The 144,179-nt window shown below is 38.2% G+C and overlaps 1 long non-coding RNA gene and 3 pseudogenes across 2 annotated transcripts; 2 read left to right on the top strand and 2 right to left on the bottom strand.

Moving 5' to 3' along the window:
* Positions 1 to 4,732: 4,732 nt before the first annotated feature.
* Positions 4,733 to 16,136, bottom strand: LOC112641975 (transmembrane protein 229A-like; annotated as a pseudogene).
* On the top strand, positions 16,068 to 16,793 carry LOC112642964 (translocon-associated protein subunit gamma-like; annotated as a pseudogene).
* A 77-nt stretch (positions 16,794 to 16,870) lies between these two features.
* On the top strand, positions 16,871 to 43,049 carry LOC112641974 (AP-2 complex subunit mu-like; annotated as a pseudogene).
* Positions 43,050 to 44,000: 951 nt separating this feature from the next.
* Positions 44,001 to 71,337, bottom strand: LOC118354249 (uncharacterized). Of its 2 annotated transcripts, none has more exons than XR_004814392.2 (3): positions 71,128 to 71,337; positions 45,664 to 45,801; positions 44,001 to 44,267 (listed from the first exon to the last, which is right to left on the bottom strand). It is a non-coding gene; the product is annotated as an uncharacterized LOC118354249 (long non-coding RNA). The 2 variants fall into 2 exon arrangements; XR_007401834.1 differs by lacking the exons at positions 44,001 to 44,267; positions 45,664 to 45,801 and adding exons at positions 66,774 to 66,965; positions 70,090 to 70,159.
* Between the last annotated feature and the right edge of the window lie 72,842 nt (positions 71,338 to 144,179).

Consider the following 144,179-nt stretch of genomic DNA (forward strand, 5'->3'; position numbering starts at 1 on the left):
ACAGTCCAAGCTGAGTTGAGAAATCATCTGTCAGAGATGTCATGTCAATAATTCCTGCCTGGGATGGAACTGGTTGTTAACCAGTTTAACCAGCTTTCTTTCAAACCTGGACTCTCCTTAATAATGGTAAAAATTCATTTTTTCCAAATGGGAAAGTTGGTCCATGTGACGTTTGGATTCTAATGGAATCATTAAAAGATGAAAATCAAGTCTTTCTGTATGTCAAAGACCAGTCCCTCACTCCCACCCTTTCTTTCTTTCTCTTTCCCTCTAAGGGGAAAAGAGAAAGAAAGACCATTTCTGCAAAGAGAATTTAAGAATTAAGGGGAAAAGTCTCTAAATTTATGTTCTCTTTATATTAAGAGAAAAAGTCTCTAGGGAAAAATTCGCTACACTCATCCCAGTTTAATTTACAATTGGGTTGCTAGTGTCTAGAAGCCACTGCCTCTGTGGATGGTTTCATACCTCAATGTTAAAAATCAGAATGAGGCAAATTCTAGTGAATAGAAGTCCGCACAAACAATTGCTGCTTTTGTTGGTTCCTCTGGTACCAAGTCTAAGAATAGAAAGAAAAAAAAAAAACCTGGCAACACAACAACATCATCTTTTACAGCCATCTTTCTCTTCAGCATAAACTGAAGCATGTGTTTGATGGAGGGAGGGAAAGAGTGTTTCTTTTATTTCCCCTCAGTAAAGGAGCTTAGTTCCATTAAACAATGTTGGAAAACATATTGGAGATAGTATATTTAAAATTAATTTAAAATCTAAAGTGTTTTTAATGCCTTTTAATATAAACAAAAAATGATTTTATTAAAATGCTTTCAGATATTACAATACAATGATTTATTTATCACTCCAAGTCTGTAGCATGACTATAACTTCCTTTCCAAGTATATTGATTTTTAACTGTATTATGGAAGTGGAAAAAGAACCAAAACAGTCTACCAAAATTCTTCACCAGCCCTCTTAAAAGAACCAGGTCCATTATGTCAATGGAGTCTATTTCAAAAGAGTATGGGAAAATTAGTTTTTCAAAAGGATAGGATTAACCAATTAGAAACATTTTTTAAATAACAAAGGACAGGTCATACTTTTCTAAGTTGTGTTTTGCTGAGTCGAAACATGAATGTCAAATATTGATAAAATATTCAAAGTTAGGTACACCGAAATATCTGAAATATTGATATAGATTATCAACCTTTTGGAGTCTTTGCAGAACCTAAAAATGTCCTTGTTAACATGAGAAATTTGAAAGATCATATTTCTCTGTAGATACAGTGCCCAGATAGAATTGATTTAAAATTTAAAGCACCTTTAGAAGAAAATTTCAGTGTTGTTGAAGTTAAACATGGAGCAAAAATCATACTTGTTACTTTTCTTCCATGTTTTCTGTTCAGGACTCCTTAGACTTTAAGGTATTTAATCCAACTCCACAATCCAATAAATGTTGGTGCAAAAAATTTAATTTTAACTTTTGGAGCATTTAGCTCTCACAATGATGATCCTTCCAAATGCTATGTTAAATATGTAGCAATAATTATGTATTTTTCCTAGCTTGTGATATAAGGTATCATGCTTCTTGGTGTATTATTCTTCGATCAAGATTGCCTGACTTCAAATGAAGAACTCCACTTCAGAGCTCTGCTTAATATAAGACTATTACCTGAGGAATTAGTACTAGGCTGATTTTCAGTTATGTATCCTGGTATTAATAAATCGTTGTTATTTCCCATGGAATAGAGTGTTTTTGTTACTAGTGCCTGGTTATTAGACATCTACACTTGCATTTGTGATAGTGAAAGGGAAGAGCAATACAAACTGCAAGGCGAAATCCGTAGAAGATCCAAAATCATTGCGGTCAGTAGACAGAGGCATGACAGTGTTGCTGTTAAAAACAGACCCTGGAGTACAGAGTACTTGGATTCAAGTCTAAATATTCAATAGCTGTATGACTTGAGCAGTTACTTAACCTCTTCCGGCTTCAGTTTCATTGTCTTGGTTGTAAAAGGAGGGTTGCTAGAGGTTTAAGTAAAATCTGTGGGTTTGTGTCTGTATGTATCTGTATACATATGTATATATATCTACAATTAAGAGATATAGATCATATTTTATATGCATTACTTTGTATATGGATATATATTAAGATTATATACATCTACTTAAGATGTATAAATGTTACTCATTTAAAACATATACGTGGATATATACATATATTCACTTCAGATTTTATGTATGTAATAGAGGCTCATTTTTGTCAGGTGGTGTTCCTTAAATATTAACTATTATATTGGCTTGTCACTTCTATGTCTGAACTGCTAATGAGTTAACAAAATTGATTGATCTGATGATTCTTGCCATGTTTTTTCTTTCAAGTTTCAGTTATAGCAAAATGTCAATTAAGAAATTGAGTAAACACATAACAAGAAGTCTTAGAGCAAGGTGCTGAGTTCATAGACAGGATAATCACTTCCGGAATACATACGGATGAAGTCTTTGTAGAACTAGAAGAGGGGCTGTTAATGGACTTTTGTTTTAGAGATGATGGATTGATGTTTATTCTGATGAATATCCAGCCTGATGAGGACCCTCCTAGCAACTGCCTCTCGTTGCCTAGTGCTAAAACAGTAGCTTTCCGAGTTAAGTATAACTTCCAAAACACTAATACCTGAGCTTCATAAGGACAGATTTTGTTTGTGTTGGGTCATTGCTGTATCTGCAGAATTTAGGCAAATGCCTTGCAAATAATGGGTGCACAGTAATTATTTCTTGAATGAACTGAATGGATGGAAAACTTGTTTTTTCTTTAAAATAGGATTAACATTAAAAGCAAAAACAAACAAACAAAAAGTAGCAGGCTTTCCTACTTCCTGACAGATTTCTGAACCTAGGAACGTTGGTAAGCAGGTAAGCAGGGATGAGGAGCCGTATATGAAGGATGTAAGTGCAAACATGTACATTTAGCAAGTATCCTAGAAGTCAAGGATTTGGTTAAGCATTCACAGGAATGTGTGGTGTGGTGCCACACCTAACTCAGATTCCTGTGCAATGGGTCACATTCATATTACAAATATTTGCTTAGCATCTGACTAACTTTAGTGTCTATACTTCTACTTTTCTCTGGCCAGTGTTTTCAGAAATCCTTTACCTATGACCAAGTTTCATAAAGTGACACTTTAACTTTCTGCAAACATTTGGTTTGCTACTCAGCTTTGACTAGCTAAAATAATCAGTTTGACACGATCCATTCCACAGGTGGGGTTGATTATATTGCATTATTTATAATTTAGCTCACAACCTCAGATAGTGAATTAAAATAACATTCTCAAAATTATTCCCAACAATCATCTAAATACATATTTGTTTTCACTGCCATAGCAAATATTTTTTGAAACCAGAAAGAAGTCCCCTTTCATAGCATAGACAAGCTAATAATTTGAAGCGGAAACAATTCATTTGTACAAACTGTAAGTTTTCCTCATAATTTTCATAATGAAAACTGAGAAAGTGTTAGTCATCCTTGGCTGAGCTATACTCAATTCTACATCTTTTCTAAATATAATAAAACAACAAACAACCTTAAAGTACATTATTATTGATTAGACATGATTTCTTAAAGCGGTTTTTATCATCTCATTGAACTTTGGAGCTTCCAGACAATAATGAGTCACCAAAAAGCTATCATTGATTTATACTGCACATTAGCACATCAGGTTTGGCCCAAGAACTCTGTGGGTCCAGAAGGAAAAAGAAAGACGATTACAAGTGAGCCGTGGCAGAAATACTCTGAAAACGCCTATCTGTATTCACGGTAAGCAATTAGGTCTAATGCGAGGATAATGAACATTCAGGTTCATTTTATTCCAAGGAACTGTTTCTGTTCTTGAAGCTCCGTGTAGAAAGAGTCCTTAGGGTTAGAATGCTATTGTGGGTGATAAAATTTTGCTTGGCCTTTGGGCATATAAGGTGAACATTTTACAACAAAAGTTTACAACTATAGATAACACAGCATCTGATCAATGTCAACACACTTGGCGTTTAAGGCTAATCCACATTGGAAAAACAATCATCTCCAGGATGAAGATCAAAAATCTTAACACAGTGTCACCTGTCTGAGTTGCTAGAAAAGATTTATTTAAAAATCGATCCATAGGATGTGTTTTCACATTTGTCAGTTTCTTTCCACTTGCGCGCTAGAGGGAGGCACTTTAAGAGTTATTAACTGTCATTCTAGGAATAAAAGACACTGAGTTTCAGCAGTGATTGGTAAATAGGGCAGGGAATTAAAATGAAATTGGATTAAAAAGAAAGTAAAAAAAATCACTGAATTAGAAAATTTCACCAAATCTTGTAGATCATTAATTTCTGATTTGAATAACTTCATTCTTAAACAACAACAACAACAACAAAAACCTAGTAGTTATCACCCACCCATGCCCAAATAAGTGAATATACTACAGCTTCTGATGTTAAGGTATCATGGTTTTGCTGTTTGGGCTTGTAAGGGATTTTAAATATTGACAAGTACTTTGAGTTATGTTTCGAGTAAAATTTCAAAATGTTGTATTATGCATAGGTTCCAAAGTGTCAGAAAAACCGAAAAGTCGAATAAAACATATTAGAAGAGCTTAGGAAACCGTATAAAAATTAAAAGGCTAAAAAAACCACTCCGTTTTAAACGTGTAAAAATAAATCGAATTGGTTCGCGGGACTCGAATGACTTTTTTTTTTTCTTTTAGATAGTTGGTATGTACTGAACCCGGCACAACACCAAGTAGGTCCTGGTACACACTAAGGAATATCCAACCAGGTAAATACAGCAGGGTGATGAGGCCCATGAAATTGAGTGGGTAGTGAGAATAGTCCCAGGAGCAAGCGCCGCACGAGCGGAGGCCCAGGCCCCGGCACAGCTCCCACGCGTAGAGGAAGGTCACGTAGACGGGCACCGCTTCCAGGTGCTCCAGCCGCGGCTCCAGTGCAGGTGGAAGTAGAGTTTCTCCACCACGAAGCTGCAGCTGCCCTACAGAAAGGAGGACCAGAGCGACGTGTGGCCGCTGGTCGGCCCGTCTGCCTGCCCAAGAAAGTGAAGAGGATCTCATCCCAAAAGCCGTGCGTTCCGAAGAAGAGAAAGCGGAGCGGGTCCGGCAGCCCCCGAGCGGGGCTCCCCGACGCCCCCGGTGCCTCGGCGGTCGTCGCCGGCCACCTGCGCCCGGAGCGGCGGGGGCGCGCGCGGCCAAGGCTGGGGCCGCTGCTCGGGCGGCCCCGGTGCCGCAGGCGCAGGAAGCGCTTCGGGAGCACTGGGCCGCGGGAGAGCGCCAGCACGTCCTGCAGTCCCGCAGCCCCAGCGCAGCGGCCCCGCACCGCCGCGCCGGTCCGCCGCGCAGGCCGAGCCGCAGCGCCTGGCCGCCGGGGTCTGCAGCGCCACGCGGGCCGACGGGGAGGCCGGAGAACTGAAGACGGAGGCGCTGGGGCAGCGCGGCCGGCAGGCAGACCTTCTCCGGGGCGAAGCGGGTGAGCGAGTGCAGCAGGCGGCGGCGGGCGAGGAGAACCCCAGCCTGCGGAGGTCCGGGCTGCGAGCGAGGCGTCCCGGGCATCCCGTGCGTCCCGTACTAGCAGAGTCGCTCCAGGCGGGCAGCGCGGCGCCGGCGGCCGGCGCTTCAGCAGTGGACAGCGGCTCCGGGCGGCTGGCGGCAGCCTCGCGCCCCCGCCCGCCCGCCCCTCCGCGCCCGCATCGCCGCGTGCGTGGAGCTGCGGGGCCGCGCCGCCGAGGCCCCCGGGGGAGCGCAGGGAGCTCCGTCCCGGCCGCGGCCCGATGGCAGCCGGAGCCCTAGTGTCCGGGAAACGCGCGGCCGCCCAGCCCGCGGAGCCCCCCGCGCAGCGCCCCCCTCCCCCCGCGCCCTGCCCTCCGGCCCGGTGGGTGCAGCCGGAGCCCTAGTGTCCGGGAGACGCGCGGCCGCCCAGCCCGCGGAGCACCCCCGCGCAGCACCCCCCGCCCCGCGCCCTGCCCTCCGGCCCGGGTGGGTGCAGCCGGAGCCCTAGTGTCCGGGAGACGCGCGGCCGCCCAGCCCGCGGAGCACCCCCGCGCAGCGCCCCCCTCCCCCCGCGCCCTGCCCTCCGGCCCGGTGGGTGCAGCCGGAGCCCTAGTGTCCGGGAGACGCGCGGCCGCCCAGCCCGCGGAGCACCCCCGCGCAGCACCCCCCGCCCCGCGCCCTGCCCTCCGGCCCGGGTGGGTGCAGCCGGAGCCCTAGTGTCCGGGAGACGCGCGGCCGCCCAGCCCGCGGAGCACCCCCGCGCAGCACCCCCCGCCCCGCGCCCTGCCCTCCGGCCCGCGTGGGTGCAGCCGGAGCCCTAGTGTCCGGGAGACGCGCGGCCGCCCAGCCCGCGGAGCCCCCCGCGCAGCCCCACCCCCCGCGCCCTGCCCTCCGGCCCGGGTGGGTGCAGCCGGCCGCGCCCGCGCTCCCTCCGCGCGGCCCACGGAGGAGTGGAGGCGAGGACCGCTGCGAACCCCGTCGCCGCCGCCGCCCCGCCCCGCCGCCTCTGCCGCCGGCTCCTGAAGCGGAGAGCGAGCAGTGACGCCCTTCCCGGCCTCCCCGTGCTCCCCTCCGGCTCGCCCTCTCCCGCCTTCGCCGGGCCCCCCTCCCGCTCCGCCCTCCGCGCAGAGGCCCGCGGGGTCCCGGCGAGGAAGCCCGGCCGCGCCTCTCCGCCCTCCTCCTGGGACGGCGTCGGCGGGGGAGGCAGGAGCGGAGAAACCCCCACCAGGGGTGACCCGAGCTGCGCCGGCTGCGCGGGGGCCCGGCACTCCCGGGAGCGCGGAACCAGGGCCGGGCCCGCTGGCGAGGCGGAGGGCCTCGCGCCACACGCCAGAGGCCGGGCCGGGCCCAGGCTGCGGTGCTGTGTATTTAATGTTCTGATTCAAAGCCGGCCGTGTCCCAGGCACGAAGAATAAACACGAGACTCCGTGCCGCACCCCAGCATCCGAAATGTCCCCTGGTTCACTTTTTCACTCTCTCTCCCCGACAAGCCTGTTTTCCTAGGTTAGTCTGCTAGGGGCCAAGACAGAGATTCAAAGCTCCCCACCCCCCACCTCCCACCCCCGAATTATGAAATGATCTGAGGCCAGTTGGGTTGGACGTTGCTCTGGCTGCCGCGGAGGCTCTTGTCAGGAATAGCACCCTTGAGGGATCCCTGGGTGGCTCAGCGGTTTGGCGCCTGCCTTCAGCCCAGGGCATGATCCTGGGGTCCCGGGATCGAGTCCTGCGTCGGGCTCCCTGCATGGAGCCTGCTTCTCCTCTGCCTGTGTCTCTGCCTCTTACACCCCAGTGCTGCTTTTTCTCCTTGCAGAACTAGATCATCCCAGAGATGAAGACTGAGAGTGAGATTTTTTAATTAATTAATTAATTAATTAATTAATCTATTTAAGGTAAAATGAGAGAATCTAGAACTTTGGTGTGTTGGGGGCTGCGCTTCTTTTTAAGATTTTATTTATTCATGAGAGACAGACAGAGGGGTAGAGACACAGGCAGAGGGAGAAGCAGGCTCCATGCAGGGAGCCTGACGTGGGACTCGATCCCAGGTCTCCAGGATCAGGCCCTGGGCTGAAGGCAGCACTAAACTGCTGAGCCACCGGAGCTGCCCTATTATAAACTTTCTTAAAGATGCAAGGAAAACCTTGAAAGATCTAATTTGATAGTTCAGACTAGTTCATCTCAGGGAATGTAGGAAAATCTTTTGGATTAAACACAAAAATTGGTATCTTCTATTTCTGTATTTTTAGCCTCCACACTTAACAAAATTTCAATTTTGTGTACCATACATGTCTTATGAATTATATTGGTATAATAAGACATGTATAAAATTTATGCATGTATAGTACATGCATGTTCTAAACACGCTAATTTTTTAAAATTAGGGAATGTATAATAAAAAGCTTGTGTCTCACCACTGCTGTCAATGTATTGCTCTGCTAAGTGGGGAGTGGGTTAGATTACTAAAAATCTCAATGTTCTAGGTCCTTTTTTTGAATCTGTTTCTCATTTATTCCGGGAGAAGTAATGCAAAATAGAAATTAACAGTTATAAGTCTGGGGATCCCTGGGTGGCGCAGCGGTTTGGCGCCTGCCTTTGGCCCAGGGCGTGATCCTGGAGACCCAGGATCGAATCCCACATCGGGCTCCCGGTGCATGGAGCCTGCTTCTCCCTCTGCCTGTGTCTCTGCCTCTCTCTCTCTCTGTAACTATCATAAATAAATAAAAATTAAAAAAAAAAAAACAGTTATAAGTCCGTAGTAGAAAAAGCAGCTATTACCTGTTATTCTATATTTCTTTTTATATTTTTGTTGTGGCCTCGCCTTAGTTATGCCACTTCAAAATGTATGAAACACTAACTTTTTTAAAAAGTAGACCAAAAGGATAAAAGGAAAAGTTTTTAAAAAGGCATGAAACAAGGGGCAAGGAAGCTATTCATTATATAACTTGCTATTATTAATTATTTACACTCATTGCCTCATTTTAAAAAAAGTGAATATCTTCTACCATTCTGAAAAGCTAGCCCACCAATGATACCAATCTTTGTTTCTGCCTTATCTTCACATTGTTCTTTTGTTTTAAACACTTCATTGCTGGGTTTCCAAATGGAAAACTGAAGCACGGCTTTGCTGATCCATGATGATTTTATAATTTACAATGGTTGCATCAGAATCTCCATGATCATAAAATGCTTAAAAGCATTTCTGTGTTGGTCTTGACTACTACAAACATTAGGTTGCAAAGATCCACCTGTTTAAAGCAGCAACTTGCTGGGAGTTGGTGGTCATAAGGGTGAGGGGAATTTAAAAATAGGAAACAGGAATCTGCAATAAAATAACATGAGTTGAGACTCCCTAGGTTAGAAAGTAGCCATTCAAAGGATGTTTTGAAGCATTGTTCTTCCATGGAAAAGACAGTCTTCTTTGTCCTCAGAAGCTGTGAAGCTGTCTCAGTAACCACCTGTAGAGATGTAACCATTCTGGACTGGCCAGGTTGAGCTGTGTAGCTAGTGTGACCAGGGAGAGATCTGCTAATTAGGAGAAGGGTCCTCTGGAGGATTATGATAATCTTCAGTGAGTTGTTGTCTAGTGAATATGGGGTCATGGTTATAGTCTTTTATATGTGCGGAATGCCTGAGACCTTTCATTGCACACCAGAAGAACAAAGGAAAGTGAGGGGAGAGTACAGCATTTAGAAGAAAGCTTAAGGGAATTTCACTAGGGTAAAGCATGAATGTAATGACAGAAGAAAACAGTAAAAGGCAGCAGCCACATTAACACTAGATATAAAAACTTTCTTATTATAGATCAAATTATACCCATACACCCCCCTCCTATATACTATAATCATCAAACTAAGAACACCCGCTCCAAGGCTTGCAATTGCTGAATGCTAGCTCCCTAAAAAATACTACCAAAATAGCCTGTTGCTAAGGCAAAACTGAGTTTGTTGCTTACCATGGTAAGTAAGCTTTCTTCCTTGACAAAGTTTTAATAGCATCTTGGAGCAGGAAGGACAACGTTGGACTATTTAAGTGGTTTTTGGGTTTGAGTCTAAAATGGGTCTTTCAATACAAGGGCTTGATTAGAATTAGCTAATGATTATGATAAACTAGTTTTGGATTGGTGGACATAAGATGAGTGTCTTGAGGTGAGTGTTTCAAAAAGCATTGAGAATCAATAAACATTATGCTCCAGAGCTTCCTAGAATAAAAAAGTTGTGTTGATGAAGACAATAGAAGTCATGTTAATGAAGACAGCCAAACAATAATGTCATGGCCACGTAGACAATAAGCTTTAGAGATGTCTGATCTTGGATTCACACAATCGAATAGTGAGGACCAGTTTGGAATCTGAGGAGAATACTTTGAGTAAGGACAGGTAAAGGTAACAAAGAAGCAAGGCTGACATTGAGTTTAGCTAAAATGATGCTCATCCTTAGTGTGTGTGGAGGGCAGGGGAAGGGAGAGAGAGATTGATTGACAGTTCCATAAAAACAGCCGTGTAAAATATTTGTCTGCATACGTCTACAGTTTCATTTACTTTACCTATACTCTTCTTTTCCTTTTTTCTTTTTAAAAATTTTATTTATTTATTTGACAGAGATAAAAAAAAGAGAGAGAGTGAGAGCACAAGTAGGGGTGGAGGTGGTGGGTAGCAGGAGAGAGAGAAGCAGGGTCCGCATGGAGCAGGGAGCCTGATGTGGAGCTCCATCCCAGGGTCCCTGAGCCGGAGGCAGACACTTAACTGACTGAGCCACCGAGGCGCCCTAAGGAACAGATTTTGAATAAATTCTTTAAATTCACAACACTTAAAGAAAAACCAAAAGAGCACCAAGCTATTTTGGAAAATCTTGCTTAAAATTTTCACTTTGAGCAATATTCAAATCAGAAACACTCCCTTTGTGCAATTTCTGCCTGCCTGCCAGTGACTCACCTTCAGTGCGCAAGGAGAGGATTTCCCCTCCCTAGTTAATTCCATTATGTTTTCAGAGGAAGGAGTTTATTTTGAATAAAACTACTTGGTTGAGGTTTATGGGTGAGAGGTCATCACTGTCAATGGATACTACTTAATGCGCACCTACATGTCAGCTGTGCACTTCACATAGATTTTTTTTTTTTTAAATTTCCATCTATTTATGATAGTCACAGAGAGAGAGAGAGAGAGAGAGAGGCAGAGACACAGGCAGAGGGAGAAGCAGGCTCCATGCTCCGGGAGCCCGATGTGGGATTCGATCCCGGGTCTCCAGGATCGCGCCCTGGGCCAAAGGCAGGCGCCAAACCGCTGCGCTACCCAGGGATCCCGCACTTCACATAGATTATCAGTAATTCCTACAACGTTCTCTTATTTTTTTGAACAGATATTGAAACTGGGGCTCAGAAAAGTTACTTGCTCAAGGTCTTAGCTAATAAGTCCAATGCCAACAATGAAGTCATTTCTACTTGACATCACAGCTCATTTGCCACACACTGTGTTGTCTCTTATGTTCTTGTATTAAAGCCACCTTGAATGAGTTGAAGTTGCAGATTTAATAAAAAAGATCATTCTGTTTATAGTTCTAATGGGCTTTCCTTTAAGAATCCCTAACCCCTCCCCAGCTACTCCATCCCTTTGGCTATCATTTTAATCATTAACCTATGCAATCTTTCACATCCTTTTGTTGTTACTGTTCAGTACACTTATTTATTGTGCCACACTTTCCCCCTTCTGCGTTTCATGACAAATTAGTAATGGCTCTTTATTTGTACAAATGGGGCTGTCTGGAAGGGCTCGCTGTTTGGTGTGGAATAGAAGATAGAGCTCAGATAACAGGAAAATAAGTATGGAATGCAAATGTATTCCTGTGCGCTGTTGGGACATGTCTCTAGATATCGAAGTTCAGCAAAATCACATCCTGCTATTCCAGTTAACACATCTATTTGTGGCTGTCATAACCTAAAAACTTAGGAATGCTTCCGTGCAGAGACTTAACCAATAGATTTGCATGTGTTCATCTAGTTACCCAAGTCCACTCATTTTTTTGAAGATTTTACTTATTCATGAGAGACACAGAGAGAGAGACAGAGACAGAGACTCAGGGAGAGGGAGAAGCATGCTCCACGCAGGGAGCCTGACGTGGGACTCGATCCCAGGTCCCCAGGATCACACCCCAGGCGGAAGGCGGCACTAAACCGCTGAGCCACCCGGGCTGCCACCCAAGTCCACTTGTATCTGGTCTCCAAAACCTAAGTACATATTATATTTCAGCATCTTCCGTATGAATCATACATGGCATTCTCATTCTAGAATGTATATGGGGCATTTCTCTCTTTCTAGGGTAGTAAAGGTAATATATTTTATAGTTTAACACCTAGTTATGGTACTTCTTAATTTTTTTTCAGTCATTATCCATTTTGTCCTCAATCTTGTGACAAACAGCTATTTTTCTAATTCATACTTAACAAGTAAAACGAAAATGCAACTTGGCAAAACTCACACGCTGGTAATGGCAGAGTTGTTTCTCATTTAAAATCTAAAAATTCCTTCTTCCAGACTACACTCCCTATCTTACAAAATGTCTCCAGCCCACTGGAGGGTTCTAAGCACCCACCCTAGCTGTGTGAAACAAGCTTACTGATCAGGGCTCAGAAGAGAGGAGTTATTTTCACTTGAATTCCAGAAGGAAATGAAGGAGGCCTGAGTCAGTCCTGTTGGCCAAGAGCCTGGATTTCTTAGGCCCTCTGTGGAGGATGCAGTTTCTAGAACTCACTATATTCATTGGCTTCTTTAGCTAAGTTGCTGGTTCTATTTCCTGCCACCTGGTGATTACTTAGTGGTTTTCTTCCTTTAACTGTAGTTATTTGGCCTGACCTGTGTGACTGTTTCTTCTGTGAATGGTCGTGTTGGTGACATATTGCTTTCCTCTGAGATTACGACTGCCACAACTCTTGCTTTAGAGAATATATATTTCTTATATTTATATCCTATATGAATTTTATTTATAATAACTAAATATAAATATATGTTTAAATATATTTTTCTTCAACACACAGTTATGGAACACTTATGTGCAATATTTTGTGCTATATCTTGGACATAAAAAATGAATATAACAAAGTCTACTCCTCTTGAAGTTTCAAGTATAGCTTACTACAAAAGATATGCTTGTCTATTGAATGATTTGGAAATAAATATATGTAGAAAGTAAAAGAAGTACACATCCCCCGTGATACCACCACCCATAGATAACCACTGTTAATATTTTGGTATGTAGGCTTTCAACAATATTCTAGTATCACCAAAAAGAAGATTATATTATGCATTCCTTTTATAATTTATAATTGCTCTTGTCACTTATTGGTGATTAGGGAGCATCTTTTCATTTGATAATCTGCTACATCATGGGTATGACGACAATAGATTCCTTTGTAGAGATATCCCATAGTTTGTTTAGCCAATCCCCAATTTTTAGCTGGTTAGGTTGTTTCAAAAGTTTTGCTGCTATAAACTTTTATGCGACAAGCATTTCCTTAATTATCTTCTTCATGTAGCCATGTTTATTTACCTAGACCACATACCCTTAAAGTTTAAATAGAGAATCAAACTTATATACATTTTAAGGCTTTGGCTCTCTCTCTCTTTCTCTTTCATATAAATAAAAATCTCAAAACAAAAAAAAGGAGACATACACAAAAAGGAGATCATTCAACTTCTGTGGATTCTAATGTTGATTTAAATGAGCTACTGTTTGGACATTCTTGACCTTCATTGATTACATTGTATATAAATGAAATCTAGTAGTATTGATATGAACTAGTCGTGATAATAACCAGAGCGAAAAACTAACTGAGCTCCAAACAAGTTTTTCTTCCATCTCTTCATCCTTTCCTCTTGCTAAGGAAGTCTAGGGAGGAGAACACTTCTTTCTTTCTTACTACCAGTCTGCCTAAATCCTATTCTGAACCTCTTTCCTAGCAATCTTTTTGTAGAAAATTATGGTGCTGAAGGGCAGAAGGGAAGAAGAAAGGGGAAACATATGCGAATGTAGAGAGCAGTTGTGACTGTGTCTGGCCTTCCAACTGTTCCTTACTCTCACATACATGGCAGACATAATTATTGCTGCATGTTTTCCCATTAAGTCCAGAGTTTGCCTTGGAATCTCATTCAACAGAATGATACAAGAAGATATCATCAGTCAACAGAAGTTGGCAAGAAAATGAATCATACATGGCATTCTCATTCTAGAATGTACATGGGGCATTTATCTCTTTCTGGGGTAAATTAGATATATGATAATTTGCATTTATATACATACATTCTCATGTTTGGGGTAATTGTTTATTCTTTAAAAGTTCTCTTCCTGGTAAGCAAATCCTCACAGTAGGATTTTTTGAGGTCAATTTCCTAGAACATTTAAAAAACTATTTATTTACTTCAGAGAGAGAGTATGAACAGGAAGGGGGTGCAGAGGGAGAAGGTAGAGGGAGAAGCAGGCTCCCTGCTCAGCAGAGATCCCAATGTAGGGCTCCATCTCAGGACCCTAGGATCATGACCAGAGCTGAAGGCAGACTCTTACTGGACTGAGCCACCCAGGTGTTCCCTTTCCTAGTACATTAATGTGTTATTGTTTGAGTTACACATGACTATTTTTTTAATATTACATGACATGAGGTGAGTTCTTTTTTGTGTTTAAGGCTAAAAAAATCATTGTTTGGAGCCAGAATAAACACTTTGCAAAGAAATGGGTTAGAATTTGTATTCTTAAACTGAGTTTCAACAAAACTATTAGAATATTCAGTATTTATTTTATAGTAAGGATCTAGGCTCAGTCAATACTGTTATATATACACATTTTTTTTTGCCTTTGCATACTACTTTATTTTTTTTTAATTTTTATTTATTTATGATAGTCACAGAGAGAGAGAGAGAGAGAGAGGCAGAGACACAGGCAGAGGGAGAAGCAGGCTCCATGCACCAGGAGCCCGACGTGGGATTTGATACCGGGTCTCCAAGATTGCTACCTGGGCCAAAGGCAGGTGCTAAACCGCTGCGCCACCCAGGGATCCCATGCATACTACTTTATAGTCTACAAAGTGCTCTCATGCTTGTTTTCTCATTGGTTCCCTGAAATAATGTGTGATAGGCTAAGAAGTACCATTTATTGCTAGGGAAATTCCAAAATAGTAAATTGTATTTCAAAATAGGTTAAAATAACTCTTGGAGAGGCGGAGCCCAAGCCTAGATGATTTTTTAATCTAGCTTTTATTTAATTTAAAAACAATTCACATTGTATGTGAACTATTCTTAGATAAAAAAGAACTACTATTTTCCTATGGTCAATATTTATAAGATACAGAAAGTTATGCAGAGAAAATTTCCCTCTGACATTTGTCCTCCACCCACCCATTTTCCTTTTGGGGCAATATCATTAGGTTAGTATTAGTTAGTTGGCTGTCTATGCAGAGATATTCTATGCATATACTAGTGAATAGAAGTCTCCTCTACCATTTTTTATGCTGACGCTAATATACTATACATTTTATTCTGTACCTTACTTGTTTCACCTATTAACTCTGCACATAAATCATTCCAGATCTATGCATAAAGAATTAATCTTCAATTTTTATTTGAAACAACTAAGTAGTGCATTGATTGAGTGATTCACTATTGATCAAACCAGGCCCTTACCAGTGAGGATTTAAATAGTTTAAAATCTTTCATCATGGTAAAAATGTTACAATATATACAAACATACATGGCCAACAGACTGCATGAAAAGTTGTTCAACATCATTCATCTGGGAAATGCAAATCAAAACCATAATGAAAAAAAAAAACCATAATGAGATATCACCTTACATGTATCAGAATGGCTAAAATTAAAAAGACAAGAAAACAAGTGTTGATAAGGATGTGGATAAAAAGGAACACTTGTATACTGTTGGTGGGAATATAAAGTGGGACAGCCACTGTGGAAAATAGTACAGAGCTTCCTCAAAAAATTAAGATGGAAATATGATACGATCCAATAATTCCACTGTTAGATATTTACCCCAAAGGAAATGTAAACACTAATTTGAAAAGATATATATGCATCGCTATGTTTCCTGCAGCATTATTTACAATAGTCAAGATATGGAAGCAACCTAAGTGTCCATCAATAGGACACTTATCAAAAGATAAGAAAGAAGGAAGATATCACACACACACACACACACACACACACAGACACACACACAGAGGAATATTATGCAGCCATAAAAAGGATAAGATCATGCCTTCAGAGACAAGAAGGATGGACCTAGCAGGTATTATGCTGAGTGAAATAAGGTAGACTGATAAAGACAAATACCATGGTTTCACTCACACGTGGAATCCAAAAGAAAACTACAAAAAAAGAATAAACAAACAAAAAAATGCAGAATCGGGACGATAAATACAAAGAACAAACTGATGGTTGACAGAGAGGAGGTGGGAGCGAGGTGCAGGGAGTGGGAGATACAGGTTTGCAGTTAGGGAATGAATAAGTCAGAGGAATAAAAGGCACAGCATAAGGAATATAGTCCATGATACTGCAATAGCCTTGTGTGGCAACCTGTCGGCCAAGTCCTCCACGCTCTTCTTCGGGAACGCCTTCATCGTGTCAGCCATCCCCATCTGGCTGTATTGGCAAATTTGGCATATGGATCTCATTCAGTCGGCCATGCTCTACAGTGTGATGACCCTCGTAAGCACTTACCTGGTGGCTTTCGCATACAAAAACGTGAAATTTGTTCTCAAACACAAAGTAGCACAGAAGAGGGAGGATGCTGTTTCCAAAGAAGTGACTCGAAAACTCTCTGAAGCTGATAACAGAAAGATGTCTCGAAAGGAAAAAGATGAAAGAATTTTGTGGAAGAAGAATGAAGTTGCTGATTATGAAGCTACAACATTTTCCATCTTCTATTCCTGGTCACCCAATTCCTGGTCTTGGTCATTGTTGCCTTCTTCTTTATATTGAAGAACTTCAACCCAACGGTGAACTATATTTTGTCCATAAGTGCTTCATCAGGCCTCATCCCCTTCTGTCTACTGGCTCCAAGTAGACTGTACCGGCTTTGGCCCCTGGCTTTGTATCTATGGGTGGCCTGTGGTATATGGAAAAGTAACAGGGTGGTCAGAATGAGAGACACACAAGATGTTTTTATAGTCTGCAGTTGGAGGGTTTGAAAAACCCAACCAAATTTAATTCAGTATTTGTCTATTGGCTCTTTTTTGACAGATTGTTGAAATTAAATGAATTGAAAGGAAAAAAAATAGCTGTACTTGTGGTGAACATAGCATAAAAATGACATTTTTAATCACTATGTTGTACACTTGAAACTAATGTGACAATGTCTGTCAGCTATACTCGGGTTTTTAAAATGCTACAATATAAAGGCCTTGAACACAAGTCATTTCAAGATGTGGGAGTAGATGACTTAAGGATGTAGGAGCAAAGCTTTTGGGTGAGGGGATGTATACCTTTGTAATTTTGATAGATATTGCCAAATTGTTCTCCTAAGAAATTGGATCAATTTTCACTCCTGCCAGCAATTATGAAAGGGTCTATTTCACACAGTCTTGCAAATAATGCTTTATTACACTTTTTGAAGCTTGCCAGTTTGAGAGATGAAAAGTATTTCATTGGTAGTTTTAATTTTTAATTGTCATATTATGAGTACAGTGGAGCATTATGTCAAATATAGAAGAACTATTTGTCTTTCTTCTGTAAACTATCTTTTCATGTCCCTTTTCATTGGGGTGATAGGTCTTTTTAAAATTTATTAACAGTAGTTTTCATATATTAGAGAAATCCATTCTTTGTGTGATGCACATGACTTTTGGATCTAAATTTCATGTTCCTATCATTATACTAGAATAATAAAAATCATTTTAATGATAGTATCTCCAGAACTTGCAAGTCTTTCACATTATTTATCTATTTGCATGTAATGATACTCCTTTTGTTTCTTTCCTGTAAGATTATTTCATCTCTGTAATTAATTTACAGTGTTGATGAATTTCAACTTTCAATTTTCCATATTTCTGAGCATCTTTAGAGAACCTTCTGGGATTCTAATCTTACCTCTGAGTACTCCTTCTTAGCAAAAGGCATGTTTCTTTTCTGAATTTTTTTACCCAAATATCTGGAAACAAATTAACTTCTAGACTTCTAAATTTTAGAATTTCACAGTGGCATAGATCTTTCTTTTGAATCTAAGCTATTTGGGCACCTGGATTTTTCTGGGGGTGTGTGACAGCAAGTTGTATTTCTTGAGCTTATTCCTCCTCATGACAATGTCCTAACCCATGGAAATTGTCCTGCTCTAAATTTAGCTCTCCAGCATGGTGTACCTCTCCCTATTTGCTGACCCCCTGGGTCTGTCCCAGAAAGAAACTATTGCACCACTTTTTCCCATGCCTTCCTGTCTACAGATGACTTTTAGTGGATTATGGTTAGCCAAATTCAAATCCTGAAAATATAAAGAACAGATTGTAACTGACAAACTCTTTGTTTTCAAGTTATTTATGTGGCTTTTCAGCAATGACACAAAGTCCTCTTTGTCTCCGAAAAACAGAAAGAACTTCTTAACTCACCAAGTATTTAAATCTACTCAATATGATGGGTAGGCTAATGCATGAATCCTGGCCTGGCACAAAGGAAGTGCTGTGAAAAACCCATTCTCAAGCCATTTATGCTGCTCAGTTTGCCACCATGAAGGGTACTTAGGTAAAAGATTGAGAGGGATTAAAGAATGCTTAAAGGGGGATCCCTGGGTGGCGCAGCGGTTTGGCGCCTGCCTTTGGACCAGGGCGCGATCCTGGAGACCCGGGATCGAATCCCACGTCGGGCTCCCGGTGCATGGAGCCTGCTTCTCCCTCTGCCTGTGTCTCTGCCTCTCTCTCTCTCTCTCTGTGTGACTATCATAAATTAAAAAAAAGAATGCTTAAAGATTTACAGTGGGAATAATTCAAGTAGTTGGAAAATTAAATCTATAAGTAAAAGCATAAGGACCTGTGGTTTTCTAGCCTACAAAAGAGAAGTCTCCAGAGTCCTTTAATAATGTGTTTCTGGGTCATAAAATAAACATGGAAAGAATGATGCTTACATAGTCATCTGGGGACAAGGGAAAATGAACACATGAATGAGGAGGAAGAGTATAGGTTAGAAACCAGATAACACTTTGAATATGCTCTTCATTTAAAAAATACGGACGTGTTCTTTTCTCTACATATATTATACTTTAAGAAAAAGTTAAAAAATGAAACGACTGATTTTTATCTGGGTGGGATGCCTTTATAGATCAAAGAGTAGATGGTTTCATAAAGCTTAGTGATAATGAGTATGGCCTCTGCCATTGGATTTCTTGGATTAAATTCTAGCTCTACTTTCTCCTGTTTGGATGACCTTGGGCAAATCTCTCTCTTCATTTCTCTTAGGCTCATCCCTACCTTCTTTTTTTTTAAGATTTTATTCATCTATTTATGAGAGAGAGACACACACACACACACAGAGAGAGAGAGGCAGAGACATAGGCAAAGGGAGAACCAGGTTCCCTGCTGGGAGCCCCATCTAGGACTCAATCCCAGGACCCCAGGATCATGAACTGAGCCAAAGGCAGATGCCCAACCACTGAACCACCCAGTCACCCCTCATTCCTCACTTTTAAATTAGGTATAATGATAGTGTTGTTATGAGGATTATATGAGATGATGTACATGACCTAGTTAAGATTTGGTTTTGTTTTAAAAAGCAGAACATCCAAATATTAGTAATCTAAAAAAGAGACAAATTACTTTTGTCTCACGAATAATTCTCACTAGGTGCCTAGGGCTCTGACCTGGTGCTCCTGGTATGCAGGTACTGGTTTGTGTGGTTGCTGTACTTCCATATCTAAGTATCTGTCTATCCTAGCCATGTCATTGTCTGCATTCTTGCATTAAGAAGGATAAGGAAAGGCTTTTTTGAGAACACTTCCACTTCCAGGCCATTGGTCAGAATTTAGTTGCATAGTGACACCTAGCCAAGGAAGATTAGGGCACACAGTCTCTTTCCAAGTAGCTATGTACTTAGCCACAAATCATGGGTTCTCTTAATATCAATAAAGGTGAATATAGTTATTGAGGGAGCACATATATTTAGAAATAGCAGCTTCTGCTACAGAGTACAAAATGCTTAGCATAGAGTCTAGCAATAAATAAAAATTCTTATGGTTGTAATCATTGCAAACTCAGATTCATATACCCAGTATCGCATCAGCTATTTACACCTGTGTATTAAGCACCATCTCAACATTTCTAAAACTGAAGTCGTTCTATCGCTTGTTATTCCCTTTCTTCCACTGTTTCTCCTCTCAGAGGACATGGGATGCCTTGCCTAGTCTTGGCTAATGGCTTCACCACTTATCTACCTTGGAGTCTTTCTCTGCTCCCCCTTTTGCTTTGCTCATTAAATCTAATCAGTTTTGGAGACCTATCCACTCTCCTTGGGAGATGTCCCTCAGATACAGTTTCTTTTTTCTACTCTCATTATTCACTACTTTACCTTCACAACTCTTTAGAATGGCTTCGAGGGCCCTTCCTAGTCTGACTCTAATTTATTATTCAACCCAACACGCTTTTCACACTTTGTGTTAAAAAAAAAGCAAATATTTGTATTTTTCTTGTTTTAGGCAAATTTTGAACAAAATGTTTCTTTAATATAGGATTTATTTTTTAACAAAGATTGTGATAAAAAATTTGCATAAGCATTTATTTTTAAATACTGCAGTGAATGTATCAGAAGGACTTTTCCTAATGGGGCATCTCTAATATGTGTCTCAACAAGTAAAACAGTTACCCAGAAAAAAACCCAAAAAGCAAAGAACCCAAAACCATGTATATTCTTTTCATTTATTTTCTTTTCATGTACATCTCCTCTCTAAAACCTATGGACTCTCAGGAAGGTGAGAACATTTCAGAGATATCTGCTTCTGCTCCAACTTCTCCCCATACTTTGTAAAAGATTTGCACATGATCCATAAATGAATTAACCTCTTGTAATAAAAATAAACTTGCTTTGTAAGCAATTAATCCCTAGCTATTTGGTCACTGTAAGTCTTTAATCACTCTCCTTTCTGGTCTGTTAAATGTTCAGGCTCTTATCCTTCACTGTGATCCAAATTTATACAAGACTTTGAATCCAGAGTTTGGAATCTGAATTATCACGTCTGTTTTCTTTATTAACCCAAAATTCTTTAAAACAAAGTGAAAAGGCATTTCCATCAACCTAAGTAAGGAACCTTATGCAGACTCCAGCTATATATATCTAACTAGGCAAGGATAAGAGTTAGGAAATGTTACTTGTTATAAGTTTAGACTCTGGAGTTGGAAGGTTGTGATTCTAGCTCCATCACCCCCTGGTCATGTGACCTTTGGCAAGTGCCTTAGCACCGTGGTGCCTTTCTAAAAAAAAGGGTTAGATTAGTGCTGTCCTGCTCTTGGAGTTCTTGTCTTTGTTTTAAAGATTAAGTGAGTTAATATATGCCAAGCTCTTCGACCAATGCCTGGTTCATAGGAGGTACCAATAAATGGTAGGGTCTCAGGTGCTTAATCCTTGAATTCTATTGTAGGTTGCCAATGAAATACAGAATATTCACAAAACACTATCAAGTAATAATATTATTGATCCTTATATTGCAGATATGGAAATAGGCTCAGAATGGTTAGACATTTTCTTGCCTGTTTCTCAATGCTGAACTCTTTCTACATTATCAGACAGTGGAAATAAGGCTTGAATTTAATTTGAAATTCCAATGGCTGAAACTGTGGAAGGAGCCTCGGTGTCCATTGAAAAATGAATGGATAATGAAGATGTGGTTTATGTATACAATGGAATATTCCTCAGCCATTAGAAATGACAAATACCCACCATTTGCTTCAACGTGGATGGAACTGGAGGGTATTATGCTGAGTGAAATAAGTCAATCGGAGAAGGACAAACTAATATGGTCTCATTCATTTGGGGAATATAAATAATAGTGAAAGGGAATAGAAGGGAAAGGAGAAGAAATGGGTAGGAAATATCAGAAAGGGAGACAGAACATAAAGACTCCTAACTCTGGGAAATGAACTAGGGGTGGTGAAAGGGGAGGAGGGTGGGGGGTGGGGGTGAATAGGTGATGGGCACTGAGGGGAGCACTTGACGGGATGAGCACTGGGTGTTATTCTGTATGTTGGCAAATAGAACACCAATAAAAAATAAATTTATTATTAAGAAAATAATTCCAATGGCTGTGTTTTTCTCAGGGGACTAAAAGAAGAAAAAAATGTCAGGTAAGGTTGAAATTGGTATCTGTCAAATTCACAAATGCTTTAACTTACTCAGGTTCCCTCCTCTCCTTCCCTCAGAATAGTCACAACCAAACTCCTATAATCCTAATTGAACTAATACTGAATTATTTCCTCTCTGAATTATAGCCAATCTTACCCCTGATAATAATAACTTAAAAATTTTCATTCTCTGATTTCTCATTCTTTGTTTTTATGCAATACAATGTGGTTGTTGTCATTATTGAGAACCCAGGTCTACCAATAATACAAAAATTACATTTATTGTGTACCTATTATGTGTCAAAATGTGCTAAATGACTCACATAATTTCATTTAACCCACTCAACAAACAAGTAATCGTTGCCCCAGGGGGGCATTTGACAATGTCTGGAAAAAATTTTGATTGTAACAAGGAGTGGGGGATGTACTCACATCTAACGAATAGAGAGACCAGGGCTGCTGAAAAACACGAGGACAGCTCCTTACAACAAAGAGCGTCCATCAAAAGATGAATGGAGAAAGAAGATGTGGTTGATGTATACAATGGAATATTCCTCAGCCATTAGAAATGACAGGTACCCACCATTTGCTTCGACGTGGATGGAACTGGAGGGTATTATGCTGAGTGAAATAAGTCAATCGGAGAAGGACAAACATATGGTCTCATTCATTTGGGGAATATAAATAATAGTGAAAGGGAATAGAAGGGAAAGGAGAAGAAATGGGTAGGAAATATCAGAAAGGGAGACAGAACATGAAGACTCCTAACTCTGGGAAATGAACTAGGGGTGGTGGAAGGGGAGGAGGGTGGGGGGAGGGGGTGAATGGGCGACAGGCACTGTGGGGGGCACTTGACGGGATGAGCACTGGGTGTTATTCTGTATGTTGGCAAATAGAACGCCAATAAAAAATAAATTTATTATTAAAAAAATGTCAGTATTGCAGAGGTGAGGTAGGCAGTATAAAGCATTACAACCTCTGTATTTATGGTTGGAGAAAGCTCAGAGAGGTTAAATAACTTGCCCAAGGTTATGTAGACTGTAAATGAGAGAGCCAGGTATGGAATCTAGATATATTTAGCTCAAAGTCCATGTTTTCCCCACAAAGAGGCAAAGAGAATTTCAGTTTAGAGAAAGTGAAGATTAGTACACATATAATAACAACCATAAAATTACTTTAAGGTATAATTAAATGAAAATACATGATTGTTAAGTGGAGTGTTTAGCAAAAGCTTCTGACCTTGCTGTGACACCTGAAGTTATGTCTAGAAGACTCGATACAGAGAAATAAGACTAATTGTGTCAGAAAAAAACAGAATCATTTTTTCTTACACTTAATCGCTTTCTTTTTTGTTTCTGAAAGTGTGGTTTCTGGATGTTGAAGCTCTTGAAAAAAGACATGGGCAATCAGATGGAATTATTCAGGTTTCTAGGAAAGAAGATCATCAAAAAATGTTCCATCATGGCTTCACTGAAAATAGACACATTATAATGGATCCAAAATTGATACCAAGGAAGATTTGATATTATGGTGGTAAACTGCCTGAAATACTAAACAAAAAAGCCAGTACCTATAAAATAGGAAAAGCAAAGGGTCTGTTTTGCTGCCCTTTAAAATGGAAAACCTGATCATAATGTAATAGCTGAAAGGAAAATAATAGTCTAAGATGGGAAAACATCAAAAGGAGTTAATTCCAGTCATGTAAGTCCATGTATTAGTCTTCTATTGTTGCTGTAACAAATGACCACAAACATGGTAAAATAAAACAAAAATCTTTCTTATACTTTGGCAGGTTAGAAGCATGCCATGGATCTTGCTGAAATAAAATTGAGGGGTCAACAGGACTGTATTCCCTTCTGGAGTCTCCAGGGGTGAATCAATGTCTTTGCCTTTCCAGTTTCCAGAGACTGCCTACACTTTTGGCATCTTCTTCCATCTCTAAAGCCAGCAAAGTTACACCTCTCCACCTACTCTTCCTAGTCACATCTCCTCTGACTCCCTTCTGCTTTCCTCGTCTACATTTTTTTAAAGATTTTATTTATTTATTCATGACAGAGAGAGAGGCAAGCAGAGGGAGAAGCAGGCTCTGTGCAGGGAGCCCAATGTGGGACTCGATCCCGGGTCTCCAGGATCACACCCCAGGCTGAAGGCAGTATTAAACAGCTGAGCCACCGGGGCTGCCCTCCTCTTCTACTTTTAAGGACCTTGTGATTATGTCAGGCCCACCTAGTTAAGTTATGCTAATCTCCCCATCTCAGGATCCTGAACCTTAATCATATCTGCGAAGTCCCTTCCTGCTACATAAGATAACATATTCACAAGATGTGGTGCTCGTTGTGGGCATCATTCTGCTTGCCACAGCCCATGTAGTTAATATTATAAAACAGTAGACAAAGAATTTTAATTGGAGCTCTGGTAGTACATTTAAAAATTACTTCATGTTAATATATGTACATGGTTAAAGTTGTACTTACCCTACCACCTAAGTCCTTCTTTAGAAGTCGCTACTTTTACAACTTCATTTTTTTTTTTTTTTGTTATTCTGGTGGTTAACTCCATGTCTCCAATAAATCATGTATAATGCGATTTCTTGACTTATCAAATTTGACACTTCCTAGTGTCATCCTGCTATGAGTCATGAGGGTTTACCTCACACAACTCTCACACCTGTCACCACTCCTCATGGAACTTCCCAAGGAAGGGGGTATGGAGATAAATCTATCAGTGCTTTCAGACCAAAAAGTTCTCTTTCATTCTTTCCCACTTGATTAATGGTTTGGCTGCGTAGAGAATGCTAAGTTGGAAAAAAGCTTCCCACAGAACCTTAAAAATATTGCTGTACTATGTGGTGTCGCTAATAAAACAAAAAGGAATCAATGCTTTTTTTTTTTTTATTTATTTATTCATGAGAGCCCACAGAGAGAGGCAGAGACACAGGCAGAGGGAGAAACAGGCTCCCTGCGGGGAGCCTGATGCTGAACTCTATCCCAGGCCTCAGAATGAGCCAAAGGCAGACACTCCACCACCAAGCCACCCAGGAATCCCAGGAATCAATGCTTCTGATTCTAATTTCTGTGTACACAATTGTCTTTCCCAGCCCTCTGTGGAAGCTTTTTAATATCTTTTAACTTTTGGAGTTTTGAAGTTTTATAATAATGTGCCCAAGTGTGGTTCTTTTTAAATTCATACCATTGGTTGCAAGTAGACCCTACCAGATTGGAGACAGGTCCTCCTTTCATCTCCGGAGAATTATCTTATTTTAATTCTTTGATAAATTGCTCTCATCTCTTTAGAATTCTTAATAACTAGACTTTATATTGATTCTCAATTTTGTTGATCTTTTCTTTAGTATTTTCTGTGTAAGGACACTAAAGTTTTACTTAAGGCTCTCTTCTGCTGTTTCCTGGATATTCTTTTTGTTTAGGGGATAATTTTGTTATTTATCTTGGTCTTTCTGTTACACTGCAACCTTCCCTCAGTTTTCTGGTAGTCATTTGTTGCCTATTTCTATTTAAAACTGAGGGAATTAAAAGGTTATGGTGTGTTCTGTATGTGAAGAGGTTTGGTGGCTAGAAGCTTTACATTATAGTTAGAGGGAAGTGAGCCAGCTGCCTTTTCTTCTAGCTAATACTAGAAGGAGAGGGGCTTTGCTTTCTGGCACCAGTGAAATGCCTAACTACAAGTCATTCTGCGTGAGAAGACAGGTGTCTATGTCTTATACAGGTCTTCATTTAATCTCGTTTTCATGTCCACTTTCTCCTGACCTTTCTTCTACCTATAGTCTCTATTCTGAAGCATCTTGATTTCTGCTGGACAAGGTGTTTCCCATATCTGCTGAAGCCTCCTTCTCTCTTATTTTGGGCTAGAGCTTTAGCACAAGAGGTATTCTTTCTCAATTTCCATATTCCAGAAATATGTTAAAGTACTTGTTTTTGTATGCTTCCACTATTTTCTTTTAGTTATTGTGTTTTTATAATTTTAGATAATCCTTATTATAATCTTATGGGGTATACAGAAGAAGAAAAGTGGAAAATAGGCTGAATCTACCATTTTGTGCTGAAATGTAACATAAAATGTTTGGTTGAGGTTGGTGGGGAAAAGCATAGGACCAGTTAGTAAAAAATTGTTAATGATTCTTGATTTTATGTGGAATGGAAAAAGGGATGAGGTTACATAGAAAGAGCATCCTAAGTGATTTGAGACATAAAATTTATGAGTGTTTTTCAGTCCTGCTATTCCTCTCATTTCCAATCATACAGAACTTTTCAAACACATCTAAGAATATAAATTCTCATTTGATGTGAATTCTTTTGCTTCTTAAGTACTTTTATTTTTCTATAGATACTTCTCACAGTTTTGTGCAATAACCTCCAATCAGGTGTCTCAGTTACAGCTTGACTAGGGAAGGAGTACCCCTATGAGTGATATGAAATAGATTTATTGTAGGGATTAGATCGTACAAAGTGTACAAGAACCTGGAGGCACAGAAATCTTAACAGTGATGTTGGAAGATCAGAGAAAAGTTGCTAATCATCATGAAGGGAATCTGGAGAAATAATATTTTTAAGTCCCCTCTGCATATGATGGTGGGCTTGCAGTTAGTGTAGGTCAGCAGGACACATAGGAAAGGAAAATGCAAGCTGAGGTCCACAGGGACAGAGTGGAACCTGAGGAAACAAACTGGAACTCATGTGGCCAGAGGGAACTTGTTTGATGCTCACAACATCTGGATGACCTGAGATTAAAGCTGGTGCCTTTTACATGTTATTGCATGTACACCTAGATTGATTGGTACTCAGAAAACCCAAAGGAGGAGATCTGGTCAGAGCTGGAATCACTGCTGATGGGTAGCTGCTCTTTGTCAGGTGGGCAAGCAGGTCAGAGACAAGGTGTATGAACTGTAGCAGTGCCTGGGGCACAATCTTAATACAGTCTACCATGATTTATCAATTAGACATATCAGGCTTGCTGTTTCTGTTAGATGTCCATGTGGACACAGTGGGAGAAAGTCAGAATTTGTGGTCAGAGAGATTAACACTAGAATCTTAAGGTTTTTTAAAAAGAAGATTTCCATGGTTGATAAGATTTAGAAAAAAGAAAATTAAGAAGACTAGATTTTAGGGGACCAAGGAACTATGAACTTAAGACTTTAGGCTATTGGAGAAGTCATCCAAATGGACATGGAAGTAGTACACTATGATGATAAATATTTTGAAAAACTTGTGCCAAACCCATCTAAGTTAAGTATTGACCAATGACAGTAGATGGCTGAGAATAGGAGCTGACTAACATGTCTCAAAGGAGGAGAGGTTTGTTAGCTTTTATTAGAGGAAGATAAAGAAGAAATGATTTAAAACTAACACGAGGTGCTAAAGAATGCCACTTCTTCTCTAGTAGATAGCCTGTTATGTTTTTCTTTGAAGATATGAACTTCATGTGATTTTGGAGGAGCTATCTATTTTGGTGTTCAGCCTCACAAATTAGTGGACTTATGTCCCAGGCTGGACCAATAGAAAGTTATGGAAAGTGTTTGCATAGAAAGTAACTGGATCAAAGAATAGCTTTATTACCCAAGCTATTCAACTACAGTACTTCTGAATTGTAGATGTACTCTTCAAGATGAGGGTAAAGATGATGTGACCTTGTTATCAGCAGCCATCTTGCCCACTGCCTAGAAGATGGCCATAGAATCCTGAGAAAATTATTTTGAGCAGAGACAAGTAGAAATAATGGCTGAAAGTTGGAATAATAATATTTCTGATATTTGTTTGCATCTTTGAGAATACCTCTCTTCAGTTATATAGGTCCATAATTTTTTAAGGTTATGCTAGATATTAGTCTGAGTCTCTATTACTACTAACCATAAGACTATTAGCTATTAACTTATATACTCCTTCCTATACCCCATCACCATGGCCTTGGACTGTGTGAGTTATAAGAGAACAAAGAGCCTTCATTATAGGTTTGGAGAGAGAAAAGATTCTCCAGGGAAATTGAGGTTTCAGTTAAGACTAAGAGTACAGAATGCTTGCTTACAGTGGGATTGAGTTTTGAAGGCCATGATGAAAAGGGTTCGAAGAGTGGGAAGTCTGAGAAAGAGGGTGACAGGAGAGAAAGTACTGAATAAAGGGGGACTTAATATCAATGCAAGCTCTTTGAAACAATTAACGTGCTAATATACTAACATATAAAATCATATTGCCATGGCTCTTGTGACTGTATATGTAATAAAAATATAGATCAGATTGTGTTTAAAATGCCACTTATATGAGCTATCTAAAGTAGTCAAATTCATAGGAATAGAAAGTAGGAAGGTGGCTGCCAGGACCTTAGGGAGAAAGAGATGGGGAGCTGCTATTTAATGGGTTACAGAATTTCAGTTTTGCAAGATGAAAAGGCTGTGGAGATCTGTTGTACAACACTGTAAATATACTTAATACTGCAAACTGCACACTTTAAAACAACGAAGAATGGTAAATTTTATGTTACTTTTAAAAAAACCCACAAGTTAAAAAAGAATTAATTAATTAGTTCAGCTAATATAACTTACAAGACACTATGAAAAGTTATGATACTGAAGTGGACCTGGAAATAAATAAAGGAATCAATCTTATATTTTAAAAAAATGTCAGAGGAAGCTACATTTTCAGAGAAAGCATAGTGTTGACTAAATACTGAGCTTTAGATAGAGTTTCTGCCTCAGAAAACCAAAATTTAAATTTGAGATGGAGACAGATCAAAGGTCAGGAAGGAGATTGGAAAGAAAATATCACAGATAATAACTAACCGATACCTTAGTGACATAATATGGAACAGACAATTGGAAACAAAGAAGTTGGATTCACTCTAGAATTTCAATGAAGAAAAAAGGAACGAGTGGAAAACAAATAATCAAACAAAACTCAACTCCTGGTAGGAAAATACTACATAGTGTAATTGTTTTTAGGAGAGAGGCCCATAGGAAACTCTGCAATTTGGAGGTTGACATGCTGGATATGAAGAGGATCTGATTGCTAATCTTCCTCAGAGTCAGAGAATATATGTATTTTGCTTAAGCCATTAAAACAAAGTTCAAGGTATTTCCAAGTTGTTTGAGCTGGATCTTATCTTAGAGGTCTAGCTCTCTGTTTACAAATAAAATTGTAGAAAACCTCAGTTTGCTATGATCTGATTTTGATTTTGTTCAGGTTTACAAAACTAGCAAATGGCATAGTTTAACTCCGAGTCTCTGGAGGTTATTCCTGGTCACTTTCCCCAAATGTGTGTCTGGCTATCTGCCCCGCTGTATGACAGGAAATCAGTCTTTATAGGACCACTGGGCTCGCTAGCAGTGGCAGCCAGCCATTAAGGCTTGGCCCTTGCAGGGTCCTTGTTATCAAAAATTGCCAGTAAAAGTGCAGGTAGGTTATTAAAGCTTTAAGAACCCCAGGACAAAATTAAGTAATTATCTTTTTTATTTCATATATCCATGGATTAGAAGGCAGCATATTATAAAGGAAATGGCACTATCCAAAATGATGAGTGTGGAATATCACTTCAAGAATTTAACTCAGAGGTCAGCTCGGGTGGCTCAGCAGTTTAGCGCTGCCTTCGGCCCAGGACGTGATCCTGGAGGCCCGGGATCGAGTCCCACGTCGGGCTCCCTGCGTGGAGCCTGCTTCTCCCTCTGCCTGTGTCTCTGCCTCTCTCTCTCTCTCTGTGTGTCTCTAATGAATGAATAAATGAAATCTTGACAAAAAAAGAATTTAACTCAGAGATCCTCAAAAATGTGTGTCTCAAAGTCACCTAGTTCTAAATATCTTCTAACCCTATATGTTATTTCAATTTTTGGAAAATACACCAGATATTACTGAACTGCCAGGTTAGAAGCAGGCATAAGACATGTTGAATGATAATATAGTCTTCCAACTTGATGTTCACTTTCTTTTTACAAATGGGAAACCAAAGAATCTTCCCCAACATCTTGTCTTCTCTTGTCTTTCTTGACTCTTCTACCTTCTCCTAAGAATCCAAGGTGCTCAAGTTTTAGTTGAAGAAGCAAAATCATTCCATTGTCTCTGAATTAACCTAATAGATAGGATGACCTTGTAATTTATAGCTTAAAATGGGACATTTTGAGGGACATGGGGGCCCTATTGAAATTAGATTGTGATGACTAGCATAAATAGGGGCTGTCCTGGACAAATGGAATATACGGTCACTCTATTTATGCAACAAGATGAGGTTTTAGTCTCTTCCTGAGAGCATCTTCTCAGATCAAACTTAACCATCTGTAAGCATATGAAACGTGGATGGAACTGGAGGGTATTATGCTGAGTGAAGTAAGTCAATCGGAGAAGGACAAATAGTGTATGTTCTCATTCATTTGGGGAATATAAATAATAGTGAAAGGGCATATAAGGGAAGGGAGAGGAAATGCGTGGGAAATATCAGAAAGGGAGACAGAACATAAAGACTCCTAACTCTGGGAAATGAACTAGGGGTGGTGGAAGGGGAGGAGGGCGGGGGGTGGGGGTGACTGGGTGATGGGCACTGAGGGGGGCACTTGACGGGATGAGCACTGGGTGTTATTCTGTATGTTGGCAAAGTGAACACCAATAAAAAATAAATTTATTATTTAAAAAAAAAGAAACAAAATATAATGAAGTTCAGAATTCTCAAAGCTAGAATACTCAAATATTTGGCACTGGGTCTGTGAACTGAGTTGTGAATTTTTCAGCACCACCATTGCTTCAAAGAGAGCTAGATAAAATTAAAATGAAGATGATTAGTTAAGGTTGTTCAATGTTTGTTTCTGATAAGCATTCACATGTTTGCTTATTAAATATTGTTACTGTAGTTTTTTAAAGATGTATTTATTTGAGAGAGAGCATGGTTGAGGTGGGAAGGGTAGAGGCAGAGGGAGACTTAGGCAGACTCTGCGCTGAGTGCAGAGCAGGAAGCAGGGCTAGATCTCACGACCTTGAGACTATGATCTGAGCTGAAACCAAGAGTCAGATGCTCAACTGACCATGCCACCCAGGCACCCTTGTTACTGTATTTTTGTACAGCAAATAGGGAAATAATTTAGAAACATGGTTAAGTATAAGTAAGCAAGTAATATTTCTGATTAGATATGGATTCATATCAGAAAAACTACAAATGATTACTGAAACTGATGCTTATTTTATTTACCTAAAAATTCATATATTCAAGTATATTAAAAATAAGATTATTCAAATATTATTCAAAATTAGACTACATCAGAATGATCCTTGGGAGTGATAATTTAGAACTTATCTTTTGCTTATGAACCTACAGATGGAATAATATAGGTTCTGTTGATAATTCCTAAATTTAAATCTTGTTGAATAGGAAACCAAATATTTTCAAGTTTCTGTAGTATATTTTCAGTCCACTACGGAGCCAGAAATATTATAATATTTCATGTGACATTTTCATTTAAAGCATCTTTGATTGGTATGTGGAGAAGGAAGCCTTACCAAGTTAAGAAAAAATGCCACTTACCTTTTATTTTATTTTATTTTGTAGGTGTACCAAAAATTTTTTAAAGTCTTTTATATTTAGTATAAAATTACAGCAACACCTTGCCAGTACCAAAACCTTCTGGGCCAGATCTCTGAATTGTAATTAGGTGATAAAGGCTTTTAAGTTCTCTAGACAATTTTTACAAAATCTCTGCACTAAATCCATGTCCTTTGCAGTTACTGATTCTACAAAACTGAGCTTATCGACTTTTCATCTTGTGTGTGTGTGTGTGAAAGTATTAAAAAATGTATCTATTTTCTCTGTGAATAGAACATTGAGAACAACAAACTCAAAGGAAGGCAAGAAGAGTTGATAAAAAAGGAGACAGATTTCATATGCATACATTCTTAATGAGATTGATAGTTAATTAAGACTCCAAATCAGCAAGAAAAATTTAAATGATATCCATGAACTACTGCTTAATAAGGACAAGATGTAATTTCTTTTAGAAAGAATTCCATTAAAAAATCAGTATACATGCTTTAACAAGTTGTTGGTATGCAAGTGGAAGGCTTTATTTTTTGGTAAAATTCACTGTCTTCATTCTTCTATACAGCTATCTATATACATGAAATGGTTTTATAATATAGTATAAAATTACACATATTATATGATATATGAATATATAAAAATCTATCTTGGTATAATTTCCCCCCAGAACAAATCCTTTGGACTTGAATACCTGAGACTGTGAATCTGATGAGTGAGAGTATGGGGAAAAAAACCAATAATCCTGGTTCTCTTAGCCCCAGGTTATAGGACTGTTTTCAGCTACTGCTTATTTGAAGTGATATGTCATGTCATTCTCTACTATAGGACTTTAGAAATGCTGATTCAATGTCATGTCCAAGTACATTTCCTTGGGAAGTTGATGAGGGTGAGCTGGGGAACAGGTGTAGTCATGTAGACGGAGTGGTAGACTAGCTTACAAGGTATTTAGGAGACCGATGATTCATCTAGGTTTCAGTTATTAAGAAATACAATACATTCTCCAGAAACAAAGAAAATAAGGAAACTGTTTCATGAGAAGTAACATATTCCTATACTATCCTTCCTGCTTGTCCTTCTCATCAGTGTATTATTAAAATTAAGTTGTTAAATACATTCATCTTTGGGACCATGAAGAGAAGAAGACAATACTATAATAACTTCATCCTGGGGCTAACATTGCCAGGATTCTTTACTCCACACCAAACACATTCCTATTGACAAATTTCTTTTCCCATTCAAATTATGAATGAATCATTGAGTTGTTGGTATAACCTCTGAATCATTTTGCTAGTGTGAAAATATGCTGTTCAGAGTTGTTTACATTCTTTCCCTTCATTTCTTTTGGAGATATAAGCAAGTTGGATCAGGCTAGGGGAATCTGTGGCCAGCAATCCATTTCTCCATGCTGAAGCTAAGTGCCTTTTACCAGGACCACTCCTTGACAATACTGCTATTGAGATTTTATAACAACAGATCCACTTGGCCAGGTGCTTGTGGCTAATGAATACCATTTGCATACAAGATGGAATATTTTACCTTCTTTCTGGTATGTCAAGCCCTGGGGATCTGTGTGTACCATAAGCACCAGGCTTTAGTCTCTGGTGAGGAGATCATGGTAATTCATTGACCTGCCAAAGTTCTTAGCACTTCTTTTAGATCTTAAGTCACAGTGTTAGTGTTACCTGGTGAAAAACAGGGAGATTCTTACCATCACTTTCCTTGTATCTTCAGGACACATAAAAAGAGAGGAGTAGGAGGTGAGAGGTGGGGGTGGAAAGAGGTTGAAATGACACAAAACAACACATTCTTCTCTCATCTGAATCTTAATATGGTGGAGATGGAGTGATCTTAGAGACTGGTTGGAAGTGTTTTCAAATACCAAAGTCACAACTTAAGTCTTTCAAAAAATAAAGTACTGCTTTGCAGATTTATTTGTTTGTTTTTGGTAAGGCAGAGGGTATTACTGCTACTGCCCTCAATATAACTTCTCACTTTCATTTCATTACCATTCTTCAGTAGGGGAAAGAAAGGCTACATATAGTTAGTATGCTGGGAATTTCATATGCCTGGTCTTATCCATGCCACAGCCCATAAGTGACTTACTGTTTCATAATTCTGTCTGAGATGCTCTTCACCCCTTGCCTGCCTGGAAAAAGAAAGCTGCTTATTCTTCAAAGCAAAGCTCCAACATCACTTCCTTTCTACCAGCAGCTCGCCTCCCCCAACCTAGCAGAACTTCGCTCTCCCTTCTCAGCTCTTGATGGCACCAGATGCTGCCAGTATGATGCTTATCACCTTGTGCTTCAGTTGGTTATATGCAAATCTCTCCCTCCTACTAGAGAATGAGCTCTTCAAAGGCAAAAACTGTTCTCTTTGCTGATGTATCTCCAGAGCCTCACAGACTATTTCTCTAGTGCCTGGTAATGCCCAATAGATGCTAGTGTGACAACCAGTACTGGTGCCTGCTCTGATATTCTTAACTCTACACCAGGTTATTTCTGAAATAGAAACCAACTAACCAATCCACAAAACAAAAACATAATTGCTGGCTTTATTACTTTTCTAATTTGTATTCTTTACTTAACTTGAGCATGGTTTTGTGAGTGGGTTTAAGAAAGGGGTTGGGGCAATATAAAAAAAAAAAAAAAGAAAGGGGTTGGGGCAAGACAGGGTAGGGCACGTTTCTGAATTTATTTTCTGGGCAACTGCTTCTTAGACTTCAGTATGAGTCACTTAAGTCACAGAAATCTACATTGTGAATACATTGTGAAACTTTTAAAAGCTAAAAAAATATAGGAGTTTCAGATGAAAGGTGTGAGCTGTTGGGAAATTAACAAGTGGAATGAATAATACACCTTGAAGTTGTACTTTTTTCAAAACCCTCACTAAAAGGATCCAAAGGAACTTCTCTCTGTCCTTATATAAAGCCATCTTTCTGTTTCTTCTCCTTTTCCTCCCACCTTCCTTCTCCTTCTGCTTTTCTTTTTCACCATCCTTCATCTCGTCTCTGTTTTATATGCTCTCTTTCTCTCCTTTTTTTGTTCCTAGAAGTTTATTTTTAAGAAGCTGGCAATGGTGATCGCAAGTTGGCAAATCAAATGAGAGGAAGATTATGGAGAAATCGGTGCAATCTAGGCTATGACTATATGAGGAAAATATTTCTTACTTGGTTTTATTTTTCTGTGTTTCAAAATGCATTTCTTTGTTTTTGTCTAGGTGATATTGTCACATAGACCAAAATCCAAAACCAGAGAAGGGAATATAGAGAAAAATCTTCCTCCCACATCTACCCTTTAGCTATTCAGTTTCCTCTGGTCAGAAAGGCAAGATCAAGTTTCCTCTGTGTCCTTCCAAAGATATTTTCTGCCTATACATATAAACACTCACTCATACACTCACACACATATATTCTTTTTCTCTTATTTTACATACATGGAAACACATATATTGCACCTTAATTTTTCTGCATGTTGGTTATTTTAATTTTTTGATGGCTGTAAGGCATTCCATCATGTGAATATATTCTAATGCATTTAGCTAGTTGCTTATTTTAAGATATTATTTATTTATTTATTTATTTATTTATTTATTTATTTATTTAAGAGAGAGAGAGAGCATGAGTGTGGAGCCCAATGTAGGGCTTGATCCCATGACCCCCAGATTATGACCTGAGCTGAAACCAAGAGTTGGACACTTAACACACTGAGCCACCTAGGTGCCCCCAGCTAGTTACTTATTGATGGACATTTAGGTTATTTCTAATATCATGTTGTTACAAGTTATGCTAATAAATTACCTTGTCCATATGCTATTTCACGCATGTTCAGGTATTTCCATATTCAAAGATAAAGAACTTTTGATCAAAAGAAATGTATGTTAATAATTTTCATAGATGCCAAAGTGCCCTCTGCTCTCCCTATCTTACAGTAGACTTTTAAACTTTTTGATAACTCCTACTCTGACTCATGGGGTTTCTATAAAGCATAATTATTTTTTATTAAATATTCCATTACCTAATTCTTAAGATAAAAAGCATTTGCTTTTAGTGCTTTTATAATGTTTAAATTTTAATAAAGTAATCAAATGAAAGAACTGAATCTATATTGGAGACCGTGTCCAAAGAACTCAGTTGAAAAGTAAAAAAGATAGGATTCAACGAGTTATTTTGTTTACATAATCCTGAACCATTAATGTGAGGCTTTTGTTTTACTGACTTGGCAAACTTAACTGATCATTTAGGCTTAGACTGAAGTTCTTAATTTCACAGTAGTCCAAAAAAATATCATTTTATATCTATTTATTTTCACAGTTATTTTCTATTTAATTCAATAAATATTACTATCTAAAATGTGTTAGACAAGATTGGGAGATTCAGGACAAATATGACGGTCTGCCAATTCAGGGGTTCACAGTTTAATAAGTGACATTGAAATAGACTTCCAAAACTTACTGTAGTCAGGAAATACTGAAAGCACTTGCTTGTAATTTTAAAAATGGCTATTAAGGAAACCACTGTTATAAGGAGGTGAAAAAAAATCTCAACCAGAAAATCATCTCCATTTCAATTGACCAATTGATAAGTATTCATAATTCTCTTCCTGGTGCTGAGGCAAATTGCATCACCTCTTGCCACAGAGCAACATGAAATAAAAGCTATAAAATGCTTCACCCCTTTTGACCTGGTAATTGCTATAATTAGGCAATTTTTTTATAGTTTGGAAGTAGTTGGTCAATCTAGCCCGGTCAATGCAATTATCTACCTTTAAAGGACAAAACAACCAATTGAAAGATCAATGTTTGCAATTTTCATGGGGTAGCCTTGCACTGACCCTGCACCATCTTATCCTTGAGTTAATATTTATTGTATGATTAGATTATAAACAGAATCATGAACACTTGAAATTTACATATTACACAACAGAAATTGTATGATGTTGGTCTACTTAATGAAGTTTTTGTGAAATTCCTGTTTCTTGATTAAGCAACATTAGATCTTATGCAATGAACAATTTGTTCCATCTTGCTTGGTAACAGTTTTGTCCCATGACTATGTTTTAAGTAGAAATTACAATCGGTTTAATTATTGTTGTCTGCCATTGTTAATGTTGTGCAACTTTGATCTTAGTACTGTGATCTAATAGGGCCAGTTCAGCCTTATTTCAAAACTCATGCATTGAACAAATACTAATTAGCACTTATTATATGCCAAAATGATACCTGGATATTAAGATAATAGCTGGGTTTTAGGATGTAGAACTTTTGGCATGGCAGAGAAGACAAAATAAACAGCTGGATGAATAAGATAATTACAAATTTGGATAACTATTTTGAAGCCAACAGCTAAGAGATGAGAGAGAAAGTACCTGAAGTAACCAGTAGCAGTCAGAGAAGGCCTCTGAGGAGTTCACAGTTGACCATGGACCACAAGTTCGAGAATGAATGGGTTCTACAATTTTGGGAAGAGTAGTCTAGGCAGAGATAATAAATGTTAAGCCAAGAAAGAGAGCTTGACCTTTTCTGGGAGAAAGATGACAGTACATGACTTTTCTGGAAACACTCAACTAGTTAGTGCTAGAAGACATAGGGCTCACTTTGTGTAACATCATCAAACATATCTGATAGAAGGTAGAAGAGATTCATCATTCACCCCTTCATTTATTTAATATGTTCCACTGGAAATACAAAAATCAAAACAGCAAAACCACTGCCTTGACATCTGATATTTTCAGGAGTTAAATTACCTTTTAATAAGTTTATATTCTTACTGTTTTCTTCATATTGAAATATTCACTTTTTGAAGTATAAAGCACACGATGAAATCTTTAAGTTTTGCATGATATTAATCCTGGGTACAAAGAAGATTCCAATTGCTAATAGGTCATAAACTCCGACTTTTTAAAAGATTAATATGAAAAAATTTAAAGATTAATATGTAAATTGGACATCACTCTACAAATTATGCTTTTCTTAGCCCCAGCTGAACCAGAGGTGGACATCTCATCCATGATGGGCCAGGCAGACTATCACATGATGAATGGAACCTAAACTGAAAGATTCAGTAGAGGGGGTGAGAGCCTTTGCATGCCAAAGCCACAAACCATGTAAAATTTAGGTAGAACCATATAAAGCACAGAGAGCCAGTTTGAAGAAAGTGGCAAGAAAATATGGCAAGGGATCCCTGGGTGGCGCAGCGGTTTAGCGCCTGCCTTTGGACCAGGGCGCGATCCTGGAGACCCGGGATCGAATCCCACGTCTGGCTCCTGGCATGGAGCCTGCTTCTCCCTCTGCCTGTGTCTCTGCCTCTCTCTCTCTCTCTGTGTGACTATCATAAATTAAAAAAAAAAAAAAAAAGAAAGAAAATATGGCAAAAATGCAAAGAAGCAGCACTAAGACCATGTGCCTCATTGAGAAATAGAGTTGTGTGCTTCCAGATCTTCCAAACTTCATGTGTAGGATTGCTGTAAGATTGACAGAAAAGGTCAATAAAAGGTCCTGCCATGGACCATTTAAAGTATGTGGGGTCCACATATTACAAACTCACACAAGGAAAATTACGTCACTAGAGAACTCAAGGGCACTTCTAAAATTCAGTAGCCAATACTCCACATTGGCACAGCAAGACCCTAAATTCTGAACATTCAGTCTTGTGACTAACACAACTAATGCTTCAGTCCTAATAGAAATGCTTCTCTGTATCTTCTGCCCTGTGTCTTTGAAAACAAAAGCAGTGGTACCAGTTGTTGTGTCTCTTTGATGTCAGAGACAGGCATTGCTTCAAAATACAGGGCATCCTGGGGCAGGTAGAGGCTTTTGAGTAAGAGAAAAGACTGGCTTACCTTGTCAAATGTTTGTCTAAACCAGCATGAGTGCAATAGGATTGTTGCACAAGAAAATGTCATTTACAATAGTGCAGGATGTATATTTTTTTGTTTTTTTCGAATGTTCCAATTTGTGACTCCAGAGGAATTCACAAATTAGCATAGTATTAGAATAGTTGTACATGGTGGAAAAGGATCATTTTATAATATTAAACAATTCATATCATTTATAAATGTATATAAATGTGTTGTAACATACATAATACTATTTTTTATATAACTAAGAGGTTCTAGATATTGTAAAAAGAGTTGATGAAATATAAATTTTATGGATTGATATGAAATTAGTATATTTTGTAGTATTTTTTGTGGAGTAATAATTTTCATATGCAATCTTAAATTTTAAGTTATGGGATATAAAATCCTTGGTTCACTTCTGAGTTATTGACACTTCCTGTTGCCACTGCCTCATAAGAACAATGGTTGTCCAAGTTGAAACAAACAATATTATTTAAGAACTACAGTGACTCAAGTGTGGTTTGTCTAATTAAGCATTACCATCGATAAAACATATTAAGTGAATATTTAATAATAATAATAAAAAACAAAACTGCTGATTATGTTGTCATAAAGTTGACAACATAATCAGCAGTTTTGCTGGAACAAAAGCAAGAATTAATTTTTTAGAGTAAATGTTATTTATTGTTTATATACATTTTAGTAGTCATCCAAACATCTGCTGACCAGCAATAAACCCAGATATGTATAATAATAATTAAATTCATTTATATGTGATATCTTGCTAACTTTCAGTCATAATAGACCATAGGTTTACATTTAAAAGTTATCAGGTTTGTCGACTAGAAAGAGCAAATATATCTTACTTAACAAATATATTAGTATTTTGACTTACCACTTTTAAATATTTGCTCATATGGTGTATAAGTCTTCATTGTACTCTTGTGCCATGTGCTACAGATATCAGGGTGGGCCTGCTTCTGACCAACTTTTACTTTTTTCTGGTTGAGATCCCTGTTGTGTCATTTCTATGAGACTCTTTGTATCCTTTTAACAACACTGCAAGTTTTTGACTTGGGCTAGTTTGAGTAGGTTTCGGTTTTTTGCACGAGAGTTCTATCTAAGCAATCACAGAGGCCCATTTCATTTCTCATGGAGGTGAAAATAAATTGGTTCTCACATGAATAAAAATCATAATCTGATCTTTATTTAATTTGATCTTATCAAATTATGATCTTTATCTTGAGCCTTTTTAAGAAATCAGGACTTTTGAAAAAGACCAATGATTCTGCCAAATTTATTAGTACATGTACTTCAGTTTCTCTGGATATTTGGATTGATTTTAAGTGTACTATAGAAATGAAACAGGCAAAAAAATAACAATTTTATTTTTAATTAAGCTCCATTATTTTATTTTTTATTTTCTTAAAGATTTTATTTATTTATTCATGAGAGACAGACAGAGAGAGAGGCAGAGACATAGGCAGAGGGAGAAGCAGGCTCCATGCAGGGAGCCTGATGTGGGACCTGATCCTGGAACTCCAGGATCCTGCCCTGAGCCCAAGGCAGACGCTCAACCACTGAGCCACCCAGGCACCCCAAGCTCCATTATTTTAATAGAGAAAACAGCTTGATGTATTATAAAATATATTAAAGAGCAAAATGATATTAATGGTATTTGACTTCAGACAGAAAACTAAACAATAATAGAGAAGAACTTTGTGTAAAATATAAACACTATTCAAAAAGAAATCTAAAACAAGAAAAGAAATCTAACTCTGTTTTATTTTGTTTTGTTTGTTTGTTTTAATTTAAGCACAAATTTCAAAGTGAAAATCCAAGAGAAACATTTCCTCTATTTATTTTCCTGGTTAAAACCAAATTGTTCACTGTTTGGAAAATGTTCTCTAATTTAGAGTCAGAGAATTCTTAGATCTGAAAAGATCTTTATACAGTTCTCTAAGTCCACCCTGAGCTTAGAATGCTATACTGATTTGGCCAATGTTACCCAGACCATAAAGGGAAACTTAAAATATGTTTGTATTTGGATTATTAAGTATACTCTTTGTACTTTGGTTAAATTTAAAAAAAATAAGTGATTATTAGAGAGAAGAAAGAGGGTTAATGACCAATTTTAGAATCCATTTCTGCTCTTGTTACTCATGAGGGCACTGCTGTGATATTGAGAAGGGAAAGTTTAAAGAAAGGAAAGATACATGGCATTAAATTTAGATTTAAATATATTTTGATTCCACCTAGTTCTGTGCATTCATTCAGATGTGATGCCGATATTCAGATCCTGTCATTTGGTGCCTGAATGCATGGAGAGCTAATCTTGGTATGAAAAGGGGGAGAATTGTTGACGTTTTATGAAGATTTATTTTTTGTAGAGTCACTATTTCAACTCCTTTCTTTTCCCTTCCTCCTCAATGGAGTTAACCATTTTAATGAACTATTTTATTACTTCCTTCCTTCTAAGGTGAATCCTTGCTCTTATATTCTGAAATCCCTCCATTGTGTAACTTTTCAGGGACCTCTCTTTTTACATACTTTCTTCTTATCTCTCTCTAGAAGGTCTTTCCCATCAATATTTAAATGTCTTTATATTTCTCCCATCATTAAACGTAAGCAAGCAATCAACCTCCTCTATCTCACCAAATGGATATTCCCTTCCCTTCTTCTCAGGGCCATGCTAACCACTTGCTCATGCTCCATTCATTCCTTAATGAATTTCATCTCAGCTTGACACTCCCTGACTCACCTAACTCTTACTCCTTATCCCAAATTCCTTCACAGAAATTGCTCTCTAATGAATTACCACTGGCTGCCTACCTGCTAAATCCCAAGGATATTTTTCAGTCCTTACCTGTCTTGGTCTCTAGTGTTTCCTAGAGTGTTACATCTAGGAAAAATCTTCTACGTCATCTCCTCTAGCCCCCTCCAATCAATCATACAAAAACTGGAGATATGAGTCAAGGCATCCTCCTTCCTCATCACTCTCAGCAGTGCTTCTATAGTGAAGGGAAATAAATGAAATGTCATGTTGCCAAAAGACTTCACTATTCATCTGCCCATCTCTCTACCAGGAGAAATAAGTGAAAATTCATGATAGTGAAAGTGAAATGCTTTCAACAGGAGGTCAGGGAGAAAATGACTTTGGTCTGCCTGTCTAATGAGTCTCATTTATGAACTTTATGGGAGCTAGGTTTTTTTTAAAAGTGTGTAATTCTATAATTTTGAAATTAATTTATTTTTACAAAGAAGAATAGATATTAAAGAATCAAGAAAGATCTTGGGATCTGGAGAGTGGCTGGCGGGGGTGGGTGGTGCTGAGCAGGCAGCCGTGGACACCAGGTCTGTTCTCAGAGTGATGGGCCTTGGAGACTGAGCTGATTGGAGGAGGCTGATTGGAGGCTTATTCATCTATAATCACAAGGGGGAGGTGCTCCTCTCCCAGGTCTACCGAGATGACACCGGGAGGAATGCAGTGGATGCTTTCGGGTCAATGTTATCCACACCCTGGCAGCAGGTGTGCAGCCCCATCACCAACATCGCTCGCACCAGTTTCTTCCATGTTAAGCGGTCCAACATCTGGTTGGCAGCTGTCACCAAGCAGAATGTCAATGCTGCCATGGTCTTTGAATTCCTCTATAAGATGTGTGACGTAATGGCTGCCTACTTTGGCAAGATCAGCGAGGAGAATATCAAGAACAATTTTGGGCTCATATATGAGCTGCTGGATGAGATCCTGGACTTTGGCTATCCACAGAATTCAGAGACAGGAGCACTGAAAATCTTCATCACTCAGCAGGGTATCAAGAGCCAGCATCAGACAAAAGAAGAGCAATCCCAGATCACCAGCCAGGTGACTGGGCAGATTGGTTGGCAGTGGGAGGGCATCAAGTATCGCCGGAATGAGCTCTTCTTGGATGTGCTGGAAAGTGTGAACCTCCTCATGTCCCCACAGGGGCAGGTGCTAAGTGCCCATGTGTCAGGACCGGGTGGTGATAAAGAGCTACCTGAGTGGCATGCCTGAATGCAAGTTTGGGATGAATGACAAGATTGTCATTGAGAAGCAAGGCAAAGGCACAGCTGATGAAACAAGCAAGAACGGAAAGCAATCAATTGCCATCGATGACTGCACCTTCCACCAGTGTGTGCGACTCAGAAAGTTTGACTCTGAACGCAGCATCAGCTTCATCCCACCAGATGGAGAGTTTGAGCTAATGAGGTATCGCACCACCAAGGACATCATCCTTCCTTTCCGGGTGATCCCAGTAGTGCGAGAACTGGGACGCACCAAGCTGGAGGTCAAGGTGGTCATCAAATCCAATTTCAAACCCTCTTTACTGGCTCAGAAGATTGAGGTGAGGATCCCAACTCTACTGAATACAAGCGGGGTACAGGTGATGTGCATGAAGGGGAAGGCCAAGTGCAAGGCCAGAGAGAACGCCATCGTGTAGAAGATAAAGCGCAGTGGCAGGCTTGAAGGAATCGCAGATCAACGCAGAGATTGAACTTCTGCCCGCCAATGACAAGAAGAAATGGGCTCGACCCCCCATTTCCATGAACTTTGAGGTGCCATTCGCACCCTCTGGCCTCAAGGTGCGCTACTTGAAGGTGTTTGAACCGAAGCTGAACTACAGCTACCATGATGTCATCAAATGGGTGCACTACATTGGCCACAGCGGCATTTATGAGACCCGCTGCTAGCTGCCTAGTAGCAGTGCAGCCTGCCTCCCTACCCGCCCTTTTCCACAGGTCTGGGTGCCCTGGGCCACCACACTCCAGTGTCTCCTACCTCCTGCTTTGCTGCCTTCCCTTTGCACCAGCCCCTGAGTCTAGGTCTGGACCAATCACGTTGCAAGAGGGACTGGTGGAACAGTCCCTGGGCTCCCTGGCTCACTGGGCTCCCTGGGCTCCCTGGGCTCCCTGGGCAGGGTGGTTTCTGGGACTCCTACTCCACCATCCATCTGTCAGCCCTGGCCCAGTGCCAGGCTCTGTGTTCTGTGACCAAAGCCAGGTGGGCTCCCTCTCCTCCTCTCCCCTGTGGCCACATCTCTCTGGAGCGGGAGGGTTGGCTGCCCCTCACCTCGGAGCTCCCCCAAAGGCCAGTAACGGATCCCCAGCCCTCAATCCCTATTCTGCTTTGGGATAGTGTGAGCTTCATTTTGTACATGTGTGACTTTGTCCAGTTATAAACCCAATAAACTCTGTAGAGCGGGGAAAAAAAAAAAGAACCAAGAAAGATTTGACACGAGTAAAATCCCTTTTTTAGTACCAATGAATGTCTAAAGTTGGCAATGCTGATATGTCTGTATGTATGAATTGTAATTACTTACACAGTAAAGAAGTAAAAGATGCCTCTTGTTGCAGATGTGATCTATCAGCCAGCTAGATAGCTTTGTGCTGGAAGAAGGAGCTGTCTTGTCTGCTTCCTTCCTCTCTCCTCATACAGATGCTATTTTTGAACTTTTACTCTGGCCAGCCTGGATCTCCTCCTGTTCCAACTCAAGTACTTTTAATTTTCACTCATCTGGTGTTTCTCAGCTTCAGGAATTAGGTCAGCATTTAAATATAGAGCAACTCCTTATTTAAAAAGTTAGGAAGCTTTGGAATCATGTCAAGCCTTGACTCCATGAAGCATTCTGACTAGTTGTTACTAGCACTATTTGATTAATATTATTTGAAATGTCCTTAGCACTTGTGTAATCATTTTGTACCACAGGTCAGATGTCTGCTCGTATGTTGTCTTGGAGCTCTTATGTAGTTTTTTTTTTTCTCTCTCTCTCTTTTTTTTTTTCGTATGTTTCCTTGTCCACTCAGCTGGTCATTCCCACAAAGAATTTGGAGTCTACCCAAATAGATGAACTAATACGGGCAATTTACTTATCTTTCCTAAATCTTATCTCCTCATCTCTCCAATGGGAGTACTATTACCTGCTTCACAGAATTGTTGTGAAGATTTCATGTTCCTAGTGTGCTTGGCACATGGCAGGAATCTAACACATATTGATTTCTTATCATCCTCATGTCTTCTCTTCTCTCTCTTTCTTCTTTGCACCACCTCTTGTCAAATCACCTGTTAAAAGATGCTTCTTTTTACATTCTCATTAAGCAAATGGGTATTACCATGGGCAGGTGAAAGTGGGGACTTATTTTGCATGGTTAACACCAAACACTATATGTGTAACTTGGGATGTGTTATTCTTTATGGTTCAGCTGACTAGGTATATTATGCAACCTTTTCAAATAATACAATAAATTATTAATCCAAATTACAGAGTGGTAGACTGGAGCCCTGGATTCATTCCCAGAGAAGGCTCTGCCTTCTGCTCTGACCACATTATAGGCATGTGGTCAACCTGGCTGGGACGATGACTTTTTGTACATGTGCCAACTAAAATTTTAAAATGTCTGTTGACATTCTGTCCTTCCTTTGTTTCTCTATTATTGGATGACTTTACTGTTCTATCTTTGTGTGTTTGTGTGTGTATGTATATATTTTATCCTAGCCAAGTAAAACATTGCTGAGAAAATAAGCAAGATAAAGGAGCAGATGTACCTTGTTAGATGATTTTGTTAATATTAAAGCTGAATCCCTCTATGTGCTGTCCATGAATAGATTCACAACCTTTTAGTGAGGGCCCAGTTTTGTTTCCACTGATGTTTACAGAATATCAAATAATCATCAAGGCAGAATCTGTGCATATGTGGAATGTGTGTATTTTCGGGGGTTCAGGAAGATACTGTCCGCCCTCCCATGCAATAAATATCTGCCACTCAGCTGCCAGAAGGCTGCCTTCCTTATATATCTGGTTTAGAATTCCTGGTACTGAAATCCTCAGTAGATTGCTAGTGATAAGTAATATGTATTTATAATAATGTGTATTCATCAGCCCTATAAATAGATCACATGGCTAATGATCTAATTTCTGGACAAAAGATTAGAAGGATGAATGAATCTTCTCAAATATGCCCATATGTTAATATTTTTTATTAAAATTGATGCTACTGGGCAGCCCAGGTGGCTCAGCGGGTTAGCGCCGCCTTCTGCCAGGGCCTCATCCTAGAGATCCAGGATCGAGTCCCACATCAGGCTCCCTGCATGGAGCCTGCTTCTCCCTCTGCCTGTGTCTCTGCCTCTCTCTCCCTCCTCTCTCTCTCTCTCTGTCTCTCATGAATAAATAAATAAAATATTTAAAAATTGATGCTACTTTCTTAAAAATACTTTTCTACTTAATAAAGTATATAATGTGGTCTAAATTATAAGAGCATATATTTTGACTACTGAAGTTAATTCAGTTATTTTCAGATGAACTGGAAAAATAAAAGGAGTCTATAAACATTTTTTTGTTTTCTCAAATAAACCCTCATGCCAGTTGCTTACCATGTAGTTCACCACTTTATGAAGGCCACACTGAAGCAGATATATGGGGGAAATTTTATTTTTTAAGTCTCTTTCTGGACACATTTACCTGGTTAATGGAACAGACAAGTGAGCTGCCACTTTGGACTCCTTAGGGGGATCAGATAAAAGGAATGATGAGCTTCAGCAGAGAAGGAATGAGCAGGGTCACAGCAGGAAAGGTTTTGTGAGGGCCTGGAAGGGGCAACTGAAACAAGGAGAGACAAAGATTGGCTTTGCTCAGGCACAGTTATATGAGGGGACTGTTCCCTGCATCAGAGGAGCCCATCTCCTGGAAACTGGCATATGGTAGTATAATAGTAGAATGGAAAGGAAACTTATCCAAAACGCAGGATTTATGGCTTGATTTGGGCTTTGCTTTAATCGGCTCTGATTTTGGGTAAGCCATTATTTTGGATAAGGACTCTATCCTCATTACAACATAATGGACTCAGACCACTTAGGCCAACCTTTGTACTCTTAACATTCTGTGATTCTAAGATTAGCTAATTCTTATACCTATCCTTTATATAAAACAATCATTTCCCAAATCCCTATGTAGAGCTGAGGAAATATCCACAGTTGTTTTTTGAAGATTGATGAACTTTACTTTCAATTTCTGATTTTGTATTTCCAAGCTGACTAGTAGCTCTCTGTCAACTAACTTGTATATACCTCTGCACTGATGAGACATGATATGAGGGCATCAAATATGATTTATAAATATTTTCAGAAACATACTACATAACCCTAAGATACCTCTAGTTTGATAAATAGAAAATGTATATAGGTCACTATTAACAATGATAAATTCTGACCTCAATATTCTTAAAAAAAAGATTGCTAAGTTATTCTTACTATATATTACATTATACTTTCTTTTAACCTCTTAACTCTTGTTTTTCCAAAAGTGCTAATAGAATAATATGGTTACACTATAACAAAATTTTGAAACAAACTTTTTTTCTTGTCTTATGGTTATCATGTTGCTTGTTTCTTCTGTTTCTTTGGTTTTATTAAATAAGTATTGCTCGGAGGAGGGGAAGATGGCGAAAGAGTAGGGTCCCCAAATCACCTGTCCCCACCAAATTACCTAGATAACCTTCAAATCATCCTGAAAATCTATGAATTTGGCCTAAGATTTAAAGATAGAACAGCTGGAATGTTACAGTGAGAAGAGTTCCCGCTTCTATCAAGGTAGGACGACGCGGGGAGGGGGGGAAAGAATTAAAGAAACAAAGGCCTCCAAGGGGGAGGACCCCAGAGAGGAGCTGGGCTAAGGCCGGGGCGAGTGCCCCTAGGAGAGGAAAGCTCCGTCCCAGAGAAGCAGGAGCTTCACCAACCTTCCCGGATGGAAAGGCACTCACAGGGAGGTGGAGCAGGACCCCAGGAGGGCGGGGATGCCCTCAGGCTCCCGGGGACACTAACAGAGCAACTAGGCACCAGGGAGAGCGCACCGAGCTCTCTAAAGGACTGCAGCACACGGACGCATTGACCCGGGAGCAACTCAGAGGGGCTCAGGCAGCGGCTCTGCAAGAGGGGGCTGCGCGGCTGGTAGCGTGAATCCAACACGGAGGCCCCGGAGCAAAGGGCGCCGGGACACAGCCCAGGATCCGGCCAACCCCCCGGGACAGGCAGAGGCCGGGAGGGCCCAGGACAGCAAGGACGCTCCTGCCCCAGCTGAGCAGATAAGCGGCCCCGCCCTGGAGCCTCCAGGCCCTGCAGATGGAGAGCTCCGGAGTTCCTGCGGGGGCTGAATCCAGGGCTGCAGAGCTGGCCCCGCCACTGGGGCTGTTCCTCCTGGGGCCTCACGGGGTAAACAACCCCCACTGAGCCCTGCACCAGGCAGGGGGCAGAGCAGCTCCCCCAAGTGCTAATGCCTGAAAATCAGCACAACAGGCCCCTCCCCCAGAAGACCAGCTAGACGGACAAGTTACAGGGGAAGTCAAGGGACTTAAAGTACACAGAATCAGAAGATACTCCCCCGTGTTTGTTTGGTTGGTTGGTTGGTTTTCTTTTTGTTTTTTTGCTTTTTGATTTCTGTTTGCTTCCCCCACGCTTTTCCCCCTTTTTTCTTTTTCTTTCTCTTTTTCTTTGCTTTTTTTCTTTTTTCTTCCTTTTTTTCTTTTTCTCTTTTCTTTCCTTCTTTCTCTCCTCTCTTTTTTCCTTTTCCAATACAACTTGTTTTTGGCCACTCTGCACTGAGCAAAATGACTAGAAGGAAAACCTCACCTCCAAAGAAAGAATCAGAAACAGTCCTCTCTCCCACAGAGCTACAAAATCTGGATTACAATTCAATGTCAGAAAGCCAATTCAGAAGCACTATTATACAGCTACTGGTGGCTCTAGAAAAAAGCATAAAGGACTCAATAGACTCATGACTGCAGAATTTAGATCTAATCAGGCAGAAAGTAAAAATCAATTGAATAAGATGCAATCCAAACTAGAAGTCCTAACGACAAGGGTTAATGAGGTGGAAGAACGAGTGAGTGACATAGAAGACAAGTTGATAGCAAAGAGGGAAACTGAGGAAAAAAGAGACAAACAATTAAAAGACCATGAGGATAGATTAAGGGAAATAAATGACAGCCTGAGGAAGAAAAACCTACGTTTAATTGGGGTTCCCGAGGTCGCCGAAAAGGACAGAGAGCCAGAATATGTATTTGAACAAATCATAGCTGAAAAGTTTCCTAATCTGGGAAGGGAAACAGGCATTCAGATCCAAGAAATAGAGAGATCCCCCCCGCTAAAATCAATAAAAACCGTTCAACACCTCGACATTTAATAGCTAAGCTTGCAAATTCCAAAGATAAAGAGAAGATCCTTAAAGCAGCAAGACACAAGAAATCCCCGACTTTTATGGGGAGGAGTACTAGGGTAACAGCAGCCCTGTCCACAGAGACCTGGCAGGCCAGAAAGGGCTGGCAGGATATACTCAGGGTCCTAAATGAGAAGAACATGCAACCAAGAATTCTTTATCCAGCAAGGCTCTCATTCAAAATGGAAGGAGAGATAATGAGCTTCCAAGACAGGCAGGAACTGAAAGAATATGTGACCTCCAAACTAGCTCTGCCAGAAATTTTACGGGGAACTCTTAAAATTCCCCTTTAAGAAGATGTTCAAGGGAACAATCCACAAAAACAAGGACTGAATAGATATCATGATGACACTAAACTCATATCTGTCGATAGTAACTCTGAACGTGAACGGGCTTAATGACCCCCTCAAAAGGCACAGGGTGTCAGACTGGATAAAAAAGCAGGACCCATCTATTTGCTGTCTACAAGAGACTCATTTTAGACAGAAGGACCCCTACAGCCTGAAAATAAAAGGTTGGAGAACCATTTACCATTCAAATGGTACAAATGATACAGTCAACAAAACTAAAAGACATCATACAGAATGGGAGAAGATATTTGCAAATGACGTATCAGATAAAGGGCTAGTTTTCAAGATCTATAAAGAACTTTTTAAACTCAACACCAAAAAATAAACAATCTTATCATGAAATGAGCAAAGGACATGAACAGAAATCTCACAGAGGAAGACATAGACATGGCCAACACGAACATGAGAAAATGCTCTGCATCACTTGCCATCAGGGAAATACAAATCCAAACCACAATGAGATATCACCTCACACCAGTGAGAATGAGGAAAATTAACAAGGCAGGACACCACAAATGTTGGAGAGGATGTGGAGAAAGGGGAACCCTCCTGCACTGTTGGTGGAAATGTGAACTGGTGCAGCCACTCTGGAAAACTGTGTGGAGGTTCCACGAAGAGTTAAAAATAGACCTACCCTACGACCCAGCAATTGCAGTGTTGGGGATTTACCCCAAAGATACAGATGCAATGAAATGCTGGGACACCTGCACCCCGATGTTTCTAGCAGCAATGTCCACAATAGCCAAACTGTGGAAGGAGCCTCAGTGTCCATCGAAAATGGATAAAGAAGATGTGGTTTATGTATACAATGGAATATTACTCAGTCATTAGAAATGACAAATACCCACCATTTGCTTCAATGTGGATGGAACTGGAGGGTATTATGCTGAGTGAAATAAGTCAATCAGATAAGGACAAACATTATATGTTCTCATTCATTTGGGGAATATAAATAATAGTGAAAGGGAATAGAAGGGAAGGGAGAAGAAATGAGTAGGAAATATCAGAAAGGGAGACAGAACATGAAGACTCCTAACTCTGGGAACCAAAGAGGGGTGATGGAAGGGGACGAGGACAGGGGGTGGGGGTGAATGGATGACAGGGCACTGAGAGGGGCTCTTGACGGGATTAGCACTGGGTGTTATTCTGTATGTTGGCAAATTGAACACCAATAAAAATAAATTTATTATAATAGATAAATAAATAAATAAATAAATAAATAAATCTCACCTGAAAAAGTAAAATAAAAAATAAAATAAATAAAAATAAAAATAAATAAATAAATTAAAAAAAACTGTTCTCTTGTATCAAAGATCAATTGACTCTCTCTGTGGGAGTCTATTTCAGGGCTCTGTATTTGGCTCCATTAATCTATTTGTCTCCTGTTTCATCAACACCACACTGCCTGCATTACTGTAGCTTTATACAGAGTTTTAAAGTTGGGTAGAATCAGTGCTTAGATTTTGTTGTTCTTCAGTATTCTGTTAGCTATTGAGTCTTTTTGCCTTTCCTTTTTTAAAAAAGATTGATTGATTGATGACACAGAGAGAGAGAGAGAAGCAGAGACACAGGTGGAGGGAGAAGCAGGCTCCCTGCAGGGACCTGATGAGGAGTCCATCCCAGGACACCTGGGGTCATGTTGGGTGCCGAAGGCAGGCGCTGCACGGCTGAGCCACCGGGCGTCCCTCTTTTGCCTTTCCTTACAAACTTTGGAATCTGTTTGTTGATATCTACACATTTTGACAACTTGGATATTAACCTCTATTTAGTGTAAAACATTTAAGAGTTTTTCTTGAGATGTTCTTTTAACCATTTGTCCTTTACATGTGTATTGTTTAATCTCCAAATATTTTGGGATTATCTAACTTTCTGTTATTGATGTCTAGCTTAATTTCACTGTGATTTGAGACCATGTTTTGTATTATTTCTATCCTTTTAAAGTTGCTGAGATGTGTTCTATGGCTCAGAATGTGGTTTATTTTGATGACTGTTCCATGAGAGCTTGAGAAGATTATAGGTTAATATATAGCATGTTTGCAACCGTTTTTCATTCATTGCATTTGTTCCTTTAAAAAAAAAATCTTTTCCAGGGTGCCTGACTGACTCAGTCTGGAGAGCACGGGACTTTGGATCTCAGGGTGATGAATTCAAGCCCCACATTGGTCGTGGAGCCTACTTTAAGAAAGAGAAGAAAAAAGAAAAGAAAAGAAAAGAAAAGAAAAGAAAAGAAAAGAAAAGAAAAGAAAAGAAAGGAAAGGAAAGGAAAGGAAAGGAAAGGAAAGGAAAGAAAAGAAAAGAAAAGAAAAGAGAAAAGAAAAGAAAAGAAAAAAAGTCTTTCCCTGTTTCTGCCTTCTCTAGTTTAACTGAACATCTTATTTAATTTCAATTTCTATTTAGCATATCATTTATACTTCCTTGAAAAATATTTTAGCAGTTGCAATATATATTTACAGCTAGCCTGAGCCCCTTTCAAGTAACTCTGCTTCATAGGAAGTGCGGATGCTTACAACCAGCGTCCCTGGTCGTCTCCCCAGCCCCCGACACCGCTGTCATTCATGTTATTCATCCATGTGCTGTAACAACCCGACATACTATTGCTGTTGTTACTTTGAAAAACAATAATCTTTTGGATTAGTTAGAAATAAGAAAAATAAAAGATTTTGTTTCACTCTCTCTTTAAAAAAAAAAACCAAAAAAACCAAAAAACCAAAACCAAAACAAAAACAAAACTCTTGTTTGTTAGCTGAAGAAGAATAAGAAAAACTTTTATTCCCTTATTCATTCTTTGATGCTCTTCCTTTCTTTAAATCAAGTTTTGACCTATATCATTTCACCTCTCCTAAAGATCTTTAAGATTTCTTGCAAGGCAGGCTTACTGGCAACAAATTCCCTCCTTTTTTTTTTTTTTTTTTTTGTTGTTGTTTGACAAGGTCTTTATTTTTCCTTCACTTTCAAAGGATAATGTCACAGAGTATAGAATTCTAGGCTAGTAAGGGGGTTTCTTCTCAATATTTTCATATTTCACTACACTCTCTTCTTGCTTGCATGTTTTCTAAGTAAATATCTGATATAATTCTCATCTTGGTTCCTTTGTAGGTAAGGTATTTTTCTCCCTGTAGCTTCTCTCAAGATTTTTTTTTCCTTACCCTTGATTTTCTGTAGTTTGAGTATAATATTCCTAAATGTAGCTTTTATTACTGTTATTATTTTTACATTTATTGTTTGGTGTTCTCTGAGATTCCTGGATTTGTGGCTGGATGTCTAATATTAATATGGAGAAATTCATTATTATTTCAAATATTTCATTTGTTTCTTTCTTCCCTTCTTCTCCTTCTGGTATTCTCATTACTTGAACATTACACCTTTGTACTTGTCCCACAGCCCTTGGATATTCTGTTTTATCTCTTTACAGTCTTTATTTTCTTTGGTTTGAAGTTTTGAAGGTTCCTATAAAGATATCCTTAAGCTCAGAAAGGAGGGGAAATGAGTGGGAAAAAATAGAGAGGGAGACAAACCATAAGAGACTCCTAACTCTGGGAAATGAACAAAAGGTTGTGGAAGGGGAGGCAGGAGGGGGAATGGGATAACTGGGTGACAGGCACTGAGGAGGACACTTGATGGGATGAGCACTGGGTATTAAACTATATGTTGGCAAATCAAACTTCAATTAAAAGAAAAAAAGATATCCTTAAGCTCAGAGATTCTTTCTTCAGCCATGTCCAATCTGTTTATAAGTCCACCAAAGGCACTCTTCATTTCTCTTTCAGTGTTTTTTGTTTTGTTTTGTTTTTTAACCTCTAGCAATTCTTTTTGGTTCTTTCTCAAGATTTCCATCTCTTATAGTGCCATCTGTTCTTGCATGCTGTCTCCTTTGTTCATTAGAGCCTTTAGTATTTTAATAATGGTTGTTTTAAATTCCCATACTTGTTTAGATTCCCATAGTTGCTTTAATTCCATGACTGGTTCTAATGCTTGCTCTTTCTCTTGAAACTGTATTTTTTGCCTTTTGATTGTCTTATATTTTTAAAAAAGATTTTATTTATTAGTTTGAGAAAGAGAGAGAGAGAGAGCATGAGGTGGGGGTTAGCAAGAGAGAGAGAGAGAGAAGCAGACTCCCTGATGAACAGGAAGCCAGACATGGAGCTTGATCCCAGGACCCTCAGATTATGACCTAAGTTGAAAGCAGATGCTTAACTGATTGAGCCACCCAGGAGCCCATGTAGTTATTTCCTAATAGCTGGATATGTGTACCGAATAAAAGGAACTACTATAAATAGTCCTTTAGTATTGTGGTAGAAAAGTGTGGGGGAAAGGGAGGCATTCTATACTCCTATGATTAAGTCTCAATCTTTTAGTGAGCCTATAACCTCTGGACTATGAACTTCACAAGTATTTTTCAGAGTTTTTCCCCCCCCCTTTTAGGTGGAAGAGGCTGACTGGAGTAGGCTGGAGTATTTTCCTTCCCCCACATTAGTTAGTCTCTGATAACATCCCAGCAAGATAGCCTCCGGTTAACTAGTTTCTCCTGAGGGCAGGGCTTAGTGTCATGAGTCTGTTCCAGTGAGCTAGGACTCCTTGTATTCACCTGTCTTTTCAGTTTGGGGATTTGACCTGTGTCCTCACTTCTCTTAAGAATTCAAGAATTGATTTTTCAGCCTGTTCAGCTTTTACTTGTTAGGACGGGGTGGCAATTTCCAAGCTCCTTACATGCAAAAGCCTCAGTTGTCCTTTAATTTGTTAGAGGTATTCTTTGCATGCAAATAATTTTATTTTTGTGTAGTCAAATGTATCAACTTATTTATTTCCTCTAGATTCTGAATATTTTTAAAAGGCTTTCCCAATACTGAGGTTAACAGAATAATCTACCTGTGTTTGCTTCTATTATTTGTATGGTTATCTATTATTATCCCTGTTCCATTTATTCTTGTGTACAGTATGTTTAGATTAGTATAGCAGCTTATTCTTGTGTATAGCATAAAGTCTAAAATCTGATTTTGTTCTTTATTTTGTTACCCAATTGTCTCAACACCATTTACTATAAAATCCATCTTTCCTGTGGTAATTTGAGATGCCACTTTTATCTTATACTAATTTCATATGTGCTATGTCTAGTTTTGGATTTTTTTTCTAGTTCTATTCCTTTAGTCTGCTTGTCTATTCAAGAGGCAGTACCGGATTGATTTAATTATGGTGACTTTGGAGTGTGTGTGTGTGTGTGTGTGTTTTATGATAGTCACACACACAAGAGAGAGAGAGAGAGAGAGAGAGAGGCAGAGACACAGGCAGAGGGAGAAGCAGGCTCCATGTACCGGGAGCCTGACGTGGGATTCGATCCCGGGTCTCCAGGATCGCGCCCTGGGCCAAAGGCAGGTGCTAAACCGCTGCGCCACCCAGGGTTCCCTGGAGTGTGTTTTAATGTAGAGCTAGTCCATCTCATAATTTTACCTTTTAGTGTTTTCATGGCTACTTTTGAGTTTTTTAATATAAACTTTAGAACCAATTTGTCAAATCCATAAACTATTTGCTGGATTTTTATTGAATTGAATTAAAATTATAATTTAGGGAATCCTGAAAACTTCATGATGGTGCATCATCTTACCAAGAACAGGGGATATTTTTTTCTTTTGCCCAAGTCTACCTCTGTGTCTTTCAAGAGAAATTCACTCATACCTACAAAGCCATGTAAGTGTATACTCATTTAGCAAGTCAAAGACAGCAATCTGTCCAATCCAGATTCCTATTGTTTATATTCTGAGACCCAGGGCCCAATAAAAAACCATGCATGGGCCTCAAAATGATAATGAATCCCTTAAAATTACATATAAAACTCGTGTGTGTGAGTGCTTTATTATTTTTTTTAAAGATTTTGTTCATGAGAGACACAGAGAGGCAGAGACAGACATAGGCAAAGTGAAAAGCAGACTCCCTGTGGGGACCCCAATGTAGGACTCAGTCCCAGGAACCCAGAATCACGACCTGAGCTGAAGGCAGATGCTCAACCACTGAACCACCCAGAAGCCCCATGAGTGTGGTTTAAATGAAATTTTTATTATATGTAGTTTTCTCTGAGAGATCATTATGGATTTCCTCTGCATTCTCATTCAAGTATAAACTTTCTAGTCTGTAATTTCCCCAACAGTAGCAATCTCATGTTTACAAAGAAACAAATACACATGACTTTTTTGTTGTTGTTAGTGCTTCTAAGTACAATGACCCAAGCAACAAATAGTTTCTCTCTACCCAAAATTGAGCCAAGCAATATGATAGAAAAGGATATTAGAATGATTTTTATACTCAAAAAAAAAAAAAAAAAAAAAAAAAAAGAGCAAGGCAGACTTATTTGGGACAAAGCACTAAAATCAAGTAGAGAACCATAATAGTCACTTGCAACCTAATTCAATAAAAAATACAACAAAGAAGAGATCATAGAAGCATACTGTCAGTGTTGTGCCCAAGATTGCGAATCCGAGAAACCACCAAGGAGCCAACTCTGATGCTCGAGCTTGGGTCCAGGTATACCCGACACAGCAGAGCAGGGACTTGGACCCAGAAGTGGGTTACAGCTGGGTTTTTTTATAGGCTGGTCTAGGGGATTTTCAGAAGGGGTGGAGGAATTTCTCAAGTTCTGTTTACATTCTGATATGGGGCTTTCAAGGGCATTGAGCTCTCTTCTCATTCTAATATGGGACTTTCTACCATGGGGTGGGCTCTGTTGTCTTTCTGATATGGGATTCTCTGCCTAGGGCAATTCTGAGCTCTGTTTTCTTTCTGATATGGGATTCCCTGCAGTTTTTCCCATAAAGTTCAGCTCTTATTCACAGGGGCCTAAGATGGCTGTACTTGTGCTAATACTAAACTTTAGGTGGGATGGCCTTAATTTTTCCCTGGCCTCCACAGTCAGCAGAGATTCCTTAAACTTTGCCCTTACCATCTGGGTAGAGGAGAAAAGATAGTCTAGATAGCATGATGTAAGTTATAAAAACATGATTGTGTTATTTCTTACTCCCAACAGTTATCCACATTCAGGATTTTCATTTCTCAACAGTGACCACAGAGTCACTGTTTCTTCTTTTTTCAATGGAGCAATTGTCTTCATTAAATTTTCTAGATGCAGTGACAAGTAGAATTAGCAGGATCCCCACAGGTGACACTCTATTTTTCTGTCTTCTTCCCAGATTTATAGTCTGTATCTTCTACACTCTCTTTCTTCTTTTTCATTTTTTTCTTTTGTGTCTCCCTCTCCCCCTCCCCCCCACCCAGGATTATGCCTACATCTTTCCCTAGAGTTAAGAATGTTGTTTATCTCCAGTAAAGGTTTTTACATTTATTATCTTCCTGGTTGTCTAGATCAGTGGTTCTTAATCTTTTCTGTGCCCTAGAATTGCACAGAGCACTTATTAACAACCACTGACACCCTTCTGTTGAGTTGGTCTGGGTGGAGCCCTTGCTATTATTCAGAATTCTCCCCAGTGAACCAAATCAGAAGCCAGGGTTAATAATAGTGAGCCAGAGTTACAATCCATCTACAAACTAGTTCTGTGCAAGAGCCAGTAAGTTAGCTTTTCATAAGGAATGAAAACCATCTCAACCTATATCTTTCACCAGTTAAACTTGCAATTACTTTCCCCCTTACTATGTAGTTCTATATGGCAGTTGTAGAATTTTAAAATTGTAGTGTCCATAAAGATTATCCAGCTCAATGCCCAGAGAGGAAACAAAACAAACCTTCCCCATGATCACACATCTTATAAATAAAGTACCAAGACTATATTATGTAACTCCTTTTAAATTATGGGTTTGCCACTTCATTTTTTTCAGATAGCCCTAGATATATATTCACTTGTTAGCTTCCTCTACCTAAATCTCTATCTTCCCTTTTGCTTCTCTGCTTGTATGCTTCCCACCCTGTGATAATAAGACTATGACCTTCTATTTGTTGGAAGAGCTTTTAGATGTGTCCTTTCTTTCACCTTGTATCACAAATTCTTCCTCACCCAAAATTTTATTCCTTCTAGCACTTTCACTCCCAAACTCTACCAACATCTGTAAAATAAACATAAGAAATTATTAGGTAAAGTCCTGGTAGCCCAGAGGACCATCCTAAAAATGGCAGAACATGAAACATCAATGTTGCTTTGACTTCATTTTTTTTTAATTTATTTTTTATAGGTGTTCAATTTACTAACATACAGAATAACCCCCAGTGCCCGTCACCCATTCACTCCCACCCCCCGCCCTCCTCCCCTTCTACCACCCCTAGTTCGTTTCCCAGAGTTAGCAGTCTTTACGTTCTGTCTCCCTTTCTGATATTTCCCACACATTTCTTCCCCCTTCCCTTATATTCTCTTTCACCATTATTTATATTCCCCAAATGAATGAGAACATATAATGTTTGTCCTTCTCCGACTGGCTTACTTCACTCAGCATAATACCCTCCAGTTCCATCCACGTTGAAGCAAATGGTGGGTATTTGTCATTTCTAATAGCTGAGTAATATTCCATTGTATACATAAACCACATCTTCCGTTGGACACCGAGGCTCCTTCCACAGTTTGGCTATCGTGGCCATTGCTGCTATAAACATCGGGGTGCAGGTGTCCCGGCGTTTCATTGCATTTGTATCTTTGGGGTAAATCCCCAACAGTGCAATTGCTGGGTCGTAGGGCAGGTATATTTTTAACTGTTTGAGGAACCTCCACACAGTTTTCCAGAGTGGCTGCACCAGTTCACATTCCCACCAACAGTGTATGAGGGTTCCCTTTTCTCCGCATCCTCTCCAACAGTTGTTGTTTCCTGCCTTGTTAATTTTCCCCATTCTCACTGGTGTGAGGTGGTATCTCATTGTGGTTTTGATTTGTATTTCCCTGATGGCGAGTGATGCAGAGCATTTTCTCATGTGCATGTTGGCCATGTCTATGTCTTCCTCTGTGAGATTTCTGTTCATGTCTTTTGCCCATTTCATGATTGGATTGTTTGTTTCTTTGGTGTTGAGTTTAATAAGTTCTTTATAGATCTTGGAAACTAGCCCTTTATCTGATATGTCATTTGCAAATATCTTCTCCCATTCTGTAGGTTGTCTTTGAGTTTTGTTGACTGTATCCTTTGCTGTGCAAAAGCTTCTTATCTTGATGAAGTCCCAATAGTTCATTTTTGCTTTTGTTTCTTTTGCCTTCGTGGATGTATCTTGCAAGAATTTACTATGGCCGAGTTCAAAAAGGGTGTTGCCTGTGTTCTTCTCTAGGATTTTGATGGAATCTTGTCTCACATTTAGATCTTTCATCCATTTTGAGTTTATCTTTGTGTATGGTGAAAGAGAGTGGTCTAGTTTCATTCTTCTGCATGTGGAGGTCCAATTTTCCCAGCACCATTTATTGAAGAGACTGTCTTTCTCCCAATGGATAGTCTTTCCTCCTTTATCGAATATTAGTTGCCCATAAAGTTCAGGGTCCACTTCTGGATTCTCTATTCTGTTCCACTGATCTATGTGTCTGTTTTTGTGCCAGTACCACACTGTCTTGATGACCACAGCTTTGTAGTACAACCTGAAATCTGGCATTGTGATGCCCCCAGATATGGTTTTCTTTTTTAAAATTCCCCTGGCTATTTGGGGTCTTTTCTGATTCCACACAAATCTTAAAATAATTTGTTCTAACTCTCTGAAGAAAGTCCATGGTATTTTGATAGAGATTGCATTAAATGTGTATATTGCCCTGGGTAACATTGACATTTTCACAATATTAATTCTGCCAATCCATGAGCATGGAATATTTTTCCATCTCTTTGTGTCTTCCTCAATTTCTTTCAGAAGTGTTCTCTAGTTTTTATGGTATAGATCCTTTACCTCTTTGGTTAGGTTTATTCCTAGGTATCTTATGCTTTTGGGTGCAATTGTAAATGGGATTGACTCCTTAATTTCTCTTTCTTCAGTCTCATTGTTAGTGTATAGAAATGCCACTGACTTCTGGGCATTGATTTTGTATCCTGCCACGCTACCGAATTGCTGTATGAGTTCTAGCAATCTTGGGGTGGAGACTTTTGGGTTTTCTATGTAGAGTATCATGTCATCGGCGAAGAGGGAGAGTTTGACTTCTTCTTTGCCAATTTGAATGCCTTTAATGTCTTTTTGTTGTCTGATTGCTGAGGCTAGGACTTCCAGTACTATGTTGAACAGCAGTGGTGAGAGTGGACATCCCTGTCTTGTTCCTGATCTTAGGGGAAAGGCTCCCAGTGCTTCCCCATTGAGAATGATATTTGCTGTGGGCTTTTTATAGATGGCTTTTAAGATGTCGAGGAATGTTCCCTCTATCCCTACACTCTGAAGAGTTTTGATCAGGAATGGATGCTGTATTTTGTCAAATGCTTTCTCTGCATCCAATGAGAGGATCATATGGTTCTTGGTTTTTCTCTTGCTGATATGATGAATCACATTGATTGTTTTACGGGTGTTGAACCAGCCTTGTGTCCCAGGGATAAATCCTACTTGGTCATGGTGAATAATTTTTTTAATGTACTGTTGGATCCTATTGGCCAGTATCTTGTTGAGAATTTTTGCAACCATGTTCATCAGGGATATTGGTCTGTAATTCTCCTTTTTGGTGGGGTCTTTGTCTGGTTTTGGAATTAAGGTGATGCTGGCCTCATAGAACGAATTTGGAAGTACTCCATCTCTTTCTATCTTTCCAAACAGCTTTAGGAGAATAGGTATGGTTTCTTCTTTAAACGTTTGATAAAATTCCCCTGGGAAGCCATCTGGCCCTGGACTCTTGTGTCTTGGGAGGTTTTTGATGACTGCTTCAATTTCCTCCCTGGTTATTGGCCTGTTCAGCTTTTCTATTTCTTCCTGTTCCAGTTTTGGTAGTTTGTGGCTTTCCAGGAATGCGTCCATTTCTTCTAGATTGCCTAATGTATTGGCGTATAGCTGTTCATAATATGTTTTTAAAATCGTTTGTATTTCCTTGGTGTTGGTAGTGATCTCTCCTTTCTCATTCATGATTTTATTAATTTGAGTCTTCTCTCTCTTCTTTTTAATAAGGCTGGCTAATGGTTTATCTATCTTGTTAATTCTTTCAAAGAACCAACTCCTGGTTTTGTTGATCTGTTCCACAGTTCTTCTGGTCTCGATTTCGTTGAGTTCTGCTCGAATCTTTATTAACTCCCTTCTTCTCTTGGGTGTAGGATCTATTTGCTGTTTTTTCTCTAGCTCCTTCAGGTGTAAGGTTAGCTTTTGTATTTGAGTTCTTTCCAGTTTTTGAATGGATGCTTGTATTGCGATGTATTTCCCCCTTAGGACTGCTTTTGCTGCATCCCAAAGATTTTGAACGGTTGTATCTTCATTCTCATTAGTTTCCATGAATCTTTTTAATTCTTCCTTAATTTCCTGGTTGACCCTTTTATCTTTTAGCAGGATGGTCCTTCACCTCCACGTGTTTGAGGTCCTTCCAAACTTCTTGTTGTGATTTAGTTCTAATTTCAAGGCATTATGGTCTGAGAATATGCAGGGGACGATCCCAATCTTTTGGTATAGGTTCAGACCCTATTTGTGACCCAATATGTGGTCTATTCTGGAGAAAGTTCCATGTGCGCTTGAGAAGAATGTGTATTCAGTTGAGTTTGGATGTAAAGTTCTGTAGATATCTGTGAAATCCATCTGGTCCAGTGTATCATTTAAAGCTTTCGTTTCTTTGGAGATGTTGTGCTTCGAAGACCTTGATAGAAGCGCAAACTCTTCTCACTGTTGCATTCCAGGTGTTCTCTCTTTAATTCTCAGGCCGAATTCATAGATTTTCAGGATGATTGGAAGGTTTTCTAGGTAATTTGGTGGAGACAGGTGATTTGGGGACCCTACTCTTCCGCCATCTTGCTCCTCCCCCCCGCGACTTCATTATCTATATAAGAAAATTGTGACATTTTTCTCAATGTAAAAATCCTAAAGCAAAAATACAGTGTGAGTGCCATCTCCTGGAGAGAGCATCCCAACTTGAGCATGTGCCCTCCCTCCCTGACATATTGATTGTAGTGTTTTGCTTTTATACTTCATTTTATGAGTTCATTGATTTATTATTGTTCCATAATAGATTTAAGTTAGCTTACAAGATATACAAACAAGATAAAAGTAAAGTAAACATTTAATTTAAAATATCCATTGGAAAAGCAAGTATAGGACCAGGAGGAGAAACAAAACACTGATAACCAAGGTTTCCACACAGCAGCAAAGGAGCTATAAATTTAGTAAAGGATCTGGAAAGTATAAATAATGAGTTTATTTTATTCTCTAAATTTGAGCTGCCTGTAAGAATCCATGAAGAGCTTTCAAGTGTGTGCTGTGTGTTTAAAGCTCATGAGATAAAAAAAAAAAAAAAAAAAAGCTCATGAGATAGATCTGAGAGAGGAATATAGATTTGAAGGTGATCAGTATGTGGTCGCTGAAGCACTGGGCTGCATAGCATTGCCCAGAGTGTGGAGAGAAAGAATAAAATAAGATCCAGCACAGAGCCCCGAGGAATATTGATATTTAAGGGATGGTCTCTTAATCCCTGTTCCTCTACTGAATAGGAATAACATTTAAGCACAGTGGGAAAAAATATTTTAGAATTGGTTTAGTATATAACTTCATCATGTTAAATTGACTTGGAGGGTTGGTTGGTTTGTTTGTTCTTAAATCTTACTCTAATCAACAATTCCTAAACACTTTGGGACTGCTATTCCTTATACCTAAAACTCTGATCTCTGACCTGGGAGGAGGGTAGACTAGAAGACAGAAAATAATTACGTCTCATTATCTGTGTTTCTAAAGGTGGATGTCAGCAGGGCTGACTGCCTTTCTGTCCTTCTCCACCTATCTTCCAGGCTGTAGAATCCTCAGGTTGGGAAAGGAGCAGAGGCCTCAGCAGTTTTTCCTGTCCACACTTGCCTTGGTCACCTTCTTAGCTGTAATTTGACTTCCTGCTCTTAAGGCAGGAACGTGGAAAGGATTGCTATGATTTTTTTGGCTACATCTTATTTTCTTAGAATTATTTAGAATGCTTTTCTCTTCACTCTTTTTAAATATCTCATGTGATTATAAATGTTGCTTGTTTCAGCAAAAATCTCATTTCAATTATTTTCCATTGTGAACCAGATGAACTTTTTCACTGAAATAGGCACACTGTCTCATTGAATTTCAGGTCACTTGCAATTTCTTTTTTCTTAATTCCACAGAGAGAAGAGGACTGAATTCCTAAAAACTGCCCTACTCTCACACACATTCCCCTGGTAGAGCTCCATTTCAATTGAAATCCCCACACGTTAATTCTTTTCAGGAGTATAGTTAAAGGAAATGTCTTCTGTATGGCCCAGAAATGTGGCTAATGGTTCTGTCACTCTTTATGACCAATTCCTTTAGCAATTCCTCTCTCAGAACTCTGTAATAATTTCTACCAAGGTTAAAAAAATGGGTTTATACATTTCCTTAATCTACTGGAATGTTCAGTGCCTTTGACTACTTAATCTATTAGAAAACTATGACCTCTCATTCCATCTGTGCCAGTAGCATAACCAGTTGCTGGTGTTTCTTCCAGTCTAGGAAACTGTAGCATTTTCCTCTAGCACTTTCCATATGTTCCCTTCATGTAGGTCTCTGTATCTATTTCAGATCTCTTTTGATTCAATTCTATACCGAAATGATGCATTTCATCTCTAAGATAATATTTGTTATGTATACTCTGAATTTTCTTGTTTAAGTTGAGGATAGTTTTTACTGTGGCATATATCATTCAAGCAGCCTTGGGGATTGCATATAAATTCTTTTTTTAAAAAAAAATTCTTTTTTAAAAATTTTTTATTGGAGTTCAATTAGCCAACATATAGCATAACACCCAGTGCTCATCCCGCCAAGTGCTCCCCTCATTGCCGATCACCCAGTCACCCGAATCCCCCGCCCACTTCCCCTTCCACTACCCCTTGTTCATTTCCCACAGTTAGGTGTCTCTCATGTTTTGTTACCCTCACTGATATTTTCACTCATTTTCTCTCCTTTCCCTTTATTCACTTTTACTAATTTTTATATTCCCCAAATGAATGAGACCATATAATGTTTGTCCTTTTCCGATTGACTCATTTCACTCAGCATAATACCCTCCAGTTCCATCCACATTGAAGCAAATGGTGGGTATTTGTCGTTTCTAATGGCTGAGTAATATTCCATCGTATACATAAACCACATCTTCTTTATCCATTCATCTTTTGATGGACACCGAGGCTCCTTGCACAGTTTGGCTATTGTGGACATTGCTGCTATAAACATCGGGGTGCAGGTGTTCCGGCGTTTCACTGCATCTGTATCTTTGGGGTAAATCACCAGCAGTGCAATTGCTGGATCGTAGGGCAGATCTATTTTTAACTCTGAGGAACTTCCACAGTTTTCCAGTGTGGCTGTGCCAGTTCACATTCCCAACAACAGTGCAAGAGGGTTCCCCTTTCTCCACATCCTCTCCAACATTTGTTGTTTCCTGTCTTGTTAATTTGCCCCATTCTCACTGGTGTGAGGTGGTATCTCACTGTGGATTTGATTTGTATTTCCCTGATGCCCAGTGATGCAGAGCATTTTCTCTTTTTTTTAATAATAAATTTATTTTTATTGGTGTTCAATTTGCCAACATACAGAATAACACCCAGTGCTCATCCTGTCAAGTGCCCCCTCAGTGCCCACCACCCAGTCACCCCCACCCCCTGTCCCTCCTCTCCTTCCACCACCCCTAGTTCGTTTCCCAGAGTTAGGAGTCTCTCATATTCTGTCTCCCTTTCTGATATTTCCCACCCATTTCTTCTTCTCATGTGCTCGTTGGGCATGTCTATGTCTTCCTCTGAAATTTCTGTTCATGTATTTTGCCCATTTCATGATGGGATTGTTTATTTCTTTCCTGTTGAGTTAGGTAAGTTCTTTAAAGATCTTGGATACTAGCCCTTTATCTGATAGTTCATTTACAAATCAGAATCTCCCATTCTAGTAGGCTTTTAGTTTTGTTGACTGTTTCTTTTGCTGTGCAAATGCTTCTAATCTTGATGAAGTCCCAATAGTTCATTTTTGCTTTAGTTTCATTGCCTTCATAGATATCTTGCAAGAAGTTGCTGTGACCAAGTTCAAAAAGGGTGTTGCCTGTGTTCTCCTCTAGGATTTTGATGGAATCTTGTCTCATTTAGATCTTTCATCCATTTTGAGTTTATCTTTGTGTATGGTGCAAGAGAGTGGTCTAGTTTCATTCTTCTGCATGTGGATGTCCAATTTTCCCAGCACCATTTATTGAAGAGACTGTCTTTCTTCCAAGTGGATAGTCTTTCCTGCTTTATCGAATATTAGTTGACCATAAAGTTCAGGGTCCACTTCTGGATTCTCTACTCTGTTCCATTGATCTATGTGTCTGTTTTTGTGCCAGTACCACACTGTCTTGATGACCACAGCTTGTAGTACAACATGAAATCTGGCATTGTGATGCCCCCAACTATGGTTTTCTTTTTTAATATTCCCCTGGCTATTTGGGGTCTTTTCTGATTCCACACTAATCTTAAGATAATTTGTTCCAACTTTCTGAAGAAAGTCCATGGTATTTTGATAGGGTTTGCAGTTAAATGTGTAAATTGCCCTGGGTAGCATGGAGATTTTCACAATATTAATTCCTTCCAATCCATGACCATGGAATATTTTTCCATCTCTTTGTACTCTTCCTCAATTTCTTTCAGAAGTATTCTGTAGTTTTTAGGGTATAGAATCTTTACCTCTCTGGTTAGGTTTATTCCTACATATCTTATGCTTTTGGGTGTACAATTGTAAATGGGATTGACTCCTTAATTTCTCTTTCTTCAGAGTCATTGCTAGTGTATAGACATGCCGCTGATTTCTGGGCATCGATTTTGTTTCCTGCCACACTGCCTAATTGCTGTACAAGTTCTAGCAATCTTGGGGTGTAGTCTTTTGCATTTTCTAGGTACTGATACTGTATCTGCAAAGAGGGAGAATTTGACTTCTTCTTTGCCAGTTTCAATGCCCTTTATTTCTTTTTGTTGCCTGATTGCTGAGGCAAGGACTTCTACTACTCTGTAGAATAGCAGTAGTGAGAGTGCTCATCCCTGTCCTGTTACCAATCTTCAGGGAAAGGCTTCCAGTGTTTCCCCATTGAGAATGATATTTGCTGTGGGCTTTTTGTAGATGGCTTTTAAGATGCTGAAGAATGTTCCCTCTCTCCCTACACTCTCAAAAGTTTTGATCAGGAACGGATGCTGTATTTTGTCAAATGCTTTCTCTGCATCTATTGTAAGGATCATATGGTTCTTGTTTTTTTCTCTTGCTGATATGATCAGTCACATTGATTGCTTTATGAGTGTTGAACCAGCTTTGCATCTCGGGGATAAATCCCACTTGGTCATGGTGAATAATCTTCTTAATGTATCTTAATCTTCCATGATCCTATTGGCTAGTATCTTGTTGAGAATTTTTGCATCTGTGCCCATCAGGGATATTGGTCTGTAATTCTCCTTTTTGGTGGGGTCTTTGTCTGGTTTTGGAATGAAGGTGATGCTGGCCTCATAGAATGAATTTGGAAGTATTCCATCTCTTTCTATCTTTCCAAACAGCTTTAGTAAAATAGGTATGGTTTCTTCTTTAAATGTTTGATAGAATTCCCCTGGAAAGCCATTTGGCCCTGGACTTTTGTGTCTTGGGAGGTTTTTGATGACTGCTTCAATTTCCTCCCGGGTTATCGGTCTGTTCAGGTTTTCTATTTCTTCCTGTTCCAGTTTTGGTAGTTTGTTGTTTTTCAGAAATGTGTCCATTTCTTCTAGATTGCCTAATTTGTTGGCACAAAGCTACTCATAATAAGTTTTTAAAATCGTTTGTAGGGGGATCCCTGGGTGGCGCAGCAGTTTAGCGCCTGCCTTTGCCCCAGGGCGCGATCCTGGAGACCCGGGATCGAATCCCACATCGGGCTCCCGGTGCATGGAGCCTGCTTCTCCCTCCGCCTGTGTCTCTGCCTCCCTCTCTCTCTCTGTGTGTGTGTGACTATCATAAATAAATAAAAAATTAAAAAAAAATAAAATCGTTTGTATTTCCTTGGTGTTGGTGGTGATCTCTCCTTTCTCATTCATGATTTTATTAATTTGAATCTTTTCTCTCTTCTTTTTAATAAGGCTGGCTAATGGTTTATCTATCTTATTAATTCTTTCAAAGAACAATTCCTGGTTTTGTTAATCTGTACCACAGGTTATCTGGTCTCTATTTCATTGAGTTCTGCTTGCATCTTTATTAATTTTCTTCTGCTGTGTTTAGGATTTATTTGCTGTTTTTTCTCCAACTCCTTTAGGTGCAAGGTTAGCTTTTGTATTTGGGTTCTTTCCAGTTTTGGGATGGAAACTTGTACTGCAATGTATTTCCCCCTCAGGACTCCTTTCTGTATCCCAAAGATATTGAACGGTTGTATCTTCATTCTCATTAGTGTCCATTAATCTTTTTAATTATTCCCTAATTTCCTGGTTGATCCTTTCATCTTTTAGCAGGATGATCCTTAACCTCCAAGTGTTTGAAATCCTTCCAAACTTCTTCTTGTGATTTACTTCTAGTTTCAAAGTGTTATGGTCTGAAAATATGCAGGGGATGATCCCAATCTTTTGGTAGCGGTTAAGACCTGATTTGTGACCCATTCACCCCCACACCCCGCCCTCCTCCCCTTCTAGAGGAGATAAGCAAAAAGTATGTAAAAAGAGAGGTCCCTGAAAAGTTCCACATCTGTCACACATCGAACCTAGGCCTGTTAGAAGCAAAGTGTACATGCAGTCAGGATGTGGGAGGTATAGGCCATAAGCTCAATTCTCGGAAGTGTGTAAGCCTTGGAGGCAGATGTCTGCTAGCCACTCATTTATGGGAGTTAGAAACTAGCACCACTTTAGTTGAACAAGGCTGTTGGACATCGACCTGTTGAACGCAGATACACGTACAGGCCTGACACTTCCACATGCTTCCACATGCTTTCCATGCAACGTCTTCCAGGTCCTAACATAAGGATGTTAGGTGATATGTCTACAGGCAGTCAGAATGTGGGAGGGTCCTGCCTTGTGGTCAGCTCACCCAAGGATTCATGCATAGTGGCCAGCTTTCAACAAGCTGTGTTCTTACTGCAGTGAGAACGTAGCATCCATCATTCTACGTAGGGAGTTTCCCTGCATAACACTCTTCAGCACCTGGAGACACACATTTGAAGCCAGCATTTTTCCACTTGATTCCCACTGAGCTTCTGACAAACATCTCTAGTGAGGATGTTCGAAACGTCAATCTGCAGGCAGTGTGGAACAGTGAGGGACTGCAGTGCCAGCTCAGCTCTCAGAAGCAAGTTACCTTGAACACTGTGTTCACCTAGCTTCTCATGGATGGAAGTTAGTATGTAGCACCAATCTAAGAGAGGAATTCCTCGGGAATCACTGGATTGAGCTTGGAGACACTAGGCTTGTGGGCCTGCACCTTCCACTTTCCTCTCACACTACTTCTGTCACGCATCGAACCTAGGCCTCTTAGAAGTGAAGTGTACATGCAGGCAGGATGTGGGAGGTATAGGCCATAAGCTCAACTCTTGGAAGTGTGTAAGCCTTGGAGGCAGATGTCTGCTAGCCTCTCATTTATGGGAGTTAGAACGTAGCATCTCTCTAATTGAACAAGGCCGTTCGACATCGCTATGTTGAACGCAGATACACGTGAGTACAGGCCTGACACTTCCACATGCTTTTGACCCAACATCTTCCAGCTCCTAACATTATGTTAGGAGCTATGTCTACAGGCAGTCAGGATGTGGGAGGGTCCTGCCCTCAGCTCAGCTCTCACAAGGAAGCATCCCTAGAAGCCAGCTTTCTACTAGCTGCATTCTTATGACTGTGGTACCATCTAAAATAACCTATACTTGGTCACTCCAGTCCCCAACTGGGCCTCAGCTGGACCTGGTGCCCCTGGTACTTAGCTTGATCTCACCTGGACCAGGTGACTGTGTTCCCACCTGGACCTCAACTGGTCTTATGACTTTTGTCCCCACCTGGGCCTCACCCAGACTAGGTGACTCTGTTCCACCTGGGCCTCACCTGGACCTGGTGATTCTGGTCCCCTCCTAGGTATCACCTGGACCTGGTGACTCTGGTCCTCACGTGCGCTTCACCTGGACCTGGTGACTCTTGTACCCACCTGGGCATCATTGGGATATGGTTACTCTGTTTCCCAAGTGAGACTCTGGAACACTTAACTTTGGTCCTCACCTGGGCCTCACCTGGACCTGGTGAATCTGGTCCCCATATGGGCCTCACCCAGTCCTGGTGACTTTGGTCCCCACCTGGGCCTCACCTGGACCTGATTGTTGTGGACTCCTTCTTGGCCTCACCTGAAACTGGTGACTCTGATCCTATCTGGGCCTCACCCAGACCTGGTTCTCACCTGGGCATCATTGGGGCCTGGTTACTCTGTTCCACACCTGAGCCTCACCTGGACATGATGACTCTGGAACCCCTTTGGGCCTCACCCTGACCTGCTGACTCTGGTCCTCATCTGGATGTCACCTGGACCAGGTGATTCTGGTACCCCTCTGGGCCTCAACCAGAACTGGTGACTCTGGTCCTCAACTGGGCCTCACCTGGACCTAGTGAATATGCTCCCCACCTGGGCCTCATCTGGACCTGGTGACTCTGGTCCCTCCCTGGGCATTATCAGGACATGGTTACTCTATTCCCCACTGGGACTCACCTGGACCTGGTAACTCTGGTCCTCACTTTGGCCTCTTCTGTAGCAGGTGACTCTGGCCCCACATGGGCCTCACCTGGAACTGGTGACTCTGATCCTCAGCATGGCCTCACCTGACCTGGTGACTGTGGATCCCACCAGGACCTCACCTGGACCTCATGTCTCTGGTCCCCACCTGGGCCTCACCTGGACCTGGTGTCTCTGGTACCCACCTGGGTAGCATCAGAACATGGTTACACTGTTCCCTAACTGGGACCACCTGGACCTGTTAACTCTGGTCTTCACCTGGGCCACACCTGGACATGGTGACACTGGTTCCCACCTGGGTCTCACCTGGACCTGGTGAATCTGGTCCCCACCTGAGCCTCACCTGTAACTGGTGACTCTCGTTCCCACATGGACCTCATGTGGACCTGGTGGCTGTAGTGTTTCTAGCTACTCATGTACCTGATGACTCTGGTCCCCACCAGGGCCTCACCTGGACCTGGTGAGGGTGGTTGCCACCTGCACCTCACCTGGACCTGGTGATTCTGGTCCCCACCAGAGCCTCACCCATACCTGGTGGCTTAGGTAAACATGCGGGCCTCACTTGGACCTGGTGAATCTGGTCCTTACCTGGTCCTCACCTGGACCTGGTGACTCTGGTCACCATCTGTGCCTCACCTGGCCCCGGTGACTCTGGTCCCCACCTGGACCTGGTGACTGTGGTCCCCACCTGGGCCTCACCTGGACCTGATGACTCTGATCCCCACCTGGGCCTCACCTGAGTCTTACCGGGACCTGGTGACTCTGGTCCTCAGCTTGGCCTCACCTGGATCTGGTAACTGGTCCCCACCTGGGCCTCACCTGGACTCGGTGTCTCTGGTACCTATCTAGGCATCATCAGGACAAGATTTCTCTGTTCCCCACCTGGGACACACCTGGATCTGTTAACTTTGGTCTTCACCTGGCCTCACCTGTACCTGGTGACTCTGGTCCCCACCTGGGCCTCACCTGGGCCTAGTGACTCTTGTCCTCTGCTTGGACTTACCTGGACATGGTGACTGTGTTCCTCACCTGTGCCTCACCTGGATCTAGTGAGTGTGTTCCCCACATGGGCCTCACCCAGACCTGGTGGCTCTAGTCCCCACTGGGCCTCACCTGGGCCTAGTGACTCTGGTCCCCATCTGGGCCTCATGTGGACCTGGCAACTGTAGTCCCCACCTTGGCTTCACCTGGACCTGGTGACTGTGGTCTCCACCTTGACCTCACCTGGACCTGGTGACTCTGGTCCCCACCTGGGCCTCACCTGCACATGGTAGCTGTGGACTTCATCTGGACCTGGTGACTGTGGTCCCCACCTGGGTCCTCACCATACCTGGTGACTGGGCTCCTCAGCTACCAATGACTAGGATCCAGGATGGACTCTTAGTTACTACTGACACCGGGACCATCCCCAGGGTTTCACTTGTTCCTGGTGACTATAGTCCTTGTCTGGGCTGACCTGGCTCATCCTTGGCTCTGATCCTCTCCTGGGCCTCCCCTGCTCTTGCAGGTATGGTTCCCCCCTCTCGTGGGTGTGTAGTGTCTATGGTCCCTTCTGGCCCTCACCTGATGGTACTGGGCCATGATATTGGCCCTTTGCAAGGCCAGCAGGGTCTCCGAGTCCTCCTGCATGGTGCTGCAATCCAAACACATCCAAGAATGACGGCACATGAAAACCTTCCGAGGACACATGGGTCAGGGTGCTCCCTATGGGCAGGTCCCCCTCTGTCTGACCAGAGCTGGAGACAACCCCATAACCCCAAGGGGCACAGGCTGGGCTGGAACATCACATATAGGCCCTCACTGCCTGTCTGTCACTCGCCCACCTACAGTCCACCTTCCTAGCCACTGTCCCAGGACACACTGTCATGCTGGGATCACAGAGCGCTCCCACTCTGGTATCAGGAGCACACGGGTGGGGGACCCAGGAGGCTCTGGTGAACTGCCGATCTGATGCTCGGGGTGATGTCTCCCAGCCCGGGGGATATCGAAGGTTTCTCTTAGATTCCACAAACACAACAACCAGGGGGAGAAAGCAACGGACTGGACTTCATCAAAATTAAAACCTGATGCCAGCAAGAGTGCGACCAAACTCCCCATCCTGAGGGCAAGGATGGGTGAATAGCCTGAGGGGGGTCTGGGGGGAGCACGAGGGACTCCACGTTCCAGTGCGTGAAGAGCAAGCCTGCTCACAGGCCAGGGGGACCCAGCAGGCCCTGACCGTCCTCCCCTGACCACAGGGTGGGGCGGGGGGTATCACCCCTGTCGGGGTCCATGCGTCTAGGACGGGCTGGAAAGGTCATATATTGGGTCTCCCTGCATCCCTGCATAGCACAGGCCTTACAGGGGAGCGGGGGTCCCGGGGGAGCTGTCGAACTCCAGCTGCAGCCTCCTTCCCTAGATGGGGTCTTAGGGGGCTGCCCTCACCTCGTGGGGCTGTGGAAGGGCTGCAGGAGCTGCTCATGGTCATCGCATTGGGGTCAGGGTGTTTTGGACCCCAGCCCGGGAGGCCAGCACCCCCACCCGGACCCACAGGCCCAGAGAGGCCTGCGGGGAGCAGGCATCAGCGGCCAATCACCTGTGCAGGCATCAGTAGCCACTCACCTGTGACCTATCACTGTGTGAGCGCCTCCTCTTTATGCACCGGGGTACTGGGGAGAGTGAGAGAGTTGGGGAACTGGGGAGAGTGGGAGAGTTGGGGTACTGGGGAGAGTTGGGGTACTGGGGTACTGGGGAGAGCGGAAGTACTAGGGTACTGGGGAGAGCGGGAGAGTCGGGTCGCTGTGAGCCAGATCCAAAGCACGAGTGCTTCCAAAGGTCTGCGGACGCACAGTGGGCGCCAGGCAGCGGTGGAACCCTGGGGCGGCACAGTTCCGCCCACAGTGGGGTCCTGCATCATGACTGTGGGCGGGCGGGGTCCAAACAGCACTTAGCCCTTCACCTTGAAGGCTGAGGGTCCCGGGAGAGGGTCCTGTCCCCACGCCTGGTGGGAAGGGGATGCAGGCACCCTCCCACATCCTCAGTTCCCATCCTCGGGCCCTACGGGCCTTCCGCCCTTCTAGGCAGACTGGGGGGTCACAGATGTTCCCCCGACCCCCAGAGTTCACAGCATGGGGTTGCATTTAAGAACATTTGAGGGGCTCCTGGGTGGTTCAGTCGGTTCCACGTCAACTCTTTAGTTTGGCTCAGGTCAGGATCTCGAGGTTATGGCGTGGAGCCTCGTGTGGGGCTCGGGCTCCGGTGGGTGAGGAGTCCTCTCCAGGTTCCCCCTCTCCCACCGCCCCTCCCCGCTGCACCCTCTCTCAAGTAAATCTTCTAAAAATTAACATGAAGACATGTTAGGCTCAGGCGCTACAGGAGGCCATGCAGGAGGCAGTGCTCCCACGCCAGCCCAGGCCCGGACCAGAGGGCGCGCGTGTACAGGAGGCCTCGTCCGCCTGCACTAACAGGAGCCCGTCTGCACTCTGGAGGCCTGAGGAGGACTTGGGGCCGCGTCCTCACTGACAGGAGCCTGACAGGGCCTCCTCAGGACCCGTGGTGAGTTTTCGGGATGACGTGGGGCTGCGTCCACGCTGACAGGAGCCTGGCCTCCTCAGGACCCTCGGGGAGGCTTCCGGAGGATGTGAGGCATAGTCCACAGTGACAGGACCCCCCTCGTCCTCAGGACCCGCTGTCTATGACTCAGGAACACATGGGGCCACGTCCGCCATGACAGGAGTCCGGCTTCCTCAGGACCCGCTGGAGGACCCTGGAGGCGCTGTTCAGAGTCACATCCACCTCAGCAGGGCTACTCAGAACGACAAGGTAAGTGAACGGGGAGAATTGAGAGTAGGGTTAGGGTTTAGGGTGAGCAATAGGTGGTTAGAGTTAGGTTAGATGTTATGGATTAGTGATCATGCTTATGTGTACGAGTTACTGGTTAGGGTGAGGGATGGGGTAAGGGACAAGAGTTAGGAGTTAAGGTCGGTATTAGGGACTAGGAAACTGAGTTAGGGTCTGGATTAGGGTTATGTTCCAGATAGCTTATAGGGTTGAGGGTTAGGGGATAGGGGGGAGGGAATAGGGTTAGAGCTAGAGTCAGAGATAGGGTTAGAGTTTAGGGTTAGGGGTTAAGGCAGGGTTAGGGTTATGGGTTAGGGTTAGGGCTAGGGGTTTGGGCTAGGCTTAGGGTTAGGGTTAGGGATTAGGGTATGGGTTAGGGTATGGGTTAGGGTTAGGCATAGGGTTATGGTTAGGGTACGGGTTAGGGGTTAGGGGTTAGCGTTCAGGTTAGGGTTAGGGTACGGGTCAGGGTACAGGTTAGGGTATGGGTTAGGGTTAGGGTTAGAGGTTAGGGTTAGGGTTTAGGGTTAGAGTTTGGGGGTTAGGGTCAGGGTTTAGGGTTAGGATTTTTAGGGTTAGGGTTGTTAGGGTTAGGGTGTTAGGGTTAGGGTTAGGGTGTTAGGGTTAGGGTTAGGAGATTAGGGTTAGGGTTAGAGTGTTAGGGTTAGGTTTAGGGTAGGGTTGTTAAGGTTAGGCTTAGGGTTGTTAGGTTTAGGGTTAGGGGTAGGGTTGTTAGGGTTAGGGCTAGGATTGTTAGAATTAGGTGCTTAGGGTTAGGAGATTAGGGTTAAGGGGTTAGATAAGGCAAGGTTTAGGGTAGGGTTGTTAAGGTTAGGCTTAGGGTTGTTAGGGTTAGGTTTAGGGTTAGGGCTATTAGGGTTATTTGTTGCGGTAGGGTTAGGTTTTCGGGTTAGGGGTAGGGGTTAGGGTAAGGTTAGATGTTATGGTTAGGGGTTAGGGTGAGGGTTAGGGTGAGAGTTAAGGGTTATGGTTATGGTTACGGTTAGGGTTAGGGTTTAGGTTTAGGGTTAGGGTTAGGGTTGGGTTAGGATTAGGGTTAGGACTTAGGGGTAGGATTAGTGTTAGGTGGTTAGGGTTAGGGCTTAGGATTAGCCTTAGGGTTAGTTTTAGGGTTAGGGGTTAGGGTTAGGGTTAGGTTTAGGGTTGTTAGGGTTAGGGTTAGGGTTAGGTTTAGGGTTGTTAGTGTTTGGGTTGTTAGGGTTATTTGTTAGGTTTAGGGTTAGGTTTTCAGGTTAGGGATAGGGGTTAGGGTAGGGTTAGGTGTTAGGGTTAGGGGTTAGGGTTAGGGTGAGGGTTAGAGGTAGAGGGAGGGGTAGGGTTAAGATTAGGGGTTAGGGTTAGCAGCAGGGTTAGTTTCAGGGGTTAGAGGATAGGGTTAGGTTTAGGGTTGTTAGGGTTAGGGTTAGGTTTAGGGTTGTTAGGGTTAGGTTTAGGGTTGTTAGGGTTAGGGTTAGGGTTACTGTTGTTAGGGTTTGGGTTGTTAGTGTTATTTGTTGGGTTTAGGGTTAGGTTTTTGGGTTAGGGATAGGGGTTAGGGTAGGGTTAGGTGTAGGGTTAGGGGTAGGGTTAGGGTGAGGGTAGGGGTAGAGGGAGGGTTACGGCTTAGGGTTAGGGTTAGGGGTTAAGCTATCTTTCAACTAGCTGCGTACTTATTGGTGAGAGAATGTAGGAGCATTCTCAGTGAGGAGGTTCCATGAATACTGCTCTACTGCACCTGGAGACATACCTTCCAAGCCTGCATTTTTCTGGTTGCATCACATGAGCTTCTGACAAACATCACTAGTGAATATGTTCAAAACTCCATCTGCAGAAGAGGGGCAATTTGGGGGAAGAGAAGGGTCCCCAAATCACCTGTCCCCACCAAATTACCTAGATAACCTTCAAATCATCCTGAAAACCTATGAATTTGGCCTGATATTTAAAGAGAGAACAGCTGGAATGCTACAGTGAGAAGAGTGAGCGCTTCTATCAAGGTAGGAAGACGGGGAAAATAGAAATAAAGAAACAAAAGGCATCCGAGGCGAAGGGGTCCCACAAGGAGCCGGGGTAAGGCAGAGGCGAGTGCCCCCAGGAAAGGAAACTCCGTCCCAGAGAAGCAGGAGCTTCACCAATCTTCCCGGGTGGAAAGGCTCTGGCAGGGAGTTAGACCAGGACCCCAGACATGTGGGGATGCCCTCAGGCTCCCCGGGACACTGACACCTGTGCCCCAGGGAGAGCGTGCCACACCCTGCGGCTGAGCTCCCTAACAGGCTGCAGCAGGCACACAACTGGACCTGGGAGCAGCTTGGAGGGGCTGGGGCGGGTGCTCTGCGGAGGAGACTGCATGGCCTGGAGCGTGAATCCAACAGCGCAGGCCCTGGAACCCAGGCATGGGGGGACACAGCCCAGGATCCGATCTTCCTCCGGGACCAGCAGAGGCCAGGAGGGCCCAGGACAGCAAGGAAGCTCCTGCCCTGAGCTGAGCAGATCAGCGGCCCTGCCCCGGAGCTTCCAGACCCCTGCAGATGGAGAGCTCTGTAGTTACTGTGGGAGCTGAATCCAGGGCTCCAGAGCTGGCCGCCGCCACTGTAGTTGTCCTCCTGGGGCCTCACGGGGTAAACAACAATCCCCACTGAGCCCTGCACTATGCAGGGGGCTGAGCATTTCCCCCAAGTGCTAACACCTGAAAATCAGCACAACAGGCCCCTCCCCGAGAAGACCAGCTGACAGAGAAGATCCAGGGGAAGTCAAGGGACATAAAGTACACAGAATCAGAAGATATTCCCCGGTGTTTTTTTGTTTGTTTGTTTGTTTGTTTGTTTGTTTTGCTTTTTGATTTCTGTTTGCTTCCCCCACCCTTTTTTCCCTTTCTTTTTTTCTTTCTCTTTTTCTTCTATTTTTTTCTTCCTTTTTCATTTTCTCTTTTCTTTCCTTCTTTCTCTCTCTTTTTCTCCTTTTCCCAGTACAACTTGTTTTTGGCCACTCTGCACTGAGCAAAATGAATAGAAGGAAAACCTCACCTCAAAAGAAAGAATCAGAAACAGTCCTCTCTCCCACAATGTTACAAAATCTGGATTACAATTCAATGTCAGAAAGCCAATTCAGAGGCACTATAATAAAGCTATTGGTGGCTCTAGAAAAGAGCATAAAAGACTCAAGAGACTTCATGACTGCAGAATTTAGATCCAATCAGACAGAAATTAAAAATCAATTGAGTGAGATGCAATCCAAACTAGAAGTCCTAACGATGAAGCTTAACGAGGTGGAAGAAAGAGTGAGTGATATAGAAGACAAGTTGATGGCAAAGAGGAAAACTGAGGGAAAAAGAGACAAACAATTAAAAGACCAAGAGGATAGATTAAGGGAAATAAACGACAGCCTGAGGAAGAAAAACCTACGTTTAATTGGTGTTCCCGAGGGCGCCGAAAGGGACAGAGGGCCAGAATATGTATATGAACAAATCATAGCTGAAAACTTTACTAATCTGGGAAGGGAAACAGGCATTCAGATCCAGGAAATAGAGAGATCCACCCCCTAAAATCAATAAAAACTGTTCAACACCTTGACATTTAATAGTGAAACTTGCAAATTCCAAAGATAAAGAGAAGATCCTTAAAGCAGCAAGACACAAGAAATCCCTGACTTTTATGGGGAGGGGTGTTAGGGTAACAGCAGCCCTGTCCACGGAGACCTGGCAGGACAGAAAGGGCTGGCAGGATATATTCAGGGTCCTAAATGAGAAGAACATGCAACCAAGAATACTTCATCCAGCAAGGCTCTCATTCAAAATGGAAGGATAGATAAAGAGCTTCCAAGACAGGCAGGAACTGAAAGAATATGTGACCTCCAAACCAGCTCTGCAAGAAATTTTAAGGGGGACTCTTAAAATTCCCCTTTAAGAAGAAGTTCAGTGCAACAATCCACAAAAACAAGGACTGAATAGATATCATGATGACCCTAAACTCATATCTTTCGATAGTAACTCTGAACGTGAACGGGCTTAATGACCCCATCAAAAGGCGCAGGGTGTCAGACTGGATAAAAAAGCAGGACCCATCTATTTGCTGTCTACAAGAGACTCATTTTAGACAGAAGGACACCTAGAGCCTGAAAATAAAAGGTTGGAGAACCATTTACCATTCAAATGGTCCTCAAAAGAAAGCAGGGGTAGCCATCCTCATATCAGATAAACTAAAATTTACCCAGAAGACTATAGTGATAGATGAAGAGGGACACTATATCATACTTAAAAAATCTATCCAACAAGAGGACGTAACAATACTCAATATATATGCCCCGAATATGGGAGCTGCCAAATATATCAATCAATTAATAATGAAAGTTAAGACATCCTTAGATAATAATACACTTATACTTGGTGACTTCAATCTAGTGCTTTCTACACTTGATAGGTCTTCTAAACACAAAATCTCCAAAGAAATGAGAGCTTCAAATGATACACTGGACCAGATGGATTTCACAGATATCTACAGAACTTTACATCCAAACTCAACTGAATGCACATTCTTCTCAAGTGCACATGGAACTTTCTCCAGAATAGACCACATACTGGGTCACAAATAGGGTCTGAACCGATACCAAAAGATTGGGATCGTCCCCTGCATATTCTCAGACCATAATGCCTTGAAATTAGAACTAAATCACAACAAGAAGTTTGGAAGGACCTCAAACACGTGGAGGTTAAGGACCATCCTGCTAAAAGATGAAAGGGTCAACTAGGAAATTAAGGAAGAATTAAAAAGATTCATGGAAACTACTGAGAATGAAGATACAACCGTTCAAAATCTTTGGGATGCAGCAAAAGCAGTCCTGGGGGAGGAAATACATCGCAATACAAGCATCCATTTAAAACTGGAAATAATTCAAATACAAAAGCTAACCTTACACCTGAAGGAGCTAGAGAAAAACAGCAAATAGATCCTACACCCAGCAGAAGAGAGTTAATTAAGATTCGAGCAGAACTCAAGGAAATTGAGACCAAAAGAAGTGTGGAACAGATCAACAAAAATAGGAGTTGGTTCTTTGGAGGACTCTGGAGGCGCCGTTGGGGGCCACATCCACATCAGAAGGGACTACTCACAACCACCAGGTAAGTGAATGGGTAGAATGAATGTTAGGGTCAGGGGAGGGGAGGCAGTTGGTGGTTAGGTTTAGGTGAGATGTTAGGGGTTAGTGATTATGCTTATGGTTATGGATTAGAGGTTAGGGTGAGGAAAAGGGTAAGGGTCGTGGTTAGGAATTAGATGGGAGTTAGGGATTAGGGAAAGGGGTTAGCATTAAAGACAGGATTTAGAGTTAGGGTTAGGGTTTAGGCTTTAGGGATTAGGGCTGGAGGTTAGGAGTTGGGGGTTAGGGTTATGGTTAGAGTTAGGGTTGGGCTTAGGTTTGCAGTTAGGGTTAGGGGTTAGGGTTAGGGGTTAGGGTTAAAGTTAGGACTAGGTTTAGGGTTACGGCAAAGGTTAGGGTTAGGATAGGGGTTAGGGCTAGGGTTAGGGTTAGTGTTTGGTTAGGGGTTAGGGTTAGGGTCAGGTCAGGGTCAGGGTACGGTTTTGGAAAAGGGTAAGAGATAGGGTTAGGGAGTGGGTTAGGGGTTAGTTTTAGGGTACGGGTTAGGGTACAGTTTGGGGCATGAGATAGGGTTAGTATTAGAGGGTTAGGGTTAGGGTACAGGTTAAGGTTAGGAATAGGATTTGAGGACATCAAGTTAAGGTTAGGGTTAGAGGTTAGGGTTAGATTTAAGGTAGGGGTCAGGGTTAAGGGTTTAGAATAGGTTTAGGAGTTAGGGTGAGGGTTGGCAGGAAGGTTCAGTGAATGTGTTTCGGTCTTGGGGTTTGTGTTTGGTTTTCGATTAGTGATAGGACTTGTTTAAGGGTTAGGTTAACATTAGGCTTAAATGTAGGGTTAGGTTTATGTCTGTGTATGGTTAGAGTTTGGGTCTTGGCATGTGCCTGCACTGGGACTCTAGTATCTTGGGCAGTTTAGTTTTATGCCCTCTATTTAGGTTTTGGGTTCAAAGATAGCCTGACTCCACCAAGTCAGTGGCCTCCCCAGAGAATCAAAATCCAGGCTTCTGCTGGGGTGAGAATAGACATGGCAGGCTTCACCCGAGCTGAGCTAAGGAGGGGATTTGTGGCTCTAAATACTCTTTATTTGGATTTTCAGTTGCCTTCCTGATTTTATCTCTTGTGCGCACATGTTTCATCAATACTACCAATTAAAGTTTTACTTGAATTCCTGTTTGTAAACATAGTATGATATAGTTTCAGGTTTACCACATAGTGATTCAACCCTTGGATACAACGCCTGGTACTGGTTACAGGTGCCCTCCACTATCCCCATCCCCTGGTACCCCATTACCCCACCTTCCTCTGGTATTGATTAGTTTATTCTCTGTGGTTAAGAGTGTGTTTCTTGGTTTGCTTCTCTCATCCCCCCGCCTCCGCCGCTTTCCCAGTTTGTTTGGTTTCTTAAAATTCCCATGTGAATGCAATTGTATAGTATTTGGTATCTTTCTCTGACTGACTGAGTTCATTTAGCATAAGTCCCTTCCACTTCTCCCACGTCATTGTAAATGGCTTCATTTCATCCCTTGTGATGACCGAGTGATGTCACAGTGTGTGTATTTACCACATCCTCTCTGCCAATTCATCTGTCGATGGACATCTGGGCTGTATCCACAGTTTGGCTGTTGTTGATAACGCTGCTACGAACACTGGGCTGCGTGTCCCTCTTCGAATCTACTAAACTACTTTTGTTTCCTCGGGGTAAATACCTAGCTGTGCAATTTTGGAATCGTAGGGTAGCTCTACTTTTAACTTCTTGAGGACCCTCCACACTGTTTTCCACAGTGGCTGCACCTGTTTGCATGCCCACCAGGAGTGTAAGGGGGCTCCCCCTTCTCCATAGCCTCACCAACACCTGTTGTTTCTTGTGTTGTTAATTTTAGCCATTCTGACGGCTGTCAGGTGACATCTCATTGTGGTTTTGGTTTGCGTTTCCCTGATGATGGGTGACGCTGAGTGTCTTTCCGTGTGTCTGGCGGCCATCTGGATGTCTTGTCAGAGACAAAGTCCATTTACGTCTTCTGCCCATCTGCAGTTGGATAATTTGTGTTTAGGATGCTGAGATTTATATTTGCTTTATGTATTTTGGATACTACTTCTTTATTGGATGTGTTGTTTACAAATATCTCCTCTCATTTTGTATGTTGACTTTGAGCTTTGGTTGTTTCCTTCACTTTGCGGAAGCTTTTCAATTTGATGAAGTCCCAATAGTATTTTTGCTTTTGTTTCCCTCACCTCAGGGGCATATCTAGAAAGAAGATCCAATGGGCAATGTCAAAGACGTTGCTGCCTATCTTTTCTTCTTTTTATGGTTTCAGGCCTCACATTTAGGTCTTTCATCCATTTTGAATTTATTTTTTATATATATGGTATAAGAAAGTGGTCCAGTTTCATTCTTCTGCATGTGGCTGCCTGGTTTTCCCAACACCATTTGTTCTTATCCTGGGGTCAGGGTTAGGGTTTGTTGAAGAGACTGTCTTTGTGCCATTGGATATTCCTTCCTGCCTTGTTGTCGATTAATGGATCATAGAGTTACAGGTTTGTATCTTCTTTTGACTTCCATTCTGTTCTATTGATCTAAGCATCTCCTGTTGAGAGATTCTTGATTGCTGATTCAATTTCTCTGCTGGTTGTCTGTCTGTTCAAGTTTCTTATTTCTTCCTTTTTCATTTTTGCTATGTTATATATTTCTAGGAATTGATCTATTTCTTCCAGTTCTAGGTTGCTGGCATATAATTTTTCATAATGTTCTTTTATCAACGGTTGTATTTCTCTAGTGTTGGTTGTTATTTCTCTTTTCTCATTTGTGATTTTATTTGGGTCCTTTCTCATCTTTTTATCTTTTTTCTTTTTTAAAGATTTTATTTATGTATTCATGAGAGACACATAGAGGCAGAGGTATAGGCAGAGGGAAAATGAGGCTCCATTCGGGGAGCCTGATGTGGGACTTGATCCCCCAGGACCCCGGGATCATGACCTGAGCCAAAGCAGATGCTCAACCACTGAGGCACCCAGGTGCCTTGCTGATTCAATTCCTTAGCTAGTTATGGGTCTCTTCACATTTTCTATTTCTTCCTATTTCAGTTTTGCTCATTTGCACATTTCTAGGGATTTTTCCATTTCTTCCAGGTCTCCCAGTTTGTTAGCGTATAATCTTTCATAGTATTCCCTTATGATTGTCTTATTTTTCTGGTTTTGATTGTGATCTCTCTTCTCTCATTTGTGATTTTATTTTTTTTAGATCTTTTCTCTTTTCTCGTTGATAAGGCTGCCTAGGGAATGATCCATTTTATTAATTATTTTGAAGAACCAGCTCTTAGTTTCGTTATTCCATTCTACTGTTTTGTTGTTTCTGTATTGTTTATTTCTGCTCTCATCTTTATTTTTTCCCTTCTTCTGTAGGCTTTAGGCTTTGTTTGCTATTCCTTTTCCAGCTCCTTTAGGTGTAGGGTTAGGTTGTGTATTGGAGACTTCTTGTTTCTTGAGCTAGGCCTGTATTGCTATGTACTTCCCTCTTAGGACTGCTGTTGCTACATCCTAGAGGTTTGGAGAAACATGTTTTCATTTTCATTTGTTTTAAATTTCCTCTTTAATATCCTGGTTGCTCCATTCATTCTCTAGTAGGATGTTCATAATCTCCACGTATTTTTGGTCTGTCCAAATTTTTTCTCACTGTCGACTTCAAGTTTCATGGCGTCGTGGTCCAAAAATGTACAGGGTGTGATATCAACCTTCTTGTACCTGTTGTACCTGTTGAGGGCTGATTTGTGGCCCATGATATGATCTGTTCTGGAGAATGTCCCATGCGCACTTGAAAGGAATGTGTATTCTGCTTTACGACGAAATGTTCTGTCTATATCTGTTGTGTCCCTGTGGTCCAGTGTGTCAAGGCTATTGTATCCTTGTTGATTTTCTGCATAGACGATTGGTCCATTGCCATAAGTGGGTGTTAAAATCCTCTGTCATTGTATTATTATCAGTGAGTTCCCTTACATTTGTTGTTAATTGGTTTCTATATTTCGGTACACCCATGTTGGCAGCATAAATATTTAGTTGTTTGATATTGATAAAGAGTCTTTTTAATTATGAAATAATGCCTTTCTTCATCTCTTCTTACAGTATTTGTTCTTTCTTTTTTGAAATTTAAATATTTTATTTATTTATTCATGAGAGATACACAGAGAAGCAGAGGCAGAAACATAGGCAGAGGGAGAGGCAGGCTCCCCAAAGGGAGGCCGATATGGGACTCGATCCTGGGATCCCAGTATCACACCCTGAGCCAAAGGCACATGCTAACCACTGAGGCACCAGGTGTCCCCCAGGGTTTGGTTTCAAATCTAGTTTTTCTGATATAAGTATGGGTCCTCCAGCTTTCTTTTGATGTCCATTAGCATGATAGATGATTTTCCATCCCCTGACTTTCAATCTGCTGGTGTCTATAGGTCTAAGGTGAGCATCTTGTAGGCAGCATACAGATGAATCCTGTTTTTTTAATAATGATTTTATTTATGAGAGAGTGAAAGAGAGAGAGAGAGAGGCAGAAAATTAGGCAGAGAGAGAAGCAGGCTCCCCACCAGGAGCCCAATATGGGACTCGATCCCAGACTCCAGGATCACACCCTGAGTCAAAGGCAGAGGCTCAACCCCTGAGCCACCCAGGCATCCCGGATCATGTTTTTTAAGCCACTCTGATACCCTATATCTTTTGACTGGAGCATTTAGTCTATCAGCATTCAGAGTGATTATTGAAAGATATGAACTTAATGCCTCTGTGTTAGGTAGAGTTGTTGTTTTTGGTGATGTTCTCTGGTCCTTTCTAGTCTTTGTTGCTTTTGGTCTCTTTTCCACCCCCCCTAGAAGAGTCCTCTTAAAATTTCTTACTGGCCTGGTTTAGTGGTCATGAACTCCTTTATATTTTGCCTGTCTAGGAAACTCTTTATCTCTCCTTCTATCCTGAATGACACCCTTGCTGAAGAAAGAATTCATACAAATTGGACTCCAATAAAAAGAAATTTAAAAACATAAAATAAATTTTTGCTATTATGATTGAGGAAAATGGCATTTAGGAGGAAAACCAGAAGCTGAAAGAGAGGAGGACAGATCTTCACCATCTGTAGCCTTCACAGGGACCTGGTGTCCTTTCCTAGGAGGGGTTCCCCCTCCATAGGATGCTTCCTGCCCCTCTGTGCTCCTTGTTGGAACCCAGCAGACACATCTCTGTGCCTCCAGTACCTCTGCAGTCGTGGTTTATAGCGTCTTCCATGTATCCTATTGGGGACCACAGCATCGTGTATGTAACCATCCAGCTGCTGTTTGACAACATTGGGGGGATTCCGACTTTTGTTGGTTTAGGGGTGTGTGTGTGTCTATCACATGCAGCTATCACGTGCAGCTATCTGATCCTCTGGCTGGGTCACCCAAACGCCGAAATGGTTGGCACAACATCATTTCTGGTGCTGGCGCTGGGCGGCTAGCTGGGCTCTCCTGGCTGACCCGGGGCTCGCTCATGCAGTGACTTTCTGCTGCAGGGTCAGCTGAGCTGGAATGTCTGGCTCGGCCACATTCCCATGTCCAGCAGTGGGTCCCACCGAGTGCCGGCTGCTTCTCTTCTCCCCAATGCCTCTCCAGCAGGGGGCCAGACCTCGGGGCCACCCTGGGGGGAGCTTCTGAGGAGCCGGCTGCCCATGGCGGGGAGCCCTCGGGCTGCCTGTGTGTGGGAGTCAGGGTGGGGACGGGGCTGGGGTTCCTTGGTCCCCTGTGCTGCCTGGCTTTCAGGCCGAGCCCCGTGCTCACCCAACCCCTACTCACTAGGGTGAGGAGGGTGCCCTCCACATGCTGGTGTGAGAGATCCAGCACCACAATGTGTGCAGGCTGAGTCCACCTGGTGAGGGTGGCCCAGGTGCATGAGCTGCAAGTGTGAGACCCAGGAAATTTAACAAAACTCCCCTACCCCTGGACAAGAAGAGCAGGACTGATTCCATTTTGTGCTACACCCACCCCCTCCCGTATGACACCCACATGACCTGCTTATTGCTTAAGGTGCTGCCCCACCCTAGTCAAGCTGCTGGGCACACCCTAATCGGAAATCGGCTCATAACAATGTAACCCTGGTTTGTGCCCCACAAAACTGCGCGCAATTCTGACCAAAGTAATAGGCCAGCTCAAATGGATACTATAGGGTAAGGTGTAATTCAATCGGCCTCCTGCGTGTGGACCGACATGACTGCAGCTTTCTGTGTATCCCATGGGCCACTGACCCCTATAAAGCTGCTATGCCTCTTAGTCTCAGGGTCCAAGTCCCTGCTCCGCTGTGTCAGGTGCACTTGGACCCAAGCCCGAGCTTGTAAATAATCCCTCGTGTGTTTGCATTGGTGTCGGCTCCTCGGTGGTTTCTCAGATTTGCAATCTTGGGCGCAACACAAGGGCCTGCTGTCCTGACATCCCTTCCAGGGTCACGCTGACTGCCCTGCAGGCCCTCTGTGCCCCAGGAATACAGGCACGGGGATTCGGGGAGGGGAGGAAGTGCCCCGGAACCCGGCCAGCCCCGGCCCCCTTGACAGAGGGAGCACAGACCTCCCAGGTCGCTTTGCACAGACCCTGGTGACCTGAGGCTCCCTGGCTGTCACTCTGTCCCAGCCCCTCCTGGCCTGCAGGGCACAGGCTGAGTCACAGTAAATTCTGTGGGGTCCTGACCCTGGCATCTGGCGGCCCCTGATAGGCACGTGGGGACGTCAGCTGTGTGTGCCTGGCGGTGCCCCTGTAGGGGCTTGTTGGGGCCTGGGTGGCGCCCCCTCCTCCTCTCTGGGGGTCTCTCCACGCCCCGTGCACAGAGTTCTGGGAGACACAGAAATGTGCTGGCTGTGCATTTTCACACCACAACACTTTAAGGACTTTCTACAGCAAACGGGCTCAGAGCTGAGGGGGCGCACCTTTCCCTGGGGAGGGAGACCTTTCTGTCCTTTAAGGGAGGGCAAGAGTCACCGGAGTGGGGTTGCTGGTGCTGGAGTCCCCCACCTGGAAGCATTTGTGGACTCCGGGTGGGGGCGTGTGTCCTGAGGTTTCAGCTTGAGAGACGGTTCTGAGGACAGCAGAGCTGACCTGGACCTGCAGCTCATGGACTCCTGTGCTGGGGTCCACAGGGCATCTGGATCCCGGCCTCGAGCCCCCTGGGGCCCCAGAACCTGGAGGAGCCTGCCTCCTGGTGTGGGTGTGGGTGGGGCCCACCGGCCTATCCCTGCTCTCCCCAGCCTGGGGTGTCCCGGGATCCCCAGGGCTGCCCTAGGTCAGCGACCTGGATCTGTGGGGCATGCCCAGGGCCCAGGAGGCCACATGCAGCTGTGAGAGGGCTCCCTCAGCCTGGGGCCAGAATCCAGGCCTGGCCAGGGCCATGGGGGGTGGATCCCATTAGTCTTTGTGTTGGGCCTGGGGGGGCTCAAATCATCCCAGCCCCCACAGAGCCCAGGGCAAGGCCAGCCCAGGTCCCTCTGCGTTAGGGTCTGGTGTCCTGTGCAGGGTGTGCTGCCCTCCAGTAGGGACAGTGGGAGGAGGCAGGGCACAGTGCATCCTCTGCTCCACCCACCTGCACCCACCCTGTCGGGGGCTCCCTGCCTCCTGCAACCCCTGGGTACTCTATGGAACACCAGTGCTTCTGATGGGAGCAGGGTATCCAGAGAACCACAGGGAGGCTGAGCATGTCCCACAGGGGCAGCTGCACTGGGTCCTTGTTGGGGGCCAATGGTGTGGGGGTGGATGGTGTGGGGGCAGGGGTATGATGGTGGTGGAGTGTGGGGGATGGTGTAGGAGGGATGGTTTGGGGTATAGTGTGGGTGGGGATCGTGTGGGGCTGTGTGGGTGTGAGGGGGATGGTGTAGGGGGGATGCCATGGAGGATGATGATGTAGGGGGATGATGTGGGGGTGGGGAATGAGGGGGATGGCGTGGGGGGGCCTGCGGACACAGGGCATCCTCTTTCTCTAAGATGCACACGGAGACGTCTACAGATAAAGGCGACCCCAGTCTGGGGTTTGCTGTGACACCTGCCCCTGGGGCCCCGTGTGGGCAGTGCAGGGCCCTGGCTGGACCGGGGGCATTATCTGGGGCCCATGATACTATGTATGTTTACAAATTGCAAATTGTCTCAAATAAAATGCATAGAATTTAGAAATATATAAAGCACCAAGGGTGGGTGTCACCCTGACCCATCCGACCCTAATCGGATTGATGTGTGTCCTGATCCAGCCACGGCCATGCCGCCTGGCCCCCAGGTCCTGTTACTGCCCCCCACGGCCCCCAATCCAGCCCCCTGCTTTTCAGGGGGCCGTTCCTCATCCCTTAGGGGTTCGGATCACATGTCAATCCCTGGAGGCCCCATCCTAGTGACCTCCTTATCACTGAGATCCTGGGGGTGGGGGCACGGGGGTCATCCCCAGCACCCTACCATACAGTCGTGTGTTGTTGGTTACTGTTGCTTCCCCTGGCCTCAGAAGCCCCCTGTTCCCTACCCAGAAGCCCCCGGGCCTCCCCCCGGGGTCGGATCCCCCCTGGCCCCTCAGCCTCACCGGACCCTGTAGCAGTCCCAAAACATGATATGGCTGCTGAACGTCCTGTTGAGGTCCCGGTCTATCTGTGTGATGTCGCTGGTGGAGACCAGGGCCTCCTTCATTTTCTGCGGGAAAACCGGGGACGAGGAGCCCGCGTCAGGGACACAGACCCCGACCTGTCACCAGCTGCCATCCTGGGCAGGGAGCCCTGGGGCCACCATGGGAGTGTGTCCTGCCGAAACCTCCTTCCTTCCCCTGGGAGTCCAGGTATGGCGGGAGTGCCCACCGTGCTGGTGGGACCTGTGTGAGGGCCTGTGCCCAGCTGCTGTGGGCGGGGAGGTGACTGAGGGTCAGCCTGGGTGGGAGGGGACATGGGGGTGTTGTGCCCAAGATTGCGAATCCTAGAAACCACTAAGGAGCCGACACGGATGCAAACACACGAGGGTTGATTTACAGCCTAGAGCTTGCGTCCAAGTACACCCGACACAGCAGAGCAGGGACTTGGACCCCAGGTGGGTTTTAGCTTAGTTTTAAGGGCTGGTCTCGGGGACCTCCAGAAGGGCTGGAGCAATTCCTCAAGTTCTGTTTACATTTTGATATGGGGCCTTCAAGGGCATTGAGCTCTGTTCTCATTCTAATAGGGGCTTCTTGCCCTTGGCCTGGGCTCAGTTCTTATGCTAATGTGGGGCTTTCTAGGACATTAAGCTGTAAACTTTTGTTATTTTCCTGTAACTGAAGTAATGTAAGTTTCAGCTCTTCTTAGCAGGGGCCTGGGATGGCTGGACATGTGCTAATGCTGAACTTAAAGTGGAATGGCCTTAATTGTCTGGGCCTCAACGGGTCCGGTCCCATCCTATCTAGATCCTTCCTCCTTCCCCAGAGCTCCTAAGGGAGCAATTGCAAATGACCTCTGGTGGCAGCGTCTGTTGGCAGACAGACCCAGGGATTTGGGATCAGGAAGTCCTGGAGCGCCGGTGATTCAATTCTATTCGATTCTTTTCGATTCGATTCTTTGTGATTCGATTATTTTCTATTTGATTCGATTCGATTAGATTTTTTTCTATTCGATTCGATTCTTTTCTATTTTATTCAATTTCATTCGATTAGATTCTTTTCTATTCTATTCTATTCGATTCAATTCGATTCTTTTCTATTCGAATCAATTTGATTCATTTCTATTCGGATCGATTTGATTCGATTCCATTCTTTTCTCTTCTATTCCATTCGATTCAATTCAATTCTTTTCTATTTGATACGATTTGATTCGATTCGATTAGATTTTTTCTATTCTATACGATTTGATTAAATTCGAATCGATTCTTTTCTATTCGATTCGATTAGATTCTTTTCTATTCTGTTCAATTCGATACGATTCTTTTCTATTCTATTCTATTCTATTCGAATGTATTCTATTCTATTCTATTCGATATTTTTCTATTCTATTCTATTCTATTCGAATGTATTTGATTTGATTCGATTCGATTCTTTTCTATTCTATTTGATTCGATTAGATTCTTTTCTATTCGATTCGATTCAATTCTTTTCCATTAGATTCAATTCTATTCGATTCTTTTCTATTCGATTCGATTCGATTCTTTTCTATTCAATTAGATTCCATTTGATTCGATTCTTTTCTATTCAATTCGATATGATTTGATTCAATTATTTTCTATTCTATGCAATTAGATTTGATTCTTTTCTATTCGATTCGATTCGACTCTTTTCTATTCAATTCGATGCGAGTCAATTCGATTCTATTCAATTCGATTCAATTCTTTTCTATTTGATTCGTTTCCCTTGATTCGATTCAATTCTTTTCTATTCTATTCAATTCGATTTTTTGATCGATTCAATTCGATTCTTTTCGATTCGATTCTTTTCGATTCGATTCGCTTCGATTCTTTTCGATTTAATTCGATTCAATTCGATTCTTTTTTATTCGATTAGATGCTTTTTGCTTCATTTCTATTCAATTCTTTTCGATTTCATTGGATGCGATTCTTTTCATTTCGATTCGATTCGATTCAATTCGATTCAATTCTTTTCTATTCTATTCAATTCGATTTTTTTGATCGATTCGATTCGATTCTTTTCGATTTGATTATTTTCCATTTGATTCGATTCAATTCTTTTGGATTCGATTCGATACTTTCGATTCGATTCTTTTCAATTCAATTCGATTCTTTTCGATTCAATTCTTTTCAACTCCATTCGAATTGATTTGATTCTTTTCGATTCGATTCGATTCGATTCTTTTCGTTTCGATTCGATTCTTTTCGATTTGATTCAATTCGATTCTTTTGGATTCGATTCGATACTGTTCGATTTGATTCTTTTCGATTCAATTCGATTCGAATCTATTTGATTCTTTTCGATTCGATTAGACTCAATTCGATTCGATCCTTTTTGATTCAATTCGATACGATTCGATTCGAATCGATTCGATTCGATTATTTTCGATTCATTTTGATTTGATTCTTTTCGATTCGATTCGTTTTTTCTTGTTTCGATCAATTCGATTCATATCTTTTCGATTCAATTCTATTCGATTTGATTCTATTCTTTTCTATTCGATTCGATTCAATTCTATTCATTTCTATTCTTTTCGATTTGATTCTTTTCCCTTCCATTCGATTTGATTCTACTCGATTCATTTCGATTCGATTCGATTGTTTTTGATTCGATTCTATTCGATTCTTTTCGATTATATTCGATTCGATTCTTTTTAATTCGATATGATTCGATTCGATTCTTTTCGATTCGTTTCGACTCTTTTCGATGTGATTCGATTCATTCGATTCTTTTCGATTCGATTCGATACGATTCTTTTCAATTAGATTCGATTCAATTCTTTTCGATTCGATTCAATTCTTTTCTATTCCATTAGATTGTATTCGATTGTTTTCGTTTCGATTCCATTCTTTTCACTTCGATTCTTTTCGATTTGATTAGATTCGATTCTTTTCGATTTGATTCGATACTGTTCGATTTGATTCTTTTCGATTCAATTCAATTCGATTCGATTCTTTTCTATTCGATTCGATTCGATTCTTTTCGTTTCAATTTGATTCTTTTCGTCCTGATTCGATTCGATTCTTTTCGATTCGATTCGATTCATTTCGATTCAATTCAATTGGTTTCTTTTCGATTCAATTCGATTCCTTTCAATTCTATTTGATTCTTTTTAATTCGATTTGATTCGATTGGATTCTTGTCAATTAGATTAAATTCGATTCGATTTTTTCAATTTGATTCGATTCTCTTCAAATGGATTCGATTTGATTCGATCTTCTCGATTCGATTCTTTTCGACTCAACTCGATTCAATTCGATTTGATTCTTTTCGATTCGATTCGATTCGATTCTTTTCGTTTCGATTCGATTCTTTTCGATTCGATTCGATTGATTTCGATTTGATTTGATTCTTTTCAATTCGATTCGATTCTCTTCAAATTCATTCGATTTGATTCGATCTTCTCGATTCGATTTGATTCTTTTCGATTCGATTCTATTCAATTCAATTGTTTTTATTCAATTCTATTCTTTTCAATCTGATTCTTTTCAATTCGATTCTTTTCGATTTCATTCGATTTGATTCGATTCGATTCAAATCGATTCGATTTGATTATTTTCGATTCAATTCGATTCAATTCCATTCGATTCTTTTAGATTTGATTCGATTCAAATTTTTTCGATACAATTTGATTCTTTTTGATTCGATTCGATTCATTTTTTTTATTCGATTCGATTCCTTTCGATTCGATTGGATTCTTTTCGATTCGATTTGATTCGATTGGATTCTTTTCGATTCGATTTGATTCGATTGGATTCTTGTCGATTCGATTAGATTCGATTCGATTTTTTCAATTCGATTCTATTCTTTTCAAATTGATTCGATTCGATTCGATCTTCTCGATTCGATATGATTCTTATCGATGCTATTCTATTCGATTCTTTTTGATTCGATTCTATTCTTTTTGATTTCATTCTTTTCGATTCGTTACTTTTCGATTTGATTTGATTCAATTCTTTTCGATTCGATTCGTTTAGATTAGATTCAATTCGATTCGATTAGATTCTTTTAGATTAGATTCGACTTGATTCTTTTCGATTCAATTCGATTCTTTTCGATTCGATTTGATTCGATTCTTTTCGATTCGATTGATTTCGATTCAATTTGATTATTTTCAATTCGATTTGATTCGATTGGATTCTTGTCGATTCAATCAGATTCGATTTGATTTTTTCAATTCAATTCGATTCTCTTCAAATTGATTCGATTCGATTTGATCTTCTCGATTCAATTTGATTCTTTTCGATTCTATTCGATTCGATTGTTTTTATTCGATTCTATTCTTTTTGATCTGATTCTTTTCGATTTCATTTGATTTGATTCGATTTGAATCGATTAGATTTGATCCTTTTCAATTCGATTCGATTATATTCAATTTGATTCGATTCAATTCCATTCCATTCAATTCTTTTAGATTTGATTGGATTCAAATTTTTTCGATTCAATTTGATTCTTTTCGATTCGATTCGATTCGTTTTTTTATTCGATTTGATTGCTTTTGATTCAATTCGATTCTTTTCGATTCAATTTGATTCGATTGGATTCTTGTTGATTCGATTAGATTCGATTCGAGTTTTTCAATTCGATTCTATTCTTTTCAAATTCATTCGATTCGATTCGATCTCGATTCGATATGATTCTTATCGATTCGATTCGATTCATTTCTTTTTGATTCGATTCTATTCTTTTCGATTTCATTCTTTTCGATTCATTACTTTTCAATTTGATTTGATTCGTTTCGATTCGATTCGATTCGATTCTTTTCGATTCGATTAGATTGAATTCGATTTGATTTGATTCTTTTAGATTTGATTAGATTTGATTCTTTTCGATTCAATTCGATTCTTTTCGATTCGATTTGATATGATTCTTTTCGATTCAATTTGATTCTTTTTGATTTGATTCGATTCTTTTCAATTGGATTTGAATGGATTCTTTTCGATTCGATTCAATGCGTTTCTTTTCAATTCGATTTGATTCGGTTCGATTCTTTTCGATTCGATTCGATTCTTTTCGATTCTATTCTTTTTGATTTGATTTGATTCGATTCGATTCAATTTGTTTCTTTTCGATTCGATTCTATTCGATTCCTTAGGATTGGTTTTGATTCAATTTATTTCTTTTCGATTCGATTCGATTCGATATGAATCGATTCGATTCTTTTCGATTTGATTCGATTCTTTTCAAAGTCATTCGAGTATATTCGATTCTTTTTTTTTTAATTTTTATTTATTTTGATAGTCACAGAGAGAGAGAGAGAGAGGCAGAGACACAGGCAGAGAGAGAAGCAGGCTCCATGCACCGGGAGCCCGACGTGGGATTCGATCCCGGGTCTCCAGGATCGCGCCCTGGGCCGAAGGCAGGCGCCAAACCGCTGCGCCACCCAGGGATCCCTATTCGATTCTTTTTGATTTGATTTGATTCGATTCGATTCTTTTCGATTCGATCGATTCAATTCGATTCTTTTCGATTCCATTCTATTCGATTCCTTAGGATTGGTTTTGATTCGATTTAATTCTTTTTGATTCGATTCGATTAGATTCGAATCGATTTGTTTCTTTTTGATTCGATTTGATTCGATTCCTTTTGATTCAATTCGATTCGATTTGATTCTTTTCGATTTGATTCCATTCGATTCTTTTCAATTCGATTCAATACGATTCGATTCGATTCAATTCTTTTAGATTCGATTCGATTCGATTCGATTTGTTTCTTTTCTTTTCGTTTCGATTGGATTCTTTTCGATTCGATTCTTTTCTATTCGATACGATTCGATTCGTTTCTTTTCGATTCGATTCTTTTTTATTCTATTCTATTCTTTTCGATTCGAATCGATTCTTTTCGATTTGACTCGATACGATTCGATTCTTTTAGATTCGCCTCAATTTGATTCGATTCAATTTTTTTATTTGATACTTTTTGATTCGATTCTTTTTGATTCTATTTGATTTGATTCTTTTCAATTTGATTCGATTCTATTTGATTTTTTCGATTCGATTCGATGAGATTCTTTTCAATTCGTTTTTTTTTTATTCGATTCTTTTCGTTTTGATTCGATACTTCTCGATTCGAATCTTTTCGATTTGATTCAATTCGATTCTTTTCGATTCATTGTATACTGTTCGATTTGATTGGTTTTGATTCCATTCGATTCAAATTGGTTCGATTCTTTTCGATTCGATTCAATTCTTTTCGATTCGATTCGATTCTTTTCAATACGATTCTTTTCTATTTGATTCGATTCGATTCATTTCGATTTGATACTGTTCAATTTGATTCTTTCCAATTCAATTCGATTCAATTTGATTCTTTCCTATTGGATTAGATTCATTTCGATTCGATTCTTTTCGATTCTTTTTGTTCGATTCGATTCCATTCTTTTCTATTTGATTTGATTCGTTTTGATTTGATTCTTTTCAATTTGATTCAATTCAATTCTTTTTGATTTGATTCTTTTCGCTTCGATTCTTTTCGATTCGATTCCATTCAATTCAATTCTTTCGATTCAATTTGTTTCAATTTGATTCTTTTCGATTCAATACAAATCTTTTAGATTCGTTCGACTCAATTTTTTTCAATTCGATTCTTTTCTCTTTGATGCGATTCAATTCTTTTCGTTTGATTCGAATCGATTCTTTTTAATTAGATTCGATTCGATTCGATTCTTTTCACTTCAAATCGATTCGATTAGATTCTTTTCGATTCAATTCGATGCGATTCGATTATTTTTGGTTCGATTTGATTCGACTCTTTTCAATTCGATTCGATTCAATTCTTTTTTATTAGATTCGATTCGTTTCTTTTCGGTTCGATTCGATTCAATTCAATTTGATTCTTTTCAATTCGATTCGATTGTTTTCGATTGGATTCGATTCGATTTGATTCGATTTGATTCTTTTCGGTTCTATGCTTTTTGATTCGATTCAACTCTTTTCGATTCAATTCACTTCGCTTTGATTCTGTTCAATTCGATTCCATTCGATTCAATTTTTCTATTCAATTCTATTCGATTCAATTCTTTTCGATATGATTCTATTCCATTTGATTCAATTTGATTTGATTCTTTTTGATTCGATTTGATGCATTTTTTATCGATTCGATTTGATTCGATTCGATTCTTTTCTATTCGATTTGATTCGATTCTTTTCGATTCGATTCGATTTGATTCTTTTCCATTTGATTCGATTCTATTTGATTCTTTCAATTTGATTCAATACTATTTTTTTCAATTCGATTTGTTTCGATTCTTTTCGATTCGATTTGATTCGAATCTTTTCGATTCGACCTATTCGACTTTTTTTATTCGATTTGATTTGATTATTTTTGAATCGATTCGATTTGATTCTTTTCATTTCAATTCTATTCTTTTCGATTCAATTCCATTCGATTTTTTATGATTCGATTAGAATTGATTCTTTTCGATTCGATTCTTTTGAATACGATTCAATTCGATTCCATTTTTTCAATTCGATTCTATTCTTTTCAATTCGATTCTTTTCGACTCAATTGTATTTGATTCTTTCGATTTGATAATTTTCGATTCGATTCTTTTCGATTCAATTCGATTGTTTTCGATTCGCTTTGATTTTTTCTGTTCAATTCGATTCTTTTCGATTTGATTCGATTCGATTTGCTTCAATTCGATTTGATTCGATTATATTCAATTAGATTCTTTTGAATGCGATTCGATTATATTCCATTATTTTCTATTTGATTCGATACGATTCTTTTCCATTCAATTCTATTTGATTCTTTTCGATTCGATTCTTTTCCATTCGGTTCAATAAGACTCGATTCTTTTCAATTCAATTCGATTCTATTCGATTTTTTTCTATTGGATTCTTTTCTTTTTTTTCTTTTTTTTATGATAGTCACAGAGAGAGAGAGAGAGAGGCAGAGACACAGGCAGAGGAAGAAGCAGGCTCCATGCACCGGGAGCCCGATGTGGGATTCGATCCCGGGTCTCCAGGATCAGGCCCTGGGCCAAAGGCAGGCGCTAAACCGCTGCGCCACCCAGGGATCCCTATTGGATTCTTTTCGATTCGATTCGATTCATTTTGATTGATTCGATTTGATTCAATTCTTTTCAATTCGATTCTTATCAATTTGATTCGATTCGATTTGATTCTTTTCGATTCGATTCGTATCAATTTGATTCTTTTGGATTCAATCCGATTCTTTTCGATTTGATTCCATTCGATTCGATTCTTTTCGATTTGATTCGATGCATTTCTTTTCGTTTTGATTTGATTCGATTCGATTTGATTCATACTTCACGATTCAATTCGTTTTGATTCGGTTCGATTCAATGTGATTCGATTCGAATCGATGTGATAATTTTCGTGTCGCTTCGATTCCATTCGGTTCGATTCTTTTCGTTTGGATTCGATCCTTTTCATTTTGATCTTTTCGAGTCGATTTGATTTGATTCTTTTCTATTTGAATCGATTTGATTCGATTCTATTCTTTTTTATTAGATTCGATTCTATTCTTTTCGATTCGATTCGATTCTTTTCCATTCGATTCGATACGATTCGATTCTTTTTGATTCGGTTTTTTCGAGTCGATTCGATTCAGTTCTTTTCGATTCGAGTCTTTTTGATTCTATTTTCGATTCAATTCGATTCTTTTCATTTCGTTTCTTTTGATTCAATTATTTTCGATTTGATTCGATTCAATTCATTTCGATTCTTTTCGAATCGATTCGACACTGTTCGAATCGATTCTTTTCGATTCAATTTGATTCGATTTGATTCTTTTCTATTCGATTCGATTCAATTCAATTCTTTTCGATTCGATTCATTTTGATTCGATTCGGTTGGATTCAATTCTTTTCGATTCGATTCGATTCTATTATTTTAGATTCGATTTGATTCGATTTTTTTTGATCGATTCAATTTGATTTGATTTTCAATTCGATTATTTTTGATGTGTTTCAATTCGATTTTTTTCGATTCGATTCGATACTCTGATTCAATTCTTTTTGATTCAATTAGATTCGATTTGATTCTTTTCACTTTGACTCAATTCAATTCTACTCAATTCATTTCTATTTGATTCGATTCTTTTTGATTCGATTCGATTCGATTATTTTCGATTTGATTCAATTCTTAACGATTCAATTCGATTCTTTTCCATTCGATTCGGTTCTTTTCGATGCGATTCTATTCATTTGATTCTTTTCTATTCGATTCGGTACGATTCTTTCCAATTCAATTCGAGTCGATTCTTTTTTATTCGATTCGATTCGATTTGATTCCTTTAGATTCTTTTCTATTCGATTCGATTCTATTAGATTCTTTTCATTTCGATTCAATTCATTTTGATTCGATTCTTTTCGATTTGATTCAATTCGATTCTTTTCGATTCAATTCGATTCGAATCGATTCGATCCTTTTTGATTCAATTCGATTCAATTCGATTCTTTCAATTTGATTCAGTTCGATTTGATTTTTTACTCGATTCGATTCGAATCGATTCAATACTTTTCGATTCAATTCGATTTGATTCAATTCTTTTTGATTGAATTCAATTCGATTTGATTCTTTTCGATTCGATTCGATTCTTTTCGTTTCAATTTGATTCTTTTCGATTCGATTCGTTTCATTTCAATTCGATTTCAATCGATTCAATTCTTATCGATTCAATTCGATTCGATTTGATTCTTTTTGATTCAATTCGATTTGATTTGATTCTTTTTGATTCAATTCGATTTGATTTCTTTTTGATTCAATTCGATTTCATTTGATTCTTTTCCATTCGATTCAATATGATTTGATTCTTTTCGATTTGATTCGATTAGAGTTGATTCGAATGTTTTTGAATCGATTCGATTCGGTTCATTTCGATTCGATTTGATTCTTTTTGTTGCGATTCGAATCGATTCAAATCTTTTCGATTCAATTTGATTCTATTATATTCTTTCGATTCAATTCGATTTGATTCAATTCTTTTTGATTCAATTCGATTCTTTTGGATTCTTTTCAATTCGATTCAATTCTTTTTGCTTCACTTCACTTCGATTCCACTCTATTCATTTTAATTCGATTCGATTTTTTTATTCTATTCTATTCGATTATTTTGATTCAATTTGATTCTTTTCTATTCGATTTGATTCTACTCGATTTATTTCGATTCTACTTGATTATTTTGATTCGATTCTATTCCATTCTTTTCGAATCGATTCGATTCGATTGGATTACTTTCGATTCGATTCGATTCAATTCTTTTCGATTAGATTCGATTCGATTTTATTCTTTTGAATTCGATTCTTTTCAATGCAATTCGATTCTATTCGATTCTTCTTGATTCGATTCAATACGATTCTTTTCAATTCGATTCTATTCTTTTCTATTCGATTTCGATTCGATTCTTTTCGATTCGATTCTTTTCGATTCTATTTGATTCTATTCGATTCTTTTTGTTTCGATTCAATCCTTTCGATTCAATTGTTTTCAAAATGATTCGATTTGATTCTTTTTGATTCAATTCAATAGTGTTCTATTCGATTCTTTTCGATTCGATTTGATTCTTTTTGATTCACTTCAAGTATATTCTTTTCGATCCGATTCGATTCGATTCCTTTCGATTCAATTCAATTCGATTTTATTCTTTTCGAGGCGATTCGATTCGATTCTTTTCGATTCGATTCTATTCCATTAGATTCTTTTCGATTCGATGCATTTCTTTTTGATTCGATTCTATTCCATTCGATTCTTTTCGATTCGATGCATTTCTTTTCAATTCGATTCAATTCGATTCGATTCTTTTCGATTCGATTCAATTCTTTTCGATGCGATTCGATTCGATTTGATACGATTCTTTTCAATTCGATTCGATTCTTTTCAATTCGATTCGATTTGATTCTTTTCGATTCGATTCGATTTGATTCTATTCGATTCTTTCATTTCGATCAATTCTTTTCGATTCGATTCTTTTCGAATTATTTCTATTCGATTGTTTTTGATTCGATTCGATTATGTTCGATTCGATTCTTTTCGATTCAATTTGATTCTTTTCAATTCGATTCGATTTCATTCTTTGTGATCTGATTCGATTCGAATCGTCGATTCCTTTCGATTCAATGCAATTCGATTCCTTTCAATTCAATTAGATTCTTTTCGATTCGATTCAATTCAATTCGATTTGATTCTTTTCGATTTGATTCGATTTGAATCGATTCGATTCTTTTGGATTCAATTCTATTCTTTTTGATTCTTTTCAATTCGATTCCATTCTATTCTATTCTTTTCTATTCAATTCGATGCGTTTCTTTTCGATTCGATTCGATTCGATTCGATTTGATTCTTTTCAATTCGATTCAACTTTTCGATTCAATTCGTTTTGATTGGGTTCGATTCGATGCGATACACTTCGCTTTAATTCGATTCGATTTTATTCCGTTCGATTCTTCTCAATTTCGATTCTTTTTGATTTGATCTTTTCGATTCCATTTGATTTGATTCTTTTCAGTTAGATTCGACTTGATTATTTTCCATTCGATTCGATTCTTTTAGACTCGATTCTACTTTTTTCGATTCAATTCGATTTTTTTATTCTATTTGTTTCGATTCTTTTCTATTCGATTCAATTCGATTCTTTTCGATTTGATTTGATTCGATTCGATTCTTTTCGATTCGATTCGATTCTTTTCGAGTCTATTCGAATCGATTCTTTCGTTTCGATTCGATTCTATTCTTTTCAATTCTCTTCGATTAGATTTTTTTTATTCGATTCAACTCGATTCTTTTCGATTCATTTCAATTGGCTTCAATTCTTTTTGATTCGATTCCATTCGATTCAATTCTTTTCGATTCAATTCGATTCCATTCGATTCTTTTGGATTCGATATGATTCTATTCCATTTGATTTGATTCAATTCTTTTCGATTCGATTCTTTTCGATTTGATTCGATACGATTCTTTTCAATTCGATTCGTTTCATTTCGATTTGATTCTTTTCACTTCGATTCGATTCGTTTCGATTCTTTTCGATTCTTTTCAATTAGATTCTATTCAATTCGATTCGATTCTTTTCGATTCAAATCGATTCGATTCGTGTCCTTTTCTATTCGATTCGATTCAATTCGATTCTTTTCGTTTCGATTCGATTCGATGGTTTTCGATTTGAAACATTTTTTATTCGATTCTTTTCAATTAAATTCGATTCTTTTTGATTCAATATCGATTCAACTGTATTTTTTTATACGATTCCATTCGATTCTTTTCGATTCGATTCGAATCGATTCTTTTCGATTCGATTCGATACGATTCTTTTTTATTCGATTTGATTCTTGTCGATTCAATTCCATTCGATTTGATATTTTCAATTTGATTCGAATTGATTCGATCAGATTCTTTTCGATTTGATTCGTTTCGATTATTTTTCATTTGATTCAATTTTATTCTTTTTGTTTTTATTCGATTCATTTTAATTCGATGCTTTTCGATTCGATTAGATTCTTTTCGATTCAATTCGATTCTTTTCGATTCGATTCGATGCATTTCTTTTCGATTCAATTTGATTCGATTCTTTTCGATTCGATTCGATTCCATTTTTTTCGATTCGATTCGATCTTTTCTATTCAATTCTTTTCGATTTGATTCGATTCTTTTCGATTTGAATCGATTCTATTCAATTCGATTTTTTATTCGATTCGATTTTTTTCGATTCGATTCTATTCTTTTCGATTTGATTCGATTCGATTCTTTTCAATTCGATTCGATTCGATTCTTTTCGATTCAATTCGATTCTTTTCAATTCGATTCGATTCGATACCTTTCAATTCGATTTGATTCGATTTGATTTGATTCTTTTTTATTCTATTCGATTCTATTCGAATCTATTTGATTTGATTCTTTTCGATTCGATTCGATTCCTTTCGATTCGATTCGATTTTTTTCTATTCAATTCGATATTTTTTATTCCATTTGTTTCGATACTTTTCGATTCGATTCGATTCTTTCTTTTCGATTCGATTCGATTCTTCTCAATTCGATTCCATTCTTTTTTATTCAATTCGAATCGATTCTTTCGTTTCAATTCGATTCGATTCTTTTCGATTCAATTCAATTCACTTCGATTCTTTTTCGATTCCATTCCATTCTATTCAATTCTTTTCGATTCAATTCGATTAGATTCTTTTCAATTCGATACAATTCTATTCCTTTTGATTCGATTCGATTCGTTTCTTTTCGATTCAATTCGATACAATTCGATTCGATTCGATTCATTTCGATTTAATTCGTTCCATTCATTTCTTTTCATTTCTATTCAATTCCTTTTGATTTGATTCAATTCCTTTCGATTCGATTTGGTTCTTTTCAATTCGATTTGATTTGATTGGATTCTTGTTGATTCGATTCGATTTTTTCAATTCGATTTGATTATTTTGAAACTGATTCGATTCGATCTTTTCAATTCGATTTGATTCTTTTCAGTTCAACTCGATTCGATTCTTTTTGATTCTATTCGATACCTTTTGATTCGATTTGATTCAATTCGATTCGATTCTTTTCTATTCGATTTGATTCGATTCTTTTTGATTCGATTCGATTGTATTCGATTCGATTCCTTTTCATTTGATTCGATTCGATTGATTCAATTCGATTCCTTTAGATATGATTCGATTCGATTTATTTGATTGGATTAGATTCTTTTCAATTCTATTTGACTCTTTTTGATGCGATTTTTTTATTCAATTAGATTCTTTTTGATTCGATTTGATTCAATTCTTTTTTATTTGATTCGATTCGTTTTTTTATTCGATTCGATTCAATTCTTTTCGATGCGATTCTTTTCGATTCAATTCGATTCTTTTTGATTCGATTCGATTCGATTCTTTTAAATTTGATTCAATTCGATTCAATTCTTTTCGATTCTATTCTAATCAATTCTTTTCCATTTGATTCTTTTCCATGTGATTTGATTCTTTTTGATTCGATATGATTCTTTTCAATTCGATTCATTTAGCTTCTTTTTTATTCTATTTGATTCGATTCTTTTCGATTCGATTCTATTCGATTTTTTTCGATTCGATACAATTTGATTATTTTTGTTTCAATTCGATTCGATTCTTTGCATTTCGATTCGATTCTTTACAGTTCAATTCTTTTTTATTCGATTTGATTCGATTCTTTTCGATTCGATTCTATTCTTTTCGATTCGATTCTATTCTTTTCGATTCGATTTGATTCGATTCGATTCAATTCGATTCTTTTACATTTGATTCGATTCGATTCTTTTCGATTCAATTCGGTTCTTTTCGATTCGATTCGATTCTTTTCGATTTGATTTGATGCGTTTCTTTTCGATTTGATTTGATTCGATTCGATTCGATTCTTTTCGATTCGATTCTTTTTGATTCGATTCAATTGGATTTGATTCTTTCAATTCGAACTTTTCGATTCGATGCTTTTCGATTCGAATCGATTCCGTTCAATTCAATTGTTTCGATTCCTTTCATTTTTTTCGGTTCGATTCGATTCTTTTTGATTTGATTTGATTCGATTCTTTTCCATTAGATTCGTTTCTTTTCTATTCAATTCAAATCAATTCTTTCATTTTGATTCGATTCGATTCTTTTCGATTCTCTTCGATTCAATTCTTTTCGATTCGATTGGATTCTTTTCGCGTCGCTTTGATTCGATTCGATTCGATTCGATACCTTTCGATTCAATTTGATTCGATTCGACTCGATACCTTTCGATTCGATTTGATTCGATTTGATTCGATTTGATTCGATTCTTTTCGATTTGAGTCGACTCTATTCGAATCTATTCGAATTGATTCTTTTCAATTCGATTCTTTTCGATTCAATTTGATTCTTTTCAATTCAATTCGATTTTTTTATTCCATTTTTTTCGATTCGATTCAATTCGATTCTTTTCTATTTGATTTGATTCGATTCGATTCTTTTCGAGTCGATTCAATTCTTTTCGATTTAATTCAAATCGATTCTTTCGTTTTGATTTGATTCGATTCTTTTTGATTCTCTTCTGTTCGATTCTTTTTGATTCGATTCTTCTCTTTTTTATTTTATTTTTTTAAATTTATTTTTTATTGGTGTTCAATTTACTAATATTCAGAATAACCCCCAGTGCCCGTCACCCATTTCCTCCCACCCCCCTTCCCCTTCTACCATCCCTCATTCGTTTCCCAGAGTTAGCAGTCTTTACGTTCTGTCTCCCTTTCTGATACTTCCCACACATTTCTTCCCCCTTCCCTTATATTCCCTTTCACTATTATTTATATTCCCCAAATGAATGAGAACATATAATGTTTGTCCTTCTCCGATTGTCTTACTTCACTCAGCATATAACCCTCCAGTTCCATCGACGTTGAAGCAAATGGTGGGTATTTGTCATTTCTAATAGCTGAATAATATTCCATTGTATACATTAACCACATCTTCTTTATCCACTCATCTTTCAATGGACACCGAGGCTCCTCCACAGCTTGGCTATTGTGGCCATAGCTGCTATAAACATCGGGGTGCAGGTGTCCCGGCGTTTCATTGCATCTGCATCTTTGGGGTAAACCCCCAGCAGTGCAACTGCTGGGTCGTTAGGCAGGTCTATTTTTAACTCTTTGAGGAACCTCCACACAGTTTTCCAGAGTGGCTGCACCAGTTCACATTCCCACCAAAAGTGTAAGAGGGTTCCCTTTTCTCCGCATCCTCTACAACATTTGTGGTTTCCTGCCTTGTTAATTTTCCCCATTCTCAAGGGTGTGAGGTGGTATCTCATGGTGGTTTTGATTTGTATTTCCCTGATGGCAAGTGATGCATAGCATTTTCTCATGTGCATGTTGGCCATGTCTATGTCTTCCTCTGTGAGATTTCTCTTCACTTCTTTTGCCCATTTCATGATTGGATATTTTTTCTTTGGTGTTGAGTTTAATAAGTTCTTTATATATCTTGGAAACTAGCCCTTTATCTGATATGTCATTTGCAAATATCTTCTCCCATTCTGTAGGTTGTCTTTGAGTTTTGTTGACTGTATCCTTTGCTGTGCAAAAGCTTCTTATCTTGATGAAGTCCCAATAGTTCATTTTTGCTTTTGTTTCTTTTGCCTTCATGGATGTATCTTGCAAGAAGTTACTGTGGCCGAGTTCAAAAAGGGTGTTGCCTGTGTTCTTCTCTAGGATTTTGATGGAATCTTGTCTCACATTTAGATCTTTCATCCATTTTGAGTTTATCTTTGTGTATGGTGAAAGAGAGTGGTCTAGTTTCATTCTTCTGCATGTGGATGTCCAATTTTCCCAGCACCATTTATTGAAGAGACTGTCTGTCTGCCAATGGATAGTCTTTCCTCCTTTATCGAATATTAGTTGCCCATAAAGTTCAGGGTCCACTTCTGGATTCTCTATTCTGTTCCATTGATCTATGTGTCTGTTTTTGTGCCAGTACCACACTGTCTTGATGACCACAGCTTGTAGTACAACCTGAAATCTGGAATTGTGATGCCCCCAGATATGGTTTTCTTTTTTAAAATTCCCCTGGCTATTCGGGGTCTTTTCTGATTCCACACAAATCTTAAAATAATTTGTTCTAACTCTCTGAAGAAAGTCCATGGTATTTTGATAGGGATTGCATTAAACGTGTATATTGCCCTGGGTAACATTGACATTTTCACAATATTAATTCTGCCAGTCCATGAGTATGGAATATTTTTCCATCTCTTTGTGTCTTCCTCAATTTCTTTCAGAAGTGTTCTATAGTTTTGAGGGTATATATCCTTTACCTCTTTGGTTAGGTTTATTCTTAGGTATCTTATGCTTTTGGGTGCAATTGTAAATGGGATTGACTCCTTAATTTCTCTTTCTTCAGTCTCATTGTTAGTGTATAGAAATGCCACTGATTTCTGGGCATTGATTTTGTATCCTGCCACACTACCGAAGTGCTGTATGAGTTCTAGCAATCTTGAGGTGGAGACTTTTGGGTTTTCTTTTTTTTTTTTAATGATGTTTTTTTTATTTTTATTTTTTTAATTTTTATTTATTTATGAGAGTCACAGAGAGAGAGAGAGAGAGAGAGAGGCAGAGACATAGGCAGAGGGAGAAGCAGGCTCCATGCACCGGGAGCCTGATGTGGGATTCGATCCTGGGTCTCCAGGATCACGCCCTGGCCCAAAGGCAGGCGCAAAACCGCTGCACCACCCAGGGATCCCGAGTTTTGGGTTTTCTATGTAGAGTATAATATCATTGGCAAAGAGGGATAGTTTGACTTCTTCTTTGCCAATTTGAATGCCTTTAATGTCTTTTTGTTGTCTGATTGCTGAGGCTAGGACTTCCAGTACTATGTTGAATAGCAGTGGTGAGAGTGGACATCCCTGTCTTGTTCCTGATCTTAGGGGAAAGGCTCCCAGTGCTTCCCCATTGAGAATGATATTTGCTCTGGGCTTTTTGTAGATGGCTTTTAAGATGTTGAGGAATGTTCCCTCTACCCTCTGAAGAGTTTTGATCAGAAATGGATGCTGTATTTTGTCAAATGCTTTCTCTGCATCTAATGAGAGGATCATATGATTTTTGGTGTGTCTCTTGCTGATATGATGAATCACGTTGATTGTTTTACGGGTGTTGAACCAGCCTTGTGTCCCATGGATAAATCCTACTTGGTCATGGTGAATAATTTTCTTAATGTACTGTTGGATCCTATTGGCCAGTATCTTGTTGAGAATTTTTGCATCCATGTTCATCAGGGATATTGGTCTGTAATTCTCCTTTTTGGTGACTCTTTGTCTGGTTTTGGAATTAAGGTGATGCTAGCCTCATGGAATGAATTTGGAAGTACTCCATCTCTTTCTATCTTTCCAAACAGCTTTAGTAGGATAGGTATGGTTTCTTCTTTAAACATTTGATAGAATTCCCCTGGGAAGCCATCTGGCCCTGGACTCTTGTGTCTTGGGAGGTTTTGGATGACTGCTTCAATTTCCTCCCTGGTTATTGTCCTGTTCAAGTTTTCTATTTCTTCTTGTTCCAGTTTTGGTAGTTTGTGGCTTTCCAGGAATGCGTCCATTTCTTCGAGATTGCCTAATGTATTGGCGTATAGCTGTTCATAATATGTTTTTAAAATCCTTTGTATTTCCTTGGTGTTGGTAGTGATCTCTCCTTTCTCATTCATGATTTTATTAATTTGAGTCTTCTCTCTCTTCTTTTTAATTCGGCTGGCTAATGGCTTATCTATCTTATTAATTCTTTCAAAGAACCAACTCCTGGTTCTGTTGATCTGTTCCACAGTTCTTCTGGTCTCGATTTCGTTGAGTTCTGCTCGAATCTTTATTAACTCTCATCTTCTCCTGGGTGTAGGATGTATCTGCTGTTTTTTCTCTAGCTCCTTTATGTGTAATGTTAGCGTTTGTATTTGAGTTCTTTTCAGTTTTTGAATCTATGCTTGTATTGCGATGTATTTCCCCCTTAGGACTGCTTTGGCTGCATCCCAAAGATTTTGAACGGTTGTATCTTCATTCTCATTAGTTTCCATGAATCTTTTTAATTCTTCCTTAATTTCCTGGTTGACCCTTTCATCTTTTAGCAGGATGGTCCTTCACCTCCACGTGTTTGAGGTCCTTCCAAACTTCTTGTTGTGATTTAGTTCTAATTTCAAGGCATTATGGTCTGAGAATATGCAGGGGACGATCCCAGTCTTTTGGTATCGGTTCAGACCCGATTTGTGACCCAGTATGTGGTCTATTCTGGAGAAAGTTCCATGTGCACTTGAGAAGAATGTGTATTCAGTTGAGTTTGGATGTATAGTTCTGTAGATATCTCTGAAATCCATCTGGTTCAGTGTATCATTTAAAGCTCTTGTTTCTTTGGAGATGTTGTGCTTAGAAGACCTATCGAGTATAGAAAGAGCTAGATTGAAGTCACCATGTATAAGTGTATTATTATCTAATTATTTCTTCACTTTGGTTATTAATTGATTTATGTATTTTGCAGCTCTCACATTCGGGGCATATATATTGAGGATTGTTAAGTCCTCTTGTTGGATAGATCCTTTAAGTATGAGATAGTGTCCTTCTTCTTCTCTCACTACAGTCTTTGGGGTAAATTTTAGTTCATCTGAGATAAGGATGGCTACCCCTGCTTTCTTTTGAGGACCATTCGAATGGTAAATGGTTCTCCAACCTTTTATTTTCAGGCTCTAGGTGTCCTTCTGTCTAAAATGAGTCTCTTGGAGACAGCAAATAGATGGGTCCTGCTTTTTTATCCAGTCTGAAACCCTGTGCCTTTTGATGGGGTCATTAAGCCCGTTCACGTTCAGGGTTACTATTGAGAGATATGAGTTCAGTGTCATCATGATATCTATTCAGTCCTTCTTTTTGTGGATTGTTCCAATGAACTTCTTCTTAAAGGGGAATTTTAAGAGTCCCCCTTAAAATTTCTTGCAGAGCTGGTTTGGAGGTCACATATTCTTTCAGTTCCTGCCTGTTTTGGAAGCTCTTTATCTCTCCTTCCATTTTGAATGAGAGCCTTGCTGGATAAAGTATTCTTGGTTGCATGTTCTTCTCATTTAGGACCCTGAATATATCCTGCCAGCCCTTTCTGGCCTGCCAGGTCTCTGTGGAGAGGTCTGCTGTTACCCTAATACTCCTCCCCATAAAAGTCAGGGATTTCTTGTGTCTTGCTGCTTTAAGGATCTTCTCTTTATCTTTGGAATTTGCAAGCTTCACTATTAAATGTCCAGGTGTTGAACGGGTTTTATTGATTTTAGTGGGGGAATCTCTCTATTTCCTGGATTTGAATGCCTGTTTCCCTTCCCAGATTAGGAAAGTTTTCAGCTAGAATTTGTTCATATACATATTCTGGCCCTCTGGCCCTTTCGGCGCCCTCGGGAACACCAATTAAATGTAGGTTTTTCTTCCTCAGGTTGTCGTTTATTTCCCTTAATTTATCTTCATGGTCTTTTAATTGTTTGTCTCTTTTTTTCCTCAGTTTCCCTCTTTGCCATCAACTTGTCTTCTATGTCACTCACTCGTTCTTCTACCTCATTAACCCTCGTCGTTAGGACTTCTAGTTTGGATTGTATCTCATTCAATTGATTTTTAATTTATGCCTGATTAGCTCTAAATTCTGCAGTCCTGAAGTCTCTTGAGTCCTTTATGGTTTTTTCTAGAGCCACCAGTAGCTGTATAATAGTGCTTCTGAATTGGCTTTCTGACATTGAATTGCAATCCCAATTTTGTAACTCTGAGGGAGAGAGGACTGTTTCTGATTCTTTCTTTGGAGATGAGGTTTTCCTTCTAGTCATTTTGCTCTGTGCAAAGTGGCCAAGAAGCAAGTTGTATTGGGAAAAGGAGAAAAAGAGAGGAGAGAAAGAAGGAAAGAAAAGAGAAAGAGAAAAAGAAGAAAAAAAAAGAAGAAAAAGAGAAAGAAAAGAAAGAAAGGGGAAAAAAGGCGGGGGAAGGAAACAAATCAAAAAGCAAAGCAAAACAAAACAAAACAAAAAATCAAAAAACAAAAAACCCACGGGGGAGTATCTTCTGATTCTGTATACTTTAAGTCCCTTGACTTCCTCTGGAACTTGTCCATCTAGCTGGTCTTCTGGGGGAGGGGCCTGTTGTGCTGATTTTCAGGTGTTAGCACTTGGGGGAGCTGCTCTGCCCCCTGCCTGGTGCAGGGCTCAGTGGGGGTTGTTTACCCCGTGAGGCCCCGGGAGGAACAACCACAGTGGCGGCGGCAGCTCTGGAAACCTGGATTCAGCTCCTGCAGTAGCTCCAGAGCGCTCTGTTTGCAGGGCCTGGAGGCTCCGGGGCGGGGACGCTGATCTGCTCAGCTCCGGGCAGGAGCGTCCTTGAGGTCCTGGGCCCTCAGGGCCTCTGTCTGTCCCAGGGGAGGCGGAATCCTGGGCTGTGTCCCGGTGCCTTGTGCTCCGGGGCCTGTGCTGTTGGATTCGCGCTCCCTGCCGCACAGCCCTCTCCACGGAGCCGCCACCCAAGCCCCTCTGAGCTGCTCCCAGAGCCGCTCAGCCCCCTCTGCACGGAGCCTCTTCCTTGCCCGAGCCCCTCCGAGCTGCTCTGGGTCCCGCCGTGCGCGCTGCAGCCCTTAGGGAGCTCGGCGCACTTTCCCGGGGCGCAGGTGTCTGTTAGTGTCCCGGGGAGCCCGAGGGCACCCCCTCCCTCCTGGGGTCCTGCTCCAATTCCCTGCGGGCCCCTTTCCGCCCGGGAAGGTTTTTGCAGCTCCTGCTTCTCCGGGACGGGGCTCTCCTCTCCTGGGGACACTCGCCCCTGCCGCACAGCCCTCCCCCTTCGATGCCTTTTGTTTCTTTATTTCTTTTTCCCCGTCTTCCTACCTTGATAGAAGCGTGAACTCTTCTCACTGTAGCATTCCAGCTGGTCTCTCTTTAATTCTCAGGCCAAATTCATAGATTTTCAGGATAATTTGAAGGTTTTCTAGGTCATTTGGTTGGGACAGGTGATTTGGAGACCCGACTCTTCCGCTATCTTGCCCCTCTCCCCTCCGATTCGATTCTTTTCGCTTCCCTTCGATTCGATTCGATTCTTTTCGATTCGATTCTTTTCAATTCGATTCGATTCTTTTTGATTTGATTCGATTCATTTCTATTCAATTTGATTCCATTCATTTCTCTTCGATTTGATTCGATTCCTTTCGATTCGATTCCTTTCGATTCAATTTGATTCCATTCCTTTCGATTCAATGTGATTCTTTTCGATTCGATTCAATTTGATTCTTTTTTATTTGAGTCAATTGTTTCGATTCGATTCGATTCTTTTCAATTCGATTCGATTTGATTTGATTCTATTCGATTCGATTCATTTCGATTTGATTCTTTTCAATTCGGTTCGATTCAATTCGTTTCGCTTCGCCTCGTTTCAATTCGATTCTTTTCAATTCTTTTCAATTCGATTCGATTCGATTCCTTTCGATTCGATTTGATTCTTTTCTTTTTTTTTCGATTTGATTCTTTTCGATTCGATTCGATTCATTTCGATTTGATTATTTTTGTTTCAATTCGATTCTTTTCGCTTCGCTTCAATTCGATTAGATTCTTTTTTATTCTATTTGATTCGATTCCTTTTGATTCGATTTGATTCTTTTCGATTCAATTCGATTCGATTCGATTCTTTTTGATTCGATTCGATTGTTTCGATTTGTTTCGATTCGATTCTTTTCAATTCAATTCGATTCATTTCAATTTGATTCTTTTTGTTTCGATTCGATTCGATTCTTTTCGCTTCGCTTCAATTCGATTTGATTCGATTCCTTTCAATTCGATTTGATTCTTTTCGATTCAATTCGATTCTTTTTGATTCGTTTCGATTGTTTTGATTCGTTTCGATTCGATTCTTTTTGATTCGATTCAATTCGATTCTTTTCAATCGATTCGATTCTATTTGATTTTTTCAATTCGATTCGATGCGATTCTTTTCAATTCGATTCGATTCTTTTCGATTCGAATCTTTTTGATTTGATTCGATTCTTTTAATTCGATTGATACTGTTCGATTCTATTGTTTTCGATTAAATTCGTTTTGAATCGGTTCGATTCTTTTCGATTCGATTCGATTCGATTAAATTCTTTTCGATTCGATCGATTCGATACTTTTCGATACGATTCTTTTCTATTTGATTCAATTCAATTCATTTTGATTCGATTTCATTCGATTCTTTTCGATTCGATTGGATACTGTTTGATTCGATTGTTTTAGATTCTTTTCAATTCGATTTGTTTCGATTCTTTTCGATTCGATTCGATTCTTTTCTATTCGACTCAATTCATTTCAATTAGATTCTTTTCAATTTGATTCGATACGATTCAATTCTTTTTTATTCGATTCGAGTGGATTCGATTCGATGCTATTATTTTAGATTCGATTCGATTCTTTTTTATTCTTTTCGATTCGATTGGATTCATTTCGATTGATTCGATTTGATTCGATTCTTTTCGATTCGATTAGATTCAATTTTTTTCAGTAGATTCTATTTGATTCTTTTCGATTTGATTCGATACGATTCGATTCTTTTCTATCGGATTCTTTTCTTTTCTATTCGATTCGATTCTTTTCGATTCCATTCGATTCCATTCGATTTTTTAGGATTCGATTCGAATTGATTCTTTTCTATTTGATTCTTTTTGATATGATTGGATTCCATTCCATTCCATTTTTTTTCAATTTGATTCCATGCTTTTCGATTCCATTCTTTTCGATTTGATTCAATTGGATTCGATTCTTTTGATACGATCTTTTCGATTCGAGTCTTTTCAATTCGATTCAATTCTTTTCGATTCAAATTGATTCTATTCAATTCGATTGTTTTCAATTCGATTCGATTCGATTCGATTCTTTTTTATTTGATTCGTTTCAATTCTTTTTGATTCGAATCGATTCGATTCAATTCGATTGTTTTCGATTCGATTCGATTCTTTTTGATTTGATTCGTTTCGATTTTCGATTCATATTGATTCAATTCAATTCGATTGTTTTAGATTCAATTCGATTTTTTTCGATTCGATACAATTCTATTCGATTCTTTTCAATTCGATTCGATTCAATTCTTTTCGATTTGATTCTTTTCGATTCGCTTCAATTTGATTTGATTCAATTTTTTTTATTCGATACTTTTCGATTCGATTCTTTTTGATTCTATTCGATTCGATTCTTTTCAATTCGATTCTATTCTATTTGATTTTTTGATTCGATTCGATGCGATTCTTTTCAATTCGATTCGATTTGAGTCGATTCTTTTCGTTTCGATTAAATTCTTTTCGATTCGTTTTGATTCTATTCGATTCTATTCTGTTCGATACGATTCTTTTCTATTTGATTCAATTCGATTCATTTCGATTCGATTATTTTCTTTTTTTTAAACTTTATTTTTTTATTTATTATTTATGATAGTCACACAGAGAGAGAGAGAGAGAGAGAGAGAGAGGCAGAGACATAGGCAGAGGGAGAAGCAGGCTCCATGCACCGGGAGCCCGACGTGGGATTCGATCCTGGATCTCCAGGATTGCGCCTTGGGCCAAAGGCAGGCACTAAACCCGATGTGGCACCCAGGGTTCCCGATTCGATTATTTTTGATTCTATTTGTTTCGATTCGATTCGATCGATTCTTTTCGATTCGATTCGATTATATTCTTTTCGATATGATTCTTTTCTATTTGATTTGATTCATTTCGATTCGATTCGATCTTTTTCGATTCTTTTCGTTTCAATTTGTTTCGATTCCCTTATTTTTGATTCGATTCGATTCGATTCTTTTCGATTCCATTCTATTCGATTCTTTTCGATTCGATTCGATTCATTTTGATTTGATTCGATACGATACAATTCTTTCCGATTTGATTCCAGTGGATTCTATTCTTTTTGATTCGATTCAATGCTATTATTTTAGATTCGATTTGATTCTATTCTTTTCGATCAATTCAATTTGATTCGATTATTTTTGTTTCGATTCGATTCAATTCATTTCGATTGATTCAATTTCATTCAATTCTTTTCGATTCGATTCGATTCGATTCGAATCTATTCTATTTGATTCTTTTCGATTCGATTTGATTCGATTCTTTTTGATTCAATTCGATTCAAATCGATTCTTTTCGATACTTTTCGATTTGATTCGATTAGAATCTTTTCCATTCAATCGTTTCAATTCTTTTTCATTTGATTCAATTTGATTCTTTTCGTTTTGATTCGATTTGTTTTAATTCGATTCTTTTAGATTCAATTTGATTCTTTTCGTTTCGATTCGATTCTTTTCAATTCGATTCGATTAAATTCGATTCGATTCTTTTCGAGTCGATTCATTTCTTTTCGCACAATTCTACTTGATTCAATTTTTTCGATGCAGTTCGATTCAATTCCATTCTTTTCAATTCTATTCGATTTTTTTCGATTCAATTCGATTTGATTTTTTTGATTCGATTCTTTTCGTTCCAATTCGATTCTTTTTAATTTGATTTGATTCAATTCGATTCATTTCGATTCGACTCTATTCCATTCTATTCTTTTAGATTTGATTCACTTCGGTTTGATTCTTTTCAATTCAATTCAATTCGATTCAATTCTTTTGGATTTGATTCGATTTGATACTTTTCGATTCGATTCGATTTGATTTGATTCAATTCGATTCTTTTCGATTTGATTCGATTCTTTTCGATTCAATTCAATTCGTTTCGATTCTTTTCTATTCCAATCCATTTGATTCAATTTTTTCTATTCAATTCGATTTGATTTAATTCTTTTCGATTCGATACAATTCTATTCCATTCGATTCGATTTGATTGTTTTAGATTCGATTTAATTCTGTTCGATTCGATTCGATTCTTTTCGAATGGATTTGATTCAATTCGTTTCAATTCTTTTCGATTTGATTTGATTTTTTCGTTTCGCTTCTTTTCGTTTCGATTCGATTCTTTACGATTCAATTCAATTCTTTCTAATCTTTTCGATTCTATTCCATTCTATTCAGTTCTTTTCGATTCAATTCGATTCGATTCTTTTCGATTCAATTCGATTTGATTCGATTCGATTCTTTTTGATTCAATTCGACTCGATTTGATTCTTTTCACTTCAATTCGATTCGATTCGATACTTTTCGATTCTTCTCGTTTAGATTCGATTCAATTCGATTCGATTCAAATCGATTCGATTCGTTTCGCTTCTTTGATTCGAATCGATTCGATTCTTTTTGATTCGATTCGTTTCGATTCTTTTTGATTCGATTAGATTTGATTCGATTCGAATGTTTTCAATTCAAAACATTTCGATTCAATTCATTTCTATTCAATTTGTTTCTTTTGGATTCGATATCATTTCGATTGGATTTTTTTATTCGATTCGATTCGATAATTTTCGATTGGATTCGAATCAATTCTTTTCGATTTGATTAGATTCTTGTTGATTTGATTAGATTCGATTGGATTTTTTTCAATTCGATCCGATTTGTTTCAATTAGATTCTTTTCGATTCGATTCGATTCGATTATTTTTCATTCGATTCAATTCGATTCTTTTCGTTTCGATTCGATTTGATTTAATACGATTCTTTTCAATTCGATTTGATTCTTTCGATTCGATTCGATTTGATTCGATTCGATTCTTTTCAATTCAATTTAATTAAATTCGGTTCAATTCTTTTCGGTTCAATTCGATTCTTTTTGTTTCGATTCGATTCGATTCGATTCGATTTGATTCGAGTCGATTCTTTTCGATTCGATTCGATTCTTTTCGATTCAATTTTATTCAATTCAATTCTTTTCAATTCGATATGATTCTATCCCATTCGATTCAATTCGATTCGATTCTTTTCGATTCGATTCGATTATTTTCGCCTCCATTCGCTTCGATTCGATATTTTTGATTCGATCCTATTCGATTCTTTTCCATCGATTCGATTTGATTCAATTCGATTCGATTAAATTCTTCTTGATTTGATTCTTTTCGATTTGATTCCATTCGATTCTTTTCGATTTGATTTGATTCGATTCGATTGTTTTCACTTCGATTCAATTCGTTTCTTTTCGATTCGATTCATTTCTTTTCATTTCGATTGGATTCTTTTCGATTCGATTTTTTTCGATTCGATACTATTCGATTATTTTCGATGCTATTCTTTTTGAGTCGATTCTTTTCCATTCGATTCGATTCCATTCGATTCTTTTCGATTCAATTTGATTCGATTCTTTCGATTCAATTCGATACGATTCGATTCTTTTCAATTCGATTCTGTTCGATTCTTTTCGATTCTTTTTGTTTCGATTCGATTATTTTCGATTCGAATCTTTTCGATTTGATTCGATTCTTTTCGATTCGATTGAATACTATTTGATTCGATTGTTTTCTATTCAATTCGTTTTGAATCGGTTTGATTCTTTTCGATTTGATTTGATTCGATTAAATTCTTTTAGATTCGATCGATTCGATTCGATTCTTTTCGATACGTTTCTTTTCTATTTGATTCGATTCATTTCGATTCGATTCGATTCATTTCGATTCGATTCGATTTGATTCTTTTCGATTCGATTGGATACTGTTCGATTCGATTCTTTTTGAAACTTTCCGTTTCGATTCGATTCGATTCTTTTCGTTTTGATTCGATTCGATTCTTTTCAATTCGATTCAATTCATTTCGATTCGATTCTTTTCGATTCGATTCTTTTCGATTCGATTCTTTTTGATTCAATTCGATGCTATTATCTTCGATTCGATTCTATTCTATTCTTTTCGATCGATTTGATTTGATTCAATTCTTTTCAATTCGATTCGATTCGATTCATTTCGATTGATTCGATTTGATTCGATTCTTTTTGATTCGATTTGATTTTTTTGGTCGATTCTATTTGATTATTTTCCATTTGATTCGATACGGTTCGATTCTTTTCTATTGGATTCGATTCTTTTCTATTTGATTCTTTTCAATTCAATTTGATTCTTTTCGATTCGATTCGATTCAATTCGATTTTTTACGATTCGATTCGAATTGATTCTTTTTGATTCGATTCTTTTCGATACGATTCGATTTGATTCCATTTTTTCAATTCGATCCAATTCTTTTCGATTTGATTCTTTTCTATTTGATTCCATTGGATTTGATACTCTTGATACGATCTTTTCGATTCTATTCTTTTCAAATTGATTCGATTCTTTTCGATTCAAATCGATTCGATTCAGTTCGATTCTTTTCGATTCGATTCAATTCTTTTCGATTCCATTCCATTCGATTCATTTCGATTCGATTCAATTCATTTAGATTCTTTTCGATTCAATTTGATTTTTTAGTTTTGCTTCTTTTTGATTCGATTCGATTCTTTACGATTCAATTCCATTCGCTTCTAATGTTTTCGATTCGATTCCATTCTATTCAATTCTTTTTGATTCAATTCGATTTGATTAGATTCTTTTCGATTCGATACAATTCTATTCCATTCAATTCGATTCGATTCTTTTCAATTCGATTCTTTTTGCTTCGATTCGATTCGATTCTTTTCGATTTGATTCAATTCTTTTCGATTCGATTCGATTCTTGTCAATTCAATTCGATTCGATTTGATTCTTTCGATTCTTGTCGATTCGATTCGATTCAATTCCATTCAATTATTTTCGTTTCAAATCGATTCGATTCGTTTCGCTTCTTCAATTCGAATCGATTCGATTCTTTTTGATACGATTCGTTTCGATTCTTTTCGATTCGATTAAATTTGATTTGATTCAAATGTTTCGATTCAAAACATTTCGATTCAATTCATTTCGATTCAGTTTGTTTCTTTTCGATTCGATATCGATTCAATTGGATTTTTTCGATTCGATTCGATTCAATAATTTTCGATTCGATTGGAATCGATTCTTTTCGATTCGATTCGATTCTTGTTGGTTCCATTAGATTCGATTTGATTTTTTTCAATTTAATTCGATTTGATTTGTTTAGATCCTTTTTTTGTTTAGATCCTTTTTGATTCGATTCGATTCTTTTTCATTTGATTCAACGCGAATCTTTTTGTTTCGATTTGATTTGTTTTAATTCAATTCTTTTCCATTTGATTCGATTCTTTCGATTCGATTCGATTGATTCGATTCTTTTCAATTTGATTCGATTAAATTCTTTTCAATTCAATACGATTCTATCCCATTCGATTCAATTCGATTCGATTCTTTTCAATTCAATTCCATTTGATTCAATTCTTTTCGATTCAATTTGATTGGATTCAATTCTTTTTGATTCGTTATGATTCTATTCCATTCGATTCGATTTGATTCGATTCTTTTTGATTCAATTCGATTTCTTTCGCTTCCATTCAATTCGATTCGATTGTTTTTTATTCGATTCTATTTGATTTGATGTGATTCTTTTTGATTCAATTCGTTTCTTCTCGATTCGATTCAATTCGATTATTTTCAATTCGATTCAATTTGATTCAATTAGATTCTTTTCGATTCGATTCGATTCTTCTTGATTCGATGCGATTCGATTCTTTTCGTTTCAATGCGATTCGATTCTTTTCAATTCTATTCAATTCTTTTCTATTCGATTCGATTCTTTTCGATTAAATTCAATTCGCTTCAATTCTTTTCGATTCCATTCCATTCGATTCAATTCTTTTTGATTCAATTCGATTCGATTCAATTCTTTTCGATTCGATACAATTCTATTCCATTAGTTTCGATTCAATTGTTTTCGATTCTATTCAATTCTTTTCGATTCGATTTGATTCAATTCATTCTTTTCGATTCAAATCGATTCGATTAGTTTCGCTTCTTCAATTCGAATTGATTCGATTCTTTTTGATTCGAATCGATTCGATTCTTTTTGATTCGATTCGATTTGATTCAATTCAAATGTTTTCAATATCTATTCTTTACTAGTCTATTCAATTCTATTCGATTCGATTCTTTTCTATTCTATTCTTTTCTATTCCTTTCGATTCGATTCTTTTCTATTCTATTTTATTCGATTCGATTCGATTCTTTTCTATTCGATTCTATTCAATTCGATTCTTTTCTATTCTATTCTATTCGATTCGATTCAATTCGATTCTTTTCTATTCTATTCGTTTTGATTCGATTCCATTCGTTTCTTTTCTACTCTATTCAATTCGATTCGATTCGATTCTTTTTATTCTATTCAATGCAATTCCAGTCTTTTCTATTCTATTCTATTCGTATCGATTTGATTCAATTCAATTCATTTCTTTTCTATTCAGCTTAATTCAATTCGATTTTTTACTATTCGATTCGATTCTTTTCTATTCTATTTTATTCTATTCGAGTCGATTCTTTTCTATTCATTTTTATTCGATTTGATTCATTTCTTTCTATTCTATTCTATTCTATTCTATTCTTTTTATTCTATTCGATTCGATTCGATCCTTTGCTATTCTATTCTATTCTTATCAATTCGATTCAATTCGTTTCAGTTCTTTACTATTCTGCTTAATTCAATACGATTCTTTATTATTCGATTTGTTTCAATTTGTTTCTTTTCTATTCTATTCGAATGGATTCAATTCTTTTCTATTCTATTCGATTCGATTCATTTCTTTTCTATTCAATTCAATTCGATTCTTTTCTATTCTATTCTATTTGTTTTGATGCGATTCAATTTGTTTTGATTCTTTTCTATTTGATACGATTCGATTCGAGTCGACTCTTTTCTATCCTATTCTATTCTATTTGATTCGATTCTTTTGTATTCTATTCTATTCCTTTCGATTTGACTGAATTCGAATTGATTTTTTCCATTCTACTCAATTCTATTCGATACTCTTTAATTCTATTCGATTCTTTTCTATTCTATTCGAGTCGATTCGATTCTTTTCTATTCTATTTTATTCGATTCGAATCTTTTCTATTCTATTCTATTCCTTTTGATTCGATTCATTTCAATTCGATATTTTCTATTCGATTCGATTCTTTTCTATTCTATTTTATTCAATTCAATTCGATTCTTTTCTATTCTGTTCATTTCGATTCAATTCTAATCGATTCGTTTCTTTTCTATTCCATCGATTTGATTCGATTCTTTTTATTCTATTCAATTCGATTCGATTCTTTTCTATTCTATTCATAGCGATTTGATTCAATTCGATTCAATTCTTTACTATTCTGCTTAATTCAATTTGATTCTTTACTATTCGATTCGATTCGATTCTTTCCTATTCTATTAGATTTGATTTGATTCTTTTCTATTCGATTCGATTCTTTTCTATTCTAGTCTATTCGATTCAATTAGATTCTTTTCTATTCGATTCGATTCAATTCTTTTCTATTCTATTCTATTCTATTCTATTCTTTCTATTCTATTATATTCGATTCGATTCGTTTCTGTTTTTTTATATTCGATTCGATTCTTTTCTATTCTATTCGAATTGATTCGTTTCTTTTCTATTCTATTTGATTCAATTTGATTCATTTCTTTTCTATTCTATGCTATTCTATTCTATTCGATTCTTTAAAGTTCTATACCATTCGATTCAATTCGATTCTTTCCTATTCGATTCGAATCGATTCTTTTCTATTCGATTCGATTCGATTCTTTTGTGTTCTATTCTATTTGATTCGATTCGATTTTCAATTCGATTCGATTCGATTCGATTCTTTTCTATTCAATTCCATTCATTTCTATTCTATTTGATTTGATTCGATTAGATTCGTTTCTTTTCTATTCTGTCTATTCTATTCTATTCTGTTCTATTCTATTCTATTCGATTCGCTTCTTTTCTATTCTATTCTATTCTATTCTTTTTGATTCGATTTTATTCTTTTCTATTCTATTCGCTTCAATTCGATTCTTTTCTATTATTCTCAATTCGATTCGATTCTTTTCTATTCTATTCGATTCGATTCTTTTCTGTTCTATCCGATTTGATTCGATTCGATTCTTTTTTTTGATTAGATTCTTTGCGATTCGATTCGATTCTTTTCTATTCTATTCGATTCAATTCGATTCTTTTGTATTCTACTCAATTCGATTCGATTCTTTTCTATTCTATTCTATTCGATTCGATTCTTTTCTATTCGATTCGATCTATTCTTTTCTTTTCTATTCGATTTGATTCGATTCTTTTCTATTCTACTATATTTGATTCGATTCGATTCTTTTCTATCGATTCGATTCTATTTGATTCTTTTCTATTCTATTTTATTCGATTAGATTCGATTCTTTTCTATTCTCTTCTTTTTCGATTTGATTCAATTTGTTTCGATTCTTTTCTATTCGATTCGATTCGATTCTTTTCTATTCTATTCTATTCATTTCAATTCAATTGAATTCGAATTAACTTTTTCTATTCTACTCAATTCAATTCGATTCTTTTCTATTCTATTCGATTCGATTACTTTCCATTCTATTTTTTTCGATTGGATTCGATTCTTTACTATTCTATTCTATTCGTTTTGATGCAATTCAATTCGTTTCGATTCTTTTCTATTTGGTTCGATTCGAGCCGAGTCGACTCTTTCCTATCCTATTCTATTCGATTCGATTCTTTTCTATTCTATTCTATTCATTTCAATTCAATTGAATTCGAATTGATTTTTTTCTATTCTACTCAATTCGATTCTTTTCTATTCTATTCTTTTCTATTCGATTTGATTCGATTCTTTTCTATTCTACTATATTCGTTTCGATTCGATTCTTTTCTATCGATTCGATTCTATTTGATTCTTTTCTATTCTATATTATTCGATTCGATTCGATTCTTTTCTATTCTCTTCTATTTCGATTTGATTCAATTTGTTTCGATTCTTTTCTATTCGATTCGATTCAATTTGGGTCTATTCTTTTCTATTCTATTCTATTCATTTCAATTCGATTGAATTCGAATTAATTTTTTTCTATTCTACTCAATTCGATTCGATTCTTTTCTATTCTATTCGATTCGATTATTTTCCATTCTATTTTTTTCGATTCGATTCGATTCTTTACTATTCTATTCTATTCGTTTTGATGAGATTCAATTCGTTTCGATTCTTTTCTATTCAGTTCGATTCGAGCCAAGTCGACTCTTTCCTATCCTATTCTATTCGATTCGATTCTTTTCTATTCAATTCTATTCATTTCAATTCTATTGAATTCGAATCGATTTTTTTCTATTCTACTCAATTCGATTCTATTCTTTTCTATTCTATTCTATTTTTCTATTCGATTCAATCTATTCTATTCTTTTCTATTCGATTTGATTCGATTCTTTTCTATTCTACTATATTCGATTCAATTCGATTCTTTTCTATCGATTCGATTCTATTTGATTCTTTTCTTTTTTTTTTTAGATTTTTTTATTTATTTATTCATGATAGTCACACAGAGAGAGACAGAGAGGCAGAGACACAGGCAGAGGGAGAAGCAGGCTCCATGCTGGGAGCCCGACGTGGGATTCGATCCCGGGTCTCCAGGATCGCGCCCTGGGCCAAAGGCAGGCGCCAAACCGCTGCGCCACCCAGGGATCCCTATTTGATTCTTTTCTATTCTATTTTATTCAATTCGATTCAATTCTTTTCTATTCTCTTCTATTAGTTTCGATTTGATTCAATTTGTTTCGATTCTTTTTTATTCGATTCGAATCCACTTGGGTCTATTCTTTTCTATTCTATTCTATTCTATTCTTTTCTATTCTACTGTATTCATTTCAATTCGATTGAATTCGAATCGATTTTTTTCTATTCTACTCAATTCAATTCGATTCTTTTCTATTCGATTCGATTCGATTTGATTCTTTTCAGTTCTATACCATTCGATTCGATTCGATTAGGTTCTTTCCTATTCAATTCGATTCGAATCCATTCTTTTCTATTCTATTCTATTCTTTTGTATTCTATTCGATTGGATTTGATTCTTTCTATTCTATTCAATTCGTTTCGATTCAATTGAATTTGAATCGACTTTTTTCTATTCTACTCAATTCGATTCGATTCTTTTCAATTATCTTCTTTTCTATTCTATTTTATTCGATTCGATTCTTTTCTATTCTATTCTATTATTTTCGATTTGATTCAATTTTTTTCGATGCTTTTCTATTTGATTCGATTCGATTTGGGTCTATTCTTTTCTATTCTATTCGATTCGATTTGATTCTTTTCTATTCTATACTGTTCATTTCGATTCGATTCAATTAGATTCGATTTTTCTATTTTACTCAATTCAATTTGATTCTTTTCTATTCGATTCGTTTCTTTTCTATCTATTCTATGCGTTTCGATTCAATTCGATTCGATTCTTTTCTATTCGATTCGATTCGATTCATTCGATTCTTTTCTATTCTATTTTATTCGATTTGATTCGATTCTTTTCTATTCTATTCTATTCCTTTTGATTCGATTCTATTCAATTTGATTCTTTTCTTCTACTCAATTCGATTCAATTCTTTTCTATTCTATTCGATTCGAATCATTTCAATTCTTTTCCATTTTATTTGATTCTATTCATTCTTTTCTATTCTATTGTATTCGATTCGATTCGATTCGATGTTTTTCTATTCAATTCTATTTGATTCGATTCAATTCTTTTCTATTCTATTCTATTATGATTCGATTCTTTTCAATACGATTCTTTTCTATTGTATTCTATTCTATTCGATTCGATTCTTTTCTATTCGATTCGATACATTTTTTTCTATTCTATTCGATTATATTTGATTCTTTTCTTTTCTTACTATTCAACTCGATTTGATTCAATTCTTTTCTTTCAATTCAATTCGATTCTGTTTGATTATTTTCTATTTGATTCGATTCGATTCGTTTCTTTTCCATTCTATTCAATTCAATTCAATTCTTTTCTATTCTATTTTATTCGATTCAATTCGGTTCTTTCTATTCTATTCGATTCGTTTCGATTGCTTTCTATTTTATTCGATACAGTTCTATTCAATTCCATTTTTTTCTATTCGATTCGGTTCGTCTCTTTTCTATTCTATTATATTCTATTCTTTTCTATTCAATTCGATACAATTCGATTCATTTCGTTTCGATTCTTTTCTATTCTATTCGATTCGACTCGATTCTTTTCTATTCCATTCTATTCTATTCTTTTCTATTCTATTCTATTCTATTCGATTCTTTTCTATTCTATTCTATTCTATTATTTTCGTTTCAATTCGATTCGATTTGATTCTTTTCTATTCTACTTATTTGATTTGATTCGATTCGATTCTTTTTTATTTGACTTGATTCGATTTGATTCTTTCGATTCGTTTCAATTCGATTCAATTCAATTTGATTCTTTTCAATTCTATTCTATTCGTTTCATTTCGATTTGATTGAATTCGATTCAATTCTTTTCTATTTGATTCGATTTGATTCTTTTCTATTCTATTCTACTCGATTCTGTTCTATTCAATTCCATACTTTTCTATTTGATTCGACTCGATTCTTTTCTATTTTATTCTATTCAATACGATTCGATTCATTTTGATTCGATTCTTTTCTATTCTATTCGATTCGTGTCAATTCAGTTTTTTATATTCTATTCGATTAGATTCGATTTTTTCCATTCTATTCTATTCGATTCTTTTCTATTCGATTCGATTCGATTCTTTTCTATTTTTTTTCGATTTGATTCGATTCCTTTCTATTGGATTCGATTCGATTATATTCCATTCTATTTTATTCTATTCAATTCGATTCTTTTTTGTTCTATTCTATTCGTTTTGATGTGATTCAATTTGTTTCAATTCTTTTTAATTCGAATTGATTCAATTCGAGGCAACTCTTTTCTATCCTATTCTACTCGATTTGATATGATTCATTTCTGTTCTATTCTATTCTTTATGATTCGATACAATTCGAATCGATTTTTTTCTATTTTACTCAATTCGATTTGTTTCTTTTCTATTCTATTCAATTCTAGTCTATTCGATTCGATTTGATTCTTTTGTATTTTATTTTATTCATTCGATTGGATTCTTTTCTATTCTATTTTATTCCTTTCGATTTGAATCAATTCGATTCTTTTCTATTCAATTCGATTCTTTTCTATTCTATTTTATTCGATTCGATTGTTTTCTATTCTATTCTATTCGTTTCAATTCGATTCAATTCGATTCGATTCTTTTCTATTCTCCTCAATTTAATTCGATTATTTTCGATTCGATTCGATTCTTTTCTATTCTATTCGATTCGATTCTTTTCTGTTCTGCTGAATTTAATTCGATTATTTTCTATTCGATTCGATTCGATTCTTATCTATTCAATTGTATTCGATTCTTTTTTATTCTATTTTATTCGATTCGATTCTTTTCTACTGTATTCTATTCATTTCAATTCGATTCAATTCGATTCTTTTTATTCTATTCTATTCAAATCGATTCGATTCTTTTCTATTCATTTTGATCTATTCGATTCTTTTTTCTCTTCGATTCGATTTGATTCGATTCTTTTCTATTCGATTCAATTCGATTCTTTTCTATTCTGTTCGATTCAATTCGATTCAATTTGATTCTTTTCTATTCTATTTGATTCGATTCGATTGCTTTCTATTCTATTCGATTCTGTTCAAATCAATTCCATACTTTCTATTCGATTTGATTCGATTTGATTCTTTTCTATTCTATTTTATTCAATTCGATTCGATTCTTTTCTATTCTATTCGATTCTTTTCTATTCGATTCATTTCGATTTGATTCTTTTCCATTATATTTTATTCAATTTGATTCAATTCTTCTCTATTCTATTCTATTTCTTTCTATTCGATTCAATTAGATTTGATTCTTTCCTATTCCATTCGATTGGTTTCTCTTCTATTCTATTATATGCGATTCAATTAGATTCTTTTTATTCTATTCTATTCGTTTTGATTCGTTTCAACTCGATTCAATTTTTTCTATTCTATTCGATTCGAATTGATTCTTCTCTATTTTATTTGATTCAACTCGATTCTTTTCTATTCTATTCTATTCAATTCTTTTCTATTCGATTCGATTCATTTCTCTTCTATTCTATTCTATTCGATTATTTTCTATTTGATTCGGTTCGATTGTTTTCTGTTCTATTATATTCGATTCGATTCGATTCTTTTCTTTTTGATTTGATTCGATTCTTTTCTATTTTATTGTATTCGATTCGATTCTATTATTTTCTATTCTATTCGTTATATGTGATTCGATTCGATTCTTTTTATTCAATTCGATTCGCTTCAATTCATTTCGATTATTTTCTATTCGATTCGATTCAAGTCAAGTCAATTCTTTTCTATTCTATTCGACTTTATTCGATTCTTTTCTATTCTACTCTATTCGATTCTTTCCTATTTGATTCGATTCGATTATTTTCTATTCTGTTTTATTCTATTCTATTCGATTCTTTTCAATTCTATTCTATTCCTTTTGATGCAATTCAATTCTTTTCGATTCTTTTCAATTCAATTCGATTGGATTCGACTTGACTCTTTTCTATCCTATTCTATTCGTTTCGTTTCGATTCTTTTCTATTCTATTCGTATCGTTTCGATTCGATTCAATTCGAATCGATTTTTTTCTATTCTACTCAATTCGATTCAAATCTTTTCTATTCTATTCCATTCTTTTCTATTCGATTCTATATGATTCTTTTCGATTTGATTCTTTTCTATTCTATTCTATTCTATTCGTTTTAATTCATTTCATGTCTTTTCTATTCGACTCGATTCGAATCAAGTCGACTCTTTTCTATCCTATTCCATTCTATTCTATTCCATTCTTTTCTATTCGATTCTATATGATTCTTTTCGATTTGATTCTATTCTATTCTATTCTATTCTATTCGTTTTAATTCATTTCGTGTCTTTTCTATTCGACTCGATTCGAATCAAGTCGACTCTTTTCTATCCTATTCCATTCTATTCTATTCGATTCTTTTCTATTCGATTCGATTCTTTCTATTCGACTCGATTCGATTCTTTTGTATTCTATTTTATTCGTTCGATTAGACTCTTTTCTATTCCTATCGATGTGATTCAATTTGAATCGATTCTTTTCTATTCGATTCGATTCTTTTCTATTCTATTTTATTTGATTCGATTGTTTTCTATTCTATTCTATTCGTTTCAATTCGATTCAATTCGATTCGATTCTTTTCTATTCTGCTCAATTCAATTCTGTTCTTTTCTATTCTATTCGATTCGATTCTTTTCCGTTCTATTCGATTCGATTCTTTTCTTTTTGACTCGATTCGAATCTATTCTTTTCTATTCTATTCTAATCTATTCTAATCTATTCTTTTCAATTCGATTTGATTCGATTCTTTTCTATTCGATTTGATTCGTTTCTATTCTATTTTATTTGATTCGATTCAATTCGTTTCTTTTCTATTCTGTCTATTCTATTCGAATCGCTTGTTTTCTATTCGATTCGATTCTATTCAATTCGATTCTTTTCTATTATTCTCAATTCGATTCGATTCTTTTCTATTCTATTTGATTTGATTCTTTTCTGTTCTATCAGGTATGATTCGATTCGATTCTTTTCTTTTGATTCGATTCTGTGCAATTCGATTCGATTCGATTCTTTTCTATTCTATTCGATTCAATTCGATTCTTTTCTATTCTATTCAATTCGATTCGATTCTTTTCTATTCGATTCGATCTATTCTATTCTATTCTTTTCTATTCGATTCGATTCGATTCTTTTCTATTCTACTCAATTCGATTCGATTCTTTTCTATTCGATTCTATCTATTCTATTCTATTCTTTTCTATTCGATTCGATTCTTTTCTATTCTATATTTGATTCGATTCGATTCTTTTCTATTCTATTCTATTAGTTTCGATTTGATTCAATTTGTTTTGATTATTTTCTATTCGATTCGATTCGATTTGGGTCTATTCTTTTCTATTCGATTCGATTCGATTCTTTTCTATTCTATTCATTTCAATTCGATTGAATTCGAATCGATTTTTTTCTATTCTACTCAATTATATTCAATTCTTTTCTATTCTATTCGATTCGATTATTTTCCATTCTAGTTTATTCGATTCGATTCGATTCTTTACTATTCTCTTCTATTCGTTTTGATGCGATTCAATTCGTTTCAATTCTTTTCTATTCGATTCGAGTCAACTCGAGTCGACTCTTTTCTATCCTATTCTATTCTATTCGATTCTTTCTATTCTATTCTATTTATTTCAGTTTGATTGAATTCGAATCGATTTTTTCTATTCTACTCAATTTGATTAGATTCTTTTCTATTCGATTCGATTCTTTTCTATTCTATTCGAGTTGATTCTATTCTTTTCTATTCTATTCGATTGGATTCGATTATTTTCTATTCTATTCTATTCTATCCTATTCTATTCATTTCTTTTCTATTCTATTCGATTCGATTCTTATCTTTTCTATTCTATTCTATTCTATTCCATTCGTTTCGATTTGATTTAATTAGCATCGATTTTTTTCTATTCTACTCAATTTGATTCGATTATCTTCTATTCTATTCTATTCTTTTCTATTCGATTTGATTCGATTCTTTTCTATTGTATTTTATTCGATTCGATTTGATTCTTTTCTATTCTATTCCATTCCTTTCAATTCGATTCAATTAGATTCGATTCTTTTCTATTTGATTTGATTTGAGTCTTTTCTATTCCATTTTATTCGATTCAATTCTTTTCTATTCTATTTTATTCATTTTGATTCGATTCAATTCTATTCAATTCTTTTCTATTCTGCTCAATTCAATTCGATTCTTTTCTTTTCGATTTGATTCTGTTCTATTCGATTCAATTCTTTTCTATTCATTCGATTCGATTCGCTTCTTTTCTATTCTACTCAATTTGATTCGATTCTCATCTATTCTATTCTATTTGATTCGATTTCTTTCTATTCTATTCGTTTTGATTCGATTCATTTATTCTATTCTATTCTATTCTATTCTATTTGATTATTTTCTATTCGATTCCATTCAATTCTCTTCTATTCGATTCATTTCGATTCTTCTCTAGTCTATTCTATTCGATTCGATTCTTTTTTATTTTATTCTTTTGTATTCTATTCAATTGGATTCGATTCTTTTCTATTCTGGTCAATTAAATTCGATTCTTTTCTTCTACTTGATTCGATTGGATTCGATTCTTTTCTGTTCTCTTCGATTCGAATCGATTGTCTTCTATTCGATTCGATTCAAATCGATTCTTTTCTATTCGAATCAATTCGATTCGATTCCTTTCTATTCGATTCGGTTTGATTCTATTCTATTCTATTCTATTCTATTCTATTCTATTCTTTTCAGTTCTATACCATTCGATTCGATTCGATTCTTTCCTATTCGATTCGATTCAATTCTTTTCTATTCTATTCTGTTCGATTCAATTCGATTCTTTTCTATTCTATTCAATTCATTTTGATTCGATTGAATTTGAATCGACTTTTTTCTATTCTATTCGATTCGATTCTTTTCAATTCTATTCGATTCTTTTCAATTCTATTTTATTTGATTCGATTTGATTCTTTTCTATTCTATTCTATTAGTTTCGATTTGATTCAATTTGTTTCGATTCTTTTCTATTTGATTCGATTCGAGTCTATTTTTTTCTTTTCTATTCGATTCGATTAGATTCTTTTCTATTCTATACTGTTCATTTCGATTCGATTCAATTAGATTTGATTTTTCTATTTTACTCAATTTAATTTGATTCTTTTCTATTCAATTCAATTCAATTCTTTTCTATCTCTTCTATACGTTTCGATTCAATTCGATTCGATTCTTTTCTATTCGATTCGATTCATTCGATTCTTTTCTATTCTATTTTATTCAATTTGATTCTTTTCTATTCTATTCTATTCCTTTCGATTCGATTCTATTCAATCTGATTCTTTTCTTCTATTCAATTCGATTCAATTCTTTTTTATTCTATTCGATTTGGATCATTTCAATTTTTTTCCATTTTATTTGATACTATTCATTCTTTTCTATTCTATTGTATTCGATTCCATTCGATGTTTTTCTATTCAGTTCTATTTGATTCGATTCAATTCTTTTCTATTCTATTCTATTCGATTCGATTCTTTTCTCTTCTTTTCAATATGATTCTTTTCTATTGTATTCTATTCGATTCTTTTCTATTCAATTTGATTCGATTCGATTCTTTTCTATTCGATTCTGTTCAATTCGATTCTTTTTTATTCTATTTGATTCGATTTGATTCTTTTCTATTCTACTCAATTCGATTTGATTCTTCTCTATTCGATTCTATTCGATTCGATTCTTTTCTATTAGAATAGATTCAATTCTACTCAATTCGATTTGATTAGATTCTTTTCTATTCTATTCAATTCGATTCGATTGTTTTCTATTCTATCTATACGTTTCGATATGATTCGATTTGATTCTTTTCTATTCTATTCGATTCGAGTCGAGTGGACTCTTTTCTATCCTATTCTATTCAATTCGATTCGGTTCTTTTCTATTCTATTCTATTCGTATTGATTCGATTCAATTTGAATCGATTTTTCTCTATTCTTTTTTTTAAATTTTTTTAAAATTTATTTATGATAGTCACAGAGAGAGAGAGAGGCAGAGACATAGGCAGAGGGAGAAGCAGGCTCCATGCACTGGGAGCCTGATGTGGGATTCGATCCCGGGTCTCCAGGATCGCGCCCTGGGCCAAAGGCAGGCGCCAAACTGCTGCACCACCCAGGGATCCCCGATTTTTCTCTATTCTAATCATTTCGATTCGATTCTTTTCTATTCTATTCGATTTGATTCGATTCTATTTTATTCGATTCAATTAGATTCTTTTCTATTCTATTCTATTCTATTCCTTTCGATTCGATTCAATTCAATTCGATTCCATTCTTTTCTATTCTATTTTATTCAATTCGATTCGATTGTTTTCTATTCTCTTCTATTCGTTTAGATTCGATTCAATTTGATTCCATTCTTTTTTTCTATTCTATTCTATTCTTTTCTATTCGATTCGATTCGATTCTTTTCTGTTCTATTCAATTCCATTCGATTCTTTTCTATTTGATTCAATTCAATTCAATCCTTTTCTATTCGATTCGATTCGATTCTTTTTTATTCTTTTATTCGATTCAATTCATTTCGTATCTTTTCTATTGTATTCTATTCATTTCAATTTGATTCGATTCGATTCTTTTTATTCTATTCGATTCGATTTGATTCTTTTCTATTGGTTTCGATTCGATTCGATTTGATTCGATTCTTTTTATCTATTCGATTCAATTTGATTTGATTCTTTTCTATTCGATTCGATTCCATTCAATTCGATTCTTTTCTATTTGATTTGATTCGATTCATTCTTTTTCTATTCTATTCTATTCTTTTCTATTCTATTCGATTCGATTCTTTCTATTCTATTCGAGTAGATTCGATTGCTTTCTATTCTATTTGAATCTGTTCTATTCAATTCCATACTTTTCTTTTCGATTCAATTCTTTTCTATTCTATTATATTCTATTCTTTTCTATTCTATTCGATATGATTCGATTCATTTCGTATCGATTCTTTTTTATTCTATTCGATTCGACTCGATTCTTTTCTATTCTATTCTATTCGATTCTTTTCTATTCAATTCGATTCGATTGTCTTCTCTTCTATTATATTTTATTCGATTCGATTCTTTTCTGTGCTATTCAATTCGATTCGATTCATTTCTATTCGTTTCGATTTGATTCTTTTCTATTCGATTTGATTCAATTCGATTTTTTTCTATTCGATTCGATTTTTTCGATTCAATTCTATTCTATTCTATTCTATTTGATTCGATTTGAATCGATTCTTTTCTATTCGATTCGATTCTATTCGATTGGATTCTTTTCTATTCAATTTGTTTCGATTGGATTCTTTTCTATTCTATTCGATTCGATTCTTTTCTATTCTACTCAATTCGATTCTTTTCTATTCTATTTGATTCTTTTCTATTCTTTTTTAATGATTTATTTATTTATTTTATGATAGACATAGAGAGAGAGACATGCAGAGACACAGGAGGAGGGAGAAGCAGGCTCCATGCCAGGAGCCCAACGTGGGACTCAATCCCGAGACTCCAGGATCTCTCCCAGGGCCAAAGGCAGGTGCTAAACCGCTGAGCCACCCAGGGATCCCAGATTCTTTTCTATTCTATTCGATTCGATTCGATTCGAATCTTTTCTATTTGATTTGATTCTGTTCGATTCGATTCGATTCTTTTCTATTCGATTTGATTTGATTCTTTTCTATTCTCTTCTATTCTATTTAATTCGATTCTTTTCTATTCTACTCAATTCTATTCTATTCTTTTCTATTCGAATAGATTCGATTCTATTCAATTCCATTCGATTCGATTCGATTCTTTTCTACTTGATTTGATTTGATTCTTTTCTATTCAATACGATTCGATTCCATTGTTTTCTATTCTATCTATTCGTTTCGATTTGATTCAATTCGATTCGATTCTTTTCTATTCGATTCGATTCTGTTCGATTCTATTTTATTTGATTCTATTCTGTTCGATTCGATTCGATTCTTTTCTATTCTATTTTATTCCATTTGATTCGATTCTTTTGTATTCAATTCGATTCGATTATTTTCTATTCTATTTTATTCGATTCGATTTGATTCTTTTCTATTCTATTCGTTTTGATGCGATTCAATTCGTTTTGATTCTTTTCAATTCTATTCAATTCGAGTCAACTCTTTTCTATCCTATTCTATTCTATTTGATTCGATTCTTTTCTATTCTATTCTATTCTATTCTATTCGTATCAAATCGATTCAATTTGAATCGATTTTTCTCTATTCTACTCAATTCGATTCGATTATTTTCTATTTTATTCGATTCTTTTCTATTGATTTGATTCGATTCTATTTCATTCAATTCGATCAGATTCTTTTCTATTCTATTCCTTTCGATTCGATACAATTCGATTCGATTCTTTTCTATTCATTTCTATTCGATTCTTTTCTATTCTTTTTTTTTTTTTAATTTTTATTTATTTATGATAGTCACAGAGAGAGAGAGAGGCAGAGACACAGGCAGAGGGAGAAGCAGGCTCCATGCACCGGGAGCCCGACGTGGGATTCGATCCCGGGTCTCCAGGATCGCGCCCTGGGCCAAAGGCAGGCGCCAAACCGCTGCGCCACCCAGGGATCCCTTCTATTCTCTTTTATTCGATTCGATTCAATTGTTTTTTATTCTATTTTAGATTCGATTCAATTCGATTCGATTCTTTTCTACTCTATCCTACTTGATTCGATTTGATTCTTTTCTATGCTATTGTATTCGATTCCATTCTTTTCTGTTCTATTCAATTCGATTCGATTCTTTTCTATTCAATTTGATTCGATTCTTTTCTATTTGATTCGATTCGATTCTTTTTTATTTTTTATTCGATTTGATTCAATTCGATTCTTTTCTATTCTATTCTATTCATTTTGATTCGATTCAATTCTTTTTATTCTATTCGATTCGATTTGATTCTTTTCTATTCGTTTCGATTCGATTCGATTCTTTTTTTCTATTTGATTCGATTTGATTCGATTCTTTTCTATTCAATTCGATTCAATTCAATTCGATTCTTTTCTATTCTATTCTATTCGATTCGATTCGATTCGTTCCTTTTCTATTCTATTCCATTCTATTCTATTCGATTCTATTTGGTTCTTTCTATTCTATTCGATTCGATTCGATTGTTTTCTATTCTATTCATTTAGATTCGATTCAATTCGATTAGATTCTTTTCTACTCTATCCTATTCGATTCGATTCGATTCGATTCTTTTCTATTCTATTGTATTCGATTCCATTCTTTTCTGTTCTATTCAATTTGATTCGATTCTTTTCTATTCAATTTGATTCGATTCTTTTCTATTTGATTCGATTCATTCTTTTTTATTTTCTTTTATTCAATTCGATTCGATTCTTTTCTATTCTATGCTATTCATTTCAATTCAATTCAATTCTTTTTATTCTATTCAATTCGATTTGATTCTTTCCTATTCATTTCGATTCGATTCGATTCTTTATTTTCTATTTGATTCGATTTGATTAGATTCTTTTCTATTCAATTTTATTCAATTCAATTCAATTCTTTTCTATTCTATTATATTCAATTCGATTCGTTCCTTTTCTATTCTATTCCATTCTATTTGATTCAATTCTTTTCTATTCTATTCGATTCTATTTGGTTCTTTCTATTCTATTCGATTCGATTCGTTTGCTTTCTATTCTATTTGATTCTTTTCTATTCAATTCCATACTTTTCTATTCGATTCGATTCGTTTCTTTTCTATTCTATTAAATTCTATTCTATTCAATACGATTCGATTCTTTTCGTATCGATTCTTTTTTATTCTATTCGATTCGACTCGATTCTTTTCTATTCTATTCTATTCTTTTCTTTTCTATTCAATTCGATTCGATTGTTTTCTATTATATTCGATTCGATTTGATTATTTTCTATTCGATTCGATTGTTTTCTCTTCTGTTATATTCGATTCGATTCAATTCTTTTCTATTCGATTCGATTCGATTCTTTTCAATTCTATTCTATTCGTTTCGATGCGATTCGATTTGATTTTTATTCGATTCGATTTGATTATTTTCTATTTTATTCGATTCGATTCAATTCTTTTCTATTCGATTCTATTCGATTCAATTCGATTCTTTTCTATTCATTCGTTCATGTTCGAATCGATTTAATTCGTTTCTTTTCTATTCTTTTCGATTCGATTCGATTCTTGTCTATACTATTCGATTCGATTTGATTCGATTCTTTTCTTTTCGATTTGATTCGTTTCTTTTCTATTCTATTCGATTCGATTCGATTCGTTCCTTTTCCATTCTATTGGATTCGATTCGATTCGATTCTTTTCTATTCTATTCAATTCGAATCGATTCGGTTCTTTTCTATTCTATTCCATTCGATTCGATTCCTTTCTATTCTATTCCGTTAGGTTCTATTCAATTCCATTCTTTTTTATTTTATTCTTTTCCATTCGATTCGATTCTTTTCCATTCGATTCGATTCTTTTCTATTCTATTATAGTCTATTCTATTCTATTCGATTCGATTCAATTCTTTTCTATTCTATTTTATTCCATTCGATTCGATTCTTTTCTATTTGATTCGATTCTTTTCTATTCTATTCGATTCGATTCGATTCCTTTCTATTCTATTCTATTCGTTTTGATTCGATTCGATTCGTTTCTATTCTTTTCTTTTCAATTCGATTCGAGTCGATCCTTTTCTATTCTATGCGTTTTGATTCTTTTTTATTCTTTTCTTTTTGATTTAATTCAATTCGATTAGATTTCTTCTTTTCTACTCAATTCGATTTGATTGTTTTCTATTCTATTCGATTCATTCTATTCTATTCTATTCTTTTCTCTTTTAGTTGATTCGATTCTTTTCTAATCTATTCTATTCGATTCGATTCTTTTCTAACCTATTCTACTCGATTCGATTCAAATTTTTTCTATTCGATTCGATTCGATTCTTTTCTATTTGAATCGATTCTATGCGATTTGATTTGATTCGATGCTTTTCTATTTGATTTGGGTCGATTCTTTTCCATTCTATTCGATTCGATTCAGTTCTTTTCTATTCGATTCGATTCGATTCGATCCTTTTCTATTCTTTTCGATGTGATTATTTTCTATTGTATTTGATTTGATTTGATTCTTTTCTATTCAATTCGATTCAATTCGATTCTTTTCTATTCTATTCGTTTCGATGCAATTCAATTCGATTCGTTTTGTTTCTTTTCTATCCGATTCGATTTGATTTCATTCTTTTCTCTTCTATTCGATTCGATTCGGAACGATTCAGTTTTTTTCTATTCTATTCCATTCGATTCGATTCCTTTCAATTCTATTCACTTCAGTTCTATTCAGTTCCATTCTTTTCTATTCTATTCTTTTTGATTCGAGTCGATTCTTTTCTATTCTATTCTATTCTAATCTATTCAATTCTTTTCTGTTCGATCGATTCGATTCAATTCTTTTGTATTCCATTTTATTCGACTCAATTCGATTCCTTTCTATTCTATTCTATTCATTTCGATTCAGTTATATGTGTTTCTATTCTTTTCTATTCTATTCGATTCGAGTCGATCCTTTTCTATTCTATTCTATTCGATTTGAATCTTTTGTATTCTTTTCTTTTCTTTCCGATTTGATTCAATTCTATTCGATTTTTTTCTATTCTACTCAATTCGATTTGGTTCTTTTCTATTCTATTCTATTCTATTCTATTCTTTTCTTTTCTCTTTTAGTCGATTTGATTCTTTTCTAATCTGTTTTATTCGATTCTTTTCCATTCTATTCAATTCGATTCAATTCTTTTCTATTCGATTCAATTCTTTTCTATTCGATTCGATTCGATTCTTTTCTTCAATTCGATTCCTTTCGATTCTATTGTTTTCTATTCTATTCTCTTCAATTCAATTTGATTCGTTTCTTTTCTATTCTATTCGTTTCGATGCGATTCGATTCGATTCGTTTTGTTTCTTTTCTATTCTATTCTATTCGATTCGATTTCATTCTTTTCTCTTCTATTCGATTCGATTCTAATCGATTCGGTTCTTTTCTGTTCTATTCCATTCGATTCTATTCCTTTCTATTTTATTCCTTTCGGTTGTATTCAATTCCATTCTTTTCTATTTATTCGTTTTGATTCAATTCTTTTCTATTCTATTCTATTATACTCTATTCTATTCAATTCTTTTCTATTCGTTTCGATTCTATTCTATTCTATTCTATTCTATTTTTTTCGATTTGATTCCATTCTTTTCTATTCTATTTTATTTGATTCGATTCTATTCCTTTCTATTCTATTCTATCCGTTTTGATTCGATTCGATTCGAGTCGATTCATTTCTATTGTATTCTGTTCTATTCTATTCTTTTCTATTCTATTGTATTCTATTCTATTCTGTTCTATTCGATTTGATTCGATTCGATTCTTTTCTATTCTATTCTATTCTATTCTATTCTATTCTATTCTATTCTATTCTATTCTTTTCTCTTCTTTTCCATTCAATTCGATTCTATTCTATTCGAATCGATTCGTTTCTAACCTATTCTATTCTATTTGACTCTATTCTATTCTTTTCTATTCTACTTGGTTCAATCGATTCGATTCTTTTCTATTCTATTCGATTCGATTCATTTCGATTCTTTTCTTTTCTCTTCTATTCTATTTAATTCGATTCTTTTCTATTCTTTTCTTTTCTTTTCTATTCTCTTCTATTCTATTGTTTTCTACTCAACTCTTTCTATTCTATTCTTTTCTTTATCTATTCTATTCTTTTCTTTTTTATTCAAATCTATTCTATTCTTTTCTCTACTATTCTTTTCTATTCTATTCTTTTCTTTTTTAAAATTTTTTATTTATTTATGATAGGCACACAGTGAGAGAGAGAGATGCAGAGACACAGGCAGAGGTAGAAGCAGGCTCCATGCACCGGGAGCCTGACGTGGGATTCGATCCTGGATCTCCAGGATCATACCCTGGGCCGAAGGCAGGTGCTTAACCGCTGCGCCACCCAGGGATCCCCTATTCTATTCTTTTCTATTCTACTCTATTCTATTCTTTTCTATTCTATTCTATTCTTTTCTATTCTATTCTATTCTATTCTATTCTTTTCTATCCTATTTTCTTCTCTTCTTTTCTATTCCATTCTATTCGATTCGATTTTATTCTTTTCTATTCTTTTCTATTTTTTCAATTAAATTTGAATCAATTCTATTCTATTCTATTTGACACTTTTCTTTTTTTTATTTATTTTTTATTTTTTTATTTGACTCTTTTCTATTGTATTCTATTCTATTTGATTCAATTCTATTCGATTCTTTTCTATTCTATTCGATTCGATTCTTTTCTATTGTATTCTCTTCTATTGTATTCGATTCGATTCTTTTTATTCTATTCTCTTTTCTTTTCTATTCTATTTCATTCTATTCTATTCCATTCTATTTTTATCTATTCTATTCTTTTCTACTCTATTCTATTCTATTCTATTCTTCTCTATTCTATCCTATTCTTTTCTATTCGATTCGATTCGATTATTTTCTCTTCTAATCTATTCTCTTCTATTCGATTCAATTCTTTTCTATTCTATTCTGTTCTATTCTTTTGTATTCTATTCTACTCGATTCCCTTCGATTCTTTTCTATTCAATTAAATTCTATTCTATTCTATTTCATTCAATTCGATTTGATCAATTCGATTATTTTCTATTCTTTTCTATTCTAATCTATTCTTTCTTTTCTATTACATTCTATTCTTTTTTATTCTTTTCCATTCTATTCAATTCAATTCTTTCTATTCTATTCTATTCTTCTTTTCTATTCTAATCTATTCTTTTCTATTCTATTCTATTCTATTCTATTCTCATCTAGTTTATTCTATTCCATTTGATTCTATTCTTTTCTTTTTGATTTGATTCCATATGAATCTTTTCTATTCTATTTTATTCCATTCGATTCTATTCGATTCCTATTCTATTCTATTCTATTCTACTCTTTTTTATTCCTCTCAATTCTATTCGATTCGATTCTTTCTATTCTATTCTATTCGATTCGATTCGATTCTATACTTTTCTATTCTATTCAATTCAATTCGATTCGTTCTCTTCTCTTCTCTTCTATTCTATTCTATTCTATTCAACTCGATTCGATTCATTTCTATTCCTTTCTATTCGATTTTATTCTATTCTTTTCTATTCTATTTGTTTCGATTTCTTTCAATTTGATTATATTCTCTTCTATTCTTTTCAATTCTATTCTGATCTTTTATATTCTATTCCATTCAATTTCATTTGATTCTTTCGATTTGATTTGATTCGATTCTTGACTATTCAATTGTATTCTATTCGATTCGATTCTTTTCTATTCTATTCTATTCTTGTATTCTATTCTTACTATTTTTTTCTTTTCGATTCAATTGAATTCAATTCGATTCGATTCTTTTCTCTTCTATACGATTCGATTTGACTCTCTTCTTTGCTAATCTAGTCTATTCTTTTCTTTTCTATTGTATTCTATTCTTTTCTTTTCTATTCTATTCTTTCTATTCTATTTTATTCTATTCTATTCTTTTCTTCAATTCGATTAAATTCGATTTGATTCGAATCTATTCTATTCTATTCTGTTCTTTTCTATTCTATTCTATTCTGTTTTTTTCTAATCCATTCTATCTATTGTTTTCTATTCTTTTCTATTCCACTCTTTTCTATTCTATTCTTCTCTATTCTATTCTATTCTATTCTATTCTATTCTTTTCTATACTATTCTCTTCTTTTCTTTTCGATTCTATTCTCTTTCTTTCTAATCTATTATATTCTAATCAATTCTTTTCTATTTTATTCCATTCTTTTCTAATCTATTTTTTCTATTTTCTTCTATTATTTTCTCTTCTATTCTATTCTATTTATTCTATATCATTCGATTCGTATTCATTTGATTCTATTCTTTTCTATTTTATTCTATTCTCTTCTATTCTTTTCTATTCTATTCTTTCCTATTCCATTCGATTCTTTTCCATTCTTTTCCATTCTATTCAATTGAATTTTCTATTCTATTCTTTTCTACTCTTTTCTATTCGATTTGTTTCGATTATATTCTATTCTTTTGTATTTTATACTATTCTATTCTTTTCTATTCGATTCGATTTAATTCTATTCTATTCTATTCTCTTCAATTCGATTCAATTCTATTCTTTTCTATTCTATTCTGTTTTTTTCTATTCTTCTCTATTCGATTCGATTCAATTCGATTTGATTCGATTCGATTCCATTGTATTCTATGTGATTCGATTCGATTCTTTTCTATTCTATTGCATTATTTTCTATTCTATTCTATTCTATCCTTTTCTATTTGATTCTTTTCTATTTGATTCTTTTCGATTCGATTCTTTTCTTTTCTATTCTATTCTATTCTTCTCTATTCTTTTCTATTTGATTCAATTCAATTCAATTCAATTCGATTCTTTTCTATTTTATTCTACTCTACTCCATTCGACTCTCTTCTTTTCTATTCTGTTCTCTTCTATTTGATTCAATTCAATTCGATCCTTTTCTTTTCTAATCTATTTGATTCGATTCGATTCTTTTTATTCTATTCTATTTTTTGTATTTGATTCCTTTCTTTTCTACTCTATTCTACTCTTTTCTATTCTATTCTTTTGTTATCTTTTCTATTCTATTCTTTTCTATTCCATTCGATTCTTCGATTCTTTTCCATTCTATTCAATTTGATTCTATTCTATCTATTCTATTCTTTTCTATTGTTTTCTATTCGATCTGATTCTATTCAATTCGATTCGATTCTTTTCTATTCTATTCTATTCGATTCGATTCGACTCTCTGCTGTTCTATTCTATTCTTTTCTGTTCTTTTCTTTTCTATTCTATTCTTTCGATTCAATTCGATTCTTTTCTATTCTATTCTATTCGATTCGATTCTTTTCTATTCAATTTTATCTATTCTATTCGATTTGATTCAATTCGATTCGATTCAATTCAATTCAATTCTTTTCTATTCTATTCTATTCTTTTCTATTCGATTCTATTCAATTCCATTCCATTCGATTCTTTTCTATTCTATTGTATTCTATTATATTCATTCTTCTTTTATTCTATTCTATTCTTTTCTATTCTACTGTATTCTACTCTATTCTATTCGATTCGATTCAGTTCGATTCGATTCTTTTCTATTCTATTCTATTTGATTCAATTCGATTCGATTCTTTTCTATTCTATTCTATTCTATTTGATTCAATTCGATTCGATTATTTTCTATTCTATTCTATTTGATTCGATTCGATTCTTTTCTATTCTATTCTATTCTTTTCTATTCTATTGTATTCTATTTTATCCTTTTCTATTCTTTTCTATTCTATTTTTTCTTTTCTCTTCTATTCTTTCTATTCTATTCTATTCTATTCTATTCTATTATTTTCCATTCTGTTCTTGTCTATTCTATTTTTTTCTATACTCTTCTATTCTATTCTTTTCTATTCTATTCTTTTCTATTCTATTCCATTCTTTCCTATTCTATTCTTTTCTATTTCTATTCTATTCTATTCTTTCTATTCTTTTTTTAATTCTTTCTATTCTATTCTATTCTTTTCTATTTTATTCTCTTCTCTTCTATTCTATTCTTTACTCTTCTACTCTATTCTTTTCTGTTTTTCCATTTTTCTATTTCTATTTTTTATGAGGATTCCCTTTTCAACACTTATTTCTTGTCTTTTTTATTATAGCCTTTCTGACAGGTGTGTCGTGATATCTCATAGTAGTTCAGATTTGCACTTCTTTGATGATGAGCAATGTTTTGTTGAGTATCTTCTCATGTGTCTGTTGTCCACCTATATGTCTTTTGAGAAATGTATTTTCAGGTCCTCTACCCTTTTTTTATCAGATTATTTGTTTTGTTTTGTTATTGTATAAGTTCTGTTTATATGTTTTGGATATTAATCCCTTATCAGATATGTCATTTACCAATATCTTCTCCCAGTCATTGGATTGCCTTTTCATTTTGTTAATGATTTCCTTTGCTGTGCAAAATCTTTTAATTATGCTGTAGTCCCAGGAGTTCATTTCTGCTTTTGTTTCCCCCGCCTGAGGAGACAGGTCCATAGCTATTTTGCTGAAGTGAAGAATATATTACTATCCCCATTTTACAAATGAGGAAAACAAGGCTCAGACTTATAGACTTTTTTAACAAATACTATTTTATTACTTAAAAATACATAATGATCATAAAGGTACATGTCCAAAATTACAAAAGAAAAATGTACAGGAATAAGTGGAGACGAATGTATTAAAAGACAACAAGGTACCCATTCATATAGAGTCCACTGAGAATAAAACAGTTCTTGTTAGTTAGATAAGGCCAAGAAAAGACACAGTGCTATGTAGAAAATGCCAGTGACCTAGAAATATTCCTTTAGGGATCTCTGGGTGGTGCAGCGGTTTGGCGCCTGCCTTTGGCCCAGGGCGCGATCCTGGAGACCCGGGATCGAATCCCACGTCGGGCTCCCAGTGCATGGAGCCTGCTTCTCCCTCTGCCTGTGTCTCTGCGCCCCTCTCTCTCTCTCTGTGACTATCATAAATAAAAATTAAAATTAAAAAAAAAGAAATATTCCTTTAGTAAAAATTAGAAATGTATAGGTACTGTATCTAAACATATCCTGAATTAAATTATAGGATTCTATTCTATTCTTTTCTATTCTATTCTATTCTATTCTATTCTATTCTATTCTATACTTTTCTATTTTTTTCTATTCTATTCTATTTTTTTCTATTCTATTCTATTCTATTCTTTTCTATTCTATTCTTTTCTATTCTATTCTATTCTAGTCTATTCTATTCATTTCTATTCTATTCTTTATTATTCTTTTCTATTCTGTTCTATTCTATTCTATTCTTTTCTTTTCTATTCTATTCTATTCATTTCTATTCTATTCTTTACTATTCTTTTCTATTCTGTTCTATTCTATTCTTTTCTATTCTTTTCTTTTCTCTTCTCTTCTCTTCTATTCTTTTCTATTCTATTCTATTCTTTTCCGTTCTTTTCTATTTTTTTCTCTTCTATTTTATTCTTTTCTATTCTATTCTTTTCTACTCTTTTCTATTCTTACAGAATTATAATGGGGAATACTATGAAAGATTATACGCTAACAAACTGGGATACCTCAAGGAAATGGACAAATCCCTAGAAATGTGCAAATGAGCAAAACTGAAATAGAAAGAAATAGAAAATGTTGACAGACCCATAACTAGCAAAGGAATTGAATCAGCAAGGGACCGGGTGCCTCAGTGTTTGAGCATCTGCTTTTGCTCAGGTCATGATCCCAGGGTCCTGGGGAATCATGTCCCACTTCAGGCTCCCCGCATGGAGCCTCATTTTCCCTCTGCCTATACCTCTGCCTCTATGTGTCTCTCATGAATACATAAATAAAATCTTTAAAAAAGAAAAAAGATAAAAAGATGAGAAAGGACCCAAATAAAATCACAAATGAGAAAAGAGAAATAACAACCAACACTAGAGAATTACAAATGTTTATAAGAGAACATTATGAAAAATTATATGCCAGCAACCTAGAACCTGGAAGAAATAGATCAATTCCTAGAAATATATAACATAGCAAAAATGAAAAAGGAAGAAATAAGAAACTTGAACAGACAGATAACCAGCAAAGAAATTGAATCAGCAATCAAAAATCTCCCAACAGGAGACGCTTAGATCAATAGAACAGAATGGAAAGCCGAAACAAGATAAAAACCTGTAACTCTATGATCCATTAATTGACAACAAGGCAGGAAGGAATATCCAATGGCACAAAGACAGTCTCTTCAACAAACCCTAACCCTGACCCCAGGATAAGAACAAATGGTGTTGGGAAAACCAGGCAGCCACATGCAGAAGAATGAAACTGGACCACTTTCTTACACCATATATATAAAAAATAAATTCAAAATGGATTAAAGACCTAAATGTGAGGCCTGAAACCATAAAAAGAAGAAAAGATAGGCAGCAACGTCTTTGACATTGCCCATTGGATCTTCTTTCTAGATATGCCTCTGAGGTGAGGGAAACAAAAGCAAAAATACTATTGGGACTTCATCAAATTGAAAAGCTTCCGCAAAGTGAAGGAAACAACCAAAGCTCAAAGTCAACATACAAAATGAGAGGAGATATTTGTAAACAACACATCTAATAAAGAGTTAGTATCCAAAATACATAAAGCAAATATAAATCTCAGCATCCTAAACACAAATTATCCAACTGCAGATGGGCAGAAGACATGAGTGGACTTTGTCTCTGACAAGACATCCAGATGGCCGCCAGACACACGGAAAGACACTCAGCATCACCCATCATCAGGGAAATGCAAACCAAAACCACAATGAGATGTCACCTGACAGCCGTCAGAATGGCTAAAATTAACAACACAAGAAACAACAGGTGTTGGTGAGGCTATGGAGAAGGGGGAGCACCCTTACACTCCTGGTGGGCATGCAAACAGGTGCAACCACTGTGGAAAAGAGTGTGGAGGGTCCTTAAGAAGTTAAAAGTAGGGATCCCTGGGTGGCGCAGCGGTTTAGCGCCTGCCTTTGGCCCAGGGCGCGATCCTGGAGACCCGGGATCGAATCCCACGTCGGGCTCCTGGTGCATGGAGCCTGCTTCTCCCTCTGCCTGTGTCTCTGCCTCTCTCTCTCTCTCTCTCTCTCTCTGTGTGTGTGTGACTATCATAAATAAATAAAAATTAAAAAAAAAGAAGTTAAAAGTAGATCTACCTTACGATTCCAAAATTGCACAGCTAGGTATTTACCCCGAGGAAACAAAAGTAGTTTAGTAGATTCGAAGAGGGACACGCAGCCCAGTGTTCATAGCAGCGTTATCAAGAACAGCCAAACTGTGGATACAGCCCAGATGTCCATCGACAGATGAATTGGCAGAGAGGATGTGGTAAATATACACACTGCGACATCACTCGGTCATCACAAGGGATGAAATGAAGCCATTTACAATGACGTGGGAGAAGTGGAAAGGACTTATGCTAAATGAACTCAGTCAGTCAGAGAAAGACAGATACCAAATACCATACAATTGCATTCACATGGGAATTTTAAGAAACCAAACAAACTGGGAAAGCGGCGGAGGGGGGGATGAGAGAAGCAAACCAAGAAACACACTCTTAACCACAGAGAATAAACTAATCAATACCAGAGGAAGGTGAGGTGATGGGGAACCAGGGGATGGGGATAGTGGAGGGCACCTGTAACCAGTACCAGGCATTGTATCCAAGGGTTGAATCACTATGTGGTAAACCTGAAACTATATCATACTATGTTTACAAACAGGAATTCAAGTAAAACTTTAAAATAATAATTGGTAGTATTGATGAAACATGTACGCACAAGAGATAAAATCAGAAAGGCAACTGAAAATCCAAATAAAGAGTACTTAGAGCCACAAATCCCCTCCTTATCTCAGCTCAGAAGAAGCCTGCCATGTCTATTCTGACCCCAGCAGAAGCCTGGATTTTGATTCTCTGGGGAGGCCACTGATTTGCTGGAGTCAGGCTATCTTTGAACCCAAAACCTAAATAGAGTGCATAAAACTAAACCGCCCAAGATACTAGGAGTCCCAGTGCAGGCACATGCCAAGACACAAACTCTAACCATACACAGACATAACCCTAACCCTACACTTAAGCCTAATGTTAACCTAACCCTTAAACAAGACCTATCACTAATCAAAAACCAAACACAAACCCCAAGACCGAAACACATTCACTGAACCTTCCTGCAAACCCTCACCCTAACTCCTAAACCTATTCTAAACCATTAACCGTGACCCCTACCTTAAATCTAACCCTAACCCTAGGGATCCCTGGGTGGCGCAGCAGTTTGGCGCCTGCCTTTGACTCTGGGTGCGATCCTGGAGACCCAGGATCGAGTCCCACATCGGGCTCCCAGAGCATAGAGCCTGCTTCTCCCTCTGCCTGTGTCTCTGCCTCTCTCTCTCTCTGTGACTATCGTAAATTAAAAAAAATTAACCCTATCCCTAACCTCTAACCCTAACTTTAACTTAATGTACTCAAATCCTATTCCTAACCTTAACCTGTACTTTAAACTTAACCCTCTAATACTAACCCTATCTCATACCCTAAACTGTACCCTAACCCGTACCCTAAAAGTAACCCCTAACCCACTCCCTAACCCTATCTCTTACCCTTTTCCAAAACCGTACCCTGACCTGACCCTGACCCTGACCTAACCCTAACCCCTAACCAAACACTAACCCTAACCCTAGACCTAACCCCTATCGTAACCCTAACCCTCACCACCCTAAACCTAGCCCTAACTTTAACCCTAACCCCTAACCCTAACCCCTAACCCTAACTCACACCCTAACCCCTGAACCTAACTGCAAACCTAAGCCCAACCCTAACTCTAACCATAACCCTAACCCCAACTCCTAACCTCCTTCCCTAATCCCTAAAGCCTAAACCCTAACCCTAACTCTAAATCCTGTGCCTAACCCTAACCCTAACCCCTTTCCCTAATCCCTAACCCTCATCCTAACCCCTAACGACTGACCCTTACCCTTATCCCTCACCCTAATCTTTAATCTGTAACCATAAGCATAATCACTAACCCCTAACATCTAACCTAACTTAACCACCAACTGCCTCCCCTCCCCTGACCCTACCACTCATTCTACCAATTCACTTACCCTGTGGTTCTGAGGAGTCCCTTCTGATGTGGACATGGCCCCCAACAGCACCTCCAGAGTCCTCCAGGGGGTCCTGAGGAAGCCGGGCTCTGTGAGTGCGGACTTGGTCCCACATGTTCCTGAGTCATAGTCAGCGGGTCCTGAGGACGCCGGGTCTCCTGTCACTGTGGACTATGCCTCACATCCTCTGGAAGCCTCACTGCAGGTCCTCAGGAGGCGGGGGGCTCCTGTCAGCATGGACATGGTCCCACGTCCCCCAGAAAACTCACCGCGGGTCCTGAGGAGGCTGTGGGCTCCTGTCAGCATAGACGCAGCCCCATGTGTCCTGAAGCCAAAGTGCAGGTCCTGAGGAGGACGGGGTCCTGTAGTGTTGATGTGGCCCCACATTTTCCTCAAGCCTCACCATAAGACCTGAGGAGGCTGGGGGCTCCTGTCAGCATGGACGTGGCCCCAAATCTTTCAAACCTTCACAGTGGGTCCTGAGGAGGCCGGAGACTCCTGTCAGTGTGGATGCGGCACCCACATCTTTCTTAGGCCTCACCACAGACTCTGACAAGGCTGCGGTCTTCGGTCCGCATGGACGCATCCCCATATTTCCCGAAGTGTACACCGATGGTCCTGAGGACATCAGCGTCCGGTTGTGTGGATGTGGCCCCACGTCCTCCTGAAGCGTCACCGTGGTTTCTGAGGAGGCCGGAGCTCCTGTCACCGTGGATGCTACCCCCAGCTTCCAGAAGCCTCAACTTGTGTCCTGAGGGGCCCGGGAGCTCCTGCCAGAGTGGACGCGGCGCCACATCTTCCTGAAGCCTCACCGCGGGTCCTGAGGAGGCTGGGGCTCATCAGCGTGGACGCGTCCCCACGTCCCCCTCAGGCCTCCCCAGCACAGGTGGGCTCCTGTTAGTGCAGGTGGACGAGGCCTACTGCGCACGCGCGCCCACTGGTCTGGACCTGGGCTCGGGCGCCCCCTGCGGGACACTCAGGCGCTGCAGGAGGCCGTGCAAGAGGTGGTGTCCCCGTGCACGGGGCCACACCTGCCTCCTTCTAGGCTCCAGCTGAGGCCTGTGAGCTTTGGAAACGTCTCACTGAATCGGAGCCCAACACCCGGCTTCTCCAGAAATACTTAAGGACAATGAATGGAGCCCACAGGAGGCAAAATGAAATGTGGACCAGACTTTTACCACGTCCTGCAAAACTCACCCAACCCTCTTCCACTGTGGGCAGGACCGTGGGCTGGTGCAGCTGCCCTGGAAACAGTGTGGAGGCTCCTCAGGAAGTTACAAATAGAGCCGCCCTGCGACCAGCAGGTTCACGGCCTGGAGCTCACTCCGAAGATACAGATGCAGTGATACTCAGGACTCCTGCACCCCAATGTCCACAGCAGCCGGGTCCACAGTGGCCACACTGTGGGAGGAGCCTCGGTGCCCTCCGGCAGATGATGGATAAAGAGGATGGGAGGTAGATGATGGTAATAGATGATAGGTAGATAGATGATAGGAATGGTACTCAGCTATCAAAGAGAAGGAAATCTTG

The sequence above is a fragment of the Canis lupus genome, chromosome 13 (genome assembly GCF_003254725.2).
Source record: "Canis lupus dingo isolate Sandy chromosome 13, ASM325472v2, whole genome shotgun sequence".
Classification (NCBI taxonomy): domain Eukaryota; kingdom Metazoa; phylum Chordata; class Mammalia; order Carnivora; family Canidae; genus Canis; species Canis lupus.